Genomic DNA, 144,179 nt, shown 5'->3' on the forward strand with positions numbered 1-144,179 from the left:
ACTTGAGATCTTGCTTCTTGATCAGCTTGCTTTAACTTGACCTTTATTTTCTTCAATGCTTTGGCATCATCAAAACTTTGTGCATATTTTCTTCCACATATATATTAGTCCTTATATCTCAATCTTGTGGGGAATTTTTATAGCCAAAAAACTAATAACAAAAAATAAAAAAAAATGTATAATTTTTCGGTATATAAACTAAAACAAAAAAGTTAATACAAAGTATAGGAACTAAATAATTAATTAAACCTTTGAAAATGTTTTAGAGAAAAACTTTTAAATTATTTTATTTTATTTTACTTAAGTCAATCTATTAAATTCATTGAACGAATCCATTTAATTTGCATGCAAGTTATGTAAATTGCATCAATTTATTAGAGATCTCACATCATTTATAAATAAAGTCATAATATTGTATATGAATAAAAAATAATTCTTGTCTTATAAATTTGTAACACCATGCTTTCATGATTATGAATATTTGATATATATGTAATTAAGTGTTCTATTTTCTATTGTTTTGCTATTGTAACTTAAGTAGATGAGAGGTGACTCAAAGATAGTTGAGGTATATAAGGAAAATTTTAATAATTGGATTTTATAAGTTCACATATAGAAGTTAAAGAGAGATGTTTTAGGGCCACCAAAGTCTGATCGTTGATCTGATTCCACCGAGAGATTTCTTTTCTTCCCCTGTTGACTAATTGACATTGTAGAAGTTGAAATTCAAGTTGAGGAGTTGAGAATCTAAGTTGGTATAAAGCTTTTGGGGTTAGCTTAGAGTGACTTATTCTTCTTCTTCCTTCTTCCTCATTCTCATTGAATCCGAGGCAACAACAACTAGAATTGATTAATAGTTGATTTATTGAGTTATATGTGTTTTAGATTCTTTAAATTCATAACTATCTTGATGAATTCTGTAACACCCCAATTTTTATTATAAAGAGTATTTTTGTATTAATGGCATTTTCGTAATTAGTAATGGTATTTTCGTAATTTTAATAAAGGAATAAGGGTATTTTTGTAAACTTATTATTAATGGCATTTTCGTAATTTTTAATGGCATTCTCGTAATTTTGTTGAAGTTTTTGGGGTATTTTTGGTTTCTGGAACGGGCCGTTCCAAATGTGGAACGGGCCGTTCCAAATGATAAAATTGTGTATTTTTGGGACGTCCAGAACGGGCCCAGAACGGGCCGTTCTCCAAAGGAGAACGGGGCGTTCTCCTTGCAGAACGGGCCGTTCCAGAAGGAGAACGGGGCGTTCTCCTTGCAGAACGGGCCGTTCCAGAAGGAGAACGGGGCGTTCTGCTGGGTTTTGGAACGGGCCGTTCTGATTTCAGAACGGGCCGTTCCAGTTGAAAATTTTGCGTAGATTTGAAGGGTCCAGAACGGGCGTTCCACTTTTCGGAACGGCCGTTCCGGATAGGTCCGCGAAAATGCCTATAAAAGGCCCCTCCTCCCTCTCAAATCCTCACACCTCTCATCTTCTCTCCCTTCTCTCTTTTCTTTCTCTCTCTACTTCCTGCTGTTGATGGAAGGAGCTTAGGGGGTGGAGGTTCTACCCTAGTTCCGGTCCCGATTTAAGGAGAGAAAGTTCTGCCCGAATTTTGACTACCGTTTAAGGAAAAAGAAGAGGAGGTTCTGCTCAAGTTACTATTCATCCAGGTACGGGGGAAAAGGGGATTATTTATATGTAGAGTACATGAGGGAATTGGGTAGAGGAAGAATTTCTTAGGATTATGATTTTATAATTATTTTATTTGAAGAATCATTAGTTCTATTGAAATTATGTGTTGAGGTCTATAGATATGCCAAATTGTAGGAATAATGATCTGGGAAGAAAGAAGAAATCATAAGTGCTGTGAACTAGAATTTGGAATAATTATGAGTTTCACTGTTATATTAAATTGATTATCTTATTGATTATTATAATTTATGAATATTATTGCTATATTACTCGTTAAGAATGAATGATCTTGATGTGAATTGCTTGAGGGGTGTGTAAACCCTCATTTTGTTGGGCTTATCTGTTGTGTATGTGATGTGTATGTGATGTGGAATTATGTACGTGATGTGAATTTGAGTTATGAAATGAGAAGTGTGGAATGTGATTGAGATGTGAATGAGATGTGATTATGGTACTGATGACCAGGGGTGAGCACGACCCTAAGCTGATGGGTGTAGACCCCTAAAATTGTCCGGGCCGGAAATAAAGCTTGAAGACTCTCGAAGACTGAAGGATAATCAGCCAGAAGGACTCCTCGAAGGCCCTAGGAGGGTTCTCTGTAGGTCCAGAGGTCTTAGAATAGCTCAAAATAAAGAAGTGGAGGGAAAAAGCCCAATACGGCCGTACTGAACTCAATACGGCCGTATTGAAGCTTCAATACGGCCATACTGAAGTCAGTACGACCGTATTGACACTTCAATACGACCGCTGCGAACTCAATACGGGCGTATTGAAATTTCTGACTTTCAATACGACCGTATTGAACCCCAATACGACCGTATTGAAGTTCAAAAATTTCAATACGGCCGTATTGGCCCTGTAGGTCGTACTGCGCCTATTCCCTATAAATATGACGTCAATTGGACGTCATTCCACACTTTGGAACATAGTTTCAACCCTCTCCTTGAGTATTCTGGGGTTTTTGAGCAGTGTTCTGCCCTAGAAATCACTCGGAGAGTTGATCCGACGAAGTTCTTGAGCCCCGAGCCATTTTGCTTGAGGATCGAACCTAGTCGAGGGGAAATCTTTTTGATTCCCTTAGTTAAAATTTTGTTCTAGGAGAGCGAGGAGCGGGCTTGTAGAGCGAGGGAACGCCAAAACGCTTCCCAGTTCATTTTTTATAAAAAGCACGCTTCAAGAGGTTTCCCTTCAATCCTTCCTTTTACTGCTTTCTGTGTGCATATATAAACTGTCATCATGTAGATAGTCAATTTATAATTGCTTAGAATAAATAGGGGTAATTTAGTGATTTTACGCTGTTATTTTAGAAAATAATCTGTCATAGGGAACCCGAAAGGGGCGCTGTGGGGTGCTAACACCTTCCCCACGCGTAACCGACTCCCTTACCCAACTCTGGTTGTAGTGGCCAAAGTTGATTTTTAAATCAATTGCCTTATCCCTTTTTCCAATGTTTTGAGTAAAACATTGGTGGCGACTCCACGAACCCTCCTCTTATGAAAACCACTAATCCATGGAGGGTCCCGCTTGGGATTAATATGGATTAGTGAGCCTTTTAATAAAATTGCTCGTTTGACGAGGTCTCAGTTTGAGAATAAGTCATTCTAGCAATCTATATTTTAAAATAAAACGAGTCCAACCATCCTTCGCGAATGCCGAAAGCCCGTTTCGGGCCGGGTGGCGACAGATGGCGACTCCGCTGGGGAAGCCTCGAGAGTCAGTCCCATTTAGTGACAGATTATTTTTAACAAATAATAGTTAAAATTACTTCATTACCCCTTGCTTGTATGATAACATGCTTTATATATTTGGCTTTAAATAACTGTTGTTTGTTTAAATTTCCGCAATTGTTTGAAATAAAAATTGCACACAAACCTTTGCACACAACAGTTCCCTCTATACCCGGGGGCATGAGTGGTAATCCATAGGGAGTGGATGTTAGTACGGCCGGTTGATGGGTTTATAGGAGCCTATGAGACCGTTGTCGGAAAACATCACTCAAGGTGATAACCATGAACTTGAGTCCGACGGTGCGTTGGAGCTTTCCATCGACCTACGACGAGAGGAATTGGGTCCCTATAATGGGGGCACCTTGGGGGCCTTTGACCAAGTGAGAACAGTTAGATCCTCCTTGAATATGCACTTTTCTGCAGGAGACCCCTACCTCGTGATTCGCTCGTGACTGTTCGTGGATGAGTGAATTGTTTGTGCATTCGTTATGTGACATTGTATGAGCATACATTTGCATTCTTTAAACAAACAACATTCCTATTCTATTAAAATAAGAATAAATAGAAATAAGGATCTTCTAGTACATGGTGTTAACATCTACCTTCATTGCATTCATATAGGTAGTTTCCCTTTTCACCCAAAAAATACAAAAAAAGATACAAAATATTCAAAAGAAAAAATATGTATTTACCCAAACCAAGCAATATCATGCATCATCTTAGGAAAATCCTAAAAACATGATAATGCTTAGTTCAATAAACACAATGCATGCATATTCAACATCATCATCTCATGCATATAGATCATGGAGGGATCTAGGAATCATTCATTTCATACATCCCTCCTAGTAATTCAGTAATAAACATAAATAAAAAGAAAGGATTAAATCGATGCGTATTTTCAAAAATGGATCGCACGCCGTTCGTCATCAAGTGTAAACCAACAACCGCGCCAAGCAAGCGCACATCAACTCCGTTGTTGGTAATCAAGACGAATAAAGGGGAAGGTCCGACACCATTAAGGATCACCGCTCCAAGACCTTTCCCTTACGAATCAAATAAGGCTGTGCCGTGGATATACGACATCCACTCTTCTGCCGACAGTGATATCTCCAATATCGCTGGACTTGGGGGCATGACTAGGAGTGGCAGGATCTACACTCCCAAAGATCTTCATGATAAAGCTCCCAAGAATAAAGAAAAAGGAAAAGATAAAACCGAGGAAAAAGAATCCGAGGAGGAGACTGACGAGCTGTTAAAGTTTATCCGACAGAGCGAGTACTCCATCGTGGATCAACTTCATAGGACGCCAGCAAAGATTACGCTGTTGTCGTTGATCCTAAGTTCTGAACCGCATCGGCAAGCTCTGTCGAAAGTCTTGAACGAGGCATACGTGTCGCACACTATCTCCCAAGACGAGTTTGAGGGGATTGTTAGTCACATCAAGGCTAATGATCACCTCACCTTCATCGATGAAGAAATCCCCGCCGAGGGATCAAACCACAACAAGCCCTTGCACATCTCTACAAAGTGCAAGGAGTAGCACATCGTTAAAGTCTTGGTAGGTAATGGATCTTCCTTGAAAGTGATGCCAAAAAGAACGCTCAAGCAATTGGCAATCAAGGGAGTCCAAACGCGCCCGAGCAACATGATCGTTCGAGCTTTCGACGGTTCTAAAAGAGAAGTAGTGGGAGAAATCAATCTTCCAATCCAAATTGGACCCACTATCTTCAACGTCGAATTTCAAGTGATGGATATCACTCCCGCATACAGCTGTCTCCTCGGCCGACCTTGGATTCATGATGCGAAAGCTATTCCTTCTACGCTCCACCAGAAAGTCAAGTTCATAGTGGGTGACAAACTGGTGACCGAACAAGCTAAAAATGACATACTCATCAGCAAGCCATCCAACATACTTTATGTGGATGCAGCAGAGGAAGCTTTAGAAACCGCCTTCCAAGCATTGGAAATCGCCAATGTCGAAACGTTTCCCCGAGAAATGAAGAAGGTAGCCTCCATGCTCACCAAGAACGGATACTTGCCAGGACAAGGATTAGGCAAGGACTCCCAAGGAATCCCGGAGCTACCCATTATCAAGGACAATCCGGGGAAACAAGGGTTAGGATACAACCCTGTTAAAGATCAAAGAACGAAGAGGAATCAAGATCCTTCTCGACGTTCTTTAAGCCAGATCTTTAGGAAGGCCGGTTCACAAGCGTCAAGGCCGGTCGTCGTCGTCAAATGTTTTTCTCCTTCCGATAGGGATGTATAGACTCAGTGACTATTAGAGATCACTCCTCGGGGACAGCCCGACCCCCGAGCCTCGATAGGGCACATGTTTCCATTATGATTATAATAAAATCATTCTTCATTAATTCTTTATTGCTTCTTTTCTCGCTTGCAATAAAATTCTAGACCACATTATTTTAACCCTGTTTGAATAAACATGAATGAGGTTAAAATCATCTTAATAATAATAAACCCACATCATTTTTATGTGGAAGTGTGTGTGTCAACTTGGAGCACCTTTTCTTGGCCTCAATAAGTGCCATCATGGATAAAGAAATCCTAAAGAGCAAAAGACCCGCTAGGAATCCCACAAAAGGGTTACCTAGGCAAAAGTTAGGGTTACAAAATAAGACCAAAAGACCCGCTAGGAATCCCACAAAAGGGTGACCTAGGCAAAAATTAGGGTTACAAAATAATGAATAAAAACAAAAGCCCGCTAAGACACCACAAATGGGTGTTTTAGGCAAAAGTAAGAGCCGTCAAAAAAGAAAAACAAAATAAATCCATGATGGTACCATCAATTGAATTCAACAAAGGGGCTCAAGAAAAGCTATCCAAGTTGTCAAAGCACAATCATTAATAACAAAGATGTGCTTAACCTCATAAGTGTTTAAACAAACAAACCTAAACACAATAAGCCTACCTTGGCCATCCATGCTTACAAAAACAATTTTTCAAAAATAAAATAATCCCCTCTAAAACACAAACTTTTGAAAATATATCCTTTCCTTCTTTTCTCTCTTGTCCCAACGATTTTTGAATAATCTAGTGGAAACATGGAGATATAGTGGTCAATAGGAGGGTTGACACATCTTCTAAAGAAAGGGAAGGATCATTTGGTTGATGACACCAAATCTCAAATATAATACGCATCATTCCTCGGTTACAGAAGTCGGCAGCGCACAGTCCGTCTGGAGGAATGGCAAAATCCAAACACAAAAACGCATCGGTTAATTCTTTTGAAAAAAGAATCAAATAGAATTAGGTGCATCATACTGCATACATGCATACAGTTGATAGGTGTACTGGAAGATCACTTATTCTCTGTTTATTGAAAAAACAAAAAAAATATATAAATAATATAAATTTCAGAAAAAACAATGCGCCTGTACCATGTTCAGTACACCCGTACTAAAATCAGGGTTATGAACAAAATTTCAACTCAATACGGGCGTACTGAAATGGATGCGGCCGTATTGGCCATAAAGAAATTTTCAAAGACCTCGTCATGAGGCAACTACATAAAATAGAAAAAATAGAAAAATTGCTTGTGTATGACAGCAGCAAACAAAATGCAAAGATTCAGAAAATCAACAGCGTCATACAGAATAACTGAGCCTGGAGAGGCTTGCCGAAAGAATACTCTCAGAATAACTGAGCCTGGAGAGGCTTGCCGAAACAATACTCCCATAGAATAACTGAGCCTGGAGAGGCTCGCCGAAATAATACTCTCAAAATAACTGAGCCTGGAGAGGCTCGCCGAAATAATACTCTCAAAATAACTGAGCCTGGAGAGGCTCGCCGAAATAATACTCTCAAAATAACTGAGCCTGGAGAGGCTTGCCGAAATAATACTCTTTAAGAATAACTGAGCCTGGAGAGGCTCGCCAAAATAATACTCTCAAAATAATTGAGCCTGGAGAGGCTCGCCGAAATAATACTCTCTCATAATAACTGAGACATTTCTATACAGAAAAAGCCAAAACCAATAAAGAAAAGGCAAAAACGAAAAAAAAGCCGTAACCAATAAAAAGGCAAAACATAGAAAAAGCCGAAAATGAAAAAGGCAAAAATACAGAAAATCCAACAAGCAGCATCATACAGAATAATTGAGCCTGGAGAGGCTTGCCGAAAGAATACTCTCAAAATAACTGAGCCTGGAGAGGCTCGCCGAAATAATACTCTCTCAAAAATAACTGAGCCTGGAGAGGCTCGCAGAAATAATACTCCCCAGAGAAACCTCAACTCACGCTCTTGGACTCAAAATCCCCAGCAAGAGCTATCAAAACAAGATCGACGACATTCCCAATGGAAGTACGATCACCCAAGCAGAATATCCAAGTCAAAGGACTTAAACTTCCTCAGTGAAGGTAGCTCTCCAACTCAAGTGTCGAGTGAGGCTAAGCCTGTAGAGGCTTCCTAAATAATACTCTGGGATACATAAGATCCCCAAATCCCCAGTCGCCTACTCAAGAGGCATCCCTGCAGAAGGAGAAGAAAATAAAAATCAATAATCATTCCCCAAGTGGAATCTGGCTCTCAGCCAATCATTGAACGTCAAGCTGATACGCCTAACAGAAGAGGCTAATCAAAATCAACATCCAAAATCCCCAGCGGATAACAGCCTACACAGAGGCAGCAAAAAATCAGAAAATCAAAAAGAGTTACCCGAACAAGGATAACCGGGATACTCCACCAACGTCGAAAGGACGTCAGCCAATCATAAGGCACCGCTCACATCAGAAAGAGCATCTTTGTGTCTATACCCCAAAGGAATCAGAAATTCCCCAGTGGGCACCAACTACGCAATGGAAAGTTGGGACACAAGAACCTATGAGTAACTGCACATCCCCTAGACGGATCCCTGCGTTATCCAGCCCTTAGTGGCACAAAATCAAAAAACAACCGTCGAAGCAGCATCGTGGACTGTGGAGACAAAATCATCACGAATCCTTGGAAAGGAGATATTCACGCTACCCCGTCGTCACAAACACGGAGGTATGCAGCTTCCGGCTCGGGCAATGAGGGAAGCTATCTCTGGAAAAGGGGTACTCACTGCTCGCCGTTATCACAAAGGTACTTAGTTTCCGGCTCGAACAAAGAGTGAAGCTAAGCCTGGAGAGACGGTACTTACAGCTTCCAGCTTGGGCAACAAGCAAAGCAAGGCCTGGAGAGGCGAAACTCACACCGCTCACCGTCGTCACAAAGGTACTTAGCTTCCGGCTCGAACAAAGAGTGAAGCTAAGCCTGGAGAGACGGTACTCAACCATCAGCGTCATCAGAGGCGCGTTGATGTCCAACTTCCGGCTCGGGTGTCGAGTGAAGTTGACCTTGGAGAAGGTAAACTCAGCTACCGAGGATGTCAGAAGCGCCGAGGTATGCACCCACCTGGAGAGGCTACTCGACATTTTTCCACCGGAAGACGCTACAAGTCAGAAGGTCGGCACAATACCCGGACAATTGGGTCAACTCCTTTACTTGTCAGCCGATACACCAAAAGGCCGTCCGACTAAGTAAAGGGGGGGCAGCTGTAGACCCCTAAAATTGTCCGGGCCGGAAATAAAGCTTGAAGACTCTCGAAGACTGAAGGATAATCAGCCAGAAGGACTCCTCGAAGGCCCTAGGAGGGTTCTCTGTAGGTCCAGAGGTCTTAGAATAGCTCAAAATAAAGAAGTGGAGGGAAAAAGCCCAATACGGCCGTACTGAACTCAATACGGCCGTATTGAAGCTTCAATACGGCCATACTGAAGTCAGTACGACCGTATTGACACTTCAATACGACCGCTGCGAACTCAATACGGGCGTATTGAAATTTCTGACTTTCAATACGACCGTATTGAACCCCAATACGACCGTATTGAAGTTCAAAAATTTCAATACGGCCGTATTGGCCCTGTAGGCCGTACTGCGCCTATTCCCTATAAATATGACGTCAATTGGACGTCATTCCACACTTTGGAACATAGTTTCAACCCTCTCCTTGAGTATTCTGGAGTTTTTGAGCAGTGTTCTGCCCTAGAAATCACTCGGAGAGTTGATCCGACGAAGTTCTTGAGCCCCGAGCCATTTTGCTTGAGGATCGAACCTAGTCGAGGGGAAATCTTTTTGATTCCCTTAGTTAAAATTTTGTTCTAGGAGAGCGAGGAGCGGGCTTGTAGAGCGAGGGAACGCCAAAACGCTTCCCAGTTCATTTTTTATAAAAAGCACGCTTCAAGAGGTTTCCCTTCAATCCTTCCTTTTACTGCTTTCTGTGTGCATATATAAACTGTCATCATGTAGATAGTCAATTTATAATTGCTTAGAATAAATAGGGGTAATTTAGTGATTTTACGCTGTTATTTTAGAAAATAATCTGTCATAGGGAACCCGAAAGGGGCGCTGTGGGGTGCTAACACCTTCCCCACGCGTAACCGACTCCCTTACCCAACTCTGGTTGTAGTGGCCAAAGTTGATTTTTAAATCAATTGCCTTATCCCTTTTTCCAATGTTTTGAGTAAAACATTGGTGGCGACTCCACGAACCCTCCTCTTATGAAAACCACTAATCCATGGAGGGTCCCGCTTGGGATTAATATGGATTAGTGAGCCTTTTAATAAAATTGCTCGTTTGACGAGGTCTCAGTTTGAGAATAAGTCATTCTAGCAATCTATATTTTAAAATAAAACGAGTCCAACCATCCTTCGCGAATGCCGAAAGCCCGTTTCGGGCCGGTGGCGACAATGGGTAGCGTGACCTTGGCACAGTATTATGTCAGGGGTGAGCACGGCCCTAGGCTACTAAAAAGGGTAGCGTGACCTTGGCACAGTGTTATGTCAGGGGTGAGCACGGCCCTAGGTTGGAAAAAGGGTAGCGTGACCTTGACATAGTGAAATTTGTGTGGATTATGAATGAATCGTAATGTTCAAGTGGATTGTGATGGATTGATGTAATTGTGAATTGAGATGTGAATATGATGAATGGTTGATAAATTATGATACACACACACATATATATATATATATATATATATATATATATATATAGATAAATGCTTATGAATATTTTATTAAATAATGAGTTATTATGAGATTATATTGTGATGTGTTTGTATGTACTTTGCATATAGATATTTTCTTTTCTCACCGTATAAACTGTGAATATTTTAGGAGAAGAAGATCCAGCTACGAGTGGCTTCTAGGATGCCAACAATTAAAATTCTGGGAATGCTCTGATAGTGTGACATCGGGGCAGAGGATTTCTAGGATGAAATATTTATGTGTATTTGGCACTGTAATATTGTTTTGAAAACAATTTTGTAAAACTCTTGTGTTTTATGTTTTATATCTCTATTAATGTGATTGTCGAATTTTTATGTAAACCCTTTTACCAACTTAGAAAATTTAACCTTCTTAAATGTATTATAAATTTTTTTTTATATATGTGTTGGGGTAGTAAGGGTGTCACATTTAGTGGTATCAGAGCAGGTCGATCTAATCGACCGTGAGTTATGAGTCTACTATGCTTGTTTGGTAGATTAATAATGTGATGAGTTGATTGATGTGCTAATGAGATGATTAATTATGTTCTTATTTATTTGTTTGTGTGCATTGTATTCTCAAGATTTGTCTGATAGACATGATATAATTTGATGATGCTATTTTTGATTGATCTTTTCATAATTTCTTATTTGTTTGATACTTTTTACGTAAAAAGACATTAAATTTGGATGATTTAAGAGTTTACGGTTAATGGAATTTAGGAATCTATAGTAGTAAGCAATTGAATCAAAGGTGGTTGTATTTGAGAATTGGAATTTTGATATTTTGATGAGAGATTGGAATGTTCCTTGAGTATTGGTGCTTGCATGTTAACTTTATGGTTTAGGTAGTATGTAAATTTTATTCTAAGTCCTTTGTGAACTGTTTTGGAAAGCTTGAATATGAGTTTAAGGTGGAAAAAAAAAAAAAAAATGAGTTTGGAATGGTTAAGGTATTTTGTGAAATGTTAGTACACTAATGCTAGTATGATAATTCCTTATGTCTGTTGTTTATTTGATTGTGTACTATTTTCTTAGATTATGGCTGGTAGGAATGACCGTGCAATTGCTGATGCTCTTCAAGCATTAGCACAAGCTGTAAGTAACAACCATAGGACTGAAATCGCTCCTAATTGGTTAGAGCGATTTCAACGAAATAATCCACCTACTTTCCAAGGAGGATATGACCCAGATGTTGCGATGAATTGGCTAATGGAAATCGAAAAGATTTTCAATGCCATGGAGTGTCCTTTCACTCAGAAAGTGAGGTTGGCTACCTTCATGTTGACTGCTGATGCCCATTTTTGGTGGGAAGGAGCACTTCAAAGGATGATTGATGCAGAAATGCAATTGAATTGGGACAACTTCAAGAGGGTTTTTCTTGAGAAGTATTTCCCGGATGATGTAAGAAGCCAGAAGGAAGTTGAATTTCTTGAACTAAAGCAAGGGAATGACACAGTGGCAGAGTATGCTGCAAAATTTGATGCCTTGGTTCGCTACTGTACTCATTACCATGGTGAGGATGGCGAAAGGGCTAAGTGTATTAAGTTCGTGAATGGCCTTCGCCCTGAGATAAAAACAGCAATCAATTATCAAGAAATTTATCACTACCCGACTCTTGTCAACAAGAGTAGAATTTATGACCGTGACAATCGTGCACGTGCTGACTATTACAAGGGAGCTGGAGGTCCTATGCGTACCATAAATTCTAGTGCTTTAGGTAAAAGTAAACCTTACACCAAGTCTACTGGGAATTCAAGTTCTAAGGTGAATAATCAAGATTCGATGCAACGAAAGAGTCAATCTCCAATGGTTGGACAAACATCAAAAGGGGGGAGTGAGGGTTCTGTTCCACGCGATAATTGCTTCAACTGTGGGAAGACAGGTCATAAGGCATATGAGTGTTGGGTACCAAGAGTGATAACATGTTACAACTGTTACGAGAAGGGACACAAAGCTCGGGAGTGCCCCAAGAATAAGAAAGAAACAACAGAGGTTGAAGGGAGCGCTAGCAAGCCTAGAGCCACAGGAAGAGTATTTGCCTTGAGTGGTGTTGAAGCTACTTAATCCAAAGATTTCATCCAGGGTATGTGTTTCATCAATGGAACCCCTCTAATTGTTTTATATGACTGGTGCGACTCACTCTTTTATATCACGTGTATGTCTAAATTACCTATTTTTTTTTCCTTGTCTTTTGAACTACTAGTAGAGACACCCACTAGTGGTTCAGTGATCACTTCTGATATCTGTCCAAAGTGTCCCTTGACTATTGATGATAGAGAATTCATAGTTGACTAAATTTGTTTGCCTCTAAGTCAGCTAGTGAGATTAGGAGCTTCCTTGGATTGGCTGGATACTGTAGAAAGTTCATAGAGGGATTCTCCAAGTTAGCATTACATTGACAAGTTTGACTACTAAAAGAGTTGTGTTTGTATGGGATAGTAAGATAGTTTTTCGGGAAAAGTTGACTAGTACACCTGTTTTAGTATTGCTTGACTTTTGTGGTTTATTGTAATGCTTCTAAAATAGGTTTGAGTGGAGTGTTGATGCAAGAAAGATAGTGGCTTGTGATTCTAGACAATTAAAAACTCATCATGGAGATTACCTTATGACTTAAGTTTACAGGTGTAATATTTAGAGACATTGCCTATATAATTCTAAGCGTGAGGTATTTATTGATCGATAGGGCTTTAATTATTTGTTGACTGAAAGAGTTAAGTTAAGTTTAAACTTCTAAGAGGACTAATATTTCAAATTTAGTTGTTATTTGAGAAAAGTCATTGTGGTAACCGATATTTTGAGTAGGAAATCTTTATATTTATGATTAGAGATTCAAATTAAGGATTTAAGTTTGACTTATGAGATTACTCTTAATAGTGTAAAACTAGGTATGACTCGAATACTAAGTGGATCGTTGAAAGAAATTGGAGAAGCATAATTAGTTGATTCATTTGATAACAAGATATGAGATTATAGGATAAGGTGATGGATAAGAATTTGACTTGGGTGTAGATGGAGTGGTGAAATTAGTGATCTGATACGTATACCTAGTGAACTTACACTTAGGTACTTGATCTTTAGAGATAACCATAGAAGTAAAACCAATATTGTAGCAGATACCTCGATTATGATGACCTCTGATATATCATTTTGATGATTTAAGGGTTGGATTTGATTGAAGAATTTAGAGACTTATGCTAGATGAGTGAGATTACCCTTAGAAGCATTGAATGGATTATGCTGAAAGTAACTAGTGAATTAATGGATGAGATTAGGGAAGCTTAGGAGTCAGATCTTTTCTTAGAACCAAGTGGAGAAGATTGGTAGAAGTATAGATAACCAATTTTGAGTAGAAATCAATGTTGTTTTGAGGAGCAAGAACCAATTTGGGTGTTTAGTAACCTTGAATTAAGAAAGATGATTTTAGAGTAAAGACATACGAGTGTTCTTGAAATATATTTACGAACTACTAAGATGTATCAGAGTTGCGCAGCGGAAGTGTAGTGACCTAAGGTGAAGAGAAAAGAAATCATATACTCGTGTTTAGTATACATGAAATCTTTACAAATTTTGTAGCAATTAGACGTCTCATTTTGGAAGTAAGATGGTGAATGGATAGACCTTAATTATAGGTTTGTTTGAGACATTTAAGAGATTAATTTAGATTCCTTAAAATTTACTTGTCTTACCCTTAGATTTCCTTGGTAAAATGAATAGAGTTGTAGGTAGTGAGGTTGCATAAGAATTAGAAGTAAGAAGCGAAGAATTTACCATTGCAAAAATTTCGAGGACGAAATTTCTAAAAGGAGGGAAGAATTGTAACACCCCAATTTTTATTATAAAGAGTATTTTTGTATTAATGGCATTTTCGTAATTAGTAATGGTATTTTCGTAATTTTAATAAAGGAATAAGGGTATTTTTGTAAACTTATTATTAATGGCATTTTCGTAATTTTTAATGGCATTCTCGTAATTTTGTTGAAGTTTTTGGGGTATTTTTGGTTTCTGGAACGGGCCGTTCTAAATGTGGAACGGGCCGTTCCAAATGATAAAATTGTGTATTTTTGGGACGTCCAGAACGGGCCCAGAACGGGCCGTTCTCCAAAGGAGAACGGGGCGTTCTCCTTGCAGAACGGGCCGTTCCAGAAGGAGAACGGGGCGTTCTCCTTGCAGAACGGGCCGTTCCAGAAGGAGAACGGGGCGTTCTGCTGGGTTTTGGAACGGGCCGTTCTGATTTCAGAACGGGCCGTTCCAGTTGAAAATTTTGCGTAGATTTGAAGGGTCCAGAACGGGCGTTCCACTTTTCGGAACGGCCGTTCCGGATAGGTCCGCGAAAATGCCTATAAAAGGCCCCTCCTCCCTCTCAAATCCTCACACCTCTCATCTTCTCTCCCTTCTCTCTTTTCTTTCTCTCTCTACTTCCTGCTGTTGATGGAAGGAGCTTAGGGGGTGGAGGTTCTACCCTAGTTCCGGTCCCGATTTAAGGAGAGAAAGTTCTGCCCGAATTTTGACTACCGTTTAAGGAAAAAGAAGAGGAGGTTCTGCTCAAGTTACTATTCATCCAGGTACGGGGGAAAAGGGGATTATTTATATGTAGAGTACATGAGGGAATTGGGTAGAGGAAGAATTTCTTAGGATTATGATTTTATAATTATTTTATTTGAAGAATCATTAGTTCTATTGAAATTATGTGTTGAGGTCTATAGATATGCCAAATTGTAGGAATAATGATCTGGGAAGAAAGAAGAAATCATAAGTGCTGTGAACTAGAATTTGGAATAATTATGAGTTTCACTGTTATATTAAATTGATTATCTTATTGATTATTATAATTTATGAATATTATTGCTATATTACTCGTTAAGAATGAATGATCTTGATGTGAATTGCTTGAGGGGTGTGTAAACCCTCATTTTGTTGGGCTTATCTGTTGTGTATGTGATGTGTATGTGATGTGGAATTATGTACGTGATGTGAATTTGAGTTATGAAATGAGAAGTGTGGAATGTGATTGAGATGTGAATGAGATGTGATTATGGTACTGATGACCAGGGGTGAGCACGACCCTAAGCTGATGGGTAGCGTGACCTTGGCACAGTATTATGTCAGGGGTGAGCACGGCCCTAGGCTACTAAAAAGGGTAGCGTGACCTTGGCACAGTGTTATGTCAGGGGTGAGCACGGCCCTAGGTTGGAAAAAGGGTAGCGTGACCTTGACATAGTGAAATTTGTGTGGATTATGAATGAATCGTAATGTTCAAGTGGATTGTGATGGATTGATGTAATTGTGAATTGAGATGTGAATATGATGAATGGTTGATAAATTATGATACACACACACACATATATATATATATATATATATATATAGATAAATGCTTATGAATATTTTATTAAATAATGAGTTATTATGAGATTATATTGTGATGTGTTTGTATGTACTTTGCATATAGATATTTTCTTTTCTCACCGTATAAACTGTCAATATTTTAGGAGAAGAAGATCCAGCTACGAGTGGCTTCTAGGATGCCAACAATTAAAATTCTGGGAATGCTCTGATAGTGTGACATCGGGGCAGAGGATTTCTAGGATGAAATATTTATGTGTATTTGGCACTGTAATATTGTTTTGAAAACAATTTTGTAAAACTCTTGTGTTTTATGTTTTATATCTCTATTAATGTGATTGTCGAATTTTTATGTAAACCCTTTTACCAACTTAGAAAATTTAACCTTCTTAAATGTATTATAAATTTTTTTTTATATATGTGTTGGGGTAGTAAGGGTGTCACAAATTCTATGATGGAGTGTATACGGTGCATGTTGAAGGTTTTGGTGTTGTTGTGTTATGTTGGGGTGAAATGCATGTTTTGATCTTAATGATTGTTGCATGTTGTCATTTTGAGTAGATTTGTGTTGCTAATGATGTGTATGTACAAATGGTTGCAATGCATGTTGGATTTTTCTTGTATTTTAAGTGTTATGAGGCAATTTGTGAATCTACAAGTACATAACTCATTGTCACGCTGAACGTGGCTCAAATATGTTGGACACAAGATTAGTGGTGTTGGACATGAGGAGAAACAATAGTTTCTAATTTAGACACATCGAACATAATTTGAATGACGTCAAATGTGTGTGTAAAGATGTTTTATTTTCCTAATTATATTACACTTATATATAGTATGGTACTTGTATCTAAGTGATGTGAATACTAAAATCCTAGGTATTCTAATTGTTTTTCGCTGCTAGTAATTAATTCCGTTAGATGTAGGATTGTGACGAGTCATTGAAAATCAATTTTGTAAGATTGAACTAGGTCTATAACTTATATTTTAAGATGATATTAGAACTACATTCTAATGATTATTAATTATTATTAGATCTATCGTGTCATTCATTATTAAATTGTTATTAAATCACATGCAAATGTTCAATTTTTCAAATTTTATATTTGAAATATCCAAATTTCAACGTGAAAGATATGTTAAAGATCATATATTGTTTAGAAATAAAGTCATAATATTATATACTAAAATAATTAGATTCAACATAATTAATCAATAATTAAATTATTTAGACATGGAATTAAGGGTTTAGTTTTTGACAAGGGGATATAAAAAAAATACCTTATTAAATTATATACAATTTATTCGATAAATTTTGTCTACAAAAAATTATTCTCTAACTATGTCTCGAGATATTTTTGGTGAAAAAAAAAAACTACACTGCAAATTATACAAACCGGTTCATGAGTTGTGACCACATAAGGGTATATCCAGTTTTGTACGAAAAATAATGCTCTTTTTGTCAAAACTCTTGCTTGCAAGGCAATTATTCCAAGTTTCCAACTGTTGCCTGTTGGTGTTAATCTCTTCATGGATGCTTGTTTATAAGTTGTTGCATCATCTCTCTCTGTATACATCCCATCTGAAGCATATTCTCCTTGACGTTGCCATCAAGAAAGCACCTATTGCCTCTTGCATTCACCTATGCCCAACTTTTTCATTAATTTTCAATAATGAGTATACTTAATGTCCTATTCATTTTCATAAAGGACTCTAAAATATATAGTTACCAGTGCGTGTAACCCGTGACCAACCTAAAATTTTAGGTAATGAAGTGAATATTTATAATGTTAATTAATATTTTAGTTATATATTATCAATGGAAAAAAGTATTTTGTATTTTGTTAATGTTTTAAAATGTGAAAATTATAAAGTGTATTTGTTGTACATATAAAAATATATATAGTTATAAACATTTAAATTAAAAGTTGAGAGAAAATTTTTATATTTCTTTAAAAAAATATTAAATATAATTAAACGTGTTTAAAATAACATAATTAGATTTAGTAAGATAATAATAATAAAATTAGAAAGAATTCTCTTTCATTCAGAGAGAATAAAAACACTAAGCATGTTTAAAATAATAATGTTTACTATTTAAGCTCAATAATTTAATGTGCAAGCAAATATGAATAAATAGAGTGAATTGATATACATCATCTTTGGGGAAAAAGCTTTTTATTTAAAAATTAAAAATGTTATTTATCTTTTTTAAATTATTATTTCATTTTTTTTATTATGTTTAAATATTTTCTAATTATTTTTCTTATATATCTTTAGAAGACTCTGATTATATTTTCAATCGCGCACATATTACTTCTATAACACATTTTTTTACCTATGATATAAAAAGCATGTCAATCTTACTTGACTTGAATATACATGTTTTATGAATGTATTTATGTAAGAAACCAAATATTATGTTTAATTTTTTTCAACAATTTCAATGCTTTCTTTCTTCATACGTTGTTTGTTTTTAACCTATTATTTTCCTCGTCACACATTTTTTATTTTCTTCTTTGTTTGTTTATCTTTGTTCTCTCTTCATGCTGTTCACACTCCAATACTTTGTTTCTTTCTTAATTTTTCTTGACATTTAATTTTATTTTCTTGCACTTTTTTCTTTCTTATAGTCTGTTGCATTAACCTGCACCCAACTTTTTCATTAATCTCCAATAATGAGTATACTTAATGTCCTATTCATTTTATTCAAGGACTCCAAAATATATAGTTGTATCACCAAAGTTATTTATAGTACAAAAATGCCGCCACAAATCCACTTTGAAAATAATTTATCTCGCAGAAAAAGTTTGGCTGCAAAAGAAGAAAAGTTCTTAAAAGTGGAATATATTCCTTGGGATAAAAGTTTGTCTTCAACATGAATATGTTTCGGTTCGACCAATGTGAAAATTTCCGTTCAAAACTCTAAAATTTTATGTTTTTCCGATTGTATAATTTAAATCATCATCAGATTTATATTTTTACAACATTAAATATATTTCTTTTTTTATTAATTTATATAAATATAATGATTTATAAAAATATGTTAAACATTAAATTTGTTTTGCATTTTTAAAACATTAAATATGTTTTCTTTTGTTTATAAAATAATAGAATTCAGAAAAAAAAATTATAGAAAATAATATTATTATTCTTTTTGTTTTAAATTATTTTCGAAAAAAGTAACAGTTAGAGAAGTTGCATGAGATTGAATCTCGCATAAAAAATAGTATTTAATTTGTTGCACTATATTTTAAATTATTTTCAAAAATAAGTGACTGTTAGAGAAGTTGAATGAGATTGAGTTCTTTTTTGCAGAAAAATTAGTATTTTAGTTTGCCGTTTCTAAAATAAATAAATTTCATGTAAGTCAAAATATTTTTTTTTTAAATAATTATAATTTATGGTCACTAGTGTTAGTCTAGTGGTTGGGTGGGGAGGAATTCGAGTAGTTAGAAACATGAGGATCTAGGTTCAATTCTCATTACGACCATTTTTATAATCTTTCCTATCTTTAAAAAAATTATAATCTATAATAAATAAATATTTTTTAGTATTACACTATATTATAATTAAAATTTATAATGAATAATTTTTTTTAATAAATAGATTATGTTTTTATGTATAATAAATAATTTATATTATAATTATTGTACTTATTTATATTAAAAATAAAATATTAAATTCAATTAAAAAATTTAAAATCTCTTATCATATTTTAGTTAAAAAAGTAAAATAAATATTTTTTTATTAAATAATAGAGTCTAAAAAAATATTTTTGTTCAAAATATTTATTATAATATTTCTATATCACTCAGTCACTTTTTCTATATATATACAAATTTTTTTAAAAATTCTCTCAATTTTAACATTTTTAAAATTTATTTTTAGTTTTATATTAAATTTAGATATTATAAGAAATTAATTTGTATTTTTATATAAATATTTTATTATAAATATAAAATAATATATCCTAAATGTTAAAAATATATATTTTTTAATTTAATTATAATATAATTTAAATATTAGAATATTTATATGTATCTATACTTATATATAAATGAGTTGTATGATTTATAATATTTCTTAGTTTCTATAATTTTTAGATAATTTTATTTTTAAATTTTTAAATAATAAAAATTAATATTAAAAATTAACTAATCATGTAATTACTGAAATAAGTTAAATATATCTCATAATTCAAAATTTTAACTACCTTTTAATTTTAATTTTTATTATATTTTAAAATTTTACAATAAAAAATATTTACTGTAACTACCTTTTGATTTTCGTTTTTATCGAATATTTTTAATCCTTTGACACACTTCATAATTTTAAAATATACTCAATCTCAAAAAAAAAAAAAAAAAATCATTCACTTTTATGTATAATTACCTAATTTTAAATCTTAATATTTTTTTTTATATTACAATCATCTTCTTCCAAAATTCTTAAAATAAATATAGAGATATAAAATGTTTATTTTTCTTGCTAATTTATTATAAATTATCTATATTATTAATAAAAAAAATATGATCTCATTTGATGTACATGTTTTTTTAATAGATAATTTTATTTTAAAAATTATCTCTTCATTTATTTTTTATTTTTTCTCAATTTTTTCAAAAATTACTTTTATAATTACATCTATAAAAATTATTTTTATAACTTACTTTTAATTTTATTTTTAAAAAATTTAATAACGAAGTACTTTTATTATGTTAGTAATTATATAAAATAAATGTTTATAATGTAAAATACTAGTTTCTTAAAATTCTTATTGTTAACTTTATAAAAAACTATCATTTAATATATTTTTTTAATTTATATATAAAAGATAAAATTTGATAAATTCAATTATTTTTAGAATTATTTAATTATATAAAAAAAAATATGATTCAATAATAATTTAAATTGAATTTCGGTGAAAGTAGTATCCATAAAGTCTAACATTTCAACTATGATATGATGATTATAATTCTAATTTTAATATATATATATATATAAACTGAATTTTGATTTTGAATTATAATTTTTAATCTATTATCATAAAATATATTATTTGTGATTAGAAAAAAATATTTTTAATCTATTTATCATATACTATTTACTAATACAAAATATTTATTCTTTTTATCTAGTTGATATTTAATATTTTTGATTTGATTACATTTTATTTTTAACTGAATTCTAGCCATCAGTTGGTTATCGTATGTAATGCACCAACTCCATACTTATCTGAAATTAAATAACACCATGTATACAGAACAAAAGTCATTCCAAAGTCAGCTTAAGAAATTAACTATAATAAATTAGACTAATTATAAAAACCATAAGTATTAACGATTTTTAAACATATTAATAAGTTTATACACTTTAATAATAATAACCCTAAAAATTATACAAACATTTTTTTGATTAGTTTAATATACTTTAATAATAATAACCCTAAAAATTATACAAACATTTTTTAATTAGTTTAATATACACAAACTTTATATTAAGGGTTAGATTAATAATAAATTCGTGCTTAGAGATTCAGATATATATTTTTAATCAATAGTTTGATAAATTACTGTGATGATAAAGGATATAAGGAAAGAGTTGAACATTTGGGGTGGGTCATTGAGTTAGAGGAACTGCAAGAGTGTGTGCGTGACAAACTAAACTAGGGCTACGAACAACCAACCCCGATTTTCACGCAAACTTCTGATTTTGCTCTTTTAGATCTACAATTTCCACTGCAATCATTTTCAAATCAACCTACAATTTTCATTCTCTTTTTAATTTAATTTTAATGTCTTATCTGTCTCCTTCTAATCCGAGTGTGTATTTCTGAAACACTTATCCGATACGGAGCTGCAAGAGTGAAAGCACATAGCAGAGATTCAGATTTCCCTCTTAGCATGCCAGAGCAATAATGGGTTCTGGAAATATACCACCTTCTTCTTCCGGTTCCGATATGTCTATCTCCGGTAAGTTTTTTTTAATTCTCTGCTATGATTTTTCTTCTTAATCGCCGTTTTACCTTATTGTTACCGTATTAGATTTTTATTACTATTAGTTACTGTTGTTCCCCGTTTTTATGAGGCGAATTTGTTATGGATTCCCTGGGCTCAGATTTTGGATCTGTGGATTTATTTGTGTTTTATTTGGTGATCGTGTACGGTGGAAGATCGGAAAGCATCCACTTTCCACTTTTTTAGTTTTTAGTGTCTCAGTGTTAATTTGGGGCTAGGGGGTAATTTTTTAAAGAGAGGACGATGGGGAGGTGAGTGATCATTGACTTCTGATGTGAGATTGTGAGGGAATTTGTTATCGATGAGAGATGATTTATAAAGTGTTTTTTTATGAATAGGGGATTAAAAAGTAAAAAATAAATAAAATGAATTGACATACTTACTGTTCTAGAATCTGTATATACAGATTCGCTAGTGGAGAATTGAATCGACCTTTGTGTTTTTATTGGGCGGCAGAGTGGCTGCAGGTGTTTTCATCTGGAAATATTGAATTGAACCTATTTTGCAAACCTGGCCTGCATGCTCTTGTGTTTTAAATTCTCCAAACAAATAATTGCTGCTAAGTTTTTACGATATCCCATATGCTGATTAATAAGTCTTTGTTTTGTAGAGCTTCGTGAGAGGCATGAAGGGGAGCTGGAAAATTTAACGCTAACCACACAACCCTTCAAAACACTGAAATTCTTCACATTGGCTGTTATTCAATACGTGAAGAATACAGCATTATATATATTGGCAAAAGGTGGGTGGCTTATGCTTTTCAGTGTTGCGGTTGGGACTCTTGGCATAGTGCTGATGACCCTTGGTTGCCTCCATGAGAAGGTATTTTGTGCATTCAGTCAGTCACATATGCATGATAGTTCTGGATCAAAGAACTCCATTTATATTTCGTTTTTGGCTATTATATGCAATATATTACACTGGTAGCATGTATCCATAAATACAAGCTCTCTGAAATAAACTGTAAAAGCAGAAAACTTGTATTGTAACAACCCTAACTGTTTATATTAATATTTGACGTTATTTGGCGAAGACTATGCTAATTTTAATCAAATTTCTTTTGACTCTGGAAACTATATGAAAGATCATTTTTTTTTTCTAATTTCAATTTCAATCATAATACACACACATGTTAAGTGGACCTTCATTTTTTAGGTAGTTATTTTGTTCATTTTTGTTTAGATACTTACTTGGGCTCTATAAATGCTTGTTCTTTTTGCAGCATATTGAGGAGCTTCTTGAATATTTTCGCTTTGGACTTTGGTGGGTGGCCCTTGGTGTTGCTTCTTCAATTGGTCTTGGTAAGCAAAATAACTTGTCCTCATAGTCAGATGATGTTTCCTGATTATGTAATAGATGACTGCTTGATTACCATGATTGATCTTCTGGGTAGCTTGTATGATTTAAACTTAAAAGAAAAGCAATTACTTGAAACATACAGATTTAACACTTGTAATTTTAAGGGCTTATGATCCTTTTGCCATCATCTTGATTATCTTCTATGTTGTTCATGAGTTTGCATTTTCCCTATTATATATCTATATTGGCAAATTATTCTTTTATCCTTTTATTTTGTTCAGGATCTGGTTTGCACACATTTGTCCTATATTTGGGTCCCCACATTGCATTTTTTACAATAAAAGCAGTTCAATGTGGCCGAGTTGATTTGAAAAGTGCTCCATATGATACAATACAATTAAAAAGAGGTCCTTCTTGGCTTGATAAAGACTGTTCTGAGTTTGGACCGCCATTAATACATGGTTCACAGGTTCCACTTAGCAGCATTTTGCCTCAAGTTCAGGTGGAGGCTATTCTATGGGGTCTAGGAACAGCTATAGGGGAGCTTCCTCCTTACTTTATCTCCAGGGCAGGTACAATGTGTCTCCTTTTATATCATGTGTCGTCCCTTATTCTAACTCATTGTTAATTAAGTTGATATAATAGTCTGATTTTAATCCTTTACTACTATTGAGAAAAATGTTTACCATATTCTAAGTAGTATTTACTATCTGTATTTGGCTTGTGGTTTTTCTTGCTTCATTAATAGGATGGGGTGAAGCTCTGAAACTTTTTTATTTTGCTAATCCTTTAAAAGTAGAAAAGAAATGTGCATAGTTTCCAGGCAATAAACTGATTCTGACTATTATTAGTTAAATGTCATTGATGTTTCTCGAAAGCAAAGATCAATCCCAGCTTTTGAATATATATATATATCCCAACTTTTGAATATATATATATATATATATATATATATATATATATATATATATATATATATATGTATATATATTATCATCTACAAAATGCAAGTGTATAGGGTCAACTTCAAAGATTATCTTAACTTTCAGCTCCATTAGCAAATGATAAAAGGAAACTAGGTAAAATGTGAATAACTAGTGGATGAAACAAATTAAATAGTTTGGCCATGTTTGCGGTTGAAGTGAAAAATTATGAATATGAATACATCCTAATGTTTTGAGTGCTACTGTATGCGAGAGTAGTAGTCATATTTATACCCATGTCTCCTTTAATTTATGCCATACCCAACTAATCTTATATTTAGAATCCATCTGATTTTATTGACATAGCTCTTCACTTACTGTATCTCAATATAGTATATTCTAAAAAATGTCTACAAAGAAAACTTTTGCCTGCAAACTGCACAATGATCAAATTTTGAATTTGGTTAATTATTTGAGACATTTGCTTTTGGGTGGGGAAGAAAAATAAAGCAGCATCATTGGATTTTGTTAAGAATTTTTGTAGACATTTAAAAGTGCTTTCTTTTAAGGCTATGATTTCATGTTTTTTAATTTTTGGAGTCTCTGACTATTTCACAACTTTGAGATAAAAAAAAAACAACTTTTTTTACCCTCCAATTGATAACATTGTAAACCATTTCATATTTAGTTCAAAAATCTTTAATACAATCTAAACAAAACATGTCATCTTGAAATCACTTTTCAGTCAACATATTGAAACATGAAATTATTTTAAACAAGATCAATTATAATAATTGATTATTGAAAAAAAAAATTCACAACTAATCCACATGCACGTTTAATGTAATTATCATTAGTTGTCAAATTCTCTCATTTTGATGTAAGTGCTATGTGATCACTGGTTTTTAATTTCTTCCTTTAATTTCTGATGTCTATTTTTTATGATTAAATTATTCATGTAGCAAGCTTGTCTGGGGGCAGAGTGGATGCCATGGAAGAATTAGATAGTGAAGATAAAGGAGTCTTGAATCGAATCAAGTGCTGGTTTCTTTCACACTCGCAACATTTGAATTTCCTTACAATTCTGGTGCTTGCTTCGGTTAGTATGGACTTCAGTCTTCATTTCAAGCATGACATTATTATTTGTTAAAATGTTTATGCAGCTTCTTTGTAATTTCTTGATGTATTACTTTGATGTTATTAATATTGGTAGCCTTTTGTATTGGACAATTTCCTGGGTGTTTGTTGTTAGTCCTGACTCCATCCCAAAACAGCCAATTCTTCTCAGAATCTCAGCAATAAATTTTGCACACCAAAATATATGAATGTAATTTTGATGATTCACCACATTCATATCAATGAATTTGGCCTCAGTTTTAAGATTCTTTCCATAATAAACAATGGTAGTTACTTCCTTTGGGTGGGAAGTGGCAAAAGTGGCTGTGTAAATTTTAGCCATATAAAGTAGAATTTTCTTTAGTGTAAGCTTGACAGGACAACCTATGCTTAACAAGTCAAAATCTTTACTCAGCAAGTACTATTTTCCTGTAAAGGTTTCCCTTTCGTTGTCCTACAGACAATAGTTTCATCACTGTAATTGCTGATTGGTTTTGCATCTTCATAATCCGTAGAATGTAAATGAGTACTATTCCAATTATCATGCATGAAGACGATGACGTGCATTTTTTTCAGTTCAAATGTGGGATTGAAAAAATATATATTAGCGGTTAGCAATTCCTTTATTTGTGGTGCATCCTCCTCTAAAATAGCAATTATTATATATGCTTTATGAACTTGTAAACAGCTATTAACTGATTATATTTCAGGTGCCAAATCCTCTATTTGACCTTGCTGGCATAATGTGTGGACAATTTGGCATTCCATTTTGGAAATTTTTTCTTGCAACCATGATTGGAAAGGCAATTATTAAAACTCACATACAGGTTTGCATAAGTCTAGACTTCTCATCACGTGTTCTTATGTCCTAATTTAGCCCTTTTTAAGTTTCATTGGCTTTGCAAAAACTCGTAATTTAGATTTGTGGAAAATTTTGCATGATTTTGTGGAAAGTAAGTCAAGGAATGGTCTGTCTTTGTGGGAGCAGCGTGATATTTTTACATTTTGTATATACTAGTACTACCATTGTGCAAACTCTCTAGTTGGTCTTTCCCATTAATATTTATATTTTTATTTAAATAATGCAAATGCAATATTTTTATTTTAATTTTTGTGAGAGCTCTTAACCTAAATGGCGAACATTTCTAAAGATTTATGACCATTACCTATATTATTTGTGATCTAGCACATTATCAAAATGGTAAACAAGAGCATGGTAGATTAGCAATTAAATAAAGAGTAAACAATAAAGACATTTCAGTTCTCCAAATATAAAAGTGTCATCATTTTGATCCTCCAAATAAATACATTAAAATGGTACATCAATGCCAATTTTCGATGAGGTTAGTCCTTCAATGCCATTTTTTTTTACCTCAAATTAGTCCTCCAAAAGAACTGATTTGATCAAATTTGACATCGGAGGACCATAATTATGTTTTTATTGTTGAGAACTAAATTGGTGGCGCTTGTAAATTTGGAGGATCAAAATAAGTCTTTGCTTTTCAATAAAATAAAAACCATTCAGACAGCTAACATTCTATACCTACAAATTGACTCATCCTGTATATTTATTATTTTTGCAGACGATATTCATTATCTCAGTTTGCAACAATCAACTTCTTGACTGGATTGAGAATGAATTTATTTGGTTTCTCAGCCACATACCTGCTTTTGCTTCTGTCTTGCCTAGGCTGACTGCTAATCTCCGCACAATGAAAGATAAGTATATGAAAGCACCCCATCCAATTTCCCCAAATAAGCAGGTACTCACTAACTGCGAAATGTCATGTTTATCAATGCTTCCCTATGATTTGAATTTTATCAATGCTTCTCTTTGATTTGAATGTTGAATTCCTTGATAGAGTAACAACTTCAAAGTGTTGATGTCTTGGACATATTTTCTAATTTATGCTGTTTATTTTTCGTAAATTATTTCATGATATCATCTGCAGGGGAAAAAGTGGGATTTTTCTTTCGCTTCAGTTTGGAACACCGTTGTGTGGCTCATGCTTATGAACTTCTTTGTCAAGATAGTGAATGCAACTGCCCAGAGATATCTGAAGAAACAGCAGGAGATACAGCTTTCTGCATTAACAGAAAACTCAGACGCACAATGAATTGTTTATGTTCTGCTTGTATTAACCCTTTTTTTGTGGTTCCTTTTTCAAGCAGGTAGTTGAAATTCAAATTACAGCGATTCCTTATGGCCCCATATAGAGATTACCCGAAAAATCTGCATTAGAGGTCTTGCTAGGAGCTTTTAGGAATATACACATTAGGCAACTAAAGTTGCAACTTTTATATTATTTGTATAACTTTGGGGCAACCATTGGATTTTACATTTAACCCCATATTAATTGCTGCTACAATGAAAATTATGGGAGTCCTATTCTTTTGCAATGGCAAGACTAATTAGTTCCTATATCTCTCACTACTAAACGACAAACTGTTCTCTTTTGCCACCCTTTAACATCAAGCACTATCGTTAGGCTTTATTATTCGTCTCGGGCCTCTGATGTTAGTTGCCCCCATTGAGATAATCATGGATTGTGATTTCAACTTTTTCATGAGTTATGCCAATGAGATTTCCTAATTCGTGTCTAAATCAGTTTCCAATTAATGTCCGGTGAAAAATAAACGAGCAGAACTTTTTCGATTGAAACTTAATTCCAATAATGCAAAAAAGAGCAAAGCCACGTGTGACTTTCATGAAACCGAGTTACCGTTTGTTATCTATCTTCTGAAACAAACGTTTGGTCCATTTCCTTTAATCTATTCCCGTTTAAATTTCCGCCTTCACTTTTCTTAATATTGCTCTTGCGGTAGTAAGCACTCCTCATCTTGCTTTAGAGCTCTCAATGTTCCGTGTCTTTTGGACTTTTCAATGAATTTCCAACTTTATAGCTCCAACAAAGGAATGTAATTCTCATGTTGAAAATTTTACAAGGAACACTTTTAAATGTGTTTTTTTATTGACCGATATTTAATAAGAATTACAAAATTGAAGTTACACTCTTCCCTATGATTTTATAGTTTCTAATAAATTTTAATTAAAAATTAAGTGTGCGTTCTAAAAATGTATTGTTAGCCCTTTAAACTTTTGGCCTTGAATGTTGAAATGTATATTGTTCCCATCCATTTTCTGTATATGTTAGAATTTGGATTGTTTGGACCTAACCTTAAACAGTTGCACAAGGCAAGCTCTTCTGATGCCTTGTTTGCAGCGAAAAGTTTAGATAAAAAAAAATATATAATCAATTAATCATCGTGTATCTGAATAACAAGATCCAAGTTCATGTTATGGACAATTTGTTGAAAATATATTGCCTTTTTTTCCCCTTTAGTTTATTCCGTCACAACACGAGCAGTACTTTGAAATTTTGCGAAGTGCAGGGTGGTAAACGCTGGTTATGTTATCTCTACAGAACCAGTGTCTAGTTAACTGATTGCTAACCAAGACGTGAATAATGAGAACCAGGTAAAACAGGCAAAAGGATTTGATTCAAAACATGTATAGAAGTGGAAGTACATGTTATAAGAGTAAGATATTAGGCTTAAAGATTACTAATAGGAATTATAAGAGGGAGAAAATGAAGGGAGCCATAGCGCAAGAGCTTGAGAAATGAGAATAAAACTTAAATAAAATAAATCATAATGAAATTGATACTGAATCACACAGTGATGCTCTATTTATAAAGAGGCAAAGTTTATTGGCAAACTAACAAAGTAATTATCTCTTAATTCTATTGAAACTAACACTTAACTATTTGCTTCTCTGTTGATAACTACTACTAATATCACTATCCCATAACACACCACGCATGATAATACATGACTAATATTTAAATTGTTATATTAATGAAAGTGATTAACTTTTTAATAATTAATTTAAAAGAAATATCTATAAATTATAATATTATTTAATGATATAAACATATTAAATTTATCTGGTTGGCAGATAGTTATGTGGTGAGGGATTTTATCCATGTTTGGCATAAATGACAATACACCTACTTACACAATCCCTTTCTCATTTTCACTTAACTAGATCATTTGGTTACTAATTTTGATGTCATGTAAATATGATCTTTCTAGTTTGATTAAGAGAACAAAAAGATTAGTTCATTGAGTTTCTTATTCTACTTAATATTAATATGAGACTCCTAACATTATCACTCCTTTTAAATGTCAATGTCTACAACAGCTCTCATGCTATTAACATCGATCATAGTCCATTTTTCCTTTGAAGGTTTCATAGAATTACACCTTAATCCAGTTTATAAATAGCTCTTTCTGTAGCCCAACTTTCAGTGAAAGCAACAATAATAGGTTGTTTTATCAATCCTATCAACCAAAGTTGTAAAGTTACTCTAAATAAAGACTAATAAATTATTGTACCGTAAAATTCATCATATTTCATAAGGATAGCACCTACGGTTGTCCTTTTTAACAACGGTTATATTTCTTAAACAGAATGGGTTATTGGGCTTATTCAAAGTCTTTAAGCCATGTGGGTCTTTTCCTGATGATCGTTTTGGGTCTCTCTGCTTCAATATCAGTTGTTGGGTCGTGTGTTGAGGTAGTGGACCTGTCAGATTGTTATAACGTGAAGGTATTATTATACATAATTAATCATGAAAAGGGGATCCTGTTATTTTAATTATCATTTATTACGTATGTGTATGTTAAATGTTTGGATTATTCTTCGTTGTTGGACGGTGATGTTTAATTCCGCGTTTTTCTTCGGGATAATATCCGAGGTAGGTAAGTAGATGCAGATGCAACGTTGTCTTTTATTGTAACTTCATTTAGCAATTGATTTTCTTTATCATGTCGTGTTATTTCAAACTGCAGTGTGAAACTAATTGTATTCTTCAGTGGATTGAGAGTTATAACATTATAAAAGAATTCACATAGATTAATAATAATAATAATAATAAATAAATAAAACGCATATTTTTTTGTTAAAATTTAAATTAAAAATAATTGTGAGAATTGATGAAAATTACAATAATAATTATTGTTTATCTTTCAAAATAATTCGTCAACAACTTAGTTCATCTATCTAACAAATTTCTTATTAAATATATCACGTTAAACATACATGCAACAGCACATTAATTGTTTGTTGAAAAATATATGTGACGTCAAAGAGATATGCTATTGCTGATTGATTGACTATTGTACAGTAGAAAGGCTTATTCAAAGTAAGCGAGAAACGTGGTTTCTTCTGATTGGCGGCGCAATAAATTAAAAACTAAAACAAAATTTATGGGCTCGACCGTTCCATGGAAAAAACATGTCATGCTGGTGTGTACAATTTTTATAGTAATATTTTTAGGGGCGGGTATGCGGACCGGTCCGGCCCGTTTAAGTCCCGGTCCGCGAAGTTCGCATTTTTAACGGGCCGGATAAATCCGGTTCGCGAAATAAATGGACTTAAATCTTCAAGTCCGTATCTGGCCCGTGAAGCCCGCGGATAAATGGATAAGTCCGCAGACCCAATTAAATCTAAATTGTTTAAATGAATATTGACTCAGATTTTAAATTTCTTTTTCTTTATTTAACTTATGAAAACATGAGGAAAAAAAAAACATATAAAATGATATAAATATACTTCTAATAATAACATCAAACATTGTAAATAATAAATTAAAGTCTTAAATAACAAAGTTTACACATTCTAAATTTTTAATAGAAATATTTAAGTCTCAATGCCTTTAAAATTTAAAGTCCAAGCATACCAACTATTAACCAAATATTAAAGCCTTACTACCTTAAAACTTTAAAAGTCTTAATACACAACCAAACAAATATAAAACATTTGTAAGTCCAAGTACATCAAAGTCTAAATACCTTAAAACATCAAAGTCTTAATTAATATCTTAAAAACAAACATAAAATATTTGTAAGTCCAATTACATCTATCAAATATAATCAAGCATCTTCAATAATAAAATTTGAATCCACATTTAAACGGGTAATCCGCGGGCTCGCGGATTAAATCCGCAAAATCCGCGGACTAAACGGACCGGACCTAAAAAATCCGTATGATTATACGGATTAAAAAAAATGGGTCTGTTATCCGTGAAGTCCGCGGACTTAGGACCGGTCCGCGGACTCAAGTCCATATACTCACCCCTAAATATTTTATTATCTTTATATTTTTATGTTGTAATTTAGTAATTTATTCATTATATATTTTCACCATCAATAAAATATTTAAGATCATTATTATAAGTATTAATAAATTTTATTTATTTATGATAATCTGTACTGTACTTGAATGAGAGTATAAAACACTTTTACCATATTAAATTTTATATTGAGGAGAGAGCAAGTATGACTTTTGACTTGGAAGAAGAGATAAGACACATGAATGAGTTGATTAGCATTCAAAGCCAAAAAAAAGAAAAGACAAAAAACACGGTTATAATCTGTGTGAAACTTAGTTGGTTCCCAATAGCAAGTGGTATATGTTGTTGCAATTTTCACAATGATCCCATAAATGAGAACTTATCCAAATTTGTTGAACTGTGGAGGGTTTGTGATATAGCAAGAAATGTGTGGATGAATTATAAGATAAGAGTGAAAACTCGTACGCTATAACCAAGGACGGAGCCAAGGGGGACCTACGGGTGCCACGGCCCCCCCAACAATTTTAATTTTTTTTTATATTTTTTTTTATATGCTTTTGATACTTTAATTTTCATTTATTATAAATTATATATTATTTATTCTCGGCCCCCCAGTATTGAAATCCTGGTTCCGTCCCTAGCTATAACCACTACTCATTACTCATTCATTCATCAATCACTATTCACTACATTAATTAATGGATCATAGAAAAGTTCCCAATGCTTTTGAGCCACTGGATTGGCACCTCTGCATTTTTTATCCGTGGCCTCCTTTTCCTCTTTTTCATGATTCTCGTGAACACCAAATGCATGCCTTGAAAATTTTGCACCATTTCTTTTTTATTATTGCTATTAACATTATCATTACGATTACTATCTTCCTTATTTCTTTGTCCTTATCCGAAATGGACCAAATTTTCATATCATCACAAATTCAAATATTGCTACCATTGTTTTGGACAAGGAATTCCAACTAGTCAATTTTGATGACTCCAACTCAGATAATGATTCTTCACAAACATAGCCACTTTAACTTTTGGGAAATTTTTTCTAAGTGGTTTCCACGTCATTAATTGCAAAGAAAGCTAAAAGGGCTGAAATTGATTAAAACTAGTCAAAAATAGCCAAACCTTGGAGAGCCGAGGGCCTAATGTGAATCCCCGCACTCGTGGTTGCATCATCTTATGTTTAAGACATATATCAAATTCCAATTATTGATTAAAAAATATAAGTGTATAACTTATAGTTTTGAAAGATTGGTATGTTAATCTACATTATGCAGGATAAATATTTATATTATAAATAGTTAAATTTATAATAAATAAATTTTTAAATAAACAAATTATATTATAATTAAATTTTATAATAAATAATGTTTTTAAATAAACAAATTATACTGTAATTAAAACTTATAATATTCAATAATAGAAAAAATAACATATGAATTATATTTTGTATGTATAATAAATAATTTATATTGCATTTTGATTTGGTTAGGAGATATAACTTTTTTTAGTATGTTAGTTATTATAGAGATAAATGGTACCTTCAGTCACAACTTTATGTTTAAGACAAAGATGGAATCTTAATCTTTAGTTAAAAAATTCAATTGCTAAATTACTTGAACTAATAACTTTTGGTAAATAATCTATATCGAAATAGAATGTTATTTTTAACTATTGATAATTTATTTTATGAAATATTGAAACTTTTCATAAAATAAAAATAAAAAATAAAAACTTAAAAATAATATTCTTAAAAAATAGCTAAAAATTATTATTAATTAATAATAGTTAAAAACACTTCCGTTTAAGATTTATTCTAATTTAAATATAGAAAAAATAAATATGATTACTGACAGTAATGATTTTAAATATTATATTTAAGATGATTTATAACTTAATGACACTATAATACATCAATTTTTTTTAAAATTCAATATAATAATAACTATTGTTTTATCAAGTATACTAGTTAATTTTTAATTATTTTACACATTTATCATTAAATTAGAAAGAAAAAAATGATAACCGAGAATATTAAATCTTAGATAAATTAATCAATAAATTAGATACATGATATATATATATATATATATATATATATATATATATATATATGTATGTATATTGCATAACAATTTATTAGGAGCGTCAATTTTATTTCTTAATTCTTATGTCATATCTACAAAGACACTAAAAAAATTACTGTAATAAACTCAGTGGTGAGATTGAGATAAATATTTAAAACTTTAAGTTATTTAATCTTTATGATTGCTATTATACACATAAAAAAACTTAAAACAAATAAAAGTTATAAAGTAAAAATATTAATTAATTAATACAAGGAATAATGAATTGGTTAATTATTAACTGAAAATTACACTTCATTCTTTAATATTAAATTTTCTCAAGGTTTAAAAATTCTCTTCTAAAATATTTTCTTACATGAGTAGTAAAAGCGTGTGCATTTCAAATAAATGAATTTGTTAAAAATAAATTACATTTTTTTTATAAAAATGTTTAAGTAATATTTTCTTTTGATACATCTTCGAAACGATCTTCAAATTATCTTCTGAAATATTAAAATATTAATATTTTTTGATAAATTTATTATAAAATAATTATTTAATTTAATATTTTATAATTTAAATTAAACATTTTAATCATTCGGAATGATTTTGGAACGATCCCTGATTTTTCTTTCTTCTTTACTTATTTTAAAACAAGTACTTTAAGATTTATAGTGAAAGACATGAATATTATAATTAAATTTTATATTATTTAACTATTAGTAATTTAAAAAAAATATCCCTGTTTCTAGAAGAGCAGGCCAGACCTAGTCACACGTTTCAGGGTTTTAGGTGACAGATATGAGCACATGTGAAAGCGATCAGAATTCTCTCACTTTCATTTCATCACACAATCTGCTACGTCACACCATTATATCATTCCTTTTCTATGTCGACTAAGCTAATCCTATATCACATTTCCAATTCGGATCCTCACTTTTTACTTATCCCACCCACTCTTTTTGCTTCCATAAACACCATCATTAATTATTTAATACTACTATATTTTAGTTGAAACGCTTTTTTAATTTCCTCTCATTCTTTATATTTCTTTACAATGATAATAGTATTGCTAACACACATGACAATGACTTCCCTTAAACAGAACTTTAGTTAAGAAATCCAAATCTTTAACCCTTATACCAACCAATATATCTTTCTGTATGGAAATGAGTTGAAGGTTTTAAGTTTTAACAGGAGCTGGACATGCATGAATGAAAATGGACATTGATTTGATCTTTTGCATGGAAATCCGAACCACTTGGGGTGTTTGACCACTGACTCAATAGTTATGGTTGGAAAAATAAAAACTAATATACTCGAAAAAAATAGTTTTGTATTCTTCTTCTTGTGTTGTTCACACTTCACACAAACGCAAAATCACCAAATCAAAACCCTTATTTTCCCCTTTGACGCGACCGCCTTGGAAATTGATCACAATTTGCATGACTCTTACAACCTCGCGATCGACTCTTCATATTCACTTCTTTTAAACAACCCCCCACCTGATGAAACCAACAACTGAATTACAGTTTCTTCCAATTCATTTGCAGCAGGATCATAGTATTATATATAGATCCAATTCCAATATCTAATTTGAGAAGTTAACGTACTTTTTCTCAAATCATTGATATAATCATTATGAGAAGTTGCATGAATCAAGAGATAAACGTAAAACTGCCAATTATGACTTCTGACATTTTTCTTTGTTTAGTTTGACCCGTATTTTTGTTTGTTGGCGAACATATATAGTTCCTAATTTTATATATATATATATATATATACATTAAATTATGTGTTGTTATATCAAACATTAATTATGTTTAACAACCAGTGGAAAAACCCATTATAAAATGGTATTTTGCATCTCTAGCTGGTGTTATATTTGAGTTATATATAAAGAATTAGAATATTAAATTGTAATTTAATGTTAAGTATTATTATTTTAAAATTCTAATTAGAACTACGTAAAAAACAAAAAAAAAAACTTGGTAACATAGATAAAAGTAATTATGAGGAGAATGATGGTTTTGTAACGATAATGAAATTAGGGATAATAATAATAATCAATAAGATTTGAATGATACTAAATTCAATTTTCTTAAATAAGATTTTGAATTTCAATCTTGTGTTTAAAAAATTTGTAATTTGAAAGAGAGAAGTTTCACTTAAAGTGATTTGATAAATTCATAATAGAGGTTAATCATTACCAAATTAGTATAATAATAATAAAAAAAGTAATAATAATGAGAGTTATAACAGTGATTAGTTGAAATATTACTCATATGAAAGCAATTACAACATCAAAATTGTGATAAATTAATACGTCAAAAGCGGTAATTAACAATGGTAAAAATAAAAACAATGCACAGTAGGTGTGGGTTTGGGAAATGTGATTGACATATTAGGGGTTGAAAATTGTCGATGTTAGTTTTAATTGTATGAGAATTTCACGTAGTTAGGCTTTAGAATTATGTTTTATGATTTTAGTTATAAATGGATTTATAAACGTCGTAATTAAAAATGTAATGTTTAATTCGAATTACAACCTCAAATTTAATTTGTCTAGTTTTAAGCATCAAATGAACACTTGTGTTTGGATGAAGGTTTTAACTCGTAATTAAGGTATATGTGCTTATATCATGTGTTTAAGTTACTTTAAATAGAAAAAATATTCTAGCACATGAAAGTTTCAACTCGTAATTGAGACATACATGCGTTTATATGAGTGTTTACTGTACTTTAAATATAAATTATATTTTAATAAGTGTATTTCACATGTTAAATATTTATTATATAAAATTAAATTTTTTAATAAATTATATATATAAATAAATATTATATTTAAAATATGAAATATATTTAAAATGTATATAAATAGATATTTTAAATACATAAATTATATTTTAGATATAAAATAAATAGTTTATACTGAAATACAATATTATTTTATTTAATAATAATTTATTTAAATAATATTAAATTTTAATTTATAAATAAATATGATAAATAAAAAAATTGAATTATATAATTAAGAACCTAAAACAATCCTTAAAAATAAAAACTATTGCGTAAGATAGTATTCACATTTAATATAAAGAAGTTAATTTAATTTATAAATAAATACAATAAATAAAATATTAAATTAGAGAAGAAATTAAAATAATTCTTACAAAGATTTTTTTGTCAGATAATAGTCTTTAAAAAATATTCTCATGTAAGATAATTTATGTTTAATACATTAGGGTTGACATATAAATAAATATTTTTAAATATATAAATTAAATTAAATATAATTTAAAATTTTAATTTCAAAGTTATAGATTTTATATTTTTATGTTGATATTAAATATGGAATTAAAAGTCTAAATTGATTACTAGGTTAACACGAGTGTCGAGGGGCATGCTTTTCAAATTGTGAAAGATACCTACCTATTTGGTATTTATCAAAATTTCGAAAAAGATTGTCCCATGTTTGACAAAAAATGCTCCTTAATAATAATAATAATAATAATAATAATAATAAAAGTCTAAATTAATTTTTTATTATATTATTTGATAATATAGGTACGTTCAGATATAATGCAATTGATAAATGATTGTAAAATAATGTAGTAACCATAATAATAAAGGTGTCAATGACTAAAATAATGAAAGAAATATTATATGTACAATAATAAATAAAAAAAAGTAATAATAAGGATTATAATGTTGTCAAAATTCTAACCTAGGGACCTACTTAACTCATGCGTTGAACAATTTATAAAAACTATAACTCACCTTAGTGAGTGAGTTGTTCTTATTAAGTTAAAACATGTTCATTTGAGTCAACTTAACTTTCTTTTATTTAATTGTTTGAGTTTGTTATAAACTATTGTTGTGTTGCAGCTTTTGTATTTTTTTTATTTGTCTATTTTTTTATATTTATTTTATGTTTTTAAAATTAAGTGAGTCAACTCATCACTAGTCCATTAATTAAAGGCAAGATTTAAACTATGTTATATTTTATGAGTAACTAAAAAAAATCATTGTAGCTAGTGATTATAGAGTTAGTTTGACTTCTTTTATGAATAACCAATACTAAGACAACTAAAGTAAATTGGGATGGTTTCACTTTGACATCTCTAAAGTGCAATAATTAAGATACACAATAGTGATAGGAACAATAATAGTTAAAATAAGGATGAGTTTAATGGTGATAAAAGATTGTGATACTAGTAATGGTGATAATTGTGATTATAGGAATGAGACAAGTGCAAGTATAGTATTTTTCTCATACCCGCGTGAATTTACATGAGTACATATTAATTGGGTATCAACGTAATTTGTTAAAATATGAAGTTTAAAAAAGGTTAAAAAATATTTTAAAATGTATTTATAATAAAAAATAATTTTTGTAACTTAATTTTATATTGAGAAAAAATTGAAATATAATTTTACACTTAAAATCAATTATATAAATTTACTTGTTATATAATTAAAATATTTAAATGATTTTAAATTGAGAGTACTCGCGTGTATAAGCATCTAATTAGTCGACTCAATTTCATTAATAAACAAGTACTGATTTAACTAAAAAAATACATTTTGAATTATTCACAAGTATGCTTTTTTTGTCATTCTCAACTGTGACATGGTGATTTTATTGATGATGCATGATGATATTAGTGCAGTAATAGTGTAATAGTAATAGTAATTGTAATAATTATAATTATAATAATGTCTATGGAGATATTAGAAGTGAATTAAGTTGATTTTCATACGTGAATCATCACACGTTAGTTAAAAAAGAGACTATTTTATTCTAGCAAAATAAAATCTAAAATATAGTTAACCCATCATGAGTTGATAGATTAGATGAGTTATTTTGAGTTAATTTACATGACTTAAAAATATAAAATTAACAAAATAAAAAAAATACACACAAAAGACCAACAAGTAACAACATACTGATTTTTAACAACTCAAAAAATGAGAAAAAAAAATAAAAGAAAAATATTATGCAGAATTTTAAATGAAGGAAAATAATTTTTTTTAGATAATTAGTATTTTAACTTATACAATACACATGTTTAATGTATATCATATATAACTAAATTTTAAAAAATATTATATAAAAATAAATATTGTATTTAAATATATAAATTATATATATAATTTAAATAAATAAATATTTTTAAATATATAAACTATACTTATTAGATTTATAATAAATAATTTACATTGCAATAAAATATATTAAAAATATTTTCATAAAAAAAATATTTTTAAAAATGTTCTCACACAAAATAATTATTCATATTTATATATTAGAGTTATAACAAGTTTGCATGAACTGACCTAACTTATTTATCCTATCAACCTCAACTTCAAGTTAAATTAATTAAAAATAATAAAATCATTATTTTAAATATATTTATTTGTGAGTCATGTTACCTCACATATAAACTCACGTCTACACTTCTTATAATGCCGTTAAAATGATGATAAAACAACAAAATTAGTGAAATTATCAATGATAGTTGTGTTGTGAAAAGATGAGAAATTAATATTTTTTATTATATATTTTATAGTTTCACTCGAGTAACTATTATATATTCCCTAAATTATATGGGAAAGAGTCTTTTTATTTGGTGGCCATATTATAGTAAAAATGATTTTTCACATAATTTCCACATGTTACTTCTTTTATTATATATAACTTTTAAGTTAAAATATAATTTAAGTCTTTTATTTTTATTTTAAATTTCAATATGATATTTTAAAGTTAAAAAAACATTACTTTATTTTTTTGAATTATTTTTATATATTAGATGAATTGGTTATTTCGTTATTTTTGGTTAAATTTAGTTGATGAGACATCTTTATAACTTGTTATATATGATTAAATTAACTGATAAATTAACGGAATGATTAATTTAGTCTTTCTTTTTGTGTTGTGGAAAAAATAAAGAACAAAAACAAGAAAAAAATGAAATTAGTGTAACGAACAAAGATCATCCCCGTACACTTGAAACACAAAATTTGGAGGACTCCTTCATGTTACATGTTGAGTTCCTAGTCTAGCTCCCCAACTTGCAAGAACATGAGCTACTTAATTAATCTCTCTCGGGATCCCAACAAATACAACTCATCAATCTTTCTCCACCAAATCTTTGATATTATTGATTATATCTCTATGTTTATGAACAAGATTCCTCTCCCAAATAACACATTAAATCGCAGATATTTTAAAGAATTAAAATAAAACTTTTTAAATTTAATCGATCTAATTGAAAACATAAATAATAGGTGAGAAAAAAAATTATATTTTACGTTGAATTTTATTTTATATTCCTGTCGCTGTGTATAAATTGGGCTCTAGTTCTAAAGGGACTGGAACTGGACACCGTAAATTCCGTTCACACCGATGGAATTTGATTATATGATTATAGCTTCGTACGAAAATATATCGTCACTTGTCAGACGTGTTAATATATAACAAATGCATCATTTCGATATAGTATATTCAATACGAAATTATTTTAATTATATTTTTAAATATTTTAAATATTAGTCTTATTTAATTTTTTTAGTAAAATGGAAAATAGATTCAAAACGAGAAAGTTTACATCTTAAATAAAATTAGTAATAAAAAAAAAGTAAGGAGAAAGGAAAGTTGAGTAGGAAAACAATACTAGAAAATAAAATATTAAAAAATAAAATGATTAAAACTCATTCGTAAAAAGACTCTAACAGAAGATACAATTTCAATTTTAGTTCATGCGTGTGTTTGTTGTAACCAATTCCTCCAATGTGATAATAATTTCCTGATCCCGATAGAATATTAGAATAGCCAATAGGATAAAATAAATATTTGTTAGACAAAAGATAAATTAAATAAATATTTTTAATAATTGAATGATAATTAATTACTAATCCATCAAGATAAAATAAATAGTAAGACAATAATGGTTATATATTTTCATGCATTAAATAATATCCACTAAATTAGCATAAAATGATTTATTTTATCTTATCTTTAACTCCAAAGGAGTCTTAAAAAATTACATATGTTATATAATTTTTAATCAGTGGATCTTGTAAAAATTATTACCTTAATAATATATTAAATTAAGCTCATTTTATAATCCAGTTTAATTTCAAATTTAATGTTTTTTGTTAATTAAATTTAATTTTAAAGCACTTTTATATGTTTTAAAATACTAGTTTAAATATTTTTTATTTGATTATTATTATAAAATGATTTTTTTAATTTTTTTTTATCAGTAAATGATAAAGAATTAGTATGTCATCTTCTTAATATATCAATATTATAATTTTAGCAGTTAGTACATAAATAATTAATATTGATAAAAAATTATAGATTTTATAAAATTAAGGAAGAACATTATAGAATTAAAATTTGGGAGATCAAAATTTGGGTGTCATAGGAAACTAAAAGTACAAATTAGCTAAATTTATTTTATACATTTTTTTATAATAAATATAAAAATATATTATAATTGAATTGTATAATTAATGAACATTTTTAATCAAATAAATATATTTTAGATTTAAGATAACTAATTTATATCGTGACACAAAATTATTTTTAATTATTGATAATTTATTTTAAAAATTATTAAAACTTAATTTATAAACTAATATTTTAGTTTGTGTAATGTATAAATATGTTTATTATATATAATTAAAATTTATAATAAATTATATATATAAATACTACGTTGAATATATAAATTATATTTAAAATTTATATAAATAGATATTTTTAAACATATAAATTATATTTAAAATTTATATCCCACCCTTTGAGGTGCCTCTAACGTAGCGAGGAGATTAGTCACCGGTATCGGCAGTGGATACTCCAGGGACGAACAAAAAAAAATCCATATAAATTATATTGTAAATTGATGATAAATAATTTATATTTTAGCATATTTTTTATTTATCAATAATTTATTTTAAAATATTAATATGTATTTAATAAATATTTATGATAAATAAAAAATAATTTAAATAAAAATTTAAAAAAATTCATACAAACTTTTTTGTTGAAGAAATGTTTGTAAAATTATTATTGCATAAGATAATTGTTCATATTTAATATATAGATATATATGTTATAAAAATAAGAAATTTAAGACAAATAAATTGTACGTGAATTCAGACAAATAAAATGAGAAAAAAAATGGATAGATTCTTTTGGACAATTAGATAGAGAGAGTGGATAATGGCTTTACAACTAACTTTTAATTAAAGATATAAATTATAATGACTTTTCTAAAAATGAATAAAGAAAATAAAATTTAAAAATAAAGTCGTCAATTAAAATGAATGTTTAAAATTATCGTAAATTTATAATTTATTATATATTGTTACATTAATTATGTATTTTTTTCAGTAATAAGATTTTATTAATAATTAAAAAGTTGAATAGTGCAGTGTAAGAATGAAAAATGGTACAGATTCAACTAATAAAAGAAGAGTTTATATAATTTTAAAGATAGTGAGTAAAATTGGCTTAAAAACAGAAGATATAGAGTTAGTTGAAGGTGATTAGATGAGGATGTGGTTAGTCTGGTGACTAATAATCTAATTATAAGATATAGAATCAAAATTGTTAGCTGTATATATTAACTATTAACCAAATCCGGGGTTTGACTTGATAGCCATCAAGAAGGAAGATAAGAGTAAAAAGTGAATCTGAAAAGGCCACGTGGCTCCATTTGCATCATCACCGTCCTTCTCCCTCGCTTATAAATAACTCTTCACTCTCTTCACAATTTTCATTACCAACACTCTCTCTCTCTCGCATTGCCTTTGTTTTTTCTGTTTGATTCTTCGTTCCAAACACTACCCATGGCCGGCGGAGGTTTCACCAATGGCGGCGGAGGCGGCGAATTCGAGGCCAAAATTACTCCGATCGTCATCATTTCATGCATCATGGCTGCCACCGGAGGTCTCATGTTCGGCTACGACGTCGGCGTTTCAGGTCTACAGTTTTTTCTTTTTCACCTACCTAGCCACACCCTATTTTTTAAAAAGTAAAACAAAAATCATTTTTTTAATTTCTAATAATTCTCATGTATTAATTTCTATTCTTATTCTAATTTTCCTCAATTGTTTAAGGAATACTAGACTCACTTATTAGACATTTATCCCTTATTGTTTAAAATACATTACTATCTCTTTCTACCAAAGATGTTATTGTAAACTCCAAAAATATTAGGGGTTACGTTACGAAATCGCATTAAGTGGTAGATAACATAAACTTTTCTTGATGAACAAAATCGTAAGAAAAGTTAATTTGACATAGCAGTTATGAAAAAAACAATTTTGGATTGGATAATGAAATATTTACAATATTAGTTTTTTTTCACCTAAAAAACCAAAAGAGGTTGAACGGATACTGGTTTGCCTTGATGACTGGTGAGGCGTTAATATGGGAATCTCACGTAAGTTCCCAAAATTGCTCAACCACCGCATTTTAACCAAATAACCTGTAAGGGCAATTTCGAGATTTCACATAACTCACTTGCTAATGCCAATATATTTCACATGGTCAATACTTCATTAATTTTTTGTTTTTGATTTAAATGAAATGGTTGTATTAATTAATTATATAATGTTAATCAGGTGGTGTGACGTCTATGCCACCGTTCTTGAAGAAGTTTTTTCCATCGGTATACAGAAAGACAGTGTTAGAGAAAGGACTAGACAGTAATTACTGCAAATACGACAACCAAGGATTGCAGCTTTTCACGTCGTCACTGTACCTTGCTGGTTTGACTTCAACCTTTTTCGCCTCCTACACGACGCGTAGGTTAGGGAGAAGACTTACCATGTTAATTGCTGGCTTTTTCTTCATCGGTGGTGTTGTGTTTAATGCTGCTGCTCAAGACCTTGCCATGCTCATCGTTGGGAGGCTCTTACTTGGTTGTGGAGTTGGCTTTGCTAATCAGGTTTCATCACTATTTCTTTTACGCTTCATTTTATTTTATTACTAGTTTTATTTTAAAAATAGTTAATCATCCATACATTCTGATGTAAAAAATTTTATACCGATAATTAATTATATTTTTTAAATTATTTGATTTTATTTTTATTTCATTAAATAAATAACTGCAATATAATTACTATTAAAGGTATAATTAATTCTTTAAAAAAATCGGTTACGCAACTTACGTTACATACTAATAATTAATTGGAGTTAGATGCATGCCGCGCCTTGACTTTTGAGTTATTGCTTCTAAGGTAGTGAGAAATAAAAATAAATGAGCACATGTATGTTTGATAGTATGCGATTCGTTCATTGATTACTATCTATTATTTAATAGATAGTATTTTTTTTTATGTATGGAAAAAAGTTTTGTACGGTTTTGTTAAGTTTTTTCTTTTCATGAAAAAAGAATTAATGTTTTTGCTTTAGAAAGTTGCTTTTAAAAAATTTTAAATGTTTATTTTAGTTTTTTATATATAGAAAAAGTATAGTTATAATTATCAATGTAATGAAAAAAATAACTTCTGACTTCTTTTTTGGTTTTATAAAACTTCTGAAAAAAGTAAATCACTTCTTTTTTATACTTTGAAAACTGTTTTAAAAAATAAATGGACGTGAAATTGGCTTCTACTTCACATAGAATCTCTAAAATGCAAATGAATTACCTTTATTTTTATATAATCTTAAAATCTATTTCTTTATTTATTTTAAATTAGCTCAATCAATTGAATCCTCTGCCACAGTTGTCACTGTGTCTAGGATTGTTCACATTTGTTCAACAAATGTCCAGTTCGAGTATTTGTTCAATGGGATATGATATTTTTTCTAAATTATGAAAGGGGATAACATTACACAGTACACCTCTATAATACAGTTTTTTATTCCAATTTGAAGTGTATCGTTGGTTTTGTTTTATGCCTTCAAACTTAACTAGTCAAGATTCCCGTGTCCCTTTCGTCCAAAGACGAAAATTAGTATATTCAGATTTTGTTTGGTGTGCATTGCGTGTGTCTATATTATATACAGAGAACATGGCCGACGCATAGATAATATATACATGTTAAGAATTTAACATATAAAAAATATATCCCAAAGTCTTTGTCTCGGACAGATGAATGTCCCCACAACTATATTGTGGATTGTCGTGCGCCAACGGAAGACAAGTCTCTAGTTTAAACTGAAACTTTTGGGACACTTGTCCATAATTTTTCTTGTTACAACCAAAGTCTTGATCACCCATTAACTTCTCCAATCCATTTCCACCACCTTTATATACTTCAAATATTCTTACCACTACGATTGTATAAGGAACAGGGACCACTTTTTGTACCATATTTTATGATTATTAGTTTGTCACTTTGACGCAATTCTTTGAAGCTTCCTATTTTGAAATGAGTTTCCATTTTGGAATTAAAAAGAAAAAGTTCGGGGCCCTTTTTTTTTTCTTTTCTTTTGTAAGTAGTTCACAAGGTCAAAGTAATGCGTAATCATTACTTTGACCTTGTTTTTGCGGATTTCTTACGCATATAAGCAATACAACTAAGCTGTTTGTGGTCCAAATCAATTAATAATAGTAAAATTAAAATGAAGTCTTACTAATTAATAGTTAATGGTATCAGAAAGCAAATTAACCTTACTGACTCAAATTTCGTGTTTCATTTTTATGACAGGCCGTACCAGTGTTCCTTTCTGAGATCGCACCTTCAAGAATTCGTGGAGCATTGAATATACTGTTCCAGCTCAATGTCACAATTGGCATTCTATTTGCTAACCTTGTTAACTACGGCACCAACAAGTAAGTATCTTTTGTGCACCCCTATTGCTTACTTTTCTTCAAATGACTAGTTCATTGGAAATAAAAACGAATCAGATGATGTATGTGCTTGAAATTAAAGAGCAAGTTATAGTCAAAATAGTAGTCCCCACACAATTTTATTTTTTGCTATGTTATTGACTTCTTTCGTAATAGGTTATAATCATAAGTAATGGTTAGCAAATTGAACTAATGGATCATACTAGTGTGGGTGCTAGCGGTCAAAATTGTTAACCTCATAGACTCAACTAACTGTCGAATGGAAAACAACAAAATTAAGATAATTTCTATGACTTTTATTGCCGTAATCAAAATTCAAAATAGTATAGCACATGCTTGCCTCTTTGAAGTGTACTGTCATCTGCTAACCTGAACAAGTGTCCATTTAGATTTTATCCATGAGACATCTGTTTGGGTCTGGTCAAAGCTGCACGCTTCAAAGAAACACAGACTAGGTTCCTGTTCATCAGTGACATCTTGAACTACGCCCATTGTAGTACTTGAATTACTGAGAATCCTGTTCCAATATTTTGCATTTTAAGAAAGAGAAAAAAGAGAGAGAGAGAGAATTAAATAAAACCCCACCCCGAGTCCATGACTTTCGTTTTCACGCGACTCGTGGTAACCCAACTTGGTAAAAGTCTATATGGACCAGGCCCAAAAAGAATAGTTGATAGAAAACGATGTAGGCTTGTAGCTCCATGTTCACTAGGTAACCATTTAATGAGTTATGAGGAAAAGAATAACCACTCACAGTTGTGAAAAATTATTCCGAGAAGAACGTTACTCTAAAAAAAAAACCTGCCGTAGCATGTAAACTTTTAAAATAAGTAGTAGTAAAAGAAATGCAAGGTAGCTAGTAATTATGAAATCACCCATAAAGTCAAACCAGCTTAGTCATGCCAAAGATTTTGGTGAAGAAATCAATGTTGTTGAAAATCATTATGTTGTCACGTAAAATGATTGTTAAAGTTTCCAGACATAATAATTGAATTCTGAATCTGCTGTCTTGATTTACGTTGTACTACTGCTGTTCAAATTGATTGACTATCATTGATGTTATGACCTGCATCGACAGAATCAAAGGAGGGTGGGGTTGGAGGCTATCTCTGGGGTTGGCGGGTATCCCAGCAGTTCTACTCACCTTGGGAGCCTTGTTTGTGGTTGACACCCCCAACAGTCTCATCGAACGTGGACGCTTAGAAGAAGGAAAAGCGGTCCTCAAAAAAATTCGTGGCACTGACAACGTTGAACCTGAGTTTTTGGAACTCGTCGAGGCAAGTCGTGTGGCCCAAGAGGTCAAACACCCCTTCAGGAATCTTATCAAGCGCAGAAACAGACCACAAATTGTCATTTCCATTGCCCTCCAGGTAATTAAAGTGTTAGACTTAATCTTTTATTTTTTGTGTTTTTATCACCCAAAATCAAAATTTTCATGCAAAATTAATTATAATAACGTGTTGATTATTGATGTGAAAAATCAATTATCGACTTACCATGTCATTTTATGTATACCATATCAGTAATCTACATTAGCATGTCTTGTCACTGATAATCGGGTCATGTTAATAATATATCAAGTCAATGAATAATTAAATGTGTTACATTGTCAGTTTTTGTAGCGTAACTCATTGGTTTTGGTTGTGTGTTGTAAAACAGATATTCCAACAATTCACAGGCATCAACGCTATCATGTTCTACGCCCCAGTGTTGTTCAACACGTTAGGCTTCAAGAACGATGCATCCCTCTATTCTGCTGTGATTACAGGGGCAGTCAATGTTCTCTCCACTATTGTCTCCATCTACTCAGTGGACAAAGTGGGGCGTCGCATGCTCTTGCTCGAAGCTGGCGTGCAGATGTTCTTGTCTCAAGTGGTGATAGCAATCCTCTTGGGAATAAAGGTGACGGACCACTCTAATGATCTCTCCAAGGGTTTTGCAATTCTGGTGGTTGTTATGGTGTGCATTTTCGTGTCCGCGTTTGCATGGTCATGGGGTCCTCTAGGGTGGCTTATTCCAAGTGAGACTTTTCCATTGGAGACTCGTTCTGCTGGCCAGAGTGTCACCGTTTGTGTCAACTTGCTCTTTACATTCGTCATTGCACAGGCATTCCTCTCCATGCTGTGCCACTTCAAGTTTGGCATCTTCTTGTTCTTCTCTGGCTGGGTCCTCATCATGTCTATCTTCGTGGTTTTCCTCATGCCCGAGACTAAGAATATCCCCATTGAAGAAATGACGGAGAGGGTGTGGAAGCAGCATTGGTTCTGGAAGAGGTTTATCGATGATGAGTATGCTTATGATGAGAAAGTGGCCAATGTTTCTAATGGCTATGATCCAGCCTCCAGGTTGTAAGATGAGTATTTTATTAGGGTTTAGAGTGAGTACGTGCTAAGTAAGAACGTGGGTTAGTTGCAGCTAATTAAGCAAGTTCTTTTTATTCCTAGGCCTGCAACATTGTTATGAGTTGATCAAACATTTATTATCCTGATTTGCAAGCCATATAAGATAGATAATTTTTTTTTCCCTTCGCTCGCTTTTCTTCTTGGAAAAAACTTGTTCCATAATCCATACACTAATTATTTTTCTTTATGTATAAGATTTTGAGTTTGACTGTCATTGTTATAATTCCAACTGATTAAAAACAAGTCAAACACGACTTTAATGCTTGTGTATGTTGTGTACCGGGATGTTGTTAGTCCATTTCCATCATTCAATTATTATTTTTATTTCTGAAAACATGGAATCACAAATCTTAAACTACTATTCTCATGCGATAGCTTGAGCTTGGAAGTGGAAAGTTGAATAAAAACAAATAATTTGGCAACCAATAAGCTGGAGGCAGAGAGTATGACTTTAGCTTTGACATTTGTTGTTGCAAAACTATACTGTACAGTTACGCCATGCAAACCTTTAGGCCCTTTGAAATTCTGACGACAGTACCTAATTATAAAGGAGCAAAACGTGAAAATGAATCTAACAATGGTTGAGGAAACAGCAATAGGAGCAGATAGTACTAAGGCAAAGAAACAGAACGAGTAATGATAATAAGCGAGAAACGTTGTGGTATTTTAAAATAATCAAACCATATACTTAAAATAATAATACCGTAGAGTATGTAACCAGATCATTGACTATGACTAACTAGATCAATAAGTAAGGTTTTATTCTGATTTAATTAATAATTTTGAGTTTAAATCTTAAATATGTTGGAAGAAAAATAATTTTATTATTTATAGTATTATCTAATTCAAATAAAATTGTCTTAGTCTAGAAAAAAAAAAAAAATTACTGTGAAGATAGATTTTCTTTATATCAAAATCTATCAATAATGGTGAATAAAATGACAATGACACAACTCATGTCAATATTTTTGCCTCCGTTTTAAAGTAAACAGTGTTTTGCTTCTTATTTATGTGAGAAAAAAATCCTTTCAGTGGGTTTAATGGAAAACAAGCTTAATTGACCAATAAATCACCCAATTTATCTTCAACAATTACTTGACATCTGGATTTGATATTCGTATATGATGATAACGTATTGGATGGTGTATAAAGCGAATGCTTATTGCTTTTCTCATGCGCAAAGCAATGTCATCTCAAAATGGGAACAATGTGTTATCATGATATTTCAAAATGCGGTTGCTATGTCATGATGATACTCACCAATCATTTGACAAGAACACGTTAAAAATACAAAAATGGGTGATGATGGTTGCAATGAAGTGCAGTAGCCGCACAGATCCAAACCATTTCCCCCGACATTCTTTCCTTTCAAGTCTCACAACCTCACACAACCAAGATCATCGATGTAGCAGATTGTAAGGATAGAGAATATATGCAATTAATATATGACCAATTATCAATTTTTTGGATCAAGTTTTTATTTCATTAGCACTTCGTTAGTATTGTCAAGATATAAGATTCAACACCCTTATATAATCCTTAATTAGGCCAGCTTTAACCGCAATTTATTAATGTTCTTTCTCATCAATTTTTTTTCTGCATGCGCCCCACTTTTTTTTCCTAGTATTTTATTTTCACATGATTGTTACTTTTTGAAAGTCAAGGTAAAAAACCCAATAAGATACCACCCAATTAAAAACGCTCTTACATGCAATAATACAACTTGGACCACTTTTACTCTTAAATGACACAGTGACACTTGTATAAGTTTTACATACATCTCATGCAAGTTATAGGTTATTAATATTTTTTTGTCATACATAATAATCTAACAAAGTTTCAATTTAACAATAAAAGGGATCAAACAAAATTTAGCTAAAAATAGGAAAACAGTCCTCCATCCACTGCCACCGTCCTAACTTGATTGCAACGAGACATAGGGGGCCACTTTGTTCATATTAAAAAGGAGGTTTTCATCAAAACAAATAATAACAAAAAAGAACGGGACCAACTAATTCACTTCTCCGTTCTTCAAGTTCCTATCTCCATCTCCCAAACAAATTTATGTAATATAAAAGGACATATCATAAAGATCCCAGAGAGAAGAGAAGAGCCTCAATTGCTCAAACCTCAAAAAAAGGAAAAAGGGTTTCCTAATTACTGAGCAGAGCTTGTAGACATGACATTGGTCGAGAGAGCTTTGGTTTTCTTGATGATGATGGCAGCTTTACATGTTTCACATGCAGCTGTGCACAAGGTTGGGGACTCTGCTGGATGGACCATCATTGGTAATATAGATTACAAGAAGTGGTCTGCTACTAAGAACTTCCAACTTGGTGACACTATCAGTAAGTCCCCTCACTCCAATTTTTATGGTTTACTTATGTTCATTATTATTACTGAGTTCAAAATCCTGTAAATGGTACCTGCAATGCAACCTCCTTTCAGAATCAAAAGAAAATAAACAATCTTACCAAAAGTTAATAGTTCCGTCAGATCTCTTTCTATCCATGCACAATTTGGTGTAGAAAAAAATATAAGAATTAAAAAAAAAAAAAAAGATATGAACAACATTTCTCTGATCTAGGACTCTAATCATTCTGCTCTTTATTATTAGAATTTAGAAATATAAAAGCATGTTTAAATATAAGTTAAAAATATTTTCGAGCATTTCTCTATTAAATATAAAGAGTTATTTATCGTAGAAAAGCTCTTTATAAGTTTATATTAAACATACTATAAGACAACGTTTTTAGTGCCTCAACAGAGAGAATTTACTTTTCAATCACCTAACCTTTTTTTGTTTTGATTGCAAGGGGCATTTAGATATGTGTTATGAAACAGTTGTTAATTAGAATGGCCCACAATATTCATTTGCATTACCTTGGTTTTCATGGTGCTCTGCGCTTCTTTATTTTTCTATTGGTAGCAGTAGTATTGGTATAAGTGAAAGAATTAAAAGAGAAATGTTGGTAATTTGTGTAATCAGTTTTTGAATACAATGCCAAGTTCCACAACGTGATGCGAGTGACACATGCAATGTACAAGTCATGCAATGCAACATCTCCGTTGAGCACCATGAGCACAGGCAATGACACCATAAAGATAACGAATTATGGTCACCACTTCTTCATATGTGGCATCCCTGGTCACTGCGAAGGAGGACAGAAGGTTGACATTAACGTGGTGAAGGTATCTGCTGCAGCTGCACCCACACCATCATCAGCAATGGCCTCTCCGGTTCCCCCTGCCACTGTGCCTGCACCTTCTCCGAACAATGCAGCCTCATTCATTGTTGCAAAGGCTTTCGCCATGGCACTGTTTGCACTTGCTCTTTCTAGCTATGCATGATTCGGATTTGTACTTGTTAGTTGCCAAGAGTTTGGTTTATGAGGCCATTTCGATTTTATTTTTTTTAATAATGGGACATGTCACTATATTTCTCTAGAGCTTCATTGTCAAGATCCTTCGCCTAGATCGTAGGCATACTTTATATTTTTTTTCGCGTAGTCAAAAATTGAAATGTATCAATGTTATTTTGAATTAAAATACGTTGCAAAATTAACTCACTTTAAAATATTTGTTCCTTCATCTTGATGGGGCGGCTTGTTAGTGTTCATTCAGCCATATTAACGAAATTAGTATTCCAAACATAATTGTTTCGAATTAGTTTGAATAACTGATTTATTTTACATCGATTTTGATTTAAACTAATTATCATTAATTCAATTCTCAAATTCATAAATTTTCAACTTGGGAAATAAACTCAGCCTAATCAACTTTTTTTTTAATCCCAGTCTATAACAAAAAAAAAAATATTAGTGAAAATAATATTAAAATTGTTTTAATTACTTTCTCAAATTATGGATGAGTTGGGGATTGATATTTTATCCTACCATTGATAAAATTTAAATTTAAGATTGAAAAAGTTAATGAATGAAGATTAAAAAAAAACTTTAAATAAAATATTAATTTCGATTTTTACTTAAATTTGACGATATAAACCGAATCAATTAATCAAAGTTAGATTGATTTGGTAAAAATTGATCAAAAAATATTTTAAAAATTAAATAAACTCAAATAGGTTTGGGACATGCTTTGTACACGTACCAAAGGATCCACAAATACTCCTAATTGTAAATATTTTCTTTCTTTATTACTCAGTTTCCAAGCCTTCTAAAGACATAACAAAGGTAAAGAGGCATACTATACCTATCAGAGAGATTTACATACCAAAATTAGCGGATAAGAGTATTAGCAAATTTATCTAATCTAATGCAAATCGCAAAAATAAGTTATAAACCAAAATTTAAAATTGGATAAAAAATAATTTGATTGAATAATAATTCAAAAATATGAACTTAAATTTTGATTGGATTAATTTGGCTTTTAAATTAAATTTAAAATCCAACTTAAACCAACCCATACTAGGCTTTTTTACATAAATAATATTATTTTATGTACTGTCCCATCTTTATGCATTATCTATCAAACTCTTCTCATGAGCTTTGCGAAGTCAATGTCCTTAAAATCACACTAATTTAATGGGAAAATCCCCCAAAAAAATCGAGTTAGATGACTTTTTCTTATGTGTGTGACTTCATTTTCTTATCACCCAAAATAATAATAATTACTACTTTCTTCCAAATTGATTGTAACAGATTTGGATCCTCTCGGGCATTACCCCTCTCCTGCCTCTCTATCTTTCTTCTCTATTTTTTATTCCAACTTTAATCTCTCTCTCTCTCTAGTGTACTCCCCTCGCCTCTATACGTTTTTCTTGACTGAGGCAGGAGAGTATCCCAGGGCATGACGTCAACCAAGAACTCAGATATTTAATAAATCATATGCTAAATACAACTATCATGGTATCATTATAATGAATTCTTCCTCCCTATCCCTAATGGCTAATATACAAAATTCTGGGGCAAAGTGTCTATAACCCCATACCCCAAAATTGATTTCTCTAACCTATTTGAACATGGATACAAGAAATAATAAAGAATGATCTTCAAGGAAAATTGGAAGAGGAAAGGACTTCGAGGAAGTTAGAAGCAGTGTTAGTCAGGTGTCTGATTCTGAAGCAGTCCAATTAGCAAAGGGCGCTCCACATCTATATTCCTTGTCAATCTTTTATACTGATGCTGAATTCTGTGATGAGAAAATCATGAAGACAACTTGCTTAAATCAATTTATTGGATTAAGTATATGAATCCTGGTAGATGCATAACCAATCTTTGCTAAGGCAACACAATTGCACAGATTTTACTGCAGAAAAAAGACAACAAAATATGAAAATGCATAAAAGTTTCACGTCTCATTCAACCCTTAATGACTTTGCACACAGCATTGAACTATATATATCCAAAAACATAAAATTTCCCTTTCGGTTGGACAGGACACTTTTATATTCTTCCATTTATTAAACTCAATCCAAAAACTCAGCAGATCTAATTATGAATAAGTGTAAACTCTACTAAAAGGTACAGCTTGATTAGAAGTTATAAATCATTGAAAAATCATGTTTCTTTTGAAGAGATAATCTGACAAAGATGTCCATAAATTCATACACTTTCAGCAAGTTGTGCATACATGATCAACGACATATTTCATAATGATAATTGAGTACAAGGATAGCATCCCTATTTTGTGCTCTAGTGCATTATTCAAAACAATAAATAGCAATAACATTGCTGACACTAAATATCAGATCAAAATTTGCAAAGATCCACCAAAATAGAACCAAGTTTTATAGGCATTGTGGCAATCCACTACAAAGTAAAACTTAAAATGTTTTTAGCATCCAAACAAATGTGACATAAAATATCCAAATTTAGAATTTGAAAAAATAGAATAGGATTTAAAGTGTGTAAAGCATCAGAGACCTTACACTAGTTGACTGAAGCTCTAATGTATTCACATTTTCTTTCTCCTGTCCACAATTACAAAATACAATAAGGAAAAAAAAAAAAAAAGCTTTTGCAGGTTCAACTCCAAGACACCAAAAAAATCAATTAGTTACTAAGATTACCTCAATCAATAAATCTTTTCTCGTTATCAAACCAAGCACGCGAGATGGACGAGGAACAACAAATAAATGCCTTAGACCAAGTTGACGGAAAAGATTGTATACCTGTGTCATCAGTAAGACATCATGATCATCAGACAACAAAAATGGAGAATAGAAATGAAAAAGATTATTTAGGGGATTTTAAATTGCACACCTTTGTCAAAGACATATCTTCTGGTACAATATATGGTGAGGGATTCAAAAATGGGGCAAGATCGATGTACATTTCTAAGTCATCTGAACTTAGATGTATATCATCAATACATATTCCTTTACTAGATACAGGCTTTGCAAATTCACCAGAATCATGCCTGGAAATTAAGGAGGCATAAAAAATGCAGTATACAGATGTAAAAGGCCAAACTGACAAATCTCAAGAAACCTTACCTAATTGATCTGCCCCCACCTCTGGGGTCAGAGGGTAAAGGGCTATGCTGGAAATCAACCTTTGACTGCAGAATTACCAATAAATGACTGCACAGAAGAAAAGGACATAGAAGCGTGTAAGCTACAACCAAAATGATATCAGAGTATAGAGAAATAAAAAAATTTAATTATGCTCATTTCTCACCTACGAAGCACTAATCCAATAACCAGTGGTTCTCCACTTCTTGTGTGATCAATCACCTTTCATAGTTAATTGCGAAATACATACAACTTAGATAATGCAAGGAACAATGCTGAACACAAGATTAGTAAAAAAGTCATACATACTGGAAAGCCATTGTGTTTGTTGCTCCGAAGAATGGAAACTACATCTGAAACCTTGACGACACGAGGGAAAGAGACCACCTTCAATAGACAGATTTACACATACAATCAGTGGCCAAAGAAATAACTACAGTACAAAGCATGTGAAACATAGTTTATCAGTGGCAACCTCATTTTTCATACATATTAACCATTATAGGCAACAGCAGCACCTCATTAAGTTTATCATTTTAAACAACATTGGTGTCCTTTCTCTTTGGCCACCCAGTATAATGATCTAAGTTACACAGTAACCAATAGATTTTAGGTTGTATCCACTACCATAATTTAATGCATATATATTCAATCAAGCTTTTATTTTTGAATCCCCTCCTCTCTCTCCTTACTATAAGCTAGACTCAAAATATTTCAATCTGCCTTTAACACAACCTCTTTCACTTTTTGATTATATTATATTAGAAAGAATCAGGAATGGCCCGTAGTTCAATTTGGTTTCCTTTAAAGTTGGGTCAGGGTGTGTTCTACATTCAAAACAATTTCACCAGTGGAAATACTGAAAGAAAAAAAATTAATTGGACAATGGCTAACAAGAACAGATGAGCAATTTGTGTTCACCCTTCCCCTCCTTGCTGGAAGAATTTGCAGCAAAACAAGAATTACTTAGAAAACAACTGTTAATGTATATGCAATTTTTCTTAAATACAACAACAATAAGCCTTATCCCACTAGGTGAATGTTCATTTTCTTAAATAATTTAAAAATTATATTCACCCTTCCACTCCCACAGGCTTCCTTTGCTGTCATATTTCGCATCTCATATTTAGGCCTTGATTCCAGTAATGGAATGCCTCTCAATTGAGCCTGCTCCTCGTAGATACCTTCGTTAAAAGCATCACCAACAGCCTGTATGGCAAAAGCTTAGTGCATTTATTACTGATATTTCTTTGTAGAAGGGAGTTTTGATATGCTTACCTTTGATATAAGAAGAACAAGCATAATAAGAGGTAAAAATTTTAAGTTATTTGAGATTTCAACCATAATGACACATAGAGACACTGTCATCCGCATTGAACCTCCAAGAAAAGATGCAGCTCCCAGCAAAGCATACCTGAAGATATAATTACATTACATTAATTGACTACTCTATTTGAGATCATATTAGTGTAGCATTTATTAAAACAAACAGTTAAAACAAAAGCATTAAAAGAGTTAATCTTTAGCGCCATGGTTGCTGAGTTTCACATTTCAACAGTCATTTTGGTTTGTTAATCAATTTGTCTGGACTCTGGAAAACTATCACTAGCATCTCAGCAGCCATATATATGTGAACCCATCAAATTAGTATAAAGGCTATAAAGCCTACGCACTCTAAAAATAGCAAAGTATCAATGTCACACCCACATTTCATATGTATACCCATAGCATACTCTTAGATACATATCTGAGGAGTATCCTCCAATTTTCTCTATTTTTTTAAAAAAATATTTTAACCGAAACACTTTGGATATGGCTCTGAAACTTTGAAAAGAACTAAAATTACATGAAGCTCCAAGACTTCTGAACAGGACTAATAATGCTTTGGGGTTGAGAAACAAATATGTAAATCCTGTGACATGTTTGGGGGATGAGGGGATATATAATATATAATGATGTGTTATTTTTGCATTTTGATCGCAAGTGTTTTTTTTTTTGTAAATTGTGATTATCATCTACAGTAATATTCATGAGTAAAGGAAAATGATTAAGAGCATTTTGGGGAAATATTATTTCCCAACATTTCAGTTGTTGCTTAGAAAGGAAAAAAAAACTTTTTGCAAAAAAAGTTGTACATTTGGGACAACAGCTAAAATTTGTAAACAGTTTTTTTTTTTAAAGAAAACAAAATAAGCTGTTTTCATGCATCTGAAAATTTGAAGTTGATGATTATTTTTCGAAGTTTTTTCTCTAAAAATTGATGTACAACATAAAAACTTATTTTTTTGTTGTACCCAAAAGAAATTAAATATCTAAAAAAAAAATTTTAGCAAACTTACCCAAACAATTTGATTATAATCAATTATAATAATAATAATCAATTATACATATAATCGATTATTGAAATAATCTAATTTTCACATATTTCTCAAAACACACTCTAATGTCTCTTCTTTATAAATATTGTGCATTTATGTAATGTATTTTTATATTAAATTCATGTTGACATATTTAGGCTGTATCATATCTTGAATTTCCCATATTCGTGTTGTATTGTACCCATGACATATTAAGTATCCAGGCTTCAGTGTATAAAAGTCTACAAGAAATTCCAACCAAGGTAACCTATGCAGATATCCAAATGGCTCAAATAAGTTAAAAAAAAAGTACCTTAGATGCTAAGGAAGGCTTAACACAACAGTCAATAAAGAACAAAAAGAGGCAGACTAAGCATTAAGGAGTCATGCCAAATAAATACAATAAAAACAGAAAAAAAAAATGTAACAGGCCCTCCCCAAAATTACCAAGCAAAAAAAGAATATATCCAAGGTATCAACATGTAAAACCAGGGATATATAGACAGGAGAGAAGTAATAAATATATGTCAAATATGAGGATTAAATACTACCCTCCAAGACCAAGAGGAAATGAGCAACTTATATTTTGGAAATTCGGGTCCAGGACCAAACAAGGTATCAGTGTTTAATTTTTCAAATAGCTTTCCAAATAGAGAATACATTTTCCTTTATCATAAACAAGGAGCACAAGAGGAAGGGGAGCATGTATCTAACACCCAGAAAACAGGATAGAAGATTAATCAATTGATATAGATGTCTTCTAAGAATAAAACCAACTCATATATAATGGGAAGTAAAATATATCGTTAATCATGATTGTGAACAAAAGCAAGTAGCAAACTCACGTTCCCTCTTCAATGTTGAGCTTTCTGTAATATTTTACGACAAACATGCCAACAAGGCGCCCATATGTTGATCCTATCATTATACCAGGAACAAATTGACCAGCTGGCACAGCAGTACCAAACGTGATCACTGCTAAAGCATAAAACATAACCTGCAAAATAATCAAGATAATAATTACAATATGAGCATGTAAAGTGTCAAAAGTGCCAAGTGCCAACACTCTCCAATAATAAGGGAACATGAAAATAAATCAACTGGAATTCCTATAGTAACTTTGATGACTACTGCCTCCATGAGGGGGGAAACCATCTATTTGGTGCATCATAATCAAAAGAAATTATATTTTTCATACCCCTTTTTGGAAAAACCAAACCTCCATCCTAAATATCTTTAATCATTTTCTGTTATTGGTTTTTATCATTTGCTCCCCACTGTATCCTTATTAAAAACTTGTATACATGCCTACCATACAGATACTAGCATGTACCAAAGTCCAAAGTTTGATACAATCATAACATAGAAAATATCACAGAACTAATGTCTGATGTGTGCAAAATTAAAATCAGTAAGCAAGAATACCAAAAAGGTTAATAAACTTTGGGAACTGTACTCATTTATTGTTTTTGCACTGAACAAATTCCTTATGGCATCATCCTGAAACAAAAAAAGTGGTCAATTAATGTAATGTTATAAGAAAAGTAAAACAAACTAAGAAAAATTTCAGTTCATTCAAAACCTGTGTATTGAAGAAAATAGTTGCAAGATCATTGTATTCCTTGTCTTTGCTACAAAAAAACTGCAAAATGCACAGAAATACAATAGTATCAATCTCCAAAAGTAATTAAAACCAAAGTGTCACCTCATATATCATTAGCAAGGAGTTAAATTCAAAAGAATGTCTACTATTGCAACAGAAAGTAAGAGGGGCAAGGGCTTTGGAAATGGGCATTAGATGCTCTCTGTCTGGTTTCATGCCATTCTTTTAAGGGAGTCTCCTCTAACCGCAGATAGAGAAACCTCAGTTTTGAGGCTTTTATTTTTTTCTTTGGTTTTGAGCTATTTAAGCTAACTTTTTTCTTTAGCTTTTCTTTCAAGGACTGTAATTTTGTTTTTTCATCTAATAAAATTTGTTCATTAATCAAAAGAAGATTACATGAGAGATGTTATATCACAATAAGAAACAAAAGTAAAGTGCTTCAGTGGTGACTTCATCCCTCATTCCCTCCCACTTTGAATTATCATTAAGTAGCATTGAATTGAAAACATAAAGATTGGGATAAAGATAAATGAAATTCAGTACAAACACAATGTCAAACAAAAAATATATATGAAGATAAAGCACATCAAAGAAACAATATAGAACTGATTTTCTTACATTAACATAATTCCCATACATTCCAGGTGGTCGTGGACATTCAATACCAGATGCAAGATCAGACTCAGGGCAAGGAGTACATTTTCTTAGAAGAGGCAGGCCAAATGAAATGGCTGATGTTAAAATGGATACAAGGCATGCTTCAATGATCTGCATTTCAGAGGAAAGAAGGAATGAATGACAAGTAAATAGATTGTACCACATGCAGGCAAACAAAAATATGTTTGGGCATTGACCACTCTCTTGATTTTTCTGTATTTTACAGAAGCAGAGAAGATAAAAATCAAATCAAAATTAACAGCATACCTTGACCCTGTTCCCTTTCTTGTGAAGATAATTTCGACGCCAAGTAGTAATATAAAGTGTAAGCTGATTGAATAAAGCTCCTGCAAATTATTAATACTATATTAACAAATGAACTAGGATCAAGTAAAATTCATGGTACAATTTATGTACAAAATAAGGGCAAAAGTTCCAACCTAGTAGGCCTCCAATAACCCCAATAATAGCCATTGGCAATAACTCTGCAAAGGAATAATCCTCTTGACCACTAAAAAATAAAACCAGTCAAGAAGAAAACAAATATCTGAATATTCAACTGACAGTGAAAAAGGTGACAGGTCTTAACTCTGATATATCCCATATTATGAATCCACCAGACCCGAAGTGTCCACATTTTCCACTCTTACACCACCCCATTGCAGCTCGGACCACTACAGCCACAACAGCAGAAGTGAAGAAGACACGCCACATGAGTTGACTCCTCCACCTTCAAGAGCATTGAGAATAAATTAAAAGTGCACAAGCAATAAACAAATATAAGAGGAACAAGCACCACTATCTTTACTGCACATGCTTCTAAGCAAACAGAATTTTTTATCAAGAATTAAAAACCCTTACCAAGATGTAACCTCTTCCAATGCAAACAACACACCACCAACTGGAGCTCTAAATGCTGCAGCAACTCCAGCTGCACATCCACAGGTTACCTTTTAAGACATCAATGAAATTATAAATGAGAATTTTCTTCTTCCACATTTAGGGTTGAAGCAGAACTAATGAACTGGAGATCATTGTCATTTTGGCAAAGGTGGGGGTGAGGGGATCATGGAATACTATACACAAAAGTACATTCTCAGCTCTAATCAGGTCAAAATTATAACTAGAAGATTAAAAGGGAAAAAAGTGGTTTACAAGATCACGGCGATCGCGGTCACTTTTGAATACTTGAAACCACCTCGAATTTAGATGATACTTAGTGGATCCACCCTGCTCAAGGCATGACATCAAAGATTATTTCAGTTTCTTGGTTGTATAGATATACATATATACAGAATAAAAATCACACAAAAGCTCAAATTCAGAAATTGCAGTTCTTTGGGATGATAAATGTTGTTACCATGAAACTTAATAGACACTTCAGGTGGTATTGATATCAATTTTTAGTCTCATTTAATTATTTAGGTTAAATAAAATATTGAGAAACAGATATTTCAGATTTGTAAAGTCTCATGCTTCTACTCTCTGAATAGACTACATTTAACTTATTGTCTTGATACTGGCATTTACTGAGTAGTGGGTACTTACTTGTCCAAGCAAAGAAGCAATACAAGCACCAGTATGGACAAGAGGACCTTCTTTACCCAAAGCAAGGCCTCCACCCACTGAACCAATGCTTCCAAATATCTGTAGCACATAAGAAGAATCTTGCAATAAATAGACGGACAAACATTTATGAAAAGAACCCTCCAACCCACATGATATCAAAAGATAAGGGGGAGAAAACGTAATCCATCACACCTTTCCAATTAAGGTTCTGAAAAGAAGGATGCCATGAATATCAACTCCTGAACATAAATGAGAATCAGCACTCTCAGTGTACTGGAAATTTTACAAGATCAACATTCAACACAAATCCAAAACCCCTGGAAGAGTTTATCTCACCATTTAAGTAACCTTTGATTTCAGGAATACCAGATCCAGCAGCTGCTGGTGCAAATTGTGTGATAATATATACAGAGGAATACACCAAAACCAAGTTGATCAGGACATATACGACAAAACCAGCAATATATGATTTCTGAATTATGTCAAAGGTCACGGAGAACTTCCAGCCAGCAAAATTTTCAACAGCAATATTGATAAAAACAGCAGCAAGTCCTGTACCTGCAAGCAATCAAAGAAAAATATGTATAAAAAACAAATATAGTATGAAAGAAAAATGTCAGGTGTGAACCAGACTGAAGGTGTGTTTGGTAAAATTGGAAAGTTCAACACCAAAAATCACCAAACTCTTAGCCATGAAAACTCCAATATGTGTGTTAAGATAAACAGTTGTTGTACTAAAGGAAACTAGTCTCAATAAATAATTTAAATAACTGCTAGTGAAAGAATTCTATGACCATATGTGTCACATATTTTGACTCAAATATTATTAAGACATTTTCACTGCTGAAAATTTTCAGCACTCAGTTGAGTTTTAAAACAAGTTTAAACTGAAGCTTAGAGTTCACATCCTATTTTTTTCCTCAATGAATTACAGATTTATACTACTTCCCGTAACGCTTGCAATGGAAGCAAAAATGTAGTTCGCTAACCAGAAAAACTAACTAAAGCACCGCAATTAAAAATCAAATCCCGAGAGTGAAAACAAAAAGCGCGTTAGCGAAGAAACAAGACTTCCAAAACTGCGATTAAATTGAAGAACGTACAAATGCCAATGAGCAACGCAAAGAACCATTTCACCACCAGCAAATAACTCACATACAGCTTCCCTCTCTGCGCCTACAATCTCAAAGGACAGCACAATATCACATCGTAACCGAAGAAGTATAACAATTAAGAATTAAGAAAATCAATCAAGCAGAATAATAGTTAAAACCTGTTCCTCGCGATAAGCAAAATTCTCCACGACTTCATAGTCAAGGCTCTCGACGCCGCCTCCGTCGTTGTTCTTGAGGATTCCAACGGCGTCGTCGAGGAGCTGCGACTCTTCGGAGTTAGGAATCCGCGACCAAACAAGCCTCGCCGTTTCGATGCCGTTCTGGAAATGATTCGCCAGCATCGTCGGTCGATCGGAACCGAGAATCAAAACCTAGAACAGAATTCCAAAACTACGCGTCGTTTCGTTCTGGTAGATTCAATCGCGCATCAGATACGGATCAGCGAGTGCGAAGCAGCAGTGCCGTAAACCACTCCCCTTCTCTCTCCGTACACTGTTGTTCCGTCGTTTTCCCTTTCAATGGTGCGTTCGATCGTTCTTGTCCTCACTGTGTATTCTATTCGTGTGACCAATTTCGTAAGTTAGAGGCAAGCAAATAAAAAAAATAAAAAATAAAAAAGGAATTACGAAAAAAGAGAAAGAGCAATTTTCCAATACGGATACGCCTACGTCACGGAGTTTTCACTTTTCACTCGGTTTACGGATGGAGATTTGGGATCTTGAGGTGGCGCTGTACACGGTTATCGCGGAGTTCTGTGTAAGTGTAAGTAATTCGAGTCCACTTTCTGTTGACGAGTTTAATTTCGATTAATCAATTCATCCTTTGGGTTAAGCATTACAAAAATTGATTAGTTGTGTTGATACATGTGACTCATCGGGTTTGCTGTCGTGAAATTTTAATAGATGCAACCTTTTTCTGCTGGTGGTTCACAAACAAGATATATTCTATTTCTCAAGGGGCAGCCAAATAAACCTCAAATGATAAAGTAAAATAAAGAAATACAAGCTGGTACTCTCTTTTTTTTTTTTAATGAATATCGTTTACACAGTCGATAAGAGTGTGTTTGGGCATATTATTTAAAATAAATTAGAAGAAAAGAGAAATAATCGGTAGAGAATAGAAAAAGGTTAGATAATTTGAAAATAATGATTTATAAATAATTAAATTTTAATTTTAATCATTATAAAATTTTTATTAAATTTTTATCTTTTAAAAATAAAAAATATTTTTTTATCTATAAAATTTATTTAAAGATAAATCAAAATCATTATTTTAAGCATTAAAAAAAACTTTAGTAATGTATGTTTACATAGTGTTCTAAACACAAGGGTCACCGGGAATTCCACTTAATTTGTTTTTAAATATATAAGTTGTTACATCATAATAAGGATAAAAATAATCATTTCACATTAATGAAATGTGTCTAATCATTTTACGTTAATGCAATGTGTCTAACAAGGTCATTGCATTGATATGTAGCAATGTCAAATGTTGCAGTAACTTGCTGATTGTAAGTTAAAAACTGATCAAAAGATATTAATGAAGAATATATTAAATTCACTTATACTGTCATTAATTATAAATTATCACATATAATATGTTTGTTAATTTTTATATAGAATAATTAAAAATTACATTAAGAATGAATTATAATTATATATTTATATGACAGCGTAAACTATATAGTTATTAAACTCATATTAAAATAGTATATACCTGAATTTTATTATAGATTTTATAATTACTTTAATACATTTTGACGTTATAATTAGTTATACTTCTAAGCGATTTACTTTTGCAAACTTAAATATTTAATTTTGCATTACTGATTTAAAATTGCAACGGATTAACATATTATTAGGAAGGATTCAGGTAAAATTGCCACGTTTTATAAAATATAAAATAAAAACTAACGTGTATTTAAATTTCAATATAAATATAATTCGTATATAAGTATCGATTTTCTTAAGTAATTAAGGGAATTTAAATTGCTTGCAAGCTTTGTATTTAGGGATGGTAACGCAAGGGGTCGGGTATGGGTTTCATGATATCCGTCCTAGTTCTCATGACTCAAATTCATCCCTATTTCTGTATTTATATCTGTTGGCTATATAACTTTCATCTCCATCTCCATCATCGTTGGGTATCGAGGATACCTATATCTGTCAAAAAAAAATTATAAAAAAAATACACAACATTTTTAAATTATTTTTTCGTTATATTATAATTATAATTAGGTTGTTTTACTATCTCATATTTTAATCAAAAAACTTCTTAATAATTAAATAATTATAAATATTTCACATTATAATAAATAATCACACATAATAAAATATTAAAATTCTTTAACACAATTAAAACAGGGGTGGGTATTAAACCGAGGATGGGTACGGGGATAGGTAAGTATATACATGTACCCATACCCGGTTTAATATATCGGGTTTTACACGTACCTGTACCCGGTCAAATCATATATTCTTCGTTAAAGTCGGAACGAGTTCGGGTATTACCCACGGGTACGAGTTTATTTATCATCCCTATTTCTATTTGAGCTAAAGTAGTCTAGAATGTCACACATTACGATAAAGAACATGATAGTTCAAGAATAATATTCACTATTCACGGACTAAAAAGCAAAAATAAATGACTAAGTGATGTCAACTTAACTCCAAATATAACGACCTTAGCAACTTAGTGGTAGAGTTAGAATAATACATATACGATTTTAAAAATTTTCAATCTTGATGTTGTAAAAGTGATTTGATCAGTTAAAAAAAATTTAAACATATGTATAGTTTCTTACTTTCTTAAGTTGTGATTAACAATTTGTTTTTTTTTAATGCTCTTAATAAATAACTCATTTTATTTCTTTTAAGTAAATTCATTTATGTAACTTTAATTTTAACTTCAATATTATAATGACCTTTCATGACGGCTATATTTCATGAAATTACAAATTAATAACAAAAAAATTTACTTATTAAAATCATACATTCGTAAATATCTAGAGATATGTACTACATAACATGCATATATGTGTAAAACAACTATACAAATATAAATAGTATAAGTATAGTCATCCAGTAAGAATCAAAGATATAATCTAAGTGTTGATTAAGCACAAACTATACAACCATCATAAGAGGAAAGTACAAAACATCCAAAAGCACCACCATCCACCTGATGGCCTCCACTTTACAACCTATTCCTTATCTACTCTTATACCAAGTATGATCACTATAATTCAAACTATATGGAAACAAGTAAAGGTAAATTATATTTTTTAAAAAAAAGTATAGGAATAAAGCATCTATACTTAACACCATCATGCAAACCAAGCAAACACGTCCCAAGATTCGCATCCAACAATATTCACCATGTTTGAAAGTTAAAACACCTTAGCAATCAAACATTCACCATAATCATATTGCACAACAACATACTCATCAAATGCATATGAACAACAACAACTCACACTATATCATATGCATACTCATCAACTAATGTGTCGTCACACGTTCACTTATGGAGATCTTCTAACACACCTAAGTAGTCTAAATGGTTTGATTTTATGGAACCAACTTGATCACTTTCATGCCTAATACGCCCACTAGATCGACAACTAAAATGAAATATCAATTCCTATTTTTATTTTCTCGGACATTCCCACTTACACTAGAAAAGTCCAGTTATACTACCTGGACTAATATACTAAGTATAGACATGCCACGACCTTGACATGCTTACAAAGTCACAAATAGAAGTAGTCCACTAACTATTCGCAAGAAATCACATAATCTTTTCAATAATCAATTAAGATTAGTAACCCTATATTTTATACTTTACTCTACATTGACTAAGGGATTGGAAAAAATTTAACAAATTTCACTTGAAGAGTTTCACACATATTTAAGGAGTTCCTAAGCATCAAAAACAATATTTCCTATATGAAATTTTTAACTTTCAAACTAACACTTATAACTTAAAATTATTTTATTTACTAATAATTTATTTTAAAATATTAATATTTAATTTATAAATAATTTTAATAAATAAAAATCAAATTAGATATAAACTTAAAAGAATTTCTATAAATCCTCTAATTAAAAAAAACTCTTAAAAATACTTTTATACAAGATAATGATTCATATTTAATATATAAATATTAATTTTAAACAACCCAAAACCATATAACATATCAATATAATATTTTATTATCAATTAAAATAACTTACATCTTTACAGCAAGATTTTCCAACAGCTGTATCTATACTATTTAAAAGGTATAATATGATACATAATCTCGAGCTAAAATGATGAAATAAAGCATCAAATAACTAAACAGACGTGACATTAGCCCAATAGCATTCCTCGTATATAACACATCTAAAACGGAAAAGTCACTTGTTTTATCCCATTAAAATCAAACGGTAAATTTATATTATGAGCAATCATTACTGCCTCAGTTTGATATAAATATAATTGGAGAAGGTTAAAATCGTTGGATCCATAAACTGCAGCCTCATCATTTCAACTATGAATCATTCCGACAGGTTTAAATTTTAATTTCAAACCGGACAGCTTTTTGTACTTTCAAATTTAACAATTTTGGTATGCATGACTGCAAATGCTCCAATAAACTTTGCCACGTTGTTGGTATATACATGACATGGGATCACAACAAAGCATCTACTAATCAACTAAATGAATACAAAAGATAACACAAGATCGAGTATACACTAATGGAGTTGAAACACTGAACCCTGTAGGTCACAACCCCTCAACATGTAGTCCGTCAAATTATATTTTAAACTATAGCATAAACAGCACAGACAATCTGTTACGGTTTCTTTCTGAGGTCTTTTTTAAAACAGAATACAGCACCAAATGTACTCTACTCTGTATCTAGAAATCACTATAATCATGTTCTTTATACATTTAAACGAGCTCCATTAATTGCTGCGAGACATCTGCATAAAAGTGAGAATTAGTATTAATAACTTATAAGCATGCTAGACAACCATAACTTTTTTCACAGAATTTGACAAAATAATTTCACATGCATGGGTAAGTGGTCCTAGCACTTCATTCCATCCAACAACCAAAGTTGAAAATCTAGGAAATTTCTGTCATAATTTTGGCAATTTATTTCTGCATGTGCAGCATTACTCTAAAATGGGAGAGTTCGGTCACTTTTTCAAGACAACACTTTTGACAAGCTACAAACCTATATTTTTATAACATTAAAACTAGGATTAGATTTCAAAAAGAGAAACAGTAAATTAAGAGAAACAGTAAATTTAAAAAGAGATTGACATCAGACATTACTCTTAGAAAAAAGATCAACTGCTGCAATATAAGGATGAAATTACTTCTTTTCTTCTCTAAAAAATCAACCACACTTCAATTACACATTACTGATGAACCAACCATTCTAGAAATCAAAACAGTATAAATTCAACATTGTTGCTTGACAAGAGAAAGAGGAGAGAGAGAGTAAAGGGAGAAGTGGGCGTAAAGTACCCCGAAGAATGGAAGGTGCTGCCTCAAACTCTTGCCAGATATTGTGATAAGCAGTAAGATCAATGTTTAGAAACTTTGAAGCAAGATATGCAGCTCCAGCAGCAATTTGATGGGGTTTATACTGAAGCCATAGAGAGCTCTGAAGCCTGCAAAATAACATTTTTCAGCTTCAGAAGATGACCCAAGACACATCACTACTGTGTACTGACAGCATCTATCAACATAAATACAGAGATATGCAAATAGTAAACTAACTATATATGGCAAAAAGAGCAGAAGATTCTAGTAAAACTTAACATGTTTTCACGATGTCTGAGATCATGTCAGCTATTGAAATAAGAAGTAATATAAGCTAGATAAGACATACAAATTGAACATTGATTTCAAGTGGTAAACACAAATTTACTTACTTTTCCTTACCAACAAGAAATGCAGCAAGTCAGGAAGAATACTATTCCAAGAATCTCTGCACAATTGCTGATAGGGTACCAAACTATAGCATTTTCTTATACTCATAACTCATCTAGAGAAATTTTCAGATTTCCAGGCCCAAATATGCTGTGGGGCTTTAAACTCCAGAAATCTATGTTACTAAAATCAGAAAGCATACATAGGGTGCTTCACGTTGCAAACAATTGAACCTTTCAAAGGTAATGCCAATGCAACATCTTTTGCCCTACATTTTGATCTGGATAGCCTTGCTAATATGTGAATCGGAATGCTTGTGATGAATGCATCTTATTCTGCACTACAGATTAACTCACTAAATCCTCTACCACTGTCGATATTCCAGGTGCAACTTGTAAGTTTAAGCATCATTACACAATACAGAGCATTAAATGATGGAAGGAGAATTTGAATCATCTTTTCCAGAAAAAAAAAACAACCAACATAGAATAGAAAAAATCTTCCTGATAATTTTAGTACAAACCTGCAGCTAACGATGGGTAAAGCATTGTACCTCTACGTAATCACAAGATACAAATTAATATAAAAGACAAAAATCTGATCAACCAATGCTCCAACAAGCATGGCATCTTCGAAGAACAAAAGATTCAATACAAATTAGAAACAGCAAGAAATAAAAAATAAAAATAAAAAAAAGTTAATAATGAAAGAGGAATGCCGTCAATGCCTTAAAAATAATGTCCAAATCTAAAAAACATGAATCATGAATTAAGGAAGCCAAAGTGAAAAATAAAACTCAAATAATATAATTCAGTTGCAACTTATCAGGCTCCAATATATTAAATCAAAAAGAAAAAAATGCAACATGCATTTTCAGAGATAATAAAGGAACCAGTTTAAAACGAAATGATTTTATCAGCAGATTCAAGCCTGAACAGCAGTTTTCCTCAAAATCAAGTGATCAATTAATAAACCAGGTTGAAAGAAAACAAATACCAGATGCCAAAATATAAAAAGACTTTTGTTGGTTTTAGATCCTTGATCTTCTTTCTGTTAAATATATTAAAAGTGCATAGATAACCCATTTGGCTAAAGGTTATTAGAATAAACCACAAAAAATGGAGGGTTTGTCAGAATATCTGGTTTGGAGGTACAGTAGTAGCTATCTTTGTTAACCAAAAGAAAAGTTAGTCAGACATATTCACTTATTGAGGGTAAAGCCATCCATTAGACATTAGCAGGACAATTTCAGATGTAAAACAAAATGTTCCATGAATGTTGAACAGCATATCAATCAACCAGCTAAGAATGTCATACAGGCCCTTATGCTAATCTTGTGAAGATCCTGCAAGATATGCATGCCAAAAGAATCAATATCCCATGAAAGATTAACTGCACAGAGCAGTTCCTCTACAGAAAAATTAAGAGATTCAACACAATCTTGAACCAAAAATTAGAATGGAGACACCTAGGCTAGTAGTTCTCTAGACCTCAAGAAAATGAACCAAGTTTTTCGTGGCAACCACTGTGTTGGGTGATATGGGCCAAGTGAAAACAAAGAAAAGAATGTCTGAAGAGGACATCAGTTTGAAACAATACATACACGATTACAGATGCAAAACAAACAGACCGAATGGAATGGAAGTGCATAAGTATCTGATGGGTTATCTGCATCCAAGACCAATCCCAAAATCCTACAAGCCTATTAGGCTTAAGGCAGAAAAAGGAGAGAAAAAATTAGTTACAGAAGAGAGACTGGATGTATAAGAGAAGTCAGGGGTAGTCCACATAGGGATCATACCATGTCATCTCTATTTGTGGCTTACAACTTGGGCTAGGAAGTTGCTTCTATAGCTGGGAGCTCTGCATTTTATTTTCGGCAATTTCCCTTTTCTTCTCATTAATAAAGTACGTTCTCCCAGCTAGATAGGACCAGTTCCTATCATTTGGTGCTTTCATTAAGAGGTAATAGTGAGGGAGAATCCAGTGTATGCAAACTTGTATGGCTTCTCAACACATTAATACTTTAAACACTCGAATGGTAACTGTTGAGTCCACTCTCAAAAATCAAGAGAAAGTGTAGCTGCATAATCATGATTTAACACACTAAAGGAACATGGTACAGCTGAATGATCATTCATCTAAGGTGGGTTCCTAGCTGACCAGCATTGGGGACATTACCAAGTCTTTCACAGCTTTATATTTCAAGGTTCGAGAGGGACTTCAGAGCCACCAGTGGAAGTTGGATTCCTCATCAGCCAGCTCTGGCATTAGGAATGATTGCAACGAGGACAAAGAGGTTCCACCCAAAAACTTCTCTGGAATTGTTTCACAACCATTGTCACAATGCTGAATGAATTGAATTTCTGCCCCTCTACGGGGATGATCAAGTTGGGTGGATGGGTTTCCTGTGCATAAAACATATTTTGCTGTGCAAGATACACCACCAGAGCTAAGTACAACTCACACAAACATGTATGGAGAGAAGGAATGACATAGCTTTGGTTCACGGTGCTGAAGGAGGCAGAACTAGAATTCGATTGGGAAAGACTTCAAATGAGCTCTTTTTGACTTATATGGTGATCATCATACAGTGAACCTGTTCTTGCAATTGAAGGCATTTTTCCAGGTGGGAACAGTGGATGAATTTGAGATATTTGCTGCTCAAATAACTGACATTCAAATTTGGTTGTGGGCTTGGGTGCAGATAACCCATCAGTATCAGAACAAATTTGGTCCACACAATGAATGGACAAGCAAAAATACTGTTGCAATTGTTTGCGGAATGTATAAGATCCAACAAATAAGAGAACTCACCCTTTGCTGATCAAGTTTAATGCCAGATTCATCAAAACAGTCTTTGAAGGGCCTAATTTGTCAAGAACAGATGTAAGAGATGCATATGGATGTTGCACATTGAGTTCAAAATTTAGAGTGGTAAGCATCAACAGTTCAGCCTCAAGCACCCGGTCATGATACTTTTCAAACCAATCCTGAAAAAGAAATCAAGTCAATATAAGTGAAAATTAAACATGCAAAACTCCTATTCTAAGGGAGAAATCTGTCCAAGAAATTCTTTAGTATTGGAGATTATTTTGGAAGCCTCCAAGATAAATTTCAATTGATTTCAGCTAATGATGTGAATCCAGCAGGGTAAAATTGAAGACTAACAAGCCCAAAGTCATATGATAAAGAAGAAGGATTAATGGGCTGAAATTTAAGTAGTTTGGGGTTGAATAATTAAATAAGTTCATTATCTTATTTTTTAATATAATTTTTGTTTTATTTTATTTTATTAAATAAATATGATGGGTTTCCTTGCCTTTTAGGTTGCTAAGGGGAAATAAATGTTAGTGGGAATTTATTGCTTAGTTAGTGGGCTAATGAGGAGTCAATTCTAGTGGATATTAAGTGTTAGTGGGAATTTATGTCATCTTGCCCATCTAAGCTTATAAATAGGAACCTTTTGTAAAAATTTTAGAGGAAGAGAAAATGAATTATTCATAATTTGAATATTTTTCCAATCGAAAGGATTTTCTTTCTCTAGGTTCTTAGGAACTACTTTTGATTCTTATCCTTGAATTTTCTAATTCAAAGTGGTGAATCTTCCTCAACTTATCAATCTTTAGGGATTGTGGCGTTATTCTTCCATTTCTTACCTCAATCCATATTTTTTTCTTTTAATTTCTTAATTATGAGTTTTCCAACCTAGATAGATCCGTAAAACGAATCCATCCCTCTGGGTTCATATAATTTGGTATCAGAGCTTCGGCTCTGGGTTTGGAATAGAAATGAAAATTTACTATACAAGATGTTTGGCTGACGACTCTCTGTTCTTGGTCGCAGTAGATGAATTCAATTTTAGAAATGTCGTAAGCAACAAGGCGGTTGAGAAATTATGTATGCCCACTACAAATGGACAAGCAATGATTAAATCTCTATTGGAAAATATGAAGATGAAGTTCTTTGTGATATTGCCCCCATGGAGACATGCCATATGTTATTAGGGAGGCCATGGTTGAATAATAAAATTATAAATCCTGAACGACCTTCTATTTCTTTTGTGCATGGTAGACGAAGGATTAAGTTGATATGTCTATCATCCGACGCTGTACATGAGGATCAACTAAAATTAAAAATAAAGATAGAAAAAGAAAGAGAAGAGAAGAGGAGAGCAGAAGATGAGATACATAGAGAGGAAGATGACAACTCTAACGTTACATTTTCTTCTTTTGATGTGTCAAATTTACAGGAACAGGAGGACAAGTTTTCTTGTTTGAAGAAGCATGTCAACATCATTCCTAATGCACCTTTATACATTCAATCCACCTTTCAAAATAAAATTCAAGAGACCTTGCACCTGGAAAATGGAGTTGATTTGTTGTTTGAAGTTACTATTTTCCAAAGCTACCACTTGAATGGGATTCAATTCCTATTCATTGAGTACGTTTGTGGTTATGAGTTTGAAGATGTTTTATTTGTTTCGTTGATGATTAATAACTTACTAACAGGTGAAGCTAGAGATAGATACAAGCGAGATGTCTTCGACCCAGGAGGAAGCATTTGCGTTCCAGCAGTAGTTAGTGAATTAAATAAATTAGGAAATAAATAAAGCCTTAAGATTTGGGACGAATCTTCTCAAAAAAGGAGGGTATGATATGAATCCAGCAGGGTAAAATTGAAGACTAACAAGCCCAAAGTCATATGATAAAGAAGAATGATTAATGGGCTGAAATTTAAGTAGTTTGAGGTTAAATAATTAAGTCCATTATCTTATTTTTTAATGTAATTTTCGTTTTATTTTATTTTATTAAATAAATCTGATGGATTTCCTTGCCTTTTAGGTTGCTAAGGAGAAATAAATGTTAGTGGGAATTTATTGCTTAGTTAGTGGGCTAGTGAGGAGTCAATTCTAGTGGATATTAAGTGTTAGTGGGAATTTATGTCATCTTGCCCATCTAAGCTTATAAATAAGAACCTTTTGTAAAAATTTTAGAGGAAGAGAAAATGAATTATTCATAATTTGGATATTTTTCCAATTGAGAGGATTTTCTCTCTCTAGGTTCTTAAGAACTACTTTTGATTCTTATCCTTGAATTTCCTAATTCAAAGTGGCGAATCTTCCTCAACTTATCAATCTTTAGGGATTGTGGCGTTGTTCTTCCATTTTTTACCTCAATCCATATTTTTTTATTTTAATTTCTTAATTATAAGTTTTCCAACCTAGATAGATCCGTAAAACGAATCCATCCCTCTGGGTTCATATCAGCTAACATGCTACTTAAATGACAATATCTTTCTAAAGACTTATTGCAGATCAGCAATCATATCCATGAGTAATAGGCATATCTAACTTATCCGCATTAAAATTGATAAAGATTCTACTATTTGGTGCTTTTTTGCTTGTCTCCTATCAGCAATAAGTTACCAACGGAAGTAAGAAAATGTGCATAGTTTGAAGTCTACTCACAACAGGAAGCAGATAAGACAGCAAAGTAAAATCTCGTTTATATAAGATTTCACTAGATGCTCGCAACACATTATTCAAAGGGCATGGTGTTTCCTCTGACTTTCCAGTGAGAAAAAGGGCAGCAGTAGCAATCAACTGTGGCAAAGCATAACCAAAATTAATTAAATCACAGGCTAACTATAAGAAGCAACTTGAAAAAACAAAAAAGAAATACCACATTCCAAGCATTTCGTAAGAAATAAAGTAGGTACTCAGAGCTAGAGGACAATTAGACTCACAAATCTGTCATGGCAAGCATGTGATCGTCGAACAAAAAACCGGTGGCACAGAACCATGGCTGTCCCGATGGTAGTTTGAGGCCTGCAAAGGGCATGTCAGACTTTACAGAGAAACAAGACACTATCTAACAATTAATTGTAATCATAAGTACCAATATCATAAGCATATAGCCACTAATGTTATGATGTTAATTTGAAGGAAAAAAAATGAGCCAAAATACGAATCTCACAAGTTAAGCCGCATTCCAAGATTCTGAAGGAAGGCACAGTAGGAGTAGCGCAACTGTGTCTCGTGAAGTACATCAATACCATCTTTTCTTGATGGAGAACATCTATCAATTTCATCCCTTGACATAAACACCGGCTCACTATCTTCAAATATAGAACAATCAAGCTTGCAAATAGGTGATATAGAGGTATCAACATTGGATTTTGTAGGAGGTGGTGCTTGGAAGTCTATGGATGAAGGGATATTGCCTTGGACAGTGGATGGAAGATAGTATTTCTGGCTGTTTTCCCAAATAGGAGCCGAATGTTTTCTCCTTTTCAAAGATGATGGGACATCATCATACTGAACACAATCACCATAACCAAAGTTGTAAACATTAGAATAGCCACCATGTTCTGCCCAGTAGTTATAATTCCCGTGATAAAAGTTGTTCCTGCTTCGTTTCCGGTTGTCATTGTTGTTGTTGTTTCCATCAAAGGTGGGCCAATAACCAACATGTAAACTACGCCCTTGTGCTTGCAAATTCCATCCAAGAGACATAATTCCTGCAAAATATAATATATCACCTGTTTATTGATGATAACTGATTTTTTTTATAAATCTTCACATTTTTTCCTATACTACAATAATCCACTTCTACAATCAAACTCCGTGCACAGTACTAGGTTCGAATTATAATTCTTAATAGATCAAAAATAAAATACGATTTCATCACTCGTATGTCAACAACGAATTTTCTATGATTTTTGCCTTCCCAAACTAAAACGCAAAACATCAAATTCCTGAATGATGGCATCAGATGACACAGAGAACCCAAAATTGTAGAATTAAATGGCGGAAATTTTATCATCGCACACATCTTGTGGAACGTAAGAGGCAAAAAAAAATGAGGAAAATCCAAAGTGATAAATGAAAATAGGGCGAAGACGTACCTGATTGAGCGGAGGAATAAATCTGGGTAATTTTATTATGAAATCCAACGTTTAAAATTGGAATTGGGATGAAAATTCAAGTTACATGAAAGAGAAGAACAAAGAATTGCTTAGCGGTGCGAGTCTTTGAAATTTGAAGATCAATGGCAGCTGAAATTAATAACAAGTTTAACTGCAATTTTAGTTCAGGAAGGCATGCAATGTGGCTTTTGTTTTTAGTTAATGACTATTTTTTACTTTTAAAATTAATTAAATTTAGATTTTGTAGTAGTTTTTTTAACTTATTCGTGCATTAACTTTTTTGTTTAAATATTTAAGGATTTGTTATAAATATGATATATGAAATAATTTTAAAATTTTATTAATAAAAAAATTAATAGAACTCTAAAAATAAAATTGAAGATTTTAAAAGATTTGAAAAGGAGGATATTCGCAATGTAATTTGATCCAGATTTTACCTTAAAAGTCGTCCAAACAAAGCAAGCAAAATAAATGTAATTTGTTATGAATGAATTATAAAATTTGAACTAAATTTAACCAATTTTTTGTAGTTTTGTTTGATTTTAAAAATTTATTATTTAAAAATTAACTAAAATTATGTAATATTATATTATTTATTTAAAATTATACGTTAAAAATAAAATTAAAAGCATATAAATATTAAAATATTTTAATTAATCAATGTATTTAATACCAAATCTTATCTTATTATTTTAGTAAAACATTTATTTAATATGATTTTAATTTTCATATTAAATTTTTTTTATAATTTATCCTTAAAAAAATCATCATAAATAATTTATAATTTTTTATTCTAAAATTTAATTTAATAACTTATAATTTTATAAGATATTTTTAAATATCATAATGTATATTTGGAGAAATAAAATATATTTTAATAGTTTACAATTTTATAAAAATGTCAATTTTGTACACTTATATTATACATTTAAAAAAAATGTATTTATATTTAAGTGTAATTTAGTTTAATTTCAAGCAGTTTCACATTTCTATTCGAAAATTAAATCAAATTGTATAATTTTAAAAATTTTAAAAATTAAACAGAATCTCTAATTTATAATTTTTCATTGATTTTTGGTTTTTTAAATCAATTTGCGAATTTTCTTTTGAGTCTGTTCAAATTTGAACAAAAGTATGATTTAAATAGAGTAAATTTGATATTTTTTATTTTAAGCAAAATTTAATATCTTAATTTGTAAAACTTGAATGAAAGATAATATAATTGATTTGATTTTCAAAAGTAATTAAAAATTGAGAAATTTAAATCAAAGAAATTCAATAAACATCTAAATTTACTTAATCTCACAAATAAATTAATCTAATTAATTAAAAATTCAAATTATAAAGAAAAATAATAATTAAACTTTAAAATCCAAAAACAATACTCCTCTTGAGGAAATTAAATTTTTTTAAAGAATAAAGTATAATAATAACTACTAATTAAAAAAATTAATATTGATAATATAATTAATTTTAATTTTATTTAACAATAATTTTATTTTATCATAAATCTTGATCTTAATTTTTTAATTACATGATTGATTGTATATTTTATCTTTAAAATTACATTTCTCATACTAATTTTGATTGGAATGAGTAGCGAGAGATTTACATTATTTAATCAAGTGATCAAAAATTAAATTTTAACTCTTCTAAATAAAGATAACTCAAGTTAAAAGAGGATGTTCACGTATTTAATATCCTTCAAACCTTTGAGAGAAATTATATAAAAAAAATCTTCATAATGAAAAAAAAATCTCATTTTAGAATTTACTAAATTTGTTTAGGACTAATTTTCTCTTAAAGCTGACCACTTTTAATATTATTTAATTTCCTTCCATCATTTGTTAAAAATTTGATGTTAAAATATTAATATTTTTATCATAATTTTAACTTAATCTTAACATATTCTTTAGTTAATTCAAGGATTGTATTATTTCCAGAAAGTAGCGAATTAATTGGTCAAAAAAAAGGTAACGAATTACTGGTTTGACGAGTTAGAATATTCATAACTTTTCGTGATTAGAAAGAAACAGAAATCCACAATTTCATATCAATAAAATTGCACCACCTTCTTTCATACATGCTAAGTTGCTAATCTAAGATTTGGAATGACTTTAACTAATAAAATACAAAATCCAAAAAGTATAGCTGATAGTATTTGCAATTTGATAATACTTACAAATATTGATTAAAATATTTTTTTTTATAGTTTCATTTATTTCATCTTTTAATTTTTATAATCTAAAATAAACTTTTTAGTCATAATATTTATCTCTTATATTTTTTAGTTTTTTATATTTATAATTTTTTTAAAATTTTATAGTCTTGTCATTAATTTTTGTTATAATGTTGTTTCGTTTATAATAGCATGAAATAGGTATTCGAATTTTTTTTATTTTTAATGTCAAAATTATTTTGCTATAATTGTTTTGAATTGGATATTTCAACATGTTTTACCTATTTTTTTACCTTCACTTACTGTGACACTTTCATTATTGAGACAACCTTTTTTTAACCATCACAAAATTAAAGACATTTATCACATCAACACAATGAAAATGTCCTTAAAAAAAGTTAATGGACGAAAAAGAATTATAAAAAAATAAGTATAAATATATATATATATATATATATATTTTAACTATAAGAATTAAAAAAAATTAATAAACATAAATATGAAGTCTAAAAATGTCCTGAATTACATTATTATATTATTTTGAAAAATTAAGAGAATAAATTTAATATATTAAATAAAACAAGGGACAGACAAAAATAATATAATCAATATAATATATACAAGTCTTAAAAATAAGATAAACTTAATTTATAATAACTTTTTTATCTATTAAAATTATACTGATAACAATAAAATTTTAATACAAAACATTATACATATTATTTTAACTCACTCACCACTATATTGACTCTATCAATATGGTTTATAATAAATTGTCTAAATCAAAAATCATAATTTATTTAAGTATTGTGCAATGAATATTGTGACACCCTCTACCCCAACATAATTACAATAGATATAAACCATCTATATATAAATTCTTTCTTAGTCTAATATAAAATAATTATCTCAAGTATCATTGGGTAAAAGATGCACATTCATAATTTTCAACTTAAATATCAAATTGTCAAGAAATAATAAAATAAAGATTATAGATTAATCCCAGTAAAGGTGGCAGAGCCTCCTAGTTAGGAATTAACTTATAATCTTTTAGTAAAATTATAATATGACAAAAATACACACTTTCAACATAAATAACATAAAAATTACAAAAGAAAAATAATAATAATTTAACAATAAGTCTAGCTAATCCCAATGTCACATCCTATCAGAGCGAAACCCAAACAGAAGCCTAAGCTTCACCACCAACATCCTCAGCCTCATGCTAATTATCTGCATCATAATTTAAATATACACAAAAATGACAAGGGAGTGAGAAACTTCTCACTCAGTTGCAGATATAGAAATAAAAGTTAAATAGCACACACACACGCAATATAATTCACATATATAATCAATCTCACATATATGCTTATGTATAATGATTTTCTTGACTTGACTCACTAATGTATGCATGTGGCGCCATACGGAAGTTCACATATCATCATTGGTGACCCGAAGGCACACCTATACAATTGTCGGTGACCCTAAGGTACACCTATCATTGGTGTTCATACACCTCGTTAGCATATCGTGGGTGACCCAAAGGTACACCTTGTTAGTCGTGGGTATGCGGCCTCAGCGGCACACCTGGAGTAATATGTGCATATGATGCATGTCATACATTCACAGACTCCACCTTTAGCATGTTACACATATCATATTCATATTTCATAATTAAGAATTATTTCAATAATCCAATTTAATAGTCCAATAGTCCAACAGTCCAAACAGTCCAACAGTCCAAACAGTTCAATAGTCCAACAGTCCAACAATCCAACAGTCCAGAGGTTGCTTAGGTATCATATTTTTCAATAATAATATATTAAGATCTTTTAAGTAAAGTAGGAAGCTTAAAAGGTAATATAAGATAATAAGGAGGCTCAGCCTTCCATTTAAATAATAGATTACAAATTTATAAATACTTAGGAGGCTTAGCCTTCCATTCAAATAACAGATTCTAATATGTAAATAAATAAGATATAAAACAAAACACATCAATAATACATATTCAAAGAAATAAACAACAGGCAAGGGATCGGGAGCCAATCCAACAAACAAACTATTTAACAATTATTCCCACACCCCCAAGCGAGGTTTCCCACTCCCCCCCTTACCTGGATAAATAGGAATTTGGGCAGAATCTCCTCTCTTTCTCCTTAAACCGGAACCGGAACTAGAGCAGAACCTTCTCTATTCTCCTCCTCTTTTCACAACCTAGGCAGAACCTTCTTTCTTATTTTCTCTTTCTATCTCTCTAGAATTCCTTCTCTCTAAACTTTTCTTCTCTCTAGTTATGAATTTTCAAAATCCTTAGGTCCCTATTTATAGAAATTTTGAAGTTACTATGCACTATGCACTATTCATTAAAATAATATTATAAATTACTATGCACTATGCACTATTCATTATTATATTCAAATTAATTAAAATTTTGAAACGTAAAGAATCCGCAGCCCACGTTTCAGCCGCCCCTTCACTGTGCAATTGCATAGTAAAATACTATTCATTAAAATAATAATATAATTACTATTCATGAATAGTAAAATACTATTCATCCAGATAATTTGAGTTTTGCGTAAGCGCTTACGTTTTTTCAAAATTACTATTCATATGAATAGTAAAATACTATTCATAAATACGTATACATAAATAGTAAAATACGTATACATAAATAGTAAAATACATATACATGAATAGTAAAATACGGGAATAAAATACTTATTCACATAATAAATACATAAAAAAAATATTTCTTTTCATTGAATAAAATTTGGGATGTTACAATTCTCCCCTCCTTTTAGAAATTTCGTCCCCGAAATTTTTGCAATGGTAAACTCTTTGCATTCTTACTTCTAATTCTTATGCAACATCACTACCTTGTTGATGTACAACTTTTATCAATTTCCTTAAAGGATTTGCTTAAGGAAAGATCTTGACGAATTTATCCACTTAAACACAAACAAAATCAATTTCTTAAGCGTCTTAGACAAATCTTCCACTAGGGTCTATCTATTCACCATCTTACTTCCAAAATGGAGCATCTAAGTGCTACAAGATTCTTAAAAACTTCTAGTATGCTAGCCATAAATATACAATTGCTTTATTAAATTCTAGCACACTAGGAATGCACAACTTATCCTTAAATCTCAAAACTCCATCCACTCCAAATTTAAACTCACTCTCCATATCTTGATTCAAGTTCTCTACTTCTCTTTCCATATTAGACCATCACGCTTCCCCTGCGCCACTCTGATACATTTTAGTAACTCCTAAATAAATGTTAAGAGTACTCTTATGTCCTTTCAAGTTTTATAACTAAACATCCAACTGTGTCCTTTCTAATCTCTTGCTTATTTGGGTCACTAATAAAGGATTTAACTCCTAGTTCCTCTAATCTCATCTATTAATCTGATAGTTACTTCCAACTTAAATAATTCAATGCTACTAGGGTAATCTTACACATCAAGCATAAGTTTCTAAATTCTGCAATCAAATTCAATCCTTAAATCATCAAAATAATAATTTGGTTATCATTGTAATCCAGATATTTGCCACAACATCAACACCTAAGCATAATGTACACTCGGTATCCATATCAGTTCCCAAGTTTCACCATTTCATCTTCACCCAAGTCATAATCATATCCATCACCTTAACCTATAGCCTTATAACTTGTTACCAAAATAAATCAACTAATTATGCTCCTATAATTTTCTTCAACAATCCATTCGTTATTCATACTTAATCTCACAATACTAGAAGTAACCTTATAATCCAAACTTAAATTTCTAATTTGAGCCAAAAAGATTCATCTCTCTAATCATAATGAAAGATAAAGATTTCCTCAAAACATCAATCACCACAATGGCTTTAGCCAAATAATAAGATCAAAATTTTACTCCTTAAGAAATTTGAACTATTTCTTTTATCTCGTATTCAACCCCTTTGGTCAAAATATATTTAAGGTTCTTATGATCACTAAATACCTCAACCATAGAATCATATAGTTAGTGTCTCCAAATCTTTATATAAATGACAAAGTCGCTAACAAGGTTATGGGTAAGGTAATTTCTCTCATGAATTTTCAATTTCTTAGAAACATAAGCTACTATTTTTTCTTCTTGCCACAATATTCTTCCTAAACCTATTTTCAGAGACATATTTATATATCACAATAATCTTACTAAAATCTAGTAATATTAACACTAGTCAATCTTTCCTTAAGAGTTTGAAAACTACTTCCTCAATTGTTATTCCATACTAATGTAACTCCTTTCTAGTCAATTCAGTCAAAGGTAATAGTAAGTAATTCAAAGAAGTAAGCAACAAAATGATTTGGGTAGTTAAAAATATACACAGGTTCAAGAATTCCTGATATAGATTATCCTTACGGTTGATTCCAAGGGTAGGCAAGAAACAACCTAGTGAACTGAAACATCTTAATAACCAAAGAAACGAAGGCAAAAGCAATTTTTATAGTGAGAGCAGTTTAAACCATGAACAGCTGTTAAAAAAAAAAAATTACTCACTGAATTTTCATATAAACTATCAAACAAGACTCCTGATTTTACTAATTGACTCAAGTATTTCTCACTTAAGCACAACTTAAGTAGATCTTCCTCCGCAAGAAATTTCATGGTCTAAAATACTCACCTCATACAATCCAAATTCATACTTAGACAATCTAGTTTAAATATATTTTTTATGCCTAACAACTCAAAATATCATGATAGCATATATCTACCTGACAAACCGAGTTGTATTCATCCAAGTGATTTCAAACCTATCTCAAACGAAAGTTAAGTGAATAAGCTACAACTCTTTATGAAGACATAAGATTTCCAAGAGATCATCTCGTTAGCTAAAGATTCAAATATCACCACTAATAAATTCAGTGCTTACTAAATTTCTAATCACCAAGGCAGTCATAACTTGAAGTTCTAGATTTTTGTTTCATCTTATCCTAGTTCTATTGAAAAGATAATATCTAAAGCCATATTCTTCATAAAGACCTCAAAATATAAATTTTGTCAATATAATACTCATACTATCATAACAAACTATAATGAAAATATTTTCGACACCAAATAGCAATAATGTATCAATATATCTAATGCCACAAAATACCTCAACTTTTTCCAAATTCACTACTAAATTTCTCATTCAAGTCTCTCCTTACTTTTCTCAATCAAAACAACTCACATGCTACCTAAACCATAAATAATTAACATACCAATAATAACACTTAAGGGAATTAACATCATTTCGATCTCTCACCAAAGAGACAACCACCTTAAGATTCAACCTGCTATAACTATAGATGTCAGAAACTTCACCAATCATAAACTCTTAGTACACTCAATATATCACCTCCCATCCAAGGTTCTAATAATTCGAGTTGGCTAACACTATCATGATTATCATTCCTCTGATTACAAACTAACTTAACAATCTCAAACTCAACAATATCAACACAGGACGAACATCATCATCATAGTACACAACAAACAAGACATAGTCAGAGTACACAACAGAGTCATGATAAGCACATAACACACACGGTTGATAAAATCGACTTGCTCTGATACCACTAAATGTGACACCCTCTACCCCAACATAATTACAATAGATATAAACCATCTATATATAAATTCTTTCTTAGTCTAATATAAAATAATTATCTCAAGTATCATTGGGTAAAAGATGCACATTCATAATTTTCAACTTAAATATCAAATTGTCAAGAAATAATAAAATAAAGATTATAGATTAATCCCAGTAAAGGTGGCAGAGCCTCCTAGTTAGGAATTAACTTATAATCTTTTAGTAAAATTATAATATGACAAAAATACACACTTTCAACATAAATAACATAAAAATTACAAAAGAAAAATAATAATAATTTAACAATAAGTCTAGCTAATCCCAATGTCACATCCTATCAGAGCGAAACCCAAACAGAAGCCTAAGCTTCACCACCAACATCCTCAGCCTCATGCTAATTATCTGCATCATAATTTAAATATACACAAAAATGACAAGGGAGTGAGAAACTTCTCACTCAGTTGCAGATATAGAAATAAAAGTTAAATAGCACACACACACGCAATATAATTCACATATATAATCAATCTCACATATATGCTTATGTATAATGATTTTCTTGACTTGACTCACTAATGTATGCATGTGGCGCCATACGGAAGTTCACATATCATCATTGGTGACCCGAAGGCACACCTATACAATTGTCGGTGACCCTAAGGTACACCTATCATTGGTGTTCATACACCTCGTTAGCATATCGTGGGTGACCCAAAGGTACACCTTGTTAGTCGTGGGTATGCGGCCTCAGCGGCACACCTGGAGTAATATGTGCATATGATGCATGTCATACATTCACAGACTCCACCTTTAGCATGTTACACATATCATATTCATATTTCATAATTAAGAATTATTTCAATAATCCAATTTAATAGTCCAATAGTCCAACAGTCCAAACAGTCCAACAGTCCAAACAGTTCAATAGTCCAACAGTCCAACAATCCAACAGTCCAGAGGTTGCTTAGGTATCATATTTTTCAATAATAATATATTAAGATCTTTTAAGTAAAGTAGGAAGCTTAAAAGGTAATATAAGATAATAAGGAGGCTCAGCCTTCCATTTAAATAATAGATTACAAATTTATAAATACTTAGGAGGCTTAGCCTTCCATTCAAATAACAGATTCTAATATGTAAATAAATAAGATATAAAACAAAACACATCAATAATACATATTCAAAGAAATAAACAACAGGCAAGGGATCGGGAGCCAATCCAACAAACAAACTATTTAACAATTATTCCCACACCCCCAAGCGAGGTTTCCCACTCCCCCCCTTACCTGGATAAATAGGAATTTGGGCAGAATCTCCTCTCTTTCTCCTTAAACCGGAACCGGAACTAGAGCAGAACCTTCTCTATTCTCCTCCTCTTTTCACAACCTAGGCAGAACCTTCTTTCTTATTTTCTCTTTCTATCTCTCTAGAATTCCTTCTCTCTAAACTTTTCTTCTCTCTAGTTATGAATTTTCAAAATCCTTAGGTCCCTATTTATAGAAATTTTGAAGTTACTATGCACTATGCACTATTCATTAAAATAATATTATAAATTACTATGCACTATGCACTATTCATTATTATATTCAAATTAATTAAAATTTTGAAACGTAAAGAATCCGCATCCCACGTTTCAGCCGCCCCTTCACTGTGCAATTGCATAGTAAAATACTATTCATTAAAATAATAATATAATTACTATTCATGAATAGTAAAATACTATTCATCCAAATAATTTGAGTTTTGCGTAAGCGCTTACGTTTTTTCAAAATTACTATTCATATGAATAGTAAAATACTATTCATAAATACGTATACATAAATAGTAAAATACGTATACATAAATAGTAAAATACATATACATGAATAGTAAAATACGGGAATAAAATACTTATTCACATAATAAATACATAAAAAAAATATTTCTTTTCATTGAATAAAATTTGGGATGTTACAAATATAATTAAGTACAATTAATTATTTTAATTAGACATAGTTAACATATAACTAGTAATTGATTGACCTTTAATGATTAATTTTAATATGTATTATTATGAGTATCAAAATTAATAAATTATGTTTATTGATACATGTTAGGAATATATATAGAGGGTGGTGGTGGTGGTAGAAGTGACAATGGTGGAGATAATGACAACAATTATGGTAATCTAGCATAATAACATCTTTTAATTTAAATCATTTATTTTAACTTAAAGATTGTCATTAGTTATTCTTATATGAATAACTATAACTATTATTCTCGGTTGAGTCGCTCCAATAATATATATATATATATATATATATATATATATATATATATATATATGAAAAAAGATCTGTTTAAGTTTACCTAAAATTATTATGTTCAATAACTCATTTTATATCAAACTTTAACGATCAAACGATTGAATTTAAAGTTTCTAATGTATATATATCAAATCTGTAAATTTTTAGAAAATTTGAAAATCATTCAATGCTTCATTTCATTAATTCAAATCAATGTACAAAATGATTTTATGATTATCCGTCAATTTGAATTAGATGAAGTGTTAAATGATTTTCAATTTTTTTTTAATTTATAGATCTGATCTATACATTAAGAACTTTTTTTTTCGTTCGTCCTTGGAGTATCCACAGCCGATAGCAGTGACTAATTTTCTCGCTATGTTGGAGGCACCTCAAAGGGTTATGCATTAAGAACTTTAAACTCAATAGTTGGATCGTTGAAATTTGATATAGATTGCGAGTAAACGGATCCCCTTCTATATATATATATATATAACCAATAATTTTGATATCGGTGATTAATATGTTGAATTTAATATTAGACTTTATTTATCTCTTAATCCAAAGTATAAGACTTAGACTAATAATCATTTAAAACTTTTAATTTAATTTTTTTTAAATAAGAGATTTTTCCTTAAATTATTTATTTTCGGATTATAAATATATTAGTTTACATTTTGATTTTTATCGTTTGTTTATGACAAATTAAAATATTGGCTTGAAAATGATTTTAATTTATCAATTCTTGTTTTTAGCGCATGTTTTTATTAATTTAAGTTTCTAAGTTTTTCTCTTTTAGTTTTTTTTTATAACATTTTTGTCAACTAACAAATTTGTAGAGAATAAAAATAAATGAATTTATTAAAGGACTAAAAAATATATTTTTATTAAAAAACTAAAAATATATATAATTTCATTTGATTAAATATATTATTTAGATGATCAATTAAAAAACTTTGAAATAAGAAAAATATAGTTTGTAGCAAATCACTTTGTCTAACTTTTTTTTTACAGAATATAGTTCAATTTAATAATAATGTGATAATTTAACTTTTACGGTCAATAAAGTGCAAATAAATATTTTATTTAAACATGACTAAAGTCAAATTGACAATTGAATGGCCATTAAAAGATATATTTATTGAGTTTGAAAGTGCACATGCAAAAAGATAAACGTGTATACTATAAAACAAAGTAAAACATTCCGGCGTTTACCAACCTATTTTTGATTTTTTTTCATTTTATTTTCTAGTGTAACAATCTAATTTTATTTTAGTTAAATCAATTAAATTGTTATATGTATACTACAAAATAAACCAATCATACGTTGTTTTTTTTACAAGTTTTTCCACCCTGTTTTGGAAATATATTTGTTATTTTAGATGAAAAAATTATTTTATTAGATTAAAATCAATTAAATTCCTATATGTATACTACGCAAGAAACATTAATACGTGGAAAAGTTTTACAAGTTATTTTTTATCCTATTCTTGAAATTCTATTTTTTTTTATGTAACGATCTTACACTAACGATGTAACTACTTGTACCGGATAATAACTAAAACTCAAAGTTTTAAGTCTACTGATAAATATGTATTATATATCATTCATGTAATAGTTAAACAATTACACAACTAAAAGTGATATAAATATAGTAAACTAGTAAAAGTAAATTATATAATATAAGTTACTAGTCAAACAACTTCTATACAACATATTACACAAAAGTAGCACCAAAAACAACAGCAACCTTGCCATCCTTTGGATAGCTATCTCAGATGCAACATCTCATACCTATTTCTGTTCTATTTTTATAGCACATATGATCATTACAATTCAAATCACATGAAAACACGTAAGGGTAAATTATAACTAATATATATATATAGGAATGTTCAAACGACACCGGTGTAACTTTTACTAAGTGTTACACCGTTTAATAACTTTATATTAAATGTGAATTTTGTAATTTCAGCCGTTAGATTGAAAATTCATATCACTTTATATGTGTATATCAAATTTTGTTAAAATTGAACAACAACTTTAGGGTAATCAAGGTGTTCATATTTTAGTATATTTTAAAATAAATATATTACGTTAAACTTGTTTTATAAGAATGAAGAATCAAATCATCTTGGATTAATATAAAATTTTGTATATATGATCTAAGAGTAAAGAACTTTCAATCTAACGATTTGATTTACAAAACTCACATTTAATATAAAGTTATTGAGCGATGTAACACTTAGTAAAAATTACACCGGTATCGTTTGAACCCTCCTCATATATATATATATATATATATATATATATATATATATATATATATATATATATATATATATATATATATATATATATATATAACATCACAACACAACCAACATATAACAACATAAGCAACTCAGTCTATTACAACACAATAGCAACTTAAAGATCACTTCATCAACAACTCACATTTTTTATCACACAACATAATTTATACAACACTACAACTACATGTGTCATCACACATTTTAGTTAGGAGATATACTACAACATAGTGTGAGCAATCTAAGTGGTTTAATCATACCAAACTAATAACACAAGGTGATCCTTTTATCTTGCTAGATCAATAACAAATTGGATATCAATTCACAACACAACCACTTGGTTTCTTAATGACACCACTTAAATAAGGAAGTTTAGTACCATTGTTAGGGTATAACAGGGTAGAATAGCTAACTATAGGCTTACCACGACATTAATTAGCTTAATTAAGTCTCTTGTAGGATTAACCCACTAGCTATCCTCTAAATACTATGCCTTTTCGATACTTGGTTAAGAACTAAATTTTCAACTTTGTACTTACTCAATTATTCGTCTTATACATGTGTGTCTCAACCTTTACCCTCACAAAGTACCAACTAAGGTCTTGGAGGAGACTTTGTCTCAACTCATTTTCCTAAAGGATCAACTTTTCAATAAGGATTTTCAACAAATAGGACTCTTAGAGTACCACAACATAATATATTCACATAATGAGACATGCAACTTTAAAAAAATTTCTCATTCGGTCTTGGGTTGATCAATACAACTCAATAACATTGTGCCTAAATTCCTAAAGCATTAATGACATTCATCATCTCAGCAACATAACAACATCTTGCACAAGGCATTTCCAACTAAACTACTCCACCAATACACAACAAATACAACACAACGTACAACTTAGTTCACTCACAACTCTCAACCATCTACCATCTTTAATCACCATTATACATCACCATACATGTAATACTCAACGTTAACCAACTTAAGACATGAAATAGATTAATTTATTTTATTCATATTCAATAGATCATCATTGACAAGTTTTCATTCAACAATTAGTGCTCGATGCCACACACTTAATGCCTATCACCATTCAGGCAGGGAACTCTCTATCTCGTCCATGTCTAATGCTACACAACTCTTCACCCGACGTGGATAAAGTAGAGGTCACTAAAACCTCACGCCTAGTGTGGCAATGTACCACACCCGACCTTGTTTCAAGTATAGATTCTTTGTCTAACTCACGTTCGATGTTGCTATATTGACGTTCAATGTCATTAAGATAAAGAGCTTTAGTTTGGCCACATTCAGTTCCACTCAACCCTAGGTTTGTGTTATCAAGTTAGAGACTTCCCATTGTTCCCATGCTCGACACCATTTACATAATTAATGTCTAACGTCATTTAAACTCGAGACGAGTCTCTTTTCTCACACTTGATGCCACCAATCTTGCACCCAGCGTGACAAGACAGATGGCTTCATGTTGAAATCACATTCGATGCCTTGAAGGAATGTTCGACACGATGAGAAATCTACAACTTTGCAAAGCGTGAATCTACCTCTAAGGACTTGAAACTTGACAACTTCCAATCATGCAACACTACAAATCAATTATATACATTACAATCAACGTATATATGTATTCAAAATCAACGTGCAACAACTAAAAATCAATTCACCATTTTCATTCTAACATGCTTCAAAATACAAAATTCCAAGTTAGATCATTCACCGTGTTACACTTTTATTGCTACAAAAATATACTTTTTATTTAATTTAAATTAATCGAATTATTTCGTAAAAATTGGACACCATATAACATTAAATGTGATTTACATCGATTGAAATTTTATACAAATAAAAAACACAAGTCGTCTAATTTTGAATTACACATAACAACTAAATTCAGGCGGTTTCGTCTTTTCTCCAACTCATAAAAACAGAGCATACAACCCTTTATTCTCATACCTCTTATTTATTATTATTATTATTAAATTTTTATTATATTATAATATTGTGCATATTTCATCTTTTCTCCAACTCAAAAAAACATGTTTCAGCAAACAACCTTTGGTTCTCATACCTTTTTATTTATTATTATTTTTTAATAATAATAATATTTTACATGTACGTGTACATGTGAGAGCACGCAGTGAATATAAATATAGTTCAGATTCTATTTTTATGATTTATATAATTTATAAAATATTAATTAATTTAACTAATTGGTATTTATTTAGTAAGTTTCAATATTTTTTTAGACACTTAATTAGTTGTTAAGGATTGATGAGTTATTAATTTTGAAAATTTAAAATTTATGTATTCATCCATTTAAAACTATAGTTGTTACAACCATGTTTGTCTAAATGACTAACTTTTTTAACTAAAAATAAAAAATTTACAATGACATTTGTAATTTATTTAAATCGAATATAATGTTAGGATAAATATGTTTAAAATTATATATGACTGGTCCAATGGGCCGAGAGATACTATGCTACGAAAAAATAAATATTCTTCAATGATTGATTGTATAATTTTTTTTGAAATTTTTATATATATTAATTTACCTTTCTTTAATTAAAAAAATTATTATAAAGCAGTAGTACGTTTCTATATTATTTTTTGCCTAGGATTGATTGTGTGATAATTATTTTAGTATTTGATTGATTATTTATTCAGTCAATATTAGATTAATTATGTTGTTGCTTCTTTTTTTTTATGAAAAGAACCATGTTATTTCTTAAAATAAAATTTTCGGATATTTTGATACCTCGTACCAAATTATTATAGTTATGTATTTTGCTTATAAATGTGTTTTTTTTTTCACTACGATTTTTCATCTTCGTCAAAGAACACCAGAACTTAACATATATTAAAAAACTGATTAAAAACACATAACTAAACTTATAATTAAGTAAATAAATTATAGATAAATAGAGACCATATAATTCTGAAAGAGAAATGCAGAATATAAGAAACAACACAGCGCAATAGTATTATTATCATTTTAAATAGTGTAATTAAAATATAATTATTATTGTTTGCATTGATTTTGAGATTTATATTAGTTTTTAACTAAATAAATAAAAAGATATTAATCGTAAAATCATTAAAAGTCTAAGAAGAATTATAAAAATTGTTAATAAATATAATTGAATTATTTATTACTAATTTTCAATTCTAATAAAAGTGACTAAATTAATACAGTTTTTTAAAATTAATTTAGAGCATAACACAGCTGTTTTGTAATCAATCAATATTGAACACCTTGCAAACAAAGCATGGTAGCCACCCCACCGGTAATGCCACGAATCCTGCTGTAAAAGCATATGCCCCATTGCGTTGAATTGAGATTCGATCCAAATTATCTGACAAGTTAACATAATAACTGGATCCAACCAAAAAAAAAAAAGAGAACAAATATCTGGTTTCTGCCGGAGAAGGTAATCTTAATTTTAATTACTAGTCAATGCTACCAAATTTAATGTTCCTTCAGGAATCATCATTCACCAAAATCTGTGCCCCTTCAATGCAAAAGCAGTTCTATTATTAGTCTACCTATCTGCTCCGTCAAAAAATAAAAATAAAAATATTATACTAAACCTTACCATGTTTCAGAATGCACGACCAGGATTTGAATCATATTCACACTCCGTTAATTTCGAAATTAAGAACACTTTCAGTAAAATCGTCCCAGAGCTGACCTCCTCAGTTCAATTTCACATGTATTAAGTTAACTTTTAAATTTATATAGTGATGACACAATTGTAAGATGAAGTTTCATAGTGTAAAATTTTTGGTAGAGTCATTGAAAAATGTATTTAATGTAGCTAAATTGATTGAGCTATAGATTCCATAAATAAGTTGTAGGAGTGCACCAAAACTCTTAATCCTAGGGAGAAAAAAAGTGACATGTGTTTGGTCATCCTGGTTTCAGGCGTGGAGCACGTGACAGGTCCAATGAGAAAGGCGGCAACACATAGGTCGACTTGGATCAAAAACGTTTGATAAACTCCACCTATCCCATGTGAAGGTCTTCAGTCTCACGAGCCTTCATTACTCCAAGTTTTGTCTCAAGTGATTAACCATGGTACGGAGTATTATTAACCATAATAAAAAACACAGAGAGGTTCTCTTGATGTTATAAATGCCGGGGTTGTGGTCTTTCTTCAAGTTTGGCCCTGTGACATAGAAACACTGCATAATTCACCAAAAATGAGGTAGATGAAAGAGAGAAGAGAGATGGGAAGGAGAAGAGTGAGAGAATCGAAATCCTACACGCTTCCCTCGTCACCCTCTCACTCGTTCTCCTCCTCTTCATCCTCGGATTTCGAGTTCACCATCTCAATTTCGCCGCGAAAATCTTCCACAGCACTGTGCCCTGCGGATGAGCTGTTCTACAAGGGCCAGCTCCTCCCTCTGCACCTCTCCGAGCGCATCTCCATGGTCCGCACGCTCCTCCTCTCCTCCTCCAGCACCTCCTCCTCCGCCACCTCCACCGCCGCCCGTGACTCCACCGGCAGTAGCTCCAACGACTCCCACTCCTCCTTCACCACCGACCTCGCCCTCTTCCCGGACTGCGACTCTTCCCGCCCTAGCTCCGCCACTGACGACGCCCTCGACGATGACCTCAAACGCCTCCACAATAACCCTTCCACCAAGAAACCAAACAAGTACTTCTCCTTCTCCAGATTCTCCTCCGTTTTCCGCAAAGAAAACAACACCAAAACCGATGTCACTGCCTCTAATAATTCCTCTGTCAAGCGAATCAGCGTCACCGCCAGGGAGGTTATCAGGAAGTACATAAAAAAAGTGAAGCCCCTCTACGAGAAGCTTTCGCAGAAACAGAAAACAGAAGAATTAAGGTTAAGCGCGGAGTGTGCAAGTAGTGCTGGAACGACGTCGGTTTCGGTTTCGGTTTTGTCTCTGTTATCAAAGACGGAGAGATCCACCGCGAAACAAACGTGTGCCAAGAGAGGTGTGGGTGCGCTTTCTCACTCTTTCTCAGGAAACCTCAGATACCCGCGAAGGAGAAGCTGCGTCTCTAGTTGTCCTTCTTCAATGAGATCATCTCCAAATCATTCTGGTGTTCTTTCTCAAAAAGTGTACTGTGGAGACACTTCTTCCATGGAAGAGTTGCAGAGCGCAATCCAAGGAGCCATCGCGCATTGCAAGAACTCTTTGATTCAGAACAAAACAATGGTCAGTAACGAAATCTAAATCTAACCTAATCAAATCAAATCAATCGTGTTAATTTGGCTTCATTTTCACATGCAGTTTAGTTTAGATAATTTAGTTGTCGATGATCTGTGAATTAGTCAAGTTAATTAAATCAACGGTCATGTTCAGAAATATTTTTGTTATTATGTTTTCTTTTTTTTAATCTTGGGATGGATATCTGACGTGGGAGTGAGGTTAAAAAGCTGCATGTGACTATATTTGGAAGTTCCATTTGGATTTTGGCAGCAAGGAAAGTTGAAACTTTATTATTACCCAGTAGAGATTGAAAAATTTGAAAAGTTATGGTCTGTATAATTTAATGCAAAACAGCGACATGGCTGTGGTGCTAGTAATTGCTCTGCAATGCAAAACTTGGCAGCATGTGACTTGGAGTTTTGTTGGAGATCCATGATTCCATTTGTATTGTAACGTTATCTTCAGCTTCTCTCTGAATCCTTGCAGGATTATTTAAATACTATCATAATAATGTACAAGTATTTAATTTTCATCCTCAAAATCCAACTTGATGCGGTATACGTTAATAAAAAAAAACAATAGTACAATGGAACTTGATCTGGTCTTGCATATGCGTAAATTGAGACGAAGTTTCAGGTCTTCTCATATGATACAAGTATTTATTGTTTAAAGAAGCATGTGAGCCGAGAAGGTTCGTGCAACTCGATCTCCTTTCGATATATAGTTTGCTGAGTTGAATTTCAATTTTGATGGTGAAGATAAATCCAACAAATAATTACTTTTGCTTACTTTCCTTCTTATATCATGAATTTTATGTATCAAAAAATGTATTTTATATATTTTTTTTTAAAAACTATATTTTAACAAACCTTAAATTAACATAAGAGTATGAAATTGTAATACTAGTATCATCCCTGAAATCCTATGAAAGAACATGGAATTTACTTTAATAATGTTAAATTAATTGAACTAAACTGTACATTTAAAAATAAGAAGAAAAAATAATATAATATTCATGTGATATAAAAATAGAAATTAACATTCATAAGAAAATTTTAAAAAAAACATTATAAATAAAAAATATATAAAAATATATTTATAAAACAAGCTAACTGGTCAAATATTTTGGAACACTCAAATTATCAAATATTTTTTACGTCTTCACTACACTTAATTGTTTTACATGCATACAAAATTAAGAAATTGAAAATAAAAAATTTAACAATCTCATTTTTATTTATTCTTTTCTTTCATCTTGATTATTTATAATATTTTGAATGAGATATAAAAAATATTTATATTTTTTTAATATGATTATTATTATTACGCGTGAGTGTACGCTAGTGTACATAATATACAACTTATCCTTCAATTTTTTATTTGTACTTTCAACTCTAAATTTTAATAATAATAATAATAAATTAAACTTTTTTTATCAGACTTGCATGTATATTTAATAAATATAATTATTAACTTATTTAAAATTAAATTTATTGTATTTAGTGTTATTAATCTAATACACACTTTCAAATAAATTAATAAGCTGAATCAGACTTTTAAAAAATTTGAATCAAATTTATAAAAAAATTTATAATAAATAATAAATTAAACTTAAAATTTAATTTTATAAAATAGTTTTAACTTATATATTCAAAGTTTTATTTATTTTTATATTTTTTTTAACTTTTTTTTATATAAAAATAAATGTTAAGAGAGTCAATATCTTAAATAATAAAGGATGTTTGGTCTCAACGGTTTGAAGTGGCATAATTTTGACTTTTGACGTGCTAAAATAAAAAATTGCGAATGTTGCGGTTAATATGAGTACGACCAATTTAAGTATTCTAAATTCAAATTTGTCCTACAGGAAAATAGAAGGGTTCCAGATATCTCTCTTAGTCAAGGACATGCATGTCACATGAAATATCTAATATATTGAAAAGGGGAAAAAAAAACTAAGAGAAGAGAAAAAGATTGAAAAAATGAGAAAGATAATCATATTTAGGAAATTAAAAAAATTCAAAATTTATATGACAACATTTGATACTAATTAAAAAAAAAAGTGACATTTTTTAAAGATATTGTTAGAAGATGTTCATCTTCAATAAATTTTAAGTCGTGATAATTAATATCTTAATGAAATGTAATTTTAAGGATCATTTTGATTGAAATATTTGATTTATATTTTAGTGAAATTATAATTAATGGTTGAACTTTAATAATATACAAAAGAATTTTGGATTGCATTCGAGCTATTAATAGTACTCTTATTTTAATAATAGTGAGGGGACGAGACGTAAATAATTATCATAATCGTCATGAAAAAATATCACAAAAAGTTAGTGGTTTGTAATTTTAATTTGTATGTTCTTAGTGATAAAAAGATTCATCTCATAATTTCAAGTTATCACGTGTATATATATATATATATACATATATATATATATATATATATATTTATGTGTGTGTATTTTATTTTATTTTTGTATCTTTTCAAACTAACTTTATATGTGTTGTATATGTAATTAAGTAAATATTTTTTTGCAAACGGTGGATTTCTTAAGAAAAACCAATTTTTATCTCCATTTTGAGATGTGTAATATTGTTTTCAAGATTTTGCAAGTTATGGTAATGACTTTTGAAATGAAAATAAAATGTTTAATTTACATCATATATTTTTAAAAAATCTGATCAAGAAGATATTTGATATTTTTGTATAATGTTTCACAAATTTTAAGTCAACATCTTCATTTTAATTTAAAACACAAACTGAATTTGTATTAACATGTTTAACACTACATAACTTTATTTTGCAAAAAATATCGTTCTGATGAATTTTTAATTAAATTAATGGATAAATTTTCATCTTTAGTACTATTGATTTATGAAAATTATAATTTTAAACATATTTTTTAGACTTAAAATCATGAAAGAGAACTAGTATAACTTTAAATATGTGGATAAATATTAGTTAGAAAAATGTTAGAGTTGTTTATTTATAAAAAAAATAGAAACAATTCTTTGCAAAAAAAAATAGAAACAATTATTTGTTAAAAAGTAGAAAGAATTGTGTTGATTTTATTTATTTTTTGTTATTATATATGTTATATATATATTTTTTAGTTCTTATAGAATTAAATGTATTTTACAAATTCATATTTATCTGTAAAATTTATAAATTTCCTTAAAATTTTATGATATAAATTAATCAAAATTCATTAAAATTTAAATTATAAATTATTGATTAAAATTCATATTTTAAAATAAATTTTAAAAAACATGATATTTCTTAGAAATATTTTAAAAATTATAAAATTATTTTATATTAAAATAACTTTTCAAAATTTCAATAATACAATTTCATAAATTCAAACCGTCCTACAAGAAAAGAGAAGGAGTTCACATGATCTCTCTTAGTCAAGGCCATGCATGTCACATGTCATTTACCACCTGGAATAATATGCCAACAAATGAATAGTTTATTGGGACTATTTTCATGGTGAAAATAATTACTTTTATATTTTTAGAAGTAGAATTTATTCTTGATTATTATCTAAGCAAAGTGAAAGATTCTCAACGTGTTTTTAACCTTTCACATCTCTAATCTCGAATTTTAAATTCCCGTAATCCTCTCCTTGTTCACAAATATGTTATTTATGACATGCTCCCTTTTGTTATTGTCTTTTTGCTTATTGTAGGGTGGATACATGGTTTTTTCTATGTTTCAATTTTTTTCATAATATTTTTTTGCCTTATGTGTTTGTTTGAGTTTTTATAAATTAATCAAAACTGAAAATAAAATAAAATCTTCTTAAAACCAAAAGTTATTTTTTGAAAGATTTAATTATATAAAACCTAAACCCTAAATCATAAACAAACATGAATTATCTTTTTAAAAAGCATCTCTATAACATAATCGTTAGATTATCTTAAATTAGAATTACTTTAGTTTTTTTAACTTGCAACAATTTGGTTCATAACCTACTATGTATGAGGATCAAAAAACAGATAAAATTGTTTTATAAATATATCAGATCATTCACCGAAAACAATTTTATTTTAGTCGGATATATTTAATGTAACTATATATATATATATATAGTATTCAGACTCGAGACTTTTAATTAAATTAGAGTAGTTGAGTTTAATTAAGTTTACTTTCCTCAAATAATTTAGAGTTGCTCAGCGTAATTCACACACTAAATAATATATAAATTTGTTTATTAGTTGAGTTTTTTTTACTTGATCTGTGTAACATGTGGTTTCACGAGTAATAGATAAATAAAATATGTTTTATATTTTATCATTTAAAAAATCAATTCTTATCTATAGTATTCATAAATACATTTAAAAAAAAAATGAAGTTCATAACATGTTATTATCAATTTCGTGTATCAACTCGTTAAAGGGTTAAATGAGTACCTAAATCCATGGCCCATTAATTTTGTGAGTCAACTTAATTTTTTTATCCGTTGAATCAACTTAATTTAATTCATTTAGTTATAAACCAACGTGAAATTGAGACTTAAAAAAACTAGGTTGATTTATATATCATTTTTATGCTAAATTTTTTTAAGATATATATAGAGGAGGATTATAATAATATTAGTATAATTTTTACTAATATAATTCAATAATTTTATATTAAATATAATTTTTGTAAATTTAATCGTTAGATTGAAAGTTTTTTATTCTTATGTCATATATACAAAATTTTATATTAATCCAAAATAATCTGATACTTCATTCTTATAAAATAAAATTGACGTAATATATACGTTTCAAAATATAATAAAATATGAATATTTTGATTACTTTCAAATTATTGTTCAATTTTAATAAAATTTGATATAAATATATAAAGTGATATAAACTTTCAATCTAATGAATGAATTTACAAAATTTACATTTAATATAAAGTTATTGAACAGTGTAATACTTAGTAAAAATTACATCGGTATTATTATAACCTTCTTTATTTATATATATATATATATATATATATATATATATATATATATATATATATATATATATATATATATATATATATATATATATATATACCCTCTAACTGTTATGTATAGTTATCAAAATCCTTGAAATCCTCTTATCATCATTTGGCTTTGTTCCACAATCTATTTGAATATATGGATTAAAGTACTTGATAACTTTGGAGTATTATGTACTATATATATGAGTCTGATTTATGTAGTATTGTCTAATATTAGCGTTAAATGGTAGCCTAAGCGCTAACCTTGGACAAGTTATTTATGTGGGACTAATGTGTAATGGTATTGACTTAGCTAGGTTTTTTCTTCACGATCCGGGATGTCTCGTTCAGCTACTTTTTTATTTTATTTTTCTCTATATATGCAAATACGATGTTGAATTTTACATAATAGACAAAAATAAAAATAAGAAACTAGTATAAAAAGGAAATCGTGTATCTGCAAAAACAAGAATCGGAGGATGAAAGCAAAATGCCAAATAGCCGTCTGGTTCATAGTTTACATCCCAACTTTAATTAGTGATTTCATATTTCTTATTAAAACAAACACTCACAAACATAAAGTTACGGCTATTCCCATGTAACGAAAGCGAGATAGTAACTTCTAGATAGTCTCTATATATAAATTCGATCTACATTACCCATATGTGAAAATCACCATGGCATGTTGTATGAGGTGTTCCAGAGGGCTTAAAATCTGTTGTGGTGTCGCTGCCATTATTCTAATTATATTCATAGTGGTACTAGTTGTCTTATTCTTCACTGTTTTCAAGCCTAAAGACCCTGATATTAATCTTCAGTCGGTTAAGCTTGAACATTTTTCTCTTGAGGTTTTTCCTGCACTGGCATTAAATGTATCATTAGGCACAGTGGTGACGGTTGACAACCCCAACCATGGAAGCTTTACCTACCAGAACAGCACAGCTTATATTTATTATCGAGGGAATCTTGTTGCCGAGGCTCCACTGCATGAGGACACCATTCCAGCTCGTAAAGATCATAACATAAGCACCACTGTCACTATTTTTGTTGATGCCGAAAAATTTCAGGACTTACCCAATGATAATGAGAGGGGCGTTGTAGAGTTTACCTCCACAACCACCTTAGTGGGGAAAGTCAAGGTATTATTGGATCTCTTCAAGATAAAGGCCACTAGTTACTCCATTTGTCATCTCTCTCTCTTCGTACGTGACCAAAGCATCAATTCTACCTGCAACTCAGAAATCAAATTTTGAGATTTTCTTTTTTTATCTAATATGCTACTATATATATTATTTGCAATTCATTTATTTTGCTACCTAGCATGGATATTATTATATTATACGTACAACAACTCAGAAATAAAATTATGAGATTTTCTCTTTCTCTGATTGCCATTCAGTTTGCTACCCAGCTTTTTTCCTCTTAAAACTTAATGTAATGCAACTAGTTAAAGGGACAAGAAATGCGTGGTCCCTTTTGCCCGTGAAGTCACACAAGAATACCATAATCTGAATGGAAGGTACTAATAAGTTACTGTTACATAACTCTTGTCAATAACAGACTGCTTCAGGCTAGTACGTGCACTGTACCCATATTATTTCAATAAATAATTAAGGGCCCTACTTGATGCCAATGAGAGAAAAATTTGAACTTTAAAGCAAGAACCTGCAGTAACTCATTTCATCTGTAGTCGTTGATGACATCATAAATCATATTCTCAATTTTTTTCATAAATCATCTGAATCTTTAGAAATAAGGAACTCACCGAGACATTGAAAGTTTAATACTTCTATTCTTTTTATAACACTCTGTTACTTAATTAATAAAGATTTAAAAATAATTTATTTAGCTGATAATATTAAATTTATCTTACATATATATATATATATATATATATATATATATATATATTTATTTTAATGCTGTTTCTAACATTAATGAAATACTTACTCTACTAACTATATATTAAATTAAGAGAAATAATTTTAATAAAAATATCTTTTATACAAAATAATTAATACAATAGACATTTTAGAATAATTTATATAAAAAAAAACGAATAACACTTTGATTTTAGTCTTATAAAGGAATAAACTATAACAACAGTAAATTAGTGATTATTAATAAATTTATTATAAAAGTAATCAGTGGATTTTTCTGGGCTTGAACAGGCCCATAAAAAATAAAAAGTTTCCTGCACTGTGGAAATTGGCCCATGAAGTGCTCCCTCAAATTCTCTATTGTGGCATCGCTGCAAACACTATACTTAGATATGGATTTAGAGTTTTCTCATGTCACTGTTTTCCTATATATTTATTTATCCGCCAGCTGATTCTTCACCTATACTACTTTCAGTATGTTTTTATTAGTAACACACATTCTTAGGCAACTAAATGGGAAAATATGTAAGAGACATCCAAATGAATTGAATGTTCAAACTGGAAATCAAACGCATTGCAGTCTTTAGAGTTGCTATGTAATTTGTTTGCTACCCTTTTCTCAATTTTTTTAATAAAAAAATTCAATCCATGTAAAGGATAATTAGGACTTGTCTAGTTTAAAAAATATATTTATAAATTTTTTATTCTTACTTTAATTACAAAATAACATCTCAGTTTTACTTTCATTTCCAAAAGTTAATATATAAAAAAAAAGTGAAAATAACAGTTTTTTCCTGAACCAAAATATTTTATTAAAATAAAATTAAAAACAAATAATTTGTTGAATTTTTTTATGCTTAAAATAATATATAAATATAAGAGATGGTACCCTTATGGCCTCATGGTTATCGAATAAAAAACTAATGACATATTAAAAATTCTTAAACCAAACATTATCACCCATTTAAGGATTAGTTGAAGCTCAATAATCAATAATATTTAAATTTTTTTTTTTAAATTGAGAGTCACTAAAGATTTATAAAAGATATTTTACCTTTGAAATCAAGGAATTTTCTTAAATAAATATAATCACCGAAATGAAATTTTAATAATAAAAAAGAGTGTTGAATCCATTTCATAAAAAAATACAAACTAAAACTGAATTTTGAATTATTTGTATCAACCAATAATGACTTACGGTCCTTTAAATTTTGAATATATTTATAAATATTGAGAGTAAAAAAGTGGAAATCAAATTATTTCTTAATACAATATTATAAGTATCGGTAATTTTTCAACCAAGATTGATTATACATCTCTCAATACATACTATACTTTCATATCAATAACTAAAACTACTTATTAGCGATGAAATACCAATTTTAACCGAAGAACATAAAAAAAAAAAAAGTATTTATAAAATTATATCTAAGGTTTGTTCAAATGTTCAACCCAAGTGTCGGTAGTCACATTCAAAGTTACTCGAATGCGACTGCACCCCTCCCACAATCCCATGTAAGCCGAGAGTTGCATGCAAATGTTTCATATTTAAAAATTATTAGATTATTAATTATTTAAGTTTTTATGATTAAAATTTATCTTTTTCTATAATTTTTTCTCTCAAAATAATTGACCTTTAAATCTTCATGTTAATACTTCAGCCTTTGCATGATTTTAACTCTTCAATTTTAATTTCTCACATTTTTTTTTTTTATATTTTCTCAATTACTTAAATTAAGTCTATCGTCTCAAAAGAATTTCTATTAATTAAGAAGAGTATAATAAAATGCGATATATTATTAGTTTGTATAAATTTGTGAAGGGAAAACCACATAAAATGATAAAATAATTGAATAAAAAACAGACTTTTATATATATTTTTATTTTTATGTAGAATTTTGTTTAATTTATTTTATAAATTTATACAAATCAATAATACAGCCTATTTTATTATATTTTTGTTAATTATTAGTCAAATTTTTTAGAGACTTAATTAAAATAATAGAAAATGTATGAAAATTAAATTAAATACAAATAATTAAAATTACGATGATCAAAATCGCATATAATAAAATATCAGAACTATAAATATAATTATATATTAATTTTTTTATCTGAAGTGTCAATTATTTATGCACCCAAAATATTTTTTTAAATTTTAATTTTGTTTCATGATAATAAATTATTTATATTTTAATTTATTCAAATAATATTACATATTTTTATTATATTTTAATTAATTATTTTTACATTTATTTAATAAATATGTTTAATATACGAAATATTTTTTTAAAATTTGTAAAAATTAAAAGCTTACCCTCTTAAATAAGAACCATTGTGTAACAAAAAAAAAAAAAAAAAATTACGGACCATTGTAAATGGACTCACGTGGGAGGTCGGCCCAATCACCTCTGCCTAGTGCCTAACAATGTTCTCTTATGACTTTTTCTTCTCAGTTCTGTATTCGCCCTTTGACTTCTGCAGCTGCTTTAATTTGAAGGAGGATATTTAATAAATGTCGGATTAATTTACCATACTTTAGTTTCACCGTTTTCTATTTTTATTTAAAAAATAATCTTGAATACGTTTATTTTTAATTTTAAAAAATATTTTGAAAATAAGTTCAAAATTGAAAATAAAAATGTTATTTTACTATTTTCTACACTTTTAAAAATGTAGTGGCATGTGATAATAATCATTAAAAAAAATTATGAACTTATTTCTAAGTTTGCAGTCTAGTACACATAATTTAATAAACTTAATTTTTATGTGTAGACAAGATTTGTTTAGTGTTTACACACACACACATATATATATATATATATATATATATATATATATATATATATATATATATATATATATATATATATATATGAGACATTTACATATTTTCATAATGAAATTTACCTATTATGAGATAAGAGTATTTAAATACAAATAAATATAAGATAGAGTAGTAAGAGTTAAATATTTACTAAATAAAATATTATTCTAATTTATATAGTAATTTTGATTATAAATTTTATAGCAAAAATATTTATGAATTTTTATTAAAAATAGTCAAATAAAATATATACTTTTAATTTAAAAAATAGAAAATGAAAATTATTTTCTGAAAATAAAAGTGAAAAATATTTTCTGAAATTAAACACACCTTTAGAGTTTCGATTAAAGTAAAAAAAAACTTTTTCATTGTGAATCACTGAAACTCAAGTTCCAAATCCCAAAATACTAGTAGTAAAATTTACTACCAGCATTTTGTATCCAAAAATAAAAATTTCAAGATGGTCAACTGATGAAGTTTAGTTTTTTCAACCCAAATCAGATATCCCTTCCCTACCAATATCATGATTTCATATTTTAGACCGAAAGTAGTTGGCTAGAAAAAGAAGAAGAAAAAAACTCGTAGATGCTAGCACGATGATACCATAACAATAGACATAACATTATTATCAATGCCCTGCTATGTATTATAATTATAATCAATTCAAAATTAATCATAATCGAACGTGCAGGATCTAAAGCCAAGGAGGCCCACTCAACTTTATCCCATCACCCACTCTCAACTCACACAAACCTGTCATGCGCATTATAGCAACACCCTTAGTTATTACTAATATATTATTTTATTTTATTTTTGTCCTATTTTTATTTTTATTTTATCATCATCAGTTTCTATTCCATAAATAAACGTGACTTAACTAAGAATATACATCCACATAACAGAGAAAACTCAAATTTAATTCTCGCATAACTCAAATTTAAATTGAGATAATCATAAAATTATTTTATATATTAATTTAAATTAATAAAATAAAATATTAAATAATTTTAAAATATTTTAAAAATTTATAAAATTTATAAAAAAATTTAAAACTCAATAATTAAATAATTATAATTTGATGTAAAATATAAGTTATTGAATCTCTAACTAAATTTACTCTATAAAAAAAAACTATCATTCCTAATCTATACTAATATATAAAGGAGATACCTTTTTTGGTAACTACCTTGGTCTCCACTTTTTTTTGGACCATTATACCTTTTATGTTAAAAAGTTAGAAAAAATATTTTTTAATCAAATTTAAGAATCTGAAACTAATATATAAAGGGAATACTCTTTTCAGTAACTACCTTGGTCTCTACCTTTTTTTACCTTATATTTTTTATTTTAAAAAAATAAAAAATAAAATATACTAATATATAAAGGGGATATCCTTTTTGGTAACTACCTTGGTCTCCACTTTTTTGGATCATTATATCCTTTTATGTTAAAAAATTAGAAAAAATATTTTTTAATCAAATTTAAGAATTTGAAACTAATATATAAAAGAAATACCCTTTTCAGTAACTACCTTGGTCTTCACTTTTTTTTTACCATTATATCTTTTTATTGTAAAAAATTAAAAAATATTTTTAATCAATTTTAAGAAATTGAAACTAATAAATCTATACTAATATATAAAGGAGATACTACTTTCAATAACTACTTTTGGTTTTCATTTTTACATGGACCATTTTATCCTTTGTTTAATTTTCAATAATCTATACTAATATATAAAGGGGATACCCTTTTTGGTAACTACCTTGGTCTCCACTTTTTTGGACTATTATACCGTTTTATGTTAAAATATTAGAAAAAATATTTTTTAATCAAATTTAAGAATTTGAAACTAATATATAAAGGGAATACTCTTTTCAGTAACTACTTGGTCTCCACTTTTTTTTTACCATTATATCTTTTTATTTTTAAAAATTAAAAAATATTTTTTAATCAAATTTAAGAAATTGAAACTAATGAATCTATACTAATATATAAAGGAGATACTACTTTCAATAATTACTTTTGGTTTTCATTTTTACATGGAACATTTTATCCTTTGTTTAAATTTCAATAATTATCTTTTTTATGAGTAAGTTCTCATTATTTTTCTTATTTATTTATTTTTTTTCTTTTAATATAATGCAGGCATGAAGTGTATTTTTTCTGCTAGTATATATAATTATAATTATTTATTAAGGTTGGAGCTTTTTAACCTCATTTCCCGCGGGAGGGCATTTACTCAAATTCAACAAACAAAAATGAGCGCATAGTGTTGAAATAATGTGGGCTCTTGATAGGGCGACACATCCCCTCAGTCAAAAGACAAAAAGAGAAGAAAGAAATGAAGGTAATACCGAAAATACCCCTCCGATCTAGCAGCGTGTTCAAATCCCATATTTCATTTGTGCTCACGCTCTCCCCTCTCCCACCTCAATTCTGAACAGTGTAGCGTGAGAGAGAGAGAGAGAGAGAGGGACCGTCACCTTCTTCTTCTTCTTCCTCTTCTCGTTCTTCTCTCGTCGATGGAGCTGCAAAGACGACCAGATCAGTGCCTTCCGGAGAGGAAAGGGCAGAAGAGGAAGCTCGAGGAGGAATTCGAAGAGGACCGACAGATCTCCGCGCCTCCCACCGGCGACGCTCGCGACGCCCTCCTCTCCGACGTTCAGGAGCAGGTTTCCGTCCTCGATTCAACTTTCTCCTGGAAGGAATCAGACCGCGCTGCCGCCAAGCGCGCCACGCACGCCCTCGCCGATCTCGCCAAAAACGGTAAATCTATTCCTCCTCTCACCTTCTACGTTTTCGCTTTTGGTGTTTCCGTACAACGACGCACGTCTTTGTTTGCAGAGGAAGTTGTGAACGTGATTGTTGAAGGTGGCGCCATTCCGGCTTTGGTTAAGCATCTTCAAGCGCCTCCTCTCTCCGAAACCGACCGCGTCCAGAGGCCATTGCCGTTTGAGCACGAGGTCGAGAAAGGGAGTGCTTTCGCGCTTGGACTTCTTGCCGTTAAGGTAATTTAGTTTCACCATTTTTTAGGAATTGGAAGACTTGTTTTACATTGAATTCGCTTACTAGTGTTATATATTGGTGGAAGTCCACTTGTTGTTCCAAGGATTGATTCCTGTCACCATTAAAATAATGCTTGGGCAGTAAAAGTCATGTCCCACGATAACAGTTGTCAGTTTAGAGACATTGTGTGAATCATTTTTATAGAAAAATAAAAATATATTAGTGGAAGAGTTATTTTACATTAAATTTTCGCTTACTAGTGTTGATTTTGCTCTTTTTTATTTGTAGCCTTTTTTTTATACAGAAAATAGTATAATCTAATTATTTTGTCTAAATGATGTGAATGAATTTTCATTTTAGTATGGTAGTAAAAGGAAGTTTTGAAGATAATTTGTTTGAAAATGCCTTTTGCAGCCAGAGCATCAACAACTCATTGTTGAGAGTGGTGCCTTAAAATATCTTGTTGATCTTTTGAAGAGGCATAAGAATGGGTTAACATCTCGTGCCATTAATAGTCTCATTCGTAGGGCTGCAGACGCTATCACTAATCTTGCTCATGAGAACAGCAGCATTAAGACTCGTGTCAGGTTTGCTTCTTCAAGGACTACCATACAATTGAAATTTAATTTGGAGTGGTTTTATTCTTATGATTATCCGGATTTAAAATGCGTAGGATGGAAGGTGGGATTCCACCGCTTGTTCATTTGCTTGAATTTGCGGATACAAAGGTGCAAAGAGCAGCTGCCGGTGCGTTGCGAACCCTTGCCTTTAAAAATGATGAAAATAAAAATCAGGTTAGTGGTCTTTGGTGAAACATGGAAATTTAAATTGACTTCCATATGATGAGTAAGTGACATAACATCATGACTTGTAGATCGTTGAATGCAATGCCCTGCCAACTCTGATTCTAATGCTTCGATCAGAAGATGCTGCTATTCATTATGAAGCGGTATTGCTAGTGCAACCCTAATTATAAATGCTAAATTTTGTGAGTGTTGACTCTGGTCTTTACACTTCTCTTACTGGGCACTTGCCGTGAATTTTATTTTATTACAGGTTGGTGTGATTGGAAATCTGGTCCACTCTTCCCCTAATATAAAGAAAGAAGTTCTTCATGCCGGAGCCTTGCAACCTGTTATTGGATTACTTAGGTATATTCTCACTTTGGGCCTTGGAAAACTGCTAAGCTCCATTCCTCCATTCTCCCAAGTCCCAACCCTACACTCAATTTCTATTGATATTATAATATCTTCAAAGTTCCTTTTTCATAGCAATAATCTTCTGTAATATATACTGCTGAAATGTTGTTTGTAACAGCTCCTGTTGCTCTGAAAGCCAGAGGGAAGCAGCCTTGTTACTTGGACAGTTTGCAGCAACTGATTCAGACTGCAAGGTAAGCGTGAACCATGAACTTTAGTGTCCTGACTCCGTGGCTTGTACTGAGGGGTGAGGGAGAGAAAGGTAGAAAGGGAATATGCGTAACAGTTAACGCCTCTGTTTTTGTGTTTGTTGACTGGATGTTGAGAAGTGGTGGAATGAACAATAGTCATATAAATTATGGATATTTAGTTTGGACTTTGGAGCAATTATTTTATAATTCCAACTTCAAAGGTTGGGTTCTTTGTATCAGTTATTTTTTGATAGGGTGTGACATTGGGTGTTAACTCGTCAATCCTTTGCATATTACATCTCTCTGTTTTTAATTTTTACCTTTTGTTTGATTTTTGTAGGTTCACATTGTTCAGAGAGGTGCTGTCCGACCTCTAATAGAGATGCTTCAGTCCTCTGATGTTCAGTTAAAAGAAATGTCTGCTTTTGCTTTGGGGAGATTGGCCCAGGTTATTTGTTTTCCCTTGTCTTTTCCATGTTAGAGTTCTCTTGTGTAAGTTGAGAAGGTTAAGTTGTTATTATATTCATAGAAATGATTTAAAGTTCATTTCCTCTTTATAGTTTTTAATCTGTAACATATATATTCTACACATTTCCATCTTTGTGTTAAGTATTATATTTAATGTCTTATCTCAGAGCACAAAAGTCATCTTACTAATATATTGTATCACATCTTTATAAATGCATGTGTTATGCACTATTTCCTTGTGTATGTTGAATCATTGCTTCCTTTTAACACCATACCCATTTCCTTTGGCCTGAAAATATTTAATTTTGAATTTCAGGACACACATAACCAAGCTGGTATAGCACACAATGGTGGCTTGATGCCATTACTAAAGCTTCTTGACTCGAAAAATGGATCTTTACAACATAATGCTGCTTTTGCTCTTTATGGCCTTGCAGATAATGAGGTAAAATAAACTGTATGAAATCTAATAAAAGACCTGTCTTTACCATGTAAAAACTTATTACTTTGAACCAAAGTCAATTAACTGTTCCTTTTCATTTTTTTCACTTTGCCCCGTAGGATAATGTGCCCGATTTTATTAGGGTCGGTGGAATTCAAAAACTGCAGGATGGAGAGTTTATTGTTCAAGTAAGTTTGCCTTTATTTTACTTACACAGTATCTATGCTTTTAGGGTTTCAGCTTTTGCCCTTTGTTGCTTATATCAATGGAATTCAATGCTTCAGATAATTGTCTACAAAGTTTATCTTCTTAGGCATACACTGATCTGTAAGGGATTGGTTTCCATTGCAGGCAACTAAAGATTGTGTTGCAAAAACATTGAAAAGATTAGAAGAGAAGATTCATGGCCGAGTAAGCACCCTGTTGCATTCACTTGTTATTTGATGCATTTTACTGAAGTTAACATAGAAATGACAGGGATGCTACTACTGTATCAATTATAAGTTCTACAACAACAATCTAGCCTTACTGTACAAGTTTTATGAGTTCTATATTGTGTTAAAGTTTGTAACCTATTTATTTTCTCTTTGTAGGTTCTGAACCATTTGTTATATCTCATGCGAGTTTCAGAAAAGGCTTTTCAAAGGCGAGTTGCTTTGGCTCTTGCTCATCTTTGTTCTTCAGATGATCAGCGAAAAATATTTATTGATCACCATGGTATGCATCTTAATAAAATATTTTGCTCAAGTCCGATGTATGTTGTTTCATGCTTTTAAAATCCTTTTTATGGGTGATTTTTTTTTCCTATTCTATTTGAATCTAAGCATCTGTTCATGCAGGTTTGGAGTTGCTTATGGGGCTTCTTGGCTCTTATAACCCTAAGCAACAACTTGATGGAGCTGTGGCTTTATGCAAGTTGGCCAATAAAGCTATGACTCAGTCTCCTGTAGATGCTGCACCCCCATCTCCAACACCCCAGGTAGGCAGGCTTATATAATGCTTGGCCTGTCCTCAGTCCTCATAGCATCATTGCTAAGAGTTTGGTCTTTTTTTCCTAATATTTTCATTTGATCTTGATGCTTTTCACGATGATATATGAAAAAAAATTTCCTCCTCCTTTTGATTTTGTTCTTTTTATGTTGATAAGATCTCTGTGCACACACCCACAGAAAGTATTAACTGTGAGTTTAATTACTTTTTGAAATCCCACCTGATATGACAAAGGAGGCAAGGACACCTATCACTATGCCAAAAGCATAAGCTGTTAGCAGAGATGTAATTCTTAACATAAAAAGCTCTACATTGGATGTGGGTCCTTCCCTATTTAAGTCATTGGGTATGGGTCACCGGATTGAACCCATCCCATAGATCCAAGATGCATTCTCATGACCCTTTGGACATATAATTTTTTCTCTCTTAGTGGAGGTTTGTCCTTGAACCTTGAGATAATTGGAAACATATCCAACCCAAAATTTGAATCTGCATCAGCTCTAATACCAAATGATATGACTAAGATTGCTTACCACTATGCCAAAAGCTTAGCTTAGGGTCAACTATCGAAATAACACTCTGCATAGAACATAGGCTCTCCCTATTGAAGCCATTGGGCATTGGTGATTTGATTGAACTCAACTCACAAACCCAACATGCACCATCACGGTTCTTTGGTCATAGCACTACGAATTGTTTAGAAAAGCTTGTTATTTAAATTTTTTCCTGACCTCTGCCCATATAGTAGTCAATGTTAACAATACTGACTTTCTTCTTTCCAGTTTGCATTTGTTTTTTGTTTGACATGTGATATCTCTTGGTGTTTAAAATCTATTTTAATATTGGGGACGGTGTCTAGTTATACAAATATAGTCTGTTTAATTAATTAGAAGCTGCATATGCAATAATCCGCAGGTTGACCTATGTCTTCAAATATTATGTCTGCCACTTGCATATGCATAAGAAGCCTGATGTGCTCATGCACAGTATTTTTAAAAGTTTTAATATCTGGTCCTAGGATTTTCTTCTTGCAGGTCTATTTGGGAGAGCAGTATGTAAACAATGCTACCTTGTCCGACGTTACATTTTTGGTTGAAGGTTAAAGCTTTTACATTCACTTTTTTTGTTTTCTTAAAACTATTGCTTGGAAAATAACTTGCCTTGAATGCATCATTGTAGCTTCAGTTGACATTTGTAGATAACATAGTATTTTCATACTTTGCTTCAGGCAAACGGTTTTATGCTCACAGAATCTGCCTGCTTGCATCTTCAGACGCATTTCGTGCAATGTTTGATGGTGGTTATCGGGTGAGTATATATTGATCTACTCTAGTGGATTATGTCTCCTCTCACCCACATTTTCCTGTTACTGTTATTTTTGACTATTGGCCAAAAAAAGAAAACTCTATTATTAACTCCACTCAATTTCATGAAAAAACATCATTTTTCATCTACTCTTTTGGTTTTAATGTTTTTGTTTACCTTGTGAAAGCTTTTACAGGAGATTTGGCTGTCAAATTGAATGGTGAATTTAAACATAGCTGTTTGTTAAAAATTTAGATATTGTATCTTGGGTCTTTTGTCAAGGGGCCTATTATAGGATCTACCCAATTAATGGTAAATTGGCAATTAGGATATCTGTAATTAATCTCTCATTTCTTACCCATATTATATAATAACAATCCACTGTGCAAATTGACACAGATTCAGTAGAGTCTTGTTTTCTTTTCCTCTCAAGTCTCAACAATAGCCATAAAAACTTATTTTTCATATTTAAGCACAATAATTTATGTCTGATATGTATTTTATTGTATAACAGGAGAAGGAGGCACGGGATATAGAAATTCCAAACATAAGATGGGAGGTTTTTGAGCTGATGATGAGGTCAAATAAATTCTGCATTCATGTGCTTTGTGAAAGTTGTGCTGTGAAAGCTTGTAATAATTTGTGGACAACTTAAATCTTATTGTTTTTAATCTTTATCCAGATTTATATACACTGGATCAGTTGATGTCACTCTTGATATTGCCCAAGATCTCCTCCGAGCAGCTGATCAATATCTTTTAGAAGGACTTAAGAGACTCTGTGAGTACACGATTGCACAGGTTAGCTAAGAGAATTTTGGTACACACAGATACACGTAGTCTTGTCTCACATCCTCCTACCCTAAATTAATATTTGACTGAAAAATGGATTCCTTTGATTTGTTGATTTTGGTCCAGGATATATCACTGGAGAATGTGTCATGTATGTATGAACTTTCAGAAGCCTTTAATGCTACATCGTTGAGGCACACATGCATCCTTTTTATCTTGGAGCACTATGATAAATTGAGTGGAAAGCCAGGGTATCTATCCGATCCCTATATATTCCTTTTTCCTCTGCAATGCTTAAAATATGTTTGTGATCAACTAATAAATAGGCAACCTAAATGGATTAAATGTCTGAATTATCTCGTGTAAGCTAGAGAGGTTTTAGGCCAGTTGCACCTACTTTTAATACCAATTTGTCTTTATTTTCCTTGTAGTTTTGTTAGAGCATGTGTCTACCTAAAAGGAATTCAGATATTGAATGTTTTGGGACCTACTTAAACAATGTCATTCTTTTACAGGTCTAAATGAAGATTATATGGCCTATCATATCCAGTAATTAATTAGTTATTCACTTGATTTCCTGACTCTTTCCATGTTAGTGTATAGCTCTGTTTCATTTAATGGCTAAATAATGACTAGAAAGCATGTTTATCAGATGAGAAATAAAGTTGACTTTCTATACATGTTTATCAAAAAATGGAAAAGCTGTGTACTAATTTTTTCTTTGGGAAGAGGGAGGGGGTTATGATTTGTGTTCAATATAATCTTTTGTTTTTTTTTGGCTGTATAATAACTTTCTATTTCCTTGATTTTTTATTTGCTTTCGAGTTTTAACAAATATGATAGATATGGGTCTTAAGCATTGCTATATAGTAGATAACCAACCTTTGGTTTGAAGTTTTGAAATAAATTGAATAATTAAGTTTCGGCAGCACAAATAAATGACGAATATGATGAATGAATTTCACATTAACATTGCATTGGTTCTGACTTCCTAATCTTTCTAAATTATTGTTTGCACCAACTATTTGCAGACACTCTCATCTGATACAGCGTATAATACCCGAGATCCAGAATTACTTTGTTAAAGCTCTTACAAAGGCCAATTCCAACCTCCAGCTATAGTTAGCACTGTTCTATTATTGACATCTAACCATTTACAATGTACATAACATGGTAGATGTTCTTCCTTTTGTTGAACGTGCGAAGGAAGTCTCCTGGATCGAGTACAGCATGGCTTAAAAAAATATTTAACATCAGGTTATGTACGATCATTTCTGATGCAGTGTATGTCCATTCTGGCTGTAACATCATTGTCATAGATGTAGCAAATATGACCTTCACGAACATTGTTTTTTCTCGTGCAATATTGTGATGGTTATGACTCGATAGTTCTTTCTCAATTGATTTGGCATTACAATTGGTGAGTTCATGAGGGTAGTATAGGTTGCCTAAGCACCTAATGTATATATGACAATTAGATAGTTGTCTGCAATTGTGCTGATGGTTACGTTACTCATGTCAAGCCTTTATTCTTGTTTTCTGACATGGAAATGTGTTGTAAATTAATTGCAAAATGCAATACATCATTTTAAGTTGCAAATGTATCCTTTAAATACCCGATTAGTTGTATGTCCCAAGGCTGCTTATAAATTTGGCTCTCTTTAGTCTTTACGAATGCGGTCAAGGAGCAATACTGCATAAAATGAAAGCTTCCCATGTCCTAATGAAACCCACACAATCTGTGGGCAGAATTTCTGAATCTTTTTCCTGTTTTTCCAAGTGATCGAGGAGAATCTTTAATATCAATGAGAACAAATAACATGAAAAAATTGAATGTCTTCAGATTAAATAGTAAAATCTAAAGCTTTTGTCTGGATGCATCAGAATTTCTGGTGAGTTTTTCCATGGGAAGATGGAAGGCCTATTGGGAAAAAAGGCTTTGATTGTTATTTTGAAGACAAATAAAAAAGATATTGAACCGATTTTTTTCTTGGCCCCTATGTTTTTATTTCCATTTTTTGGCACCTGAGAAAAAAGAGTCCCAACGGTGTACTTAACCTGGAATAGGCCAGTACTCGAGTCTTTTCCTGGTTTTTATGATTAGAGTAGACTGCTAGTTATCCTAGTTATTATTCACCAAACCTCTTGTATAGAAACACCACAACAAAATGGAATTGTGGAACGCAAGCACCAACACCTCTTAAATGTAACCAGATCTTTATTATTTCAGGCAAATTTACCTTCGATTTTCTGGTCGTATGCATTGCTTCATGCTTCTCTCTTGATAAACTGCATGCCAACTCCTTTACTTGGCAACACATCTCCTTATGAGAAGCTTTATCAAAAATCGTATGATATCTTAATATTGAAAGTTTTTGGCTGCCTCTGCTACACAAGTACACTAACAGCTAATAGAAAAAGGCTAGATCCTAGAGCTGTCTCCTCTATATTTCTTGGTTTTAAACTGAACACAAAAGGATGTGACTTTTGATCTTAAATCCAGGACTCTAAATGTTTCTCGAAATGTTGTGTTCTATGAAGACTGTTTCCCTTATACTGCTAATAACAAGCCTGACCCTATTGACCTCTTGCCTTTGCCACAAGAAACTGCCTTCCTTTCTTTTCCTGACGATGCTGTCGCTCATCAACCATCTTCTGATAATCCACTTATGATTGTTGATCCTCATGTCAACAGCGACAATCCCATGAAGTTAAGAAGGTCCTCAAGACAGTCACGACAGCCCAACAAATTTATTGATTATCATATGACATTCTTGTCTTCAAGTTCTCCACAATTCTCAGGGAAGCAATATCCTATTGGTAATGCTCTCTCTTATACAAAACTTTCACACTCTTATAGAAAGGCAGTTCTCTCTGTCTCTGCAATTCATGAACCCAAATCCTACATTGAAGCCTCTAAACATCAACATTGGATTGAAGCCATGAATTCTGAATTACAAGCTCTTGAATATAACCATACTTGGACTCTCACTGAATTACCACCTACTAAGACAGCTATTGGATGTAGATGGGTCTATAAGATCAAACACAAAGCTGATGGAACTATAGAAAGATATAAAGCTAGATATATACACAGATTGAAGGTCAAGATTATCTAGACACCTTTTCTCCAGTGGCTAAACTCACCACAATAAGACTTATTCTTGCTTTAGCTGCCACTCAGAAATGGCACTTGAAATAACTTGATGTGAATAATGCTTTTCTTCATGGTGACCTCCATGAAGAGGTCTACATGACACTTCCCCCTGGAATGTATCAAAATCAATCGAATAAGGTTTGTCGCTTGCATAAATCTTTATATGGCTTAAAACAAGCTAGCAGGCAGTGGTATGCTAGACTATCCACTTTCCTTATTTCTCATGGTTACAAACAATGTTCTACTGATTATTCATTATTTTTAAAGCATAATTTCAATTCTTTTACTGCACTACTAGTATATGTGGATGATATAGTGTTGACAAGAAATGACTTGGCTGAAATTACAAACATTACTCAATTACTTGATGTTGCTTTCAAGATTAAAGATTTGGGAGACTTAAGATTTTTCTTGGGGTTTGAGGTTGCAAGGTCATCATCTGGCATCAATCTTTGTCAAAGAAAATATGCCTTTGACATACTAACTGATTCAGGAATGCTTGGCTCTAAACCTGTCTCCACACCAACAGATTACACTACAAAACTTCACCAAACAGCTGGTTCACCACTCTCTGATGTTGATGCTTCCTCTTTTAGAAGGCTCATTGGCAGACTCATTTATCTTACCAATACTCGACCTGACATTTCCTATGCTGTACAACATCTAAGTCAGTATGTTTCACATCCTACCACAGCACATCAGCAAGCAGCTAATAGAATACTGAGGTACATTAAAGGCTCACCTAGAGCTGGGGTTTTCTTTTCATCATCCAATATTTTACAACTTAAAGCATTTAGTGATTCTGATTGGGCTGGATGTTTAGATACTCGAAGATCGATTACCGATTTCTCTGTTTACCTTGGCTCTTCTTTGATTTCATGGAAATCCAAAAAACAAGCTACTGTATCTCGAAGCTCCTCAGAAGCTGAATACCGTGCAATGGCTAGTGTTGTTTGTGAGTTGCAGTGGCTCACTTTCCTCTTAAAAGACATTGGCATTTCATTCATTCAACCGGCCGTTTTATATTGTGATAACAAATCAGCTTTACACATTGCTGCAAACCCTGTATTCCATGAACGTACTAAACACATTGAAATCGATTGTCATATTATTAGAGAAAAAGTTCAATATGGCTTGGTGAAACTTCTTCCGGTTACCTCAGCAAACCAATTAGCAGATATCTACACCAAAGCACTTTCTCCTGCTGCCTTCAAATTTTTGTACGTCAAGCTTGGAATGCATGATATCCATTCCTAGCTTGAGGGGGGATCTTAGTTGATTAACTCTAGTTAGTTACTGTGGTTAACTAACCATTATAGTTAGTTTTATTTTAGCCTTTATAAAAGGCAATTCTGTAACCGATTCCGATAAGTTGTTTTGATACACAAAATCATTGAATGAATATTATATTTTTCTCCTCTCTTCTTCTTCTCTGAGTTTTCTTTCTCAGATACAATTCCATTGCTCTAATGGTTGTCACCATATTTGATAATACTGGACGTGCGTTTAATAAACTAGTCTCTTTTTATGATTTCACACTAAAGCATAAAATGAATAAGTAACATGTTATTGCTTTAACGTTCAACTGAATTAACGGTAACTCAAAATTCTCAAACACACTGTAAGTCACAATATTGTAACTAAAAGGCACATGTGTGTTTACATTTTTATTATGTTAAATTTGATATAAAGTAATTTATGCATATATTAATTTAAATTTAATTTATTTTTAAATATCTATTTATATGTATTTTTAACTTTATTAACATTTATCTTATTCGATATTTTAAACAGTCAACACGAGAATTACAAAATTTGACTGAAATTGTGTAAAAAAAAAGCTCCTAACGAGCATATAATATATTCATCTTATGTCTTTGTATTTTTTATTCTCTAAGATATAAAATTTGATATTGTGTAATTGTTTCTCTTATTATGTTAGTGTATGTTAGTTTCATATTTAAATACATGTATCATAATTGCATAGTTTTTTTCGGAATTTTGTTTTATATATATTTCCTAAGGTTGACAGTATAGAATTTTTAATATAGTGGATTTACAAGGAATTATATCTTCATGAATTATATGGCTTGGAGTGACTGTGATCTGCTCATGCAAAGACACATTGTGGGAACCATTGTTTTGTTGGTATTGGAAACAAGCTATAATATAAGGTACCGATTGGAGTTGGCCTTTATTCTTAATTTGTAAACTATAATCCTATAAATAAGTTTGATATCAGTACCATTTAGGGTCGTGCAAGATCCGGTTTGTCATACACACCGATCCGGCTCAGTCCAAAGTATGGTAATACCGGTCTCAAAATTGGAAAAAATTGGTCCATTCGGACCGGTTTTTACCAAGTTTATTCCGATTTTTACCGGTTTATTTACGTCACTAACCAAGTTAGATGCACAACCGACTGAATTAATGGCTTGATTCAGTTTCTTACTCAGATCTCGGTTTGGCCAGTTTGACCATCAGGTTCGAGTCGAATTTTAAAACCATAGAAATAAGCATCAGCTTGTGCGATTCTTGACAACTACTTTGAGCTTCTCAATTCACTTGAATTTTGACATTTTCCCTCCATTTTTTTCATCTAAATCCACTTCCTTTCATTTTTTTTCCCCAGATTGCTCTTGACTTAAATTTCTAGATGTATTGAATTTGATTTAGTTTGATGCTGAAATGGATTCAATTCATGGAAGTTCTTCATCACATTCTCTCTTAATAATGATTATTATTATTATTATTATAATAATCATCCAAACACTAATTATGATTATAATAATAATAATAATTATTATTATTATTATTTATTATATTGATTGGATCATATCAATTTAGGTTTGTTCAAATTCGTGAATTACCTGTGCTTATGTATATCTAGGGGTGTTTAAAATGGTTAACTAAACTAAACTACTTGTTAACTACATTAAACTATAAAATAGTTTAGTAAACCAAACTAAACTATTTTCTAATTTAGTGAATTATAGTTCTAAAAGTTTGAATTACACTATAATATAAACTAAATTAAACTTTTATTTTTACTATAAATTTAACTAAACTATATTATAAAAAATTTCTCAAATTAACTTTAAAATTGAATTTCTTATTTGTAAAACATCGAAGATTCCCTTACATCGGGTCACTTTCTCACGTTAGTACTTGCCATCTCAGTTAGACGCACGATATGTTACCCATTTGTATTACAACTTATAAGGAAGACTAGGCCATTGAGTATATTTTCATACCTTATTCTTCCGATATTCCCCCTCTACGTCTTAAATGACCTACCTTTTCGTGTAAAATAAACAGATTCTTCAAATACAAATTTTCCAATTTACTTTGAGAAATGATATCAGGGATAAAAAAACGGATATCATTAAACCAAAGAAAGAGAAACACATTTTATTATTCAGATTCAAGAGATCTTGCAACAAAGGGGTACAGAGTTTTACGAAATTTATTTAGCTAGAGATTTGAAGGAATAAGCTGAAAGAGGCAAATCTTTCAGTGGCGAAGGAAATTAGCGACGATTGTTACAAGTTTTTTGGCTTGCTCAGTTTCTATATCATACATGTAATAAACATGATCCTCTTCTTCCTCTTCAAAGAGTTCCACTTGCCCTTTCCATCCACTCTCCTTCACAGCCTTATAGTACAACACTGCCCTATGGTTAAAGTGCAGGTGATCCTTACCAGCCACAGTAACAAGCATCTTAGAACATCCAAGATGAGCCAAGCTAGGTGCCTCGGGAGCGAGTGGATTGATCATGGGGTTATCTAACCCTCCAGGTGCATCAGGATACACAAACTTCCAAAGCAAAGACTGAGGTCTCTCTTGAACAGGTTCAGCCCCAATTGGCTTTGAACCCCAAAAGAAAGGGTGGTTAAGATAAGCACCATAAACTTTGACCCCACCAGGTAAAGCCTCAACCCCAGCACGCATGGCAATATTATGAACAATATTGCCACCGCTACTATCACCCCCAATATAAGTTTTGCTAAAATCAGCGTGATTGATGAGCCACATGTCAGGGTTGGTAGGGTTTGGGGTGGCATGGGAAGCAGCCCAAGTGAGACCAGCCCAACAATCATCATAAGCTGCTGGCAGAAAATGTTCTGGGGCTTTCCTATGCTCTATGGAAACAATTAAAACGTTTCCCTCAGAAGCTATCACGTTGCAATATTTGTTGTGGTGCCATGAGAATGCTGATTCGCCGCAGAAGGCACCGCCATGAAAGTAGACCAAAATGGAGAGTTTTTGGTTAGGTTGTGTTAGCTTTGGAAGGTAAAGTCGAGCAAAGAGGAAAGGGTTGTTTGAGAAGAGGATGTCTTTGGATGAGACACCTGTTGCAGGGTCTTCCAGTGAGGGAGGAACTCTTGAATGATCTTTGGGACGTTCAATAGACCCATCATTGAACATATATAGAAGGGGAGGCATCTCTGCGACTATGTATTTGCTGGGGGAACCCATCTCACTAACTCATCAAAATTCACTCAAACACTTTTCTCCTGTTCAGATCATAATATATATAACCTATATATATATATATATATATACATGCACAGGAAATCAAATATATGCTCCAAAAAAGAAAAACACTTGGTATGGTTATTATTACATTATTTTCCTTTAAAAACAATATAATAAATAAATAACGGGTATAGAAGAAACATACCTAGATGCTTTTGCCTTTTTGAAAAGGAATAAGAACAACGTATTTTTAAATTTCACTTTAAACTTCAAATCGTAAAAGTTTACACAAACATCTTTTATGTTATTCATTTATTAAAAACATTAATGCTTTTAAATTTTTTACATAAGTTTATAGTTTTTAATTGACGTAACTCAAATAAATTAACTATTATTAATATTTAAGTTTTAAAAGAATAACTTATGTTCTGAATGCTCAATAAATAAATATTTTGCGTTATAGAAGGACTACATCGATCGTGTGATTCACGATTTATTTTAATAAGTTGGTAAAATTATATTTAATTAATTTTATAAATAAAAATGGACAATAATAATAGATATAAAATATAATAATATAAAAAATAAGTCAAAAATGATATTAAAAAAATAAATATATATATTAATTTGTTATAAATTATTGAATTTTTTTTTCTAAACAACATTATAACACATTTAAATAAAATGTTAGTATCTAAAAAAAAGTTAATGATGGAATACTATATATATATATCAACTCCAATTTTACTATTTAACATAACATTTCTTCTAAATCATATTTTCTCTAATTAATAGTATATATTAGCAATAGAAATTTTTATAATTATTTTTTTTGATATTTTAAAGAAAAAGAATTGTTACAAAAGTTATTTATTTTACTAATGTGTTACTTTTTTCGCTAATATTATTTTTAGTGTATAATCATAATTATTTTTTTAAATTACTTCTTATGTAAATTTTATATTTATTTTTACTTTAAAATTACAATAATTTAAAATTAATGTAATTAATGAATTTTTGAGAAAATAGTTGTGGAAGAAATTATTATATATATATATATATATATTAATTTTATATTTAATTATATTTAAACTGAAATAATTAATAATTTATGTAATTAATGTTTTAAGATGTTGTTACAATTTATAATGTTAATTTTTTTTATTTTATAATAATATTATTTTAGAAAAAAATCTTATGAGTTACAAATTTTGAATATTTTACTTTAAAAATATTTACATAATATATTAATATTTTTTTAAATTATGCTTAATTATATTTCTTATATTAACATAATAAATAATAAACTTTAAAATTACCATTTATGATATTTTAGAGAAAAAAATTATTATAGAAGTTATTCACTTTCTTAATGTGTTATTTTTTGTCGCCAATATTCATTATTTTTTAGTATATAATCATAATTATTTTTATGAAAATTTTATAATTATTTTTATTTTAAAACTGCAATAATTTAAAATTAATGTGATTAATATTTTATAATACTTTCTATATTAGTTTACTTTATATAATAAAAGAAATGAAACTGTGTAAATATGTGAAGTTTTTTTTTTGGTGTTTTTTAATTACATTGATTTTAAAACTGTCCATAATTAATATAATTAATTAATGTTACATTATGTCATTATATTTATTTTCTCAGTATGTTTTACGTGAATTTTGAGAAAAATTATATTTTGAATTAATGTTTTGCCTTTTTTGTGAAAACTTTAAATTAGTTATATTTTAAAATCCTCCTTCATATGAACTTTTTAAAAATTATTTTCATTAATTAAATTACTCATATTTTAAAATTTTCCATAACATTATTTTTCAATCAATTTTTTCCTTTAAATGTTAATAATTAATATAAATATTTTAACACAATAATTAATTTCAATCAAATTATGTGATTTTTTTAATAAAATTTACTTTAAAGTAATTATTAAAATATTTTAATCCAATTTTTTCCATTAATTTTGATATGATTTTTGTATATAATATGCGTAAATTTAGTAGTTATTAGTATTGATTATATACATTTTTTTTATAAATTGATTAATGTTTGTATTAGTGACAGTCAAAAATTGAAGATGATTTTTTTCCTTTCATTTATATATATATATATATTATTTATATTTAATAAAAATTTATTTTATACTGTTACAAAAATATAATAATATAACAAATGACATAATTTCTATTAAATTCTATTTTAATTTTCTTTTATTATTCAAATTTTGAACTAATAAAAAAATTTCAACTATTTCGTGCAATATTTTTTAAAAAGCTTTTCGTACCAGTTAGTGCTTCAATGATGGTGCGCAATTTTCTGATCTTCATACCATAATGGATCATGATATATACCTCCTTTTTTTTTATAAGTCCTTTTTTTAAAAAAATAATTAAAATTTTAAAATATTTTTAATTCTTATTATTTTTAATTTTTTAATTTTACACTCCTAATATTTAATTTAACACTTTTTTTACATATCTTTTTCCCTTATTTTCGCATGCATCCTCCTTAATATTTTGACCTCACCTATTTTGGTAAGTAATTTTAATTCTTTTAGTTTTACATTATTCTTTTTCCTTCCTTTTTCAGTTTTCTCGTTGATTTCATTATCCATATAGTACTCTAAAATAGTGAAAATGTATTTTTCATAACATTAAACTTAATGTTAAGGTTTTTGGAAGGGTGAAAGGAAAGGAAGTGTTGGAAGAAAAAATGTGTGTCCAGTTTGATAGAAACTGTCGAGGAAGCTACACATATCTACAATATTATCGCCTACCAGTTCTATGATTTGAGTGCATGTAAAGAAATGAAAGAGGTGAGAAAATAAGAGAGTAATATAAAAATTGAGAGAATTAAAACTACTCATTGAAATAGGTAAGAAATTAGAAGAAGACAAGATAGTGTATATGAAAATTAAAAAAAAGAAGGAGATGTGTGGGGAAAAAAAATTATGAATATTTTAATAAAAAATTAAAAAAAATAAAGAAGGTGTAAATATCATTAGTCTACCATAATATATCTGTTAGACCCAAGCTTATGACATCAAGCCCGTATTGGTTGAAGGACATTTATTTGAATTAGTGGGCTTAAGAGGCCCTGTTAATTAAGCTCAGATTTTTTTCTTTTCCTTAAAGCCCAGTTGTGATTACCGGCTCATCCAGACCTTGTGAATTAGTTGTTTAAGACTTTAAGGTGTAATTCTTGAATAGTATGACATTTTATTTTATTTTTTTATATAGTATTTTTCTCTTGAGTCCCTAAATTTATTCGGTAGCTCTCTAACAATATCACACATATGCATGGTAAATGGAAAATAAGTTATTATGCCTTATATAATTTTTTTTATAATTATTTATAAAAAAATAAAAAAAATTATTTTATAAATTAAAATTAACATATGTACTTAATTTCCCCTATCATTTATTTAGATTAGCATTCCACCCATTGCTGGCAATCCCTCTCACTAAGCATGCCTTGATTGCATTGTCCACTCATGTATACCAATTGGCTCACAAGAAATTCAGAAAAATATAGGGGAATTTTACGCCTAGTAAAAATAGATCCCCTCTACAATTTACAAGTTACTCAACTGTTGTACCAAAAAGTCATATTGATATACTTCTAACAAATTAATTTTTATATTTTATAGTTAATATAAAATTATATATTTGATAATATAATTCATGCGATTCTACTAATAAAATACTTACTTAATACTTTACTGAGTTTCATCCAATTTTAATAACATTGTTAGTGAATAATTTTAGTGTTAACCATATCTTTTCGATCATTATTTATTTGACTTGTACACTTCTAACAAGTCTTACATCGGGGAGGTCTCCTTACCAAGGAGGCCTTATAAGGCGGGAGGTTCTCCAATCTCTTGAGCCGGCTTTTGAGGGATGGTTCCCCTCCTTAGTCTTATACTCGTTACAATGGTGCTTTCATTGAGAGTCAGCCAAATCGAGAAGGGCTACCCACAGAAGATTCTGACCGGCAAAGGCCGAGTGAAGTACCGGTGAGTGAAGTATCATGGAGTGCAGTCATCGAGGACGCTGGCTTTCGAAGGGGGTAGTAATGTAACAAGTCTCACATCGGGAAGGTCTCCTTACCAAGGAGGCCTTATAAGGCGGGAGGTTCTTCAACCTCTTGGGCCGGCTTTTGAGGGATGGTTCCCCTCCTTAGTCTTATGCTCGTTACAGCGTCAAAGCTACTATATCTTATTGAAGTAGTGAGTAATTGTTGGATTGTCCCGAATGTGTTCTCACGGAAATAACAAGAGTAAGGTTTTTGAGTTTCTTGTTTCGGTGACAGACACAAGTAGGTCTTAGAAAAGGAGAACAAAAGTATTTGAAAATTGCACAAGTTTTAAACTGCATAAAAGAAAACTTGAGTCATAAAAAATATATTTGATTGTGGTAGGGATATTAACATGCGGAATGGTTAGGAGTAGTATTTACTTCTACCTACATTGTGGAATAAATATTTGCCTTCAACTCGTACTATACTCGCCTAACTTCTCATTAGGTGAATGTCTTTACATTTTTTCAATATTTGTGAGTATTTGTATATATTTACTAAAAGATAAAAAAACAACTAAAAATATATTTTAACAATAATTTTTAAAACAATTTATTTAATAATAATAGTTTAAAAGTTAAAACTATTATACATAATTTTATTAATAATTTTTTTTAAATTAAATTTAAATATTAAAAATATTCCAATCCCATATTTTTAAGCAAATGTCAATAAATTAAATAATTCAATTCCATAAATACAAATACAAAAGTTAAAAAAGTATAATATTTCAATCTTACAAATCTAAAAAAAATTAATTAGCTAGACCAATTTTAGATAAACTCAAATAAAACTACAAAAGTTAATAAAATTTCACTTCATACATATTAATATTTAAATAAATAAATAAAAGTAATTTTATTATTATAGATACTTAACAAATATTCACAAATATCGAATCATTGATACTTTAATATCCATAACGTTTTTCATTTATTAATATTAAGCAATTAGATACTATTGTTTTATCTCATTGTCATTTATTTATTAAAGACTCATAATTTGAATCATAAATCATAATTTTTTTTTTTTGGTCTATACTGGATTAATTGTTTGCATTTGAACATGTTGTTTAGGAAACAATCTTCTAGTCATCTAAAATAAAAAATAAATAAACAAATTGAAATTGATATTAATTCTTGAGAGGGTGTTCTTGATAAATTTTTTGTTAAACATCTATTAATTTTTCTTCAAAATGATGAAAATTTAGATAATTTAAACTCCAAAGCTAAAAAAATTTGAGAATGAAGAACTATATAAAAATAAAGAAGAACCTAATATCTTAGTTAAAAATAGTGAAAATGAAGATGATTATGATGATTAAATCCATAATGGAGAATTGAGTCAACATAGTTCATTATTAGACATTTACGACCTAATAACATAAAATAATTTTAGAACTGATTTACAAAATAAAATACCAAAAAAATGGTGTTAAATAAGAATTGTGAATGGTCCCAATAATAATTTTAATATCCTAATAATTTTGTAATAAAAGATACAAGGATAATACTTAAATAATTGAGAACTTTATATTTTTAGTTCACATAGGATCTTAATAAACTCAGCACTAGCCTTAGCTGAATCTATTATATAACCATTTTTAACTACTTATTATCCATTTAAATACGTGATAATTTTATGGGTTACACATAAATTTTAGTGATAATTGATATGTGACACCTTTAATATTTTAAAATCATTGTTAAGGATTAAAAATGATAAATTTATATTTTAGATAAATAAAAACCAAAAAAAAATATCTTTAAAGATCAAAATCAAAAATTTACTTTTACAAAGACTAAAAATATATTATAAATACCAACAATAATGTTAACGAATTTAAGTAAAATAAAAAAATTCAAAAAATTAAAATTAGAATTCACTTATTTTACAGAATTAAAAACTTGTTTATTATTCTTTATGTGAATATATAAATCCGTGCATAGCACGAAGAGAATTAGTGATAATTGTGAATATAAAACAATTATGATTAGTTGATCTATCCGATAGATGAATTTAAATAAAATAAAATAAAAACTCGAATTTGAAAGTTGTGTACTACAAAAAAATTAATAAAGTTTGGCTTTATATAAGAAATGTTGTCATACACTTACAATCGTGGAACCTTGTACATGAGTGGTTTTGTGGTCCCATAAATTTGTGTTCCATCGACATTGAAAAAGTTTCCACCTGCTGGGTATAATATCAAACCATGTGAACCACGTTATTACTGTATGAGAAAAAGTTATGAATGCCACATTACATAAAATTAAAATTATAGGTATCACAAATATGTAGTGAAAAATGAAGAGATAAAAGTTAAGGTAGAACCGTAGAAGTGTGATAAAAAAAAATATAATTAATTACATGAATATAATTATCCATTATCCCGTGAGAATAGTTATATTTCAACATACATAAATATTTATTATTATTTTTTATTTTTCTTATAATAATTTATCATTTATTACATCTACATTTCTTTCTTTAAACATCAATATTTTAAAAATTAGACTAATTATCAAATTGGTTAGAGTATCGAGTTAGTAGATCAAAAATCAAATTAATGAATCATTAATTGAATCATATAATTTAGTCTCTTATAATTTTTTTAAAATGACATTCGTATCATATATATTTTATACCTATAAATTTTGATAAAATTTATATCATGTCATAAAGAAGTTTCTAAAAAAAATTATGGTCAATATAATAATAACAAAATAACCAAATTATAGGCTTCTTGAAATGCGTAAATTAATATATAATTAAATATATAGCTTTAAGTTAAAAATATACTTAAAAATTATTTAAGTCAACTTTATAATAATAGAGTATGTTAATTTAGTGGTCACTAAACTATTAAATAATTATATTCATCTATGTGTGAGTACTATATATCTTTAAATAAAACATAATATAATGTAGTATATATATTGAAAATACATTTATTTAGACTTAGTCCATTCAATAATTCATGTTTTACATTAAATTTTAACAATTCAATCGTTAAATTTATAAAGCTTTTAATGCATAAATTAAGTCTGCAAATTTTTAAGAAATTTTTAAATCATTTAATACTTCGTTTTATTAGTTCAAATAGCATATAAAATAATTTTATAATTATTCATCTATTTGAATTAGTGAAATAAAGTATTAAGTAATTTTTAATTATTTTTAAAATTTGCAAACTTGATCTATGCATTAAAAACTTCAAATTTAATGGTTGGATTATTGAAATTTGATGTAGAATATGAGTTATTGAATAAAATAACTCTAGGTATAATTACTCTTAAAGTAATCAAATCCATCCTCATATATATTATATTTGTTAGAAATGATAACAATAAATCATTTTCCTTAATGATAAGACATATATGAGAATAATTTGTATTTTAATTTTAAAATATCATTTATTGAAATTCATTGATTCATTTGTTTGACATGAAAAATTATTGAGCCGATTTTAAAACTAGATTAAATACATACTAACATAACATAAAGTATGGAAACACTATTTTCTTATGGAATATATAAAATTTTAATTTTTTACACCTCCCTCTTTCATAAAATTATATTTAATTAATTTTATAAATAAAAATGAACATTAATAATAGATATAAAATATAATAATATAAAAAATAAGTAAAAAATGATATTAAAAAAATAAATAAATATATTAATTTGTTATAAATTATTGAATTTTTTTTCTAAACAACATTATAACACATTTAAATAAAATGTTAGTATCTAAAAAAAGTTAATGATGGAATACTATATATATATATATATATCAATTCCAATTTTACTATTTAACATAACATTTTCTTCTAAATCATATTTTCTCTAATTAATAGTATATATTAGCAATAGAAATTTTTATAATTATTTTTTTTTGATATTTTAAAGAAAAAGAATTGTTACAAAAGTTATTTATTTTACTAATGTGTTACTTTTTTCGCTAATATTATTTTTAGTATATAATCATAATTATTTTTTAAAATTACTTCTTATGTAAATTTTATATTTATTTTTACTTTAAAATTACAATAATTTAAAATTAATGTAATTAATGAATTTTTGAGAAAATAGTTGTGGAAGAAATTATTATATATATATATATATATTAATTTTATATTTAATTTGATTTAAACTGAAATAATTAATAATTTATGTAATTAATGTTTTAAGATGTTACAATTTATAATATTAATTTTTTATTTTATAATAATATTATTTTACAAAAAAATCTTATGAGTTACAAATTTTGAATATTTTACTTTAAAAATATTTACATAATATATTAATATTTTTGTAAATTATGCTTAATTACATTTATTATATTAACATAATAAATAATAAACTTTAAAATTACCATTTATGATATTTTAGAGAAAAAAATTATTATAGAAGTTATTCACTTTCTTAATGTGTTATTTTTTGCCGCCAATATTCATTATTTTTTAGTATATAATCATAATTATTTTTATGTAAATTTTATAATTATTTTTATTTTAAAACTGCAATAATTTAAAATTAATGTGATTAATATTTTATAATACTTTCTATATTAGTTTACTTTATATAATAAAAGAAATGAAAGTGTGTAAATATGTGAAGTTTTTTTTTTGTATTTTTTAATTACATTGATTTTAAAACTGTCCATAATTCATATAATTAATGTTACATTAGGTCATTATATTTATTTTATCAGTTTGTTTTACGTGAATTTTGAGAAAAATTATATTTTGAATTAATGTTTTGCCTTTTTTGTGAAAATTTTAAATTAGTTATATTTTAAAATCCTCCTTCATATGAACTTTTTAAAAATTATTTTCATTAATTAAATTACTCATATTTTAAAATTTTCCATAACATTATTTTTCAATCAATTTTTTCCTTTGAATGTTAATAATTAATATAAATATTTTAACACAATAATTAATTTCAATCAAATTATGTGATTTTTTTAATAAAAATTACTTTAAAGTAATTATTAAAATATTTTAATCCAATTTTTTCCATTAATTTTGATATGATTTTTGTATATAATATGTGTAAATTTAGTAGTTATTAGTATTGATTATATACATTTTTTTTTTATAAATTGATTAATGTTTGTATTAGTGACAGTCAAAAATTGAAGATGATTTTTTTCCTTTCATTTTGATATATATATATATATATATATATATATATATATATATATATATATATATATATATATATATATATTCAATAACAATTTATTATATATTGTTACGAAAATATAATAATATAACAAATGACATAATTTCTATTAAATTCTATTTTAATTTTCTTTTATTATTTAAATTTTGAACTAATAAAAAAATTTCAACTATTTCGTGCAATATTTTTTAAAAAGCTTTTCGCACCAGTTAGTGCTGCTCTGTAAGAATAATGCAAGATTGACACGCAAGGCCTTCAATGATGGTGTGCAATTTTCTGATCTTCGTACCATAATGGATCATGATATATACCTCCTTTTTTTTTTATAAGTCCCTTTTTAAAAAAAATTTAAAAAATTAAAATATTTTTAATTATTATTATTTTTAATTTTTTAATTTTACATTCCTAATATTTAATTTAACACTTTTTTTTACATATCTTTTTCCCTTATTTTTGCATGCACCCTCTTTAATTTTTTTTACCCCACCTATTTTGGTAAGTAATTTTAATTCTTTTAGTTTTCCATTATTCTTTTTCTTTCCTTTTTCAGTTTTCTCGTTGATTTCATTATCTATATAGTACTTTAAAATAGTGAAAATGTATTTTTCATAACATTAAACTTAATATTAAAGTTTTTGGAAGGGTGAAAGAAAAGGAAGTGTTAGAAGAAAAAATGTGTGTCCAGTTTTATAGAAACTAACATATTTACAATATTATCGCCTACCAATTCTATGATTTGAGTGCATGCAAAAAAAGAGGTGAGAAAATAAGAGACTAATATAAAAATTGAGAGAACTAAAACTACCCACTGAAATAAGTAAGAAATTAGAGAAAGACAAGATAGTGCATATGAAAATTAAAAAAGAGAAGGAATGAGATGTATGAAAGAAAAAAGAATAAATTAAAAAATAAAGATGTAAAATTAAAAATATTTTAAAAAAAATATGAATATTTAAAAAAAAAATTAAAACAAAAATAAAGAAGGTGTAAATATCATTAGTCTACCATAATATATCTGTTAGACCCAAGCTTATGACATCAATTGGTTGAAGGACATTTATTTGAATTCGTGAGCTTAAGAGGCCCTGTTAATTAAGCTCACATTTTTTTCTTTTTCTTAAACAAATTAAAATTGATATTAATTTTTGAGAGCGTGTTCTTGATTAATTTAAACTCCAAAACTAAAAGTTTTTGAGAATAAAGAACTATATAAAAATAACGAAAAACCTAATATTTTAATTAAAAATAGTGAAAATAAAGATGATTATAATGATTAAATTTGTAACAGCCCAAGAACCCGCATGTAGATATTGTCCGCTTTGGCCGCAGCCCTCACGGATTTGTTTCTGGCAATGGCACGCATGCCACCCCCAAAACGCGTCTACACAAGGAAGGTATCCACACCCATATATATGGCATGCTTCGTTCTCCTTCCTAACCGATGTGGGACTATATCGTTTGATATAGTCCCACATCGGTTAGGAAGGAGAACGAAGCATGCCATATATATGGGTGTGGATACCTTCCTTGTGTGGAGGCCTTTTGGGGTGGCATGCGTGTCATCGCCAGAAGCAAAACCGTGAGGCCGTGGGCAACGAAGCATGCCATATATATGGGTGTGGATACCTTCCTTGTGTGGAGGCCTTTTGGGGTGGCATGCGTGTCATCGCCAGAAGCAAAACCGTGAGGCCGTGGGCCAAAGCGGACAATATCCACATGCGGGTTCTTGGGGATATAGTCCCACATCGGTTAGGAAGGAGATACCTTCCTTGTGTAGACGCGTTTTGGGGTGGCATGCGTGCCATTGCCAGAAACAAATCCGTGAGGGCTGCGGCCAAAGCGGACAATATCTACATGCGGGTTCTTGGGCTGTTACATTGGTATCAGAGCCGGTTCCCGGGCCGGTGTGCCAGCGAGGGCGCTGGACTCCCTTGAGGGGGGTGGATATAGTCCCACATCGGTTAGGAAGGAGAACGAAGCATGCCATATATATGGGTGTGGATACCTTCCTTGTGTGGAGGCCTTTTGGGGTGGCATGCGTGTCATCGCCAGAAGCAAAACCGTGAGGCCGTGGGCCAAAGCGGACAATATCCACATGCGGGTTGCTTGGGCTGTTACATTTGGTATCAGAGCAGGTCGATTCTATCGGCCGTGAGTTATGTGTCTACTATGTTTATTGATTGTAAATATATTATGTTATAGTTGTCTGTGTTTATTAAAAGTTCTATATATCCAGATTATGGCTGGTAGAAATGATCGTGCGATTGCTGATGCTCTCCAAGCATTAGCCCAAGCTATGAACAACAACAATATGGCTGGAGTTGTTCCTAACTGGTTGGAGCAATTTCAGAAGAATAACCCGCCGACCTTTAAAGGAGGATATGACCCAGATGTTGCAATAAATTGGCTAATGGAGATCGAAAAGATCTTCAATGCTATGGAATGTCCTTTTCCTCAGAAAGTGAGGTTGGCTACCTTTATGTTTACTGCTGATGCCCATTTTTGGTGGGAAGGAGCACTTCAAAGGATAATAGATGGAGGAATGCAATTAAATTGGGAAAACTTCAAAAGAGTTTTTCTTGAGAAGTATTTCCCGGATGATGTGAGAAGCCAGAAGGAAGCTGAATTTCTCGAGTTAAAGCAAGGAAATGATACGGTGGCACACTATGCTGAAAAATTTGATGCCTTGGTCCGTTATTGTACCCATTATCATGGTGAGGGTGGCGAACGGGCTAAATGTATTAAGTTTGTGAATGGCCTTCGTCCTGAGATAAAAACCGCAATTAATTATCAAGAGATTTATCACTACCCAACGCTTGTCAACAAGAGTAGAATCTATGACCGTGATAATCGTGCACGTTCTGTCTTTTACAAGGGAGCTGGAGGTCCTATTCGTGCAGTGAATTCAAATACTTCTGGTAAGAGTAAGCCTTATTCTGCTTCTACCAGATCTCAGGGAAATATGGCTGCTGCCAATAGAACTAAATCGTCCACTGTGAACACTACTGGTAGTGTTGGAGGGTCTGTGTCTATTTCTTCAGGAAGATGTGGAAAGTGTGGACGGATCGGTCATATTAAATCAGAGTGTCGTGACAAGGAGGTTACTTGCTTCAACTGCAATGGTAAAGGACACATTAGTACTCAATGTCCTGAACCACCAAGAACACGTGTCATTGGATCAGGATCGCAAACCGAACGACCAAAGACTATAGGGAGAGTATTTGCTCTTAGTGGTGTTGAAGCTGCTCGGTCAGAAAATTTGATACAAGGTACTTGTTTCATAGCTGAGACTCCTTTTGTTGTACTATTTGATTCTGGTGCAACTCATTCCTTTATTTCCATCTCTTGTGTCCAAAAACTGAAATTGCCTGTGTCTTTGTTAAATTTTGATTTAGTTGTTGAAACCCCTACTAATAGTCCTGTAACTACATCCCTAGTGTGTTTAAAATGCCCTTTGACAATTTCTGATAAACAGTTTCTAGTTGACTTAATCTGTTTGCCTCTTAGTCAATTAGATGTAATCCTTGGTATGGATTGGCTATCTTCTCACCATGTTCTTTTGAATTGCTTTGATAAATCCATTTCATTTGGTATCAGAGCCGGGACCCGGGCCGGTGTGCCAGCGAGGGCGCTGGACTCCCTTGAGGGGGGGTGGATTGTGAAGTCCCACATCGGTTAGGAAGGAGAACGAAGCATGCCATATATATGGGTGTGGATACCTTCCTTGTGTGGAGGCCTTTTGGGGTGGCATGCGTGTCATCGCCAGAAGCAAAACCGTGAGGCCGTGGGCCAAAGCGGACAATATCCACATGCGGGTTGCTTGGGCTGTTAGGTTCGTATCATCCCTGATTTACGAGGAGTACGCTCGTCCCTGAAGTATCCACCACACAGGGTTCGTATCATCCTTAATCCTTTAGTGTGAGTAACAACAATCACATTACAATCAATACAATCTCTTGCAATTAACCCTATGTCAGGGCTGCCATAACTGACATAAGTGGTGGTGTTAACTGTTTTTCTCATCTCACACCATGCTAGGGTCACGCCTTCCCTGTAACACCACTTATACAGAGCCGTGCCATACTAGCCATCGATGTGAGACATCACAATCACAATCATATCACAACCATACAACATCTCATCAAATTTATAACACATGTATAATTCCATATAACAAATAAACTTAACAAAGTAAGATCTACATACCCCTCAAGCATATTATATCAATATTCTTCATTCTTACAAGTAATATAGCAATTAACTTTCATTAACATAAAAGTTAATAGAATAACAGTAAAATTCCTAATTATTCCAAATTAGAAATTAATAGTATTTTACTATTCATGTATACGTATTTTACTATTTATATATACGTATTTTATTAATTACGAATACGTATGTATGAATAGTATTTTACTATGCAATTGCACAGTGAAGGGGCGGCTGAAACGTGGGCTGCGGCGTTTCAAAATTTTAATTAATTTGAATATAATAATGAATAGTGCATAGTGCATAGTAATTTATAATATTATTTTAATGAATAGTGCATAGTGCATAGTAACTTCAAAATTTCTATAAATAGGGGCTTAAGGTTTTGGAAATTCAGAATTCTAGAGAGAAAGAAATTCTAGAAAAATAGAACGGGAGAGTAAGAGAGAGAAGGAAAAAGAAAATAAGGTTCTGCCTAGGTTTTGAAAGAGGAGGAGAATAGAGAAGGTTCTGCCCTTGTTTCGATAATCATCTAAGAAGAAAAAGAGGAGATTCTGCCGAATTCTTTTTTTATCCAGGTAAGGGGGGAGTGGGAAACCTCGCTTGGGGGTGTGGGAATAATTGTTAAATAGTTTGTTTGTTGGATTGGCTCCCGATCCCTTACCTGTTGTTTATTTCTTTGAATATGTATTATTGATGTGTTTTGTTTTATATCTTATTTATTTACATATTAGAATCTGTTATTTGAATGGAAGGCTAAGCCTCCTAAGTATTTATAAATTTGTAATCTATTATTTAAATGGAAGGCTGAGCCTCCTTATTATCTTATATTACCTTTTAAGCTTCCTACTTTACTTAAAAGATCTTAATATATTATTATTGAAAAATATGATACCTAAGCAACCTCTGGACTGTTGGATTGTTGGACTGTTGGACTGTTTGGACTGTTGGACTATTAAAGTTGGATTAATAAAATAAATCATAATTATGAAATATGAATCTTATATGTGTAATATGCTAAATGTTGAGTCTATGAATGTATGACATGCATCATATGCACATATTATTCCAGGTGTGCCGCTGAGGCCGCATACCAGTGATGCTAACAAGGTGTATGATCACCAGTGATAGGTGTGCCTTCGGGTCACCAGTGATGTAACATGCTAACGAGGTGTATGAACACCAGTGATAGGTGTACCTTTGGGTCACCAGTGATAAATTCTGAAACTTCCGTATGGCGCCACATGCATACATTAGTGAGTCAAGTCAAGAAAATCATTATACATAAGCATATATGTGAGATTGATTATATATGTGAATTATATTGCGTGTGTGTGTGCTATTTAACTTTTATTTCTATACCTGCAACTAAGTGAGAAGTTTCTCACTCCTCTTGTTATTCTTGTATATGTTTAAATTTATGTTGCAGGTAATCTTAATCATGAGGATGTTGGTAATGAAGTCTAGAGGCTTAAGTGGGCATGCTCTGATAGGATGTGACATCGGGCTTAGCTAGGCTTCTTTCTGGGATAATAATGTTTTATTTTCTTTCTTTTGAAATTTAAATATATTTGTGGGTCGAGCTTTAATTAATATTTATATTTTTTTGCTTATTTCGTTGCCTCTCCTTTCCTTTCGTTACGGATGATGATGTGGCCCAAACCAAACGCCAGTGTTTGGGACGTGATGCAGGGTATGCTTGCTTGCTTGCGTCCGTTTGTTTATATACGGCTCCAACTTCCACCTATTTGGCCCATCTCATCCCCAAGAGGCACGTCACACTATATCGCAGCCGCAGGCGTTCCCTTACGTGGGATTCAAGTGTTTGGCAAATCGTTTTACGTAATCTACCTTGTAATAATTAAACTATTATTTACCGTCAAGAAATTAATAAAACATCAATTTTTTTAAAATAAAATAATTTGAATATAATAATGAATAGTGCATAGTAATTTATAATATTATTTTAATGAATAGTACATAGTGCATAGTAACTTCAAAAATTCTATAAATAGGGACTTAAGGTTTTGAAAATTTAGAATTCTAGAGAGAAGGAAATTCTGGAGAAATAGAGAGAGAAAGTAAGAGAGAGAGAAGGAGAAAGAAAAGGAGGTTCTGCTCTAGTGTCTTGTTTAAGGAGAAAGAGGAAGAGATTCTGCCCTAATTCCGATTCCTTTTAAGGAAAGATAGAGAGGAGGAGATTCTGCCCAAATTTCTGTAAACCCAGGTAGGGGGGGAGTGGGAAAGCTCGCTTGGGGGTGTGGGAATAATTGTTAAATAGTTTGTTTGTTGGATTGGCTCCCGATCCCTTGCCTGTTGTTTATTTCTTTGAATATGTATTATTGATGTGTTTTGTTTTATATCTTATTTATTTACATATTAGAATCTGTTATTTAAATGGAAGGCTGAGCCTCCTTATTATCTTATATTACCTTTTAAGCTTCCTACTTTACTTAAAAAATCTTAATATATTATTATTGAAAAATATGATACCTAAGCAACCTCTGGACTGTTGGATTGTTGGACTGTTGGACTGTTTGGACTGTTGGACTATTAAATTGGATTATTGAAATAATTCTTAATTATGAAATATGAATATGATATGTGTAACATGCTAAAGGTTGAGTCTGTGAATGTATGACATGCATCATATGCACATATTACTCCAGGTGTAAAGCAATTGTATATTTGTGACCTAAGATAAAGAGGGGAGTAAAGCAATTGTATATTTGTGGTTAGCATACTAGAAGTTTTTTTTTAAGAATCTTGTAGCACTTAGATGCTCCATTTTGGAAGTAAGATGGTGAATAGATAGACCCTAGTGGAAGATTTGTCTAAGACGCTTAAGAAATTGATTTTGTTTGTGTTTAAGTGGATAAATTCGTCAAGATCTTTCCCTAAGCAAATCCTTTGAGGAAATTGATAAAAGTTGTACATCAACAAGGTAGTGATGTTGCATAAGAATTAGAAGTAAGAATGCGAAGAGTTTACCATTGCAAAAATTTCGGGGACGAAATTTCTAAAAGGAGGGGAGAATTGTAACATCCCAAATTTTAGTCAATGAAAAGAAATATTTTTTATGTATTTATTATGTGAATAAGTATTTTATTTATGTATTTTACTATTCACATATACGTATTTTACTATTTATGTATACGTATTTTATTATTTATATATACATATTTTACTATTCATATATACGTATTTATGAATAGTGTTTTACTATGCAAATAGTGAATGGCTGCGCATGAGGGGCGGCTACGAGGGGCTGCGGATTCTTAAGTTTCAAAATTATAATTAATTTGAATATTTTAATGAATAGTGCATAGTAACTTATAATATTATTTTAATGAATAGTGCATAGTGCATAGTAACTTCAAAATTTCTATAAATAGGGGCCTAAGGTTTTGAAAATTCAGAATTCTAGAGAGAAGGAAATTCTGGAGAAATAGAGAGAGAAAGTAAGAGAGAGAAAAGGAGAAAGAAAAAGAGATTCTGCTCTAGTGTCTTGTTTAAGGAGAAAGAAGAGGAGATTCTGCCCAAGTTTCTAGAGAGATATTGCACTAGTTTCAACTCCTACTTATCTAGGTAAGGGGGAGGAGAACCTTATCTTTTTAAAATTTTATATACTATTATGTATAATTATTTATGCATTTATTTGATTATATTTATTTAGTGGGGTGCCCCTAATTTCACTATATTTATATATTTATTCAGTGAGGTGTTCCTAACTTCACTATATTTATATATTTATTCAGTGAGGTGTTCCTAACCTCATCTAACTACTTAACTTTTAATTACTATGTTATTGTTATAATTATTCAGTGAGGTGTTCTTAACCTCATTTAACTACTTAACTTTTAATTACAATGTTTATTTATGTTATTATTATATTTATTCAGTGAGGTGTTCCTAACCTCATCTAACTACTTAACTTTTAATTATTATGTTATTTATTTACGTTATTATTTAGTGGGGTGTTTCTAACCTCATATATTTGTTTAACCTTTAATTACTATTACTTATTCTATGATTATCCTTATCCATAATAATTATTAATATATTCACATTTTATATTATTTAATTATTTTATAATAAATATATTTATTATCAACTATGACATAGTTCTGTTAAAGTCTCTCTGACTCAAATTGTTATTATTTCTTCACGTATTTATGAAGATAAATATTGTTCTATGGCCATAGACGATAAAGTTTGAATTATTTGTAGCTGGAGGTTTAACCTTGGGGATTTAAATGAGTAAGAAATGGAGGCTAAATGTGACACCCTCTACCCCAACATAATTACTTAATAAGCATTAACTATATTTAAAAAGTATATTAGAGTGATATAAAATAATAAATATCATAAGGTAGAAGACGCACATTCGTAATTAACATTTATACCAAACTCAAGAAGTCATAATAAAACAAAGATTATAAATTAATCCCAGTAAAGGTGGCAGTGCCTCCTAGTTAGGAATCAATTTATAATTTTTTTATATCATACAAATATACTTTTTAAATATAGTTAATGCTTATTAAGTAATTATGTTGGGGTAGAGGGTGCCACATTTAGTGGTATCAGAGCCGGTTCCCGGGCCGGTGTGCCAGCGAGGGCGCTGGACTCCCTTGAGGGGGGGTGGATATAGTCCCACATCGGTTAGGAAGGAGAACGAAGCATGCCATATATATGGGTGTGGATACCTTCCTTGTGTAGACGCGTTTTGGGGTGGCATGCGTGCCATTGCCAGAAACAAATCCGTGAGGGCTGCGGCCAAAGCGGACAATATCTACATGCGGGTTCTTGGGCTGTTACATTGGTATCAGAGCCGGTTCCCGGGCCGGTGTGCCAGCGAGGGCGCTGGACTCCCTTGAGGGGGGGTGGATATAGTCCCACATCGGTTAGGAAGGAGAACGAAGCATGCCATATATATGGGTGTGGACACCTTCCTTGTGTAGACGCGTTTTGGGGTGGCATGCGTGCCATTGCCAGAAACAAATCCGTGAGGGCTGCGGCCAAAGCGGACAATATCTACATGCGGGTTCTTGGGCTGTTACATTGGTTAGGAAGGAGAACGAAGCATGCCATATATATGGGTGTGGACACCTTCCTTGTGTAGACGCGTTTTGGGGTGGCATGCGTGCCATTGCCAGAAACAAATCCGTGAGGGCTGCGGCCAAAGCGGACAATATCTACATGCGGGTTCTTGGGCTGTTACATTGGTATCAGAGCCGGTTCCCGGGCCGGTGTGCCAGCGAGGGCGCTGGACTCCCTTGAGGGGGGGTGGATATAGTCCCACATCGGTTAGGAAGGAGAACGAAGCATGCCATATATATGGGTGTGGATACCTTCCTTGGGTTGACCAAGAGTGCACATTTTCTACCTATTAACATTAGGCATTCTCTAGAGAAATTGGCTAGATTGTACATTGATGAAATTGTGAGATTGCATGGGATACCATCTAGCATAATTTCAGACAGAGACCCTAGATTCACCTCTAGATTTTGGGAGAGCCTACAACAAGCCTTGGGAACCCAACTGAGACTTAGTTCAGCATATCATCCTCAAACTGATGGTCAGACTGAGAGGACTATTCATTCTTTAGAGGATTTGCTTAGAGCCTGTGTTTTGGACCAAGGAGGAAGTTGGGATAGCCTTTTACCTTTGATAGAGTTTACCTATAATAATAGTTACCACTCTAGCATAGGTATGGCACCCTATGAAGCCTTGTATGGTAGGAGGTGTAGAACTCCTTTGTGTTGGAGTGAGCCTGGAGACAATGTCATCTTAGGACCTGAGATTGTGCAACAAACTACTGAAAAAGTTAAATTGATACAGGATAGGATGAGGACAGCTCAGAGTAGACAGAAAAGTTATGCTGACAGAAGAAGAAAGGATTTAGAATTTCAAGAAGGTGACCATGTATTCTTGAAAGTCACTCCGTGGACTGGGGTTGGCAGGGCATTAAAATCCAGAAAACTTACTCCTCGATTTATTGGTCCTTTTCAAATTCTTAAAAGAGTCGGCAATGTTGCCTACCAAATTGCTTTGCCTCCTAATTTGTCAAATCTTCATGATGTCTTTCACATTTCTCAACTTCGAAAATATATCCACGATCCTTCGCATGTGATTGAGTCGGATCATATTGAGGTTAAGGAGAACTTGACGGTGGAAGCTACCCCGATAAGAGTCGAGGATCGAATGGTAAAGCAACTTAGGAGTAAAGAAATTCCTTTGGTAAAGGTTATTTGGGGAGGAGCTATACCTGAAAGTGCTACTTGGGAATTAGAGGAAAAGATGAAAGCTTCATATCCATTTTTATTTGCATCAGGTAATTTCGGGGACGAAATTTCTGAAAGGAGGGGAGTAAATCAATGTGATAATTCAAACTCATACATACCAGATTAAGTCTTATAAGTACTACCCTTACAATATAGTGAAAAACTAGGAATACATATATATATAGATAATAATAAAGAAAATATAAATTAACTCCAGTAAAGGTGGCAGTGCCTCCTAGTTAGGAATCCATTTATATTTTCCAAATCATAAAAATATAACAAAGATGTAAATTTTAGTCTTTTATCAAGAACATTTAAATTACAAAATAATAGGAGACTCAGCCTTCCATTCAGATAAATTCCAAATTATAAATCAATAGGAGGCTTGGCCGTCCATTCACATAAATCAAACGTTATTCTAAGAAATTCTACCCAATACCCTCATGTATTTTACATATAAATAACCCTCTTTTCCCCCGTACCTGATTAAATAGAAATTTGAGTAGAACTTCCTTTTCTTTTTTATTAACTAGGACCGGAACTAGAGCAGAACCTCCTCTCTTTCTAGATTCTTCTCTCTCTCTCTCTTTCTTCCTCCAGAATTTCCTTATCTCAAGTTATGAATTTCCTTCAACCCCTAGCCTCTATTTATAGAAATTCTGGAATTACTATGCAGATTAAAATAATATTATATTTACTATGCACTATTCATTAAAATAATATTAATAGTAAAATACTGTGCATTCACGAGATTACTGTTCGTCCACGGATTTACTGTTCAAAAATACATATATTACTATTCAAAAATACGTATACGTGAATAGTAAAATACGTATACATAAATAGTAAAATACATATATAAAAAAAATATGATAATCCTTTTAACAATCCCAATACATAAAAATAAAATTTTAGGATGTTACATTACTTTTTAGTGGTATCAGAGCCGGAACCCGGGCCGGTGTGCCAGCGAGGGCGTTGGACTCCCTTGAGGGGGGGTGGATTGTGAAGTCCCACATCGGTTAGGAAGGAGAACGAAGCATGCCATATATATGGGTGTGGATACCTTCCTTGTGTGGAGGCCTTTTGGGGTGGCATGCGTGCCATTGCCAGAAGCAAAACCGTGAGGCCGTGGGCCAAAGCGGACAATATCCACATGCGGGTTGCTTGGGCTGTTACAAAATTAATTATTTTAATTAATTTTATGGGTTACATATAACTTTTAGTGATACTAAATTGGTATATGTGACACCTTTAATATTTTAAAATCATTGTTAAGGATTAAAAATGATAAATTTATATTTTAGATAAATAAAAACCAAAGAAAAATATCTTTAAAGATCAAAATCAAAAATTTACTTTTACAAAGACTAAAAATATATTATAAATACCAATAATAATGTTAACGAATTTAAGTAAAAAATAAATAAATAAATTCAAAAATTAAAATTAGAATTCACTTATTTTACAGAATTAAAAACTTGTTTATTATTCTGTATGTGAATATATAAATCCGTGCATAGCACGAAGAGAATTAGTGATAATTGTGAATATAAAATAATTATGATTAGTTGATCTATCCGATAGATGAATTTAAATAAAATAAAATAAAAACTCGAATTTGAAAGTTGTGTACTACAAAAAATTAATAAAGTTTGGCTTTATATAAGAAATGTTGTCATACACTTACAATCGTGGAACCTTGTACATGAGTGGTTTTGTGGTCCCATAAATTTATATTTTTGTAATAAAAGATACAAGGATAATACTTAAATAATTGAGAACTTTATATTTTTAGTTCACATAGAATCTTAATAAACTCAGCACTAGCCTTAGCTGAATCTATTATATAACCATTTTTAACTACTTATTATCCATTTAAATACGTGATAATTTTATGGGTTACACATAAATTTTAGTGATAATTGATATGTGACACCTTTAATATTTTAAAATCATTGTTAAGGATTAAAAATGATAAATTTATATTTTAGATAAATAAAAACCAAAAAAAAATATCTTTAAAGATCAAAATCAAAAATTTACTTTTACAAAGACTAAAAATATATTATAAATACCAACAATAATGTTAACGAATTTAAGTAAAATAAAAAAATTCAAAAAATTAAAATTAGAATTCACTTATTTTACAGAATTAAAAACTTGTTTATTATTCTTTATGTGAATATATAAATCCGTGCATAGCACGAAGAGAATTAGTGATAATTGTGAATATAAAACAATTATGATTAGTTGATCTATCCGATAGATGAATTTAAATAAAATAAAATAAAAACTCGAATTTGAAAGTTGTGTACTACAAAAAATTAATAAAGTTTGGCTTTATATAAGAAATGTTGTCATACACTTACAATCGTGGAACCTTGTACATGAGTGGTTTTGTGGTCCCATAAATTTGTGTTCCATCGACATTGAAAAAGTTTCCACCTGCTGGGTATAATATCAAACCATGTGAACCACGTTATTACTGTATGAGAAAAAGTTATGAATGTGACATTACATAAAATTAAAATTATAGGTATCACAAATATGTAATGAAAAATGAAGAGATAAAAGTTAAGGTAGAACCGTAGAAGTGTGATAAAAAAATATAATTAATTACATAAATATAATTATCCATTATCCCGTGAGAGTAGTTATATTTCAACATACATAAATATTTATTTTTATTTTTTATTTTTCTTATAATAATATATCATGTATTACATCTACGTTTCTTTCTTTAAACATCAATATTTTAAAAATTAGACTAATTATCAAATTCGTTAGAGTATTGAGTTAGTGGATAAAAAATCAAATTAATGAATCATTAATTAAATCGTATAATTTAGTCTCTTATAATTTTTTTAAAATGACATTTGTTCCGGCCAAAGGGTGACTAGGGTTTCTTCCTAGGTCAAGCCTCAAAGCTAGAACATTCAAAAGTGTAATCTGTCGTCTTAACTCTAGGGTTTTAGGTTTTATACTTTTCTATTCATGGACCACCTGGGCCTTGTGAGTGCGAGGATTTCCATAACGGTTTTCCTTGGGAATATTTGATTATCAATGATAGGCTTTTCATCCTTGATTCTCGGACTAGTCCAAAGGGTGAGACCCACTCGGACTTTGGCCGACCATACCCTGGCCGAGCACAGCCTGACCAATCTCACCATGGTCGAGCACAGCCTGGCCGATCTCACCATGGCCGAGCGCACCCTGGCCAATCTCACCATGGTCGAGCACAGCCTGGCCGATCTCACATCAGCCGAGCACATCCTGGCCGATCTCACCATGGTCGAGCACAGCCTGACCGATCTCACCATGGCCGAGCACACCCTGGCCGACCATACCCTGGTCGGGCTAACTCACTTGGTTGGATAAGGTCAGTCTTTTCACTGAGACAACTCTTGTGAGGGTGGTCGGGTCATATTCTAATCGAGTTCACCCGTATTACAAAATAAGATCGGTCCTTTGTCGAGTGACCCCTCGTGGCAGGGTGACGTGGGTCTCGGTCCTTTTTCCCACGCCCATATTGGAAATAGGCCGAGACGGTACACTTGCCTTCCAGCCTTGAGCCTAAAAGGCGAAAGGGCTTAAGCAACCGCTCCTATGAATCGTATCGGAAATAGGCCGAGACGGGTACACTTGTCTTCCAGCCCTGAGCCTAAAAGGCGAAAGGGCTTAAGCAACCGCTCCTATGAATCGTATCGAAAATAGGCCGAGACGGTACACTTACCTTCCAGCCCTGAGCCTAAAAGGCGAAAGGGCTTAAGCAACCGCTCCTATGAATCGTATCGAAAATAAGCCGAGACGGTACACTTGTCTTCCAGCCCTGAGCCTAAAAGGCGAAAGGGCTTAAGCAACCGCTCCTATGAATCGTATCGGAAATAGGCCGAGACGGTACAACATTCATATCATATATATTTTATACCTATAAATTTTGATAAAATTTATATCATGTCTTAAAGAAGTTTCTAAAAAAAATTATGGTCAATATAATAATAACAAAACAACCAAATTATAGGCTTCTTGAAATGCCTAAATTAATATATAATTAAATATATAATTTTAAGTTAAAAATATACTTAAAAATTATTTAAGTCAACTTTATAATAATAGAGTATGTTAATTTAGTGGTCACTAAACTATTAAATAATTATATTCATCTATGTGTGAGTAGTATCTTTAAATAAAACATAATATAATGTAGTATATATTTTGAAAATAAATTTATTTAGACTTACTTCATTCAATAATCCATGTTTTACATTAAATTTTAACGCTTCAATCGTTAAATTTAAAGCTTTTAATGCATAAATTAAGTCTGCAAATTTTTAAGAAATTTTTAAATCATTTGATACTTCGTTTTATTAGTTCAAATAGTGTATAAAATAATTTTATAACTATTCATCGATTTGAATTAGTGAAATAAAGTATTAAGTGATTTTCAATTATTTTTTAAAATTTACAAACTTAATCTATACATTAAAAACTTCAAATTTAATGATTGGATTGTTGAAATTTGATGTAGAGTATGAATTATTAAATAAAATAACTCTAAATATACTTACTCTTAAAGTAATGAAATTCATCCTCATATATATTATATTTGTTACAAATGATAACAATAAATCATTTTCCTTAATGATAAGACATATATGAGAATAATCTGTGTTTGAATTTTAAAATATCATATTTATTGAAATTCATTGATTCATTGGTTTGATATGAAAAATTATTGAGCCAAATTTAAAACTAGATTAAATACATACTAACATAACATAAAGTATGGAAACACCATTTTCTTATGGAATATATAGAATTTTAATTTTTTACACCTCCCTCTTTTATATCTTGTTTTATCATCTCTTTTTTTCGTGGCTCACGTTTTTTTAGAAAAGTATCTGGTGGTCTTACAAATGTAATTCAAGAATTTTAATACTATTATTGAGAAACCATCTCTCCACGTATCCAAAGTAATTCAATTATTAGTCATAAGAAAACTACTTGACAATAACCCTAAAATTTATGTGGTTACCATAAAATATAATTTTAATTTTTCCGTTCCTTATGTTACATGTGTAAAATGGATAAGGAATTAAGGATCATCTGCAGTTGAGTAAAAACTGTACCGGGTACAGTTCAATCAATATATTTACGTGTACAACTACGAGTGTTTGCTTGCAAATTGCAACCGAAATGAAGAAATTTGACCTCTATCTTCCTCCAAAATAGTTTTGAAGTGCGACACTTTCTTTGTGTTTGCAATGAGTTCGACTTGCTCAGCAAGCACGAAGGAGATAACGTTGGAGATTCCAAGCTTGGTACGAGTTTACAACGATGGCACCGTGGAACGCCTCCAAGGCAGTCCATTTGTGGCATCCACACTTGAAGATCCAACAACAGGAGTATCATCCAAAGACGTTGTCATATCAAACAACCCTCCCATCTCTGCTCGTATGTACCTTCCAAACAAAAACGTTCTCAACCACAACAAAGTTCCCATCTTGGTCTATTTTCATGGTGGTGCATTTTTCTTCGAATCTGCCTTCAGCGAACAACACCAGAACTATGTCAACATGCTTGTCTCCGTCACACGTGTCATAGTCGTTTCCGTGGAGTACAGGCTGGCACCAGAGACACCTCTTCCTGCAGCGTACGATGATTGCTGGGATGCTCTTAAATGGGTGGCCAATAAATCCGACACGTGGCTTCTCAAACACGGTGATTTCAACAGAGTTTTCATTGGAGGTGACAGTGCTGGTGCTAATATTGTGCACAACGTTGGCATGCGTGTTGGGGTTGAGGTTTTACCTCGTGGTGTCAAAGTCTTTGGCGCTATTGTTTCTCATCCCTACTTCTTCGGTTCGAAGCCAATTGGGTGTGAAGCGGTTTGCGGGCACGAGGAGAGCGTGGCCTATCGGATTTGGGAATTCGTTTGTCCCAATGGGCCTGGTGGGCTTGACAACCCACTGATAAACCCGTTGGGTAGTGAGGCGGCTTCCTTGGATGGGCTTGGGTGCTCTAAGCTTCTTGTTTGCACTGCTCAAAGAGACATGCTGAGAGAAAGAGCGGTGTCGTACTATGAGGCTGTGAAGAAGAGCAGGTGGCAAGGTGAAGCCGAATTGTTTGAAGTTGAAAGCGAACAACACGTTTTTCACGTCCACAATCCCCACACCGTAAATGCTCACAAGATGCTCCAACGCTTTGCCGATTTTCTCCTCCGCTACAACTAGAAACGTTTCACAGCTTAATTAGTACTTGTTTTGTTCAATCAAAAATTCTTCCTTCCTTAATCCTTCTCCTTCTCTCTTATTTGGGTAAGGATTCGTTAAGTCTATATTTATGAGTATTTATGATAATTAAAAACATATTATAAATCATTTTAAACATATATTTAATGTTAATTATATTGAAATATTAAAGATAAATAAGTAATTTTAATTTTTGAATTTATAATTAATGATAATTTTTTAAAAAATTATATAAAAATACAAAATAAAAATATTTATATAATTTTATTTAATTAATATTTATATATATGAATACTATCATATCTCTCATCGTCCCAATTTTAAACGAGTAGAAAGATATTTATATCCGTTGTATCTATTTAAACTACCTATTTTATTATTCATGACAAATTTTATTTGTGGATAGCACAAGTAAACAAATTTTTATTATCCCTATTTATGTGGCTATAATTAGAGTTTAATTTCTATAAATACATATTTATAATAAATAATAATATGTAATATTCTATATATAAAAAATTACTATTCAATTTTCACACTCTATGTTATTTGTACTTATTTTTGCTGTGTGCAAGTGTGTCATTCCCAACGATCTTCCATGCTCGAAAACAACGGAAATATTTATC

The 144,179-nt window shown here is 30.8% G+C and overlaps 13 protein-coding genes and 1 long non-coding RNA gene across 17 annotated transcripts; 10 read left to right on the forward strand and 4 right to left on the reverse strand.

Moving 5' to 3' along the window:
- Nucleotides 1–807: 807 nt before the first annotated feature.
- Nucleotides 808–16,143, forward strand: LOC145953148 (uncharacterized). Its single transcript, XM_083066849.1, has 3 exons — nt 808–1,666; nt 10,570–12,525; nt 15,932–16,143. Exon 2 carries the CDS (start codon nt 11,481–11,483, stop codon nt 12,504–12,506), a length of 1,026 nt encoding a protein of 341 aa, XP_082922975.1. The 5' UTR covers nt 808–1,666; nt 10,570–11,480; the 3' UTR covers nt 12,507–12,525; nt 15,932–16,143.
- A 5,246-nt stretch (nt 16,144–21,389) lies between these two features.
- On the forward strand, nt 21,390–27,543 carry KMS1 (SNARE associated Golgi protein family). Its single transcript, XM_020361028.3, has 8 exons — nt 21,390–21,760; nt 22,416–22,627; nt 23,028–23,106; nt 23,386–23,676; nt 24,990–25,126; nt 25,854–25,970; nt 26,727–26,906; nt 27,096–27,543. The coding sequence occupies exons 1-8, from the start codon at nt 21,706–21,708 to the stop codon at nt 27,258–27,260; spliced, it is 1,236 nt and encodes a 411-aa protein (XP_020216617.1). The 5' UTR covers nt 21,390–21,705; the 3' UTR covers nt 27,261–27,543.
- A 14,596-nt stretch (nt 27,544–42,139) lies between these two features.
- On the forward strand, nt 42,140–47,691 carry LOC109800129 (Major facilitator superfamily protein). Its single transcript, XM_083066553.1, has 5 exons — nt 42,140–42,346; nt 42,991–43,316; nt 45,025–45,149; nt 46,246–46,537; nt 46,827–47,691. The coding sequence occupies exons 1-5, from the start codon at nt 42,214–42,216 to the stop codon at nt 47,517–47,519; spliced, it is 1,569 nt and encodes a 522-aa protein (XP_082922679.1). The 5' UTR covers nt 42,140–42,213; the 3' UTR covers nt 47,520–47,691.
- Nucleotides 47,692–49,552: 1,861 nt separating this feature from the next.
- LOC109801293 (mavicyanin) lies at nt 49,553–51,146 on the forward strand. The gene is made up of 2 exons (XM_020362326.3): nt 49,553–49,917; nt 50,559–51,146. Exons 1-2 carry the CDS (start codon nt 49,749–49,751, stop codon nt 50,918–50,920), a joined length of 531 nt encoding a protein of 176 aa, XP_020217915.1. The 5' UTR covers nt 49,553–49,748; the 3' UTR covers nt 50,921–51,146.
- A 1,238-nt stretch (nt 51,147–52,384) lies between these two features.
- Nucleotides 52,385–62,224, reverse strand: CLC-D (chloride channel D). The gene is made up of 23 exons (XM_020360751.3): nt 61,504–62,224; nt 61,334–61,406; nt 60,567–60,788; nt 60,423–60,469; nt 60,210–60,308; nt 59,817–59,891; nt 59,523–59,611; nt 59,251–59,391; nt 59,102–59,172; nt 58,929–59,008; nt 58,623–58,772; nt 57,984–58,043; nt 57,827–57,901; nt 57,247–57,398; nt 55,323–55,458; nt 55,122–55,253; nt 54,354–54,431; nt 54,211–54,266; nt 54,027–54,113; nt 53,794–53,950; nt 53,601–53,702; nt 53,455–53,501; nt 52,385–52,720 (listed from the first exon to the last, which is right to left on the reverse strand). The coding sequence occupies exons 1-23, from the start codon at nt 61,684–61,686 to the stop codon at nt 52,630–52,632; spliced, it is 2,403 nt and encodes an 800-aa protein (XP_020216340.2). The 5' UTR covers nt 61,687–62,224; the 3' UTR covers nt 52,385–52,629.
- Nucleotides 62,225–66,017: 3,793 nt separating this feature from the next.
- LOC109800245 (cyclin-T1-4) lies at nt 66,018–74,381 on the reverse strand. 4 transcript variants are annotated; one of them, XM_020361009.3, is made up of 7 exons: nt 74,186–74,378; nt 73,255–73,798; nt 73,025–73,106; nt 72,747–72,881; nt 70,094–70,269; nt 66,869–67,014; nt 66,018–66,315 (listed from the first exon to the last, which is right to left on the reverse strand). In XM_020361009.3, the coding sequence occupies exons 2-7, from the start codon at nt 73,791–73,793 to the stop codon at nt 66,284–66,286; spliced, it is 1,110 nt and encodes a 369-aa protein (XP_020216598.1). In that variant the 5' UTR covers nt 73,794–73,798; nt 74,186–74,378; the 3' UTR covers nt 66,018–66,283. The 4 variants fall into 4 exon arrangements, 2 of the variants coding, with proteins under 2 accessions (XP_020216598.1, XP_020216600.1); XR_014430537.1 differs by lacking the exon at nt 66,018–66,315 and adding an exon at nt 67,279–67,646 and having other exon boundaries at nt 66,874–67,014; nt 74,186–74,381; XR_002239940.3 differs by lacking the exon at nt 66,018–66,315 and adding an exon at nt 67,289–67,646 and having other exon boundaries at nt 66,875–67,014; nt 74,186–74,381.
- A 1,120-nt stretch (nt 74,382–75,501) lies between these two features.
- On the reverse strand, nt 75,502–83,876 carry LOC145953126 (uncharacterized). Its single transcript, XR_014430677.1, has 3 exons — nt 83,279–83,876; nt 78,503–82,394; nt 75,502–77,618 (listed from the first exon to the last, which is right to left on the reverse strand). It is a non-coding gene; the product is annotated as an uncharacterized LOC145953126 (long non-coding RNA).
- Nucleotides 83,877–90,610: 6,734 nt separating this feature from the next.
- Nucleotides 90,611–92,266, forward strand: MAKR1 (membrane-associated kinase regulator). Its single transcript, XM_020361905.3, has one exon. It carries the CDS (start codon nt 90,818–90,820, stop codon nt 91,811–91,813), a length of 996 nt encoding a protein of 331 aa, XP_020217494.1. The 5' UTR covers nt 90,611–90,817; the 3' UTR covers nt 91,814–92,266.
- Nucleotides 92,267–97,459: 5,193 nt separating this feature from the next.
- On the forward strand, nt 97,460–98,035 carry LOC109800569 (uncharacterized). The gene has a single exon (XM_020361349.1). It carries the CDS (start codon nt 97,460–97,462, stop codon nt 98,033–98,035), a length of 576 nt encoding a protein of 191 aa, XP_020216938.1.
- Nucleotides 98,036–103,878: 5,843 nt separating this feature from the next.
- Nucleotides 103,879–111,481, forward strand: LOC109799984 (ARM REPEAT PROTEIN INTERACTING WITH ABF2). Its single transcript, XM_020360660.3, has 19 exons — nt 103,879–104,255; nt 104,334–104,497; nt 104,910–105,082; nt 105,169–105,289; nt 105,370–105,444; nt 105,552–105,646; nt 105,813–105,888; nt 106,226–106,333; nt 106,670–106,798; nt 106,915–106,983; nt 107,147–107,206; nt 107,389–107,512; nt 107,635–107,774; nt 108,820–108,883; nt 109,014–109,093; nt 109,605–109,669; nt 109,773–109,890; nt 110,008–110,132; nt 110,913–111,481. The coding sequence occupies exons 1-19, from the start codon at nt 104,012–104,014 to the stop codon at nt 111,001–111,003; spliced, it is 2,121 nt and encodes a 706-aa protein (XP_020216249.1). The 5' UTR covers nt 103,879–104,011; the 3' UTR covers nt 111,004–111,481.
- Nucleotides 111,482–112,174: 693 nt separating this feature from the next.
- Nucleotides 112,175–113,000, forward strand: LOC145953564 (uncharacterized). The gene is made up of 2 exons (XM_083067542.1): nt 112,175–112,230; nt 112,385–113,000. Exons 1-2 carry the CDS (start codon nt 112,175–112,177, stop codon nt 112,998–113,000), a joined length of 672 nt encoding a protein of 223 aa, XP_082923668.1.
- A 3,298-nt stretch (nt 113,001–116,298) lies between these two features.
- LOC109799985 (2-hydroxyisoflavanone dehydratase) lies at nt 116,299–117,910 on the reverse strand. The gene has a single exon (XM_020360661.3). It carries the CDS (start codon nt 117,515–117,517, stop codon nt 116,552–116,554), a length of 966 nt encoding a protein of 321 aa, XP_020216250.1. The 5' UTR covers nt 117,518–117,910; the 3' UTR covers nt 116,299–116,551.
- A 10,639-nt stretch (nt 117,911–128,549) lies between these two features.
- On the forward strand, nt 128,550–132,666 carry LOC145953182 (uncharacterized). Its single transcript, XM_083066968.1, has 2 exons — nt 128,550–130,075; nt 132,445–132,666. Exons 1-2 carry the CDS (start codon nt 128,965–128,967, stop codon nt 132,480–132,482), a joined length of 1,149 nt encoding a protein of 382 aa, XP_082923094.1. The 5' UTR covers nt 128,550–128,964; the 3' UTR covers nt 132,483–132,666.
- A 9,737-nt stretch (nt 132,667–142,403) lies between these two features.
- LOC109801150 (2-hydroxyisoflavanone dehydratase) lies at nt 142,404–143,595 on the forward strand. Its single transcript, XM_020362156.3, has one exon. It carries the CDS (start codon nt 142,567–142,569, stop codon nt 143,533–143,535), a length of 969 nt encoding a protein of 322 aa, XP_020217745.1. The 5' UTR covers nt 142,404–142,566; the 3' UTR covers nt 143,536–143,595.
- The last annotated feature ends 584 nt before the right edge of the window (nt 143,596–144,179 follow it).

The sequence above is a fragment of the Cajanus cajan genome, chromosome 11 (assembly GCF_000230855.2).
Source record: "Cajanus cajan strain Asha chromosome 11, NIPB_CcT2T_4, whole genome shotgun sequence".
Lineage (NCBI taxonomy): Eukaryota > Viridiplantae > Streptophyta > Magnoliopsida > Fabales > Fabaceae > Cajanus > Cajanus cajan.

Excerpts from the sequence above, each read along its gene's own strand:
- MAKR1 (XM_020361905.3), top strand. The coding sequence starts at position 90,818 with ATGAAAGAGAGAAGAGAGATGGGAAGGAGAAGAGTGAGAGAATCGAAA.
- LOC145953182 (XM_083066968.1), top strand. The coding sequence starts at position 128,965 with ATGTGTCTACTATGTTTATTGATTGTAAATATATTATGTTATAGTTGT. Across the intron at positions 130,076-132,444 it reads GTCAGAAAATTTGATACAAG|GTAATCTTAATCATGAGGAT; the intron begins GTACTTGTTTCA and ends TTTATGTTGCAG.
- KMS1 (XM_020361028.3), top strand. The coding sequence starts at position 21,706 with ATGGGTTCTGGAAATATACCACCTTCTTCTTCCGGTTCCGATATGTCT. Across the intron at positions 23,107-23,385 it reads TGCTTCTTCAATTGGTCTTG|GATCTGGTTTGCACACATTT; the intron begins GTAAGCAAAATA and ends TATTTTGTTCAG. Across the intron at positions 25,971-26,726 it reads TTATTAAAACTCACATACAG|ACGATATTCATTATCTCAGT; the intron begins GTTTGCATAAGT and ends TTATTTTTGCAG.
- CLC-D (XM_020360751.3), bottom strand. The coding sequence starts at position 61,686 with ATGCTGGCGAATCATTTCCAGAACGGCATCGAAACGGCGAGGCTTGTT. Across the intron at positions 60,789-61,333 it reads TGCGTTGCTCATTGGCATTT|GTACAGGACTTGCTGCTGTT; the intron begins GTACGTTCTTCA and ends GATTGCTTGCAG. Across the intron at positions 55,459-57,246 it reads CTCAACATTGAAGAGGGAAC|GTATGCTTTGCTGGGAGCTG; the intron begins GTGAGTTTGCTA and ends TTATATCTTCAG.
- LOC109801150 (XM_020362156.3), top strand. The coding sequence starts at position 142,567 with ATGAGTTCGACTTGCTCAGCAAGCACGAAGGAGATAACGTTGGAGATT.
- LOC109799985 (XM_020360661.3), bottom strand. The coding sequence starts at position 117,517 with ATGGGTTCCCCCAGCAAATACATAGTCGCAGAGATGCCTCCCCTTCTA.
- LOC109800569 (XM_020361349.1), top strand. The coding sequence starts at position 97,460 with ATGGCATGTTGTATGAGGTGTTCCAGAGGGCTTAAAATCTGTTGTGGT.
- LOC145953148 (XM_083066849.1), top strand. The coding sequence starts at position 11,481 with ATGGCTGGTAGGAATGACCGTGCAATTGCTGATGCTCTTCAAGCATTA.
- LOC109800129 (XM_083066553.1), top strand. The coding sequence starts at position 42,214 with ATGGCCGGCGGAGGTTTCACCAATGGCGGCGGAGGCGGCGAATTCGAG. Across the intron at positions 43,317-45,024 it reads GAGTTGGCTTTGCTAATCAG|GCCGTACCAGTGTTCCTTTC; the intron begins GTTTCATCACTA and ends TTTTTATGACAG. Across the intron at positions 46,538-46,826 it reads TCATTTCCATTGCCCTCCAG|ATATTCCAACAATTCACAGG; the intron begins GTAATTAAAGTG and ends GTTGTAAAACAG.
- LOC109799984 (XM_020360660.3), top strand. The coding sequence starts at position 104,012 with ATGGAGCTGCAAAGACGACCAGATCAGTGCCTTCCGGAGAGGAAAGGG. Across the intron at positions 106,984-107,146 it reads ATGGAGAGTTTATTGTTCAA|GCAACTAAAGATTGTGTTGC; the intron begins GTAAGTTTGCCT and ends TTTCCATTGCAG. Across the intron at positions 107,207-107,388 it reads AAGAGAAGATTCATGGCCGA|GTTCTGAACCATTTGTTATA; the intron begins GTAAGCACCCTG and ends TTCTCTTTGTAG.
- LOC109800245 (XM_020361009.3), bottom strand. The coding sequence starts at position 73,793 with ATGTCTCTTGGATGGAATTTGCAAGCACAAGGGCGTAGTTTACATGTT. Across the intron at positions 72,882-73,024 it reads ATGCTTGCCATGACAGATTT|TTGATTGCTACTGCTGCCCT; the intron begins GTGAGTCTAATT and ends GCTTTGCCACAG. Across the intron at positions 70,270-72,746 it reads TGTCTTATCTGCTTCCTGTT|GATTGGTTTGAAAAGTATCA; the intron begins GTGAGTAGACTT and ends TTTCTTTTTCAG.
- LOC145953564 (XM_083067542.1), top strand. The coding sequence starts at position 112,175 with ATGCCAACTCCTTTACTTGGCAACACATCTCCTTATGAGAAGCTTTAT. Across the intron at positions 112,231-112,384 it reads GAGAAGCTTTATCAAAAATC|GACTCTAAATGTTTCTCGAA; the intron begins GTATGATATCTT and ends TCTTAAATCCAG.
- LOC109801293 (XM_020362326.3), top strand. The coding sequence starts at position 49,749 with ATGACATTGGTCGAGAGAGCTTTGGTTTTCTTGATGATGATGGCAGCT. Across the intron at positions 49,918-50,558 it reads CCAACTTGGTGACACTATCA|TTTTTGAATACAATGCCAAG; the intron begins GTAAGTCCCCTC and ends TTGTGTAATCAG.